This window comes from Leptosomus discolor, chromosome 9 (genome assembly GCF_034619465.1).
Source record: "Leptosomus discolor isolate bLepDis1 chromosome 9, bLepDis1.hap2, whole genome shotgun sequence".
Classification (NCBI taxonomy): Eukaryota; Metazoa; Chordata; class Aves; order Leptosomiformes; family Leptosomidae; genus Leptosomus; species Leptosomus discolor.
Genome location: NC_141399.1, coordinates 39,508,768 through 39,652,946, shown reverse-complemented (window position 1 = coordinate 39,652,946; position 144,179 = coordinate 39,508,768). Strand labels below are relative to the sequence as shown.

The 144,179-nt window shown below is 39.3% G+C and overlaps 2 protein-coding genes across 6 annotated transcripts; both read right to left on the bottom strand.

Moving 5' to 3' along the window:
- Window positions 1-37,985: 37,985 nt before the first annotated feature.
- On the bottom strand, window positions 37,986-48,510 carry FMR1NB (FMR1 neighbor). The gene is made up of 5 exons (XM_086470684.1): window positions 48,441-48,510; window positions 46,242-46,355; window positions 44,552-44,689; window positions 41,786-41,882; window positions 37,986-38,088 (listed from the first exon to the last, which is right to left on the bottom strand). Exons 1-5 carry the CDS (start codon window positions 48,508-48,510, stop codon window positions 37,986-37,988), a joined length of 522 nt encoding a protein of 173 aa, XP_086326810.1.
- Window positions 48,511-53,933: 5,423 nt separating this feature from the next.
- On the bottom strand, window positions 53,934-88,532 carry FMR1 (fragile X messenger ribonucleoprotein 1). 5 transcript variants are annotated; one of them, XM_086470428.1, is made up of 15 exons: window positions 88,448-88,532; window positions 80,023-80,075; window positions 78,887-78,980; window positions 77,804-77,875; window positions 77,382-77,530; window positions 76,171-76,264; window positions 75,964-76,080; window positions 71,040-71,210; window positions 70,766-70,844; window positions 67,703-67,812; window positions 64,268-64,354; window positions 61,011-61,206; window positions 59,754-59,933; window positions 58,333-58,415; window positions 53,934-56,487 (listed from the first exon to the last, which is right to left on the bottom strand). In XM_086470428.1, the coding sequence occupies exons 1-15, from the start codon at window positions 88,496-88,498 to the stop codon at window positions 56,326-56,328; spliced, it is 1,698 nt and encodes a 565-aa protein (XP_086326554.1). In that variant the 5' UTR covers window positions 88,499-88,532; the 3' UTR covers window positions 53,934-56,325. The 5 variants fall into 5 exon arrangements, with proteins under 5 accessions (XP_086326554.1, XP_086326556.1, XP_086326555.1 ...); XM_086470430.1 differs by having other exon boundaries at window positions 53,934-56,436; XM_086470429.1 differs by having other exon boundaries at window positions 59,754-59,897.
- Window positions 88,533-144,179: the final 55,647 nt, after the last annotated feature.

Below are 144,179 nucleotides of genomic sequence, written 5' to 3'. Positions count from 1 at the left end.
GGATCATCTTTAATGATACCAAATTTAAAGTATGGTATTTATGTGCTCATCTTCTTATCTTCTAAAAATATTCTCTGCCGATTAAACTTGCAAATTTTAAATCTGTATTTTGATTTGCTGGAATTTTTGTATTCAAGATTCCAATTATTACCACTTATTTCCAGCATGATAGGCTAATTTTGCTGCCTTTGTCTTTATGTCTTTAGTTATTTGTCTCTAACCTGCAATGTTGATAATTCCAGGAAGAAAGAGGTTGCAGTGCATTTCGTTATACTACAGTCTTTCCTGTTAGATCCAAATCTTTCAGAACTTTTGGTGGTTTTTAAGCATCTCATTGTGCCATAGAGAAAAATAAAAACCATTTTGCAATTAAACACACACACACCACACACGCAAACTCACACAACAAAGGGAGATAAAATCAAAGAGAAAATAAAGTTGAATATTCTGCAAGAAGTCCTTGGACAGCTGGGGAGCTGAACCCACGCTTGTTGTCTCTCAACACACAGCATCATTTCTTCTTCTAGACCAGCATGAACACCCCTACTCATCTTCCCATTTAACTTCAGTTTTCACATTGCAAAGACACAAATATTCTAAGCTGTTGTGTTTTTTAGCCTTATACAAACATTTAAAACTATTTCAAATAAAGAAACCCAAACTGTCTCCAAAGACAACATCCAAAGATATTACCAGCATTAATTTTATCAAATAAAGGTTTTTGTATGGAGTATCTGAGAGGAAGTAAAGTTCTCATAGATGGTATATTGAATAAATGAGCATTCAAGCACAATAAAGAACATTGAATGAGCCAGAATTTCCTGTACAGGTGCAGAAGTAAAAAGTTAGATGCTGGGTTTTTTTCTCTCCCTCTAGTTCAAGTTTATTTATTCCGTTCTTGCACATTAGTGGACCTCCTGTGTACTAATATTTGCTACTGAACGCAGTCCTTAAGAGGGTTTGGTTTAAATACCCCAAACAATGAGATAGTGTTTCACACTCATAAGGAAACAAATCCAATGAAAACAGAATACATAAGAGCTATAAGGCATCAGCAGTCTACAAAATGCACTATAAAACCAGAGAGACAGCAGAATTTTGAAAATAGCAGATATCCATTAGGATAATCAATTTAAACTCAATGATAATTGTACAAAATGTGGTAATTTTAGCCTCTAACTGTGTGTTTTAAACACCCTTTTAAATGCTATGAAATAGAGAGAAAGTCAGTGAATTAAATCTACTGTGAGAAAAATGTCTACTCTTACGATACTTGGCAAAAACCCGGTACTGGATGAAAGCATGTTAGACTTCAGTTCAGCGTGGATAAGGCAGAGGTAATGCTTGCTGGCAGACGAAAGTGTTTTGAAGAATTGGCAAGGTCTAAGAGTACTCCCTTGGCTGAGAGCATCTGCTAACCCATGGTGAAAGCACTTTATAATCTCTGGGTTTCACTCTTCCTTCCTTCTGGGCTTCAGGTAGCAAAAAGAATCAATCAAACACTACTATATGTTTCTCTCATCAACAGGTTGTATCTTTGCCCCTCAGATTCAACCTCTGTTCAGTTTACCTGTTGCCATTTTTGCCTCAAACTGGACTTCTTGGCTAAGGTTCAGTCCTACTGACAGACTTTGGCAAGAGTAGGCCAGCGCTGCTCCCTGGGAGCAAGAGAGCCTGCTGAACACAAAGCTACACCTGTGTTCCCTCCTCCCCACCCCTGCACCCAGCAAAGCAACATTTGCACCGCTGTTCACCACCAACAAACAGAAAGCAGCAGGAGCACAACAAAAATAAGCAGCTGTTTAGGGTTGGATCCCTTTGTTTGAAGTTTACACCCAGCCACACACAGGCCTGCGGTGGGATGCTCTGGTGCCTCGGGGAGATTGCTTCCCTTCTCTACTCCCTCCCAAGTGCTGTTTTTCTCTCCTCAGACTCCCTCTCACTGCCTCATGGACCTGCTCTTTCTATTTCTGAGAAGGGCTTGGATATAAATGTTTAGATTTTGTCAGGTTCACGACTTTGAGGAGTAAGAGCTCCCCTTCACCCACTCCCACTGAGCCCCTCACACTCTCTGTAGACTGTGCAGAGGATACCACATCATAGCAGGTATTTAATAAAAAATATATATTTTAGGTGAAGTATGCATGCCTCAAATAATTTTGACCTAGATAGAAGATGCTTTTATTAAGTTGCCACATCTATTACCAAGGAGAAAGAGTCAAGTAGGCTATAGTATTCTACGGGTTTCTTTTTATAAGCTTTACTCTTAAAGGGGAACTTTTGAAACATTGTTCTCTCTCATCAAAGAAGATGAGAAAGAATAGGATTAAGGTGAAGAGAAGAATTTCTTTGAATAGGGAAGATATAATTACACGTTTTCCATGACACATGCTGGAAAATGTAATATTGGATAATGCAAGTAACCTCAAATTTTTCATTGTATTTTAATAGAGAGCTCTCTTTTAAGATTTTTATATTATATACAATATATAGTTATATGTATAGGCACTTCTCTCACATAAAAAAGATTGAAAAGGAATCAAACAAGAATAAACTCTTCCTCCCTAACCACTAAGGAAGCACGATAAAGAAGGACAATATCAGATTAGCTACAAATTTTCCATCTCATTGTTTCCTGAAAAATAAAATTTTATAATGAACATACTCCATACAAGCTGTGCAGGGCAAGTATCTCTTCCAAAAATGCACAGAGCAGTAGTAAAAATCGAGCATGGACTCAACGACATCTGTTGTGGCATTGTTATCAAATGCCATCTTTTTTACACAAATCTATAACAGTCACTACTTTTTTGTGTGGAAATATTAGTTTGTCTGTGACATCTAGAAGTTGGCACACGAGAACCGACAGATGCTTTGGTTTTACCTCATCTTCAACTTACTTGGCTTCTCATTACACTAGCTACAGCTCGGCAAATTATTCCTCTGCTTTGGAAAGCCGACAAGATGCCATCTGTCTCTGCATGGTTATCAAAACTAATACTGTAACGTGAAAAAACTATGATCTGAAATTGTACCTGGCAACTACATGGTAAGGTCGAGTATCCTGTTAGATTACTCATATACACAAATTTCAGTTAGTGGACACCCACCTATCCCACTGTGCACTCAGCCTAAGGAACAGTCAGTCTCTAACCTTTCTTGCATGTAACTGTTTCTCATACCATTGACATTGACTGACACTAATTATGGCTTAGAATGCAAAATGAGGTAGCTTCTCACCAACTGAGACTCCAAGGTCACTATGATTAGAGTAGGAGTAGCTTCTGGTTTTTCTTATAAAAATGAATGGCTGAATGCATGGAGGAAAGAGGTGGAAAGGTCAAGGAAAGAGAAAGAGCAAGATTACATCAGTGTGTTTCAGCATGTAATCAGGTTGGTCCAACAGCTACAAGATTCATCACTAAGGCTTTAGGGAAGAGAAAACATGATCAAGGTGTCTTTAGATAAAGCAGAAAAGAATGAAAAGTTATGAAAAGGCCTGGCAATCCTACCCTTAGTCTGACAGGGGAGAAGTAGGCATCCTCAGAGCTTTTCTTCCTTTCTAAATGCCATGGAAATTTCTCCACTAACTGGTGAAGTGCAGCCCAGAATAAATACCTCATACAGACACATGTGACAGCACTTGCTTTTCTACACTATAGAAATATTTATAGCCAACTCCAGAGCCAGCTCCTGCCAAATGCATTTGAGAGAGAAAGCTGAGGTGATGATCCTATGGATCAGCAATGGAGAGGTGGTCAAAATCCAGGCTAGTAGACACTGCCCTCTCTTCAACAGAGCTTCTGAGCTGCATGCTGTAAAAATGAAAGACCAGAGTGCAGTTCTCCTCATCCTCCTCCCAAGTATCCCCTACTGCTTGTGGTCAGTAAGCTGGTCTCTGGTCTGAAGCAAAACCATGTCATATTTTGTTGCAAAGAGAGGTAAAGGTAGCACAAACAAGCCTGCTTTGTGTCTTCAGCAAAATGAGTATCAGATCCTGCCATACTCTAGGAGCAATAGACTACTCCTAGATAATCTCTGGTTACGAAACCATCCCTTGACCAACCTTATTCAAGGAACACTAAGCCTATATTGCACAGAGCATACAATGTTAATTTTTGTTTCATGTTTAAAACACCACAGAGAAGAGCATGAATCTCCCTCTAACACCTGAGATACTTTGAACTGAATATTGATTCTTTCCAAAATTGTATAAGCTTAGTAATATTTAATATGAGAAAGGCTAACCCCCAAATCTCCTATCCCTTATGTATCAACAGGCTGAAGTTACTTCTGTCTTGTACTGATGTATGACAACTGTTTTCCTCTATTATTTCCATTCCTCTTTATCATTATTTTTTATTATTTCTTAAGAAAAAGTTTGTGTAAAGCGCACACCACCTTCCATGCTGTTCTGGAAATGGTTACTAGAGATTCCTTACAGGCATTCATTGCCTGCTCTATTGAGCAGTCCTATGTCTTATGCCTTAAGAATGATGTTACTTTAAGTTGTGCTCTGATACCCCTTTGAACTGGCACCATAATGTAGGACTAAGAAATCATTTTATTCCACTGGAATCTCTTTCTGCAGATGAGGCAGCATACATTGCCTATCAGTTACATTCACACCTTGTCTAAATGAATAGAAAAGAACAGAAAGATGGAGAAAGCTCATAGCTTCCTCTCTTCCTTCAAGGCCCCTTTTTTTCCTTCCATACAACATTTTCCCTTGTGTTCTTGGCTACGCTGTATTATCATGAGCTCCTTGGGAAAAGACCTCTTCTCCCTATCTACAAAGAAATCATTAAAACCCAGTAATGTCTTGGCTTCACTATGTAGTTGGTTTCTCCTTGTATGTTCTTGCTCCCAGCAGTGTTAAGTCCATGTGTAGCTCTTATTCACAGGAAATCCTTTTAGTCTTACAATGCGGTCTTTGTAGAGAATCTTTGGTGTTATTCTTCTGTATTTGCAAGGGCTCTTGAATACTGGGCTGTCTGGGACACGGTATCTGGGGGAATAACTAATATAGGCTAAACGTAAACTAATTTTGGGGAACAAAAGCAGCCTTCAAGCTATATGCAAAGTTACTACAGGCTGTTTTTTCAATGAGGGTGAATGGAAGTGACAATTCTTTTGCACTTAATGAGCCAGAGTAGCAGAGATTAGAGAAACCCTCTAAATTATTTGGCTGTTGAATAAAAATCCAATTTAAATCTTGCAGAAAGTAAGAGCTTTGGTTCAACTGTAGAATCAGGGTGCATAAGCAAGGAAAATAAGCAGTGTTTTAGATCCAGTCCCTAAACTAGTAACAGTTTATTATATAAAAGCCAAGCACAGATAATGAGAAAAAGAATATGTTAAGAATAAAGAAAAAAGAAATCCTTGGGAGACCAAGAGGTTTGCTCAATGTTACCAACCACTCCATGCAAAACAGTAGCTTTTCTAGAGAAACTGATATGCTTCCTCTTACACTCCTTTCGGCCAGGGCCTCTGAGGAGGCAGCAGTTCACAGTGAAGTCAGCACTGCAGCATCAGAAGACATTTCTGCTTACTGGTGTTGCTCAGCAGTGCCCATCATAACTTTTCAAGCACCTAAGAGATACTCTGTGAGGACTTTGGGAAAAAAAGAATGCAGTACAAGGGAGTGAAACCAGCCAAACGGCAACAGAAGAGCTAAGAAAAGATTTTACAGTATGGAGGACTTCAGTCAAGTATTCTCAGACTTTTTCATCTTGGAAAGTCTCACTTCTGCACCAGCCAGGAAAAAAAATTTTTTGTTCACAAGCAAAAACTGTAACTTGGCAGTCAACCACCGCAAACAATAAACACCAACAGAACTTTGCCAGTTACCACAGTGGTTATACATCTTGGAGCCCATCCTTTCCTCTTTACTTTGGCTGTCTGTCTCTGCAGTCTGCGAGCTATTCAGGCCAAGGATTGTCTACTACTGATGACCACATATGCCACCTCAGTGAAAAGGAATGCAAAGCTATGTGTACAGATAAATATTGACTTTTGGCCTTCTTGAAAAGCATGATTTCCTAAATGATAAACTAGTCTTAAAAAATGAAGATACACAAGTTCCTTTCTTAACACAACAAAGAAAAATAACACACACACACACACAATCTTCCCAAATTATACTGTAACTGTTAGTTTAGCAGAGCTAACAAAGTCTGACTTCCTGATTTGTCATCCTTAGACAGATGTAGACTTTAACTAAAACTGTCTCACCAAGGAATGGGGCATTCACATCCCTCTTCTTTCTGGAAAATGTGTCATTGAAATTCAGAATCCAGATCCTATTTTAAGCGGGATAGTCAGTTTTTCTCCCCATGTACTTTCATGAAATTTGTAACTAGTCCTCATGGAGGTCTCTGCTTTTCTATTCTGTTTCATTAAAACAAACAATACACATGGCTAATAGGAGGGGGATAGAAGGGGGGTTTCTATGACATGGTCACATCACCTTGTTTCTAAAACAAGTAAGGCTTAAAAAGCCTAAAAAACCCTACAAGATGGTGGAGTTAGCTCAGGCTACAACTCATGAGGTTTCCCAAGACAGCTAAGCTGATCTAATGCCCAGATGAGGCCACAACGCCCTCTAGTCCACTATTAAATACAAATCTATAGAGCATATCACTGTGTTCAGTCCTCAGAAAGTGGGTCTTTATGGTGACTGTAAAATTCTCATTAGACTACTGGGATTATCTCTTCCCTTTATCTTATTTGTTTGGTGTTCTATAAATACTGAAAAAAAAAGACACGATGAATCAATGAGTGATTCAGATTTTGCCTTCAGTCTTTATCATCAGACATTTATCTACTTTTTTTGTCTCTGGAGTTTTCTATCCTGCAGTAGATTTATTGTAGTGTTTCCGAGTGATTTTTTTTTCCTTTTCCTTTCCCTCCCTTCCCCCAATACTCTATTGATTTTCTCATTTTCACAAATAAGCATAGCAATAAATAAAATTACAAAAGCTTAGGACAGAATCATAGCTGAATAAATACACTCATCAAGAATAAAAAATTGTTGGCTAGACTGGGGAAGTTACAGCTCCCTCATGTACATTCTTTATTATGAAGTGAATGCAATTAGTAAAGCAGAAGAATCTCAGAGTCAGGCTTCTACTTCCCATTTTGCTACTGAAGCACTGTGGTTACAGGTGGTGTATTTTAAAGTAATTGGGCAATATTACCTAAGATGGGGGTGAAATAGGGGTGTTCTAACTCCACTAGCACCACTGCTTGACAAGGACATCATCGCATCACCCTCCAGTCACCATCAGAACTCCATACAAGATCAGTGTAATAAATAGTAACCTCTCAGGTTGGCTGAGAGATATATGAACAGAATGTTGTCAAGCTGATTTTTAACTTCTTGGATTGAAAAGCCCAATAATTCAGCACATACAGGAATGATGGATCAATATTCCTCTGAATATTCAACATTCTTTAGGATGCTAAGTTCTTGTTCCAAAGTATGGTGGAATTATTTTGTGACCTTAAGCATTTATAAGATCACAGCATTCTACTTAGATGCGATGGCAGGACTGTTTCACAGGGCAAGAGAAAATCCAGCTTAGTACTTTCTACTGTTAGGTTTCTGCTTTCTACAGATAGATTTATATTAAGACAAATAGTCTCCTAATATCTGAAAACAAATAGGGCACCAAATATTAGATCCATTTCATAGCCAACTAAGGTGCTGCATGTTTGGAATATCCTTAAATACTTCGAAATTTTTAAAGATTTATCCTTTTTGGAAAAAAAAAAAGTGATTTCACTAACTCTGAAAATTAGTTATGAGAAATATTTTCATGTAAAATATCTAATACGTCATCTTTTTTTCCCTGCATAAAGAGTCTCTCTGAAGAGGTTAATAAAATATGATTAAAAATACCTTAATACCTCTAGTACTTCAAACGCACGTTTTCTATGACGTGAACCAATTTGACTTCACGGTCGGGCCGCTGCCGGGCGGCACGGCTGTCACCCACGTCAGCTACGGCCCCGCCGCCGGTGCCGCGGGGCAGGGCCGAGGGTCGCTGTCCCCGGGGAGGCGCCGCCGCGGGCTCCGCTTCAGCACCTCGGCCAGCTCCCGCGGCCGGGCCGGGCCGGGCCCGCGCGGGTGGGCTGGCGCCTGCGCGTCGGTGCTCAGCCGGGCGCGCGGCCCGGAGCTGGGCGGGGGTCACGCCATCGCCATGGCGGCTCTCTGCGCGCCATCCGCCTTTTCGCCCCCGGGCTTCCCTGCAAGTCGCATGGAGCAAGTAGGGGGAGTGGGAGAAGGGTGGGTAAGAATTCTGCCTCGCTCCTGTCTGTTCAGGGGTTTGGGCAGAGCCTGCTCAGCTGGCTTCAGCTGTGGCCTTTCTCAGAAAACACATTTTTTTCATTCCTGTCCTGATACGTGCCTGAAAAACTAAAATACCGAACAACACAGGTGAAAAATGAACAACAAAGAGAAAGAAACGTCAAGGAAACAAAACTGAAGGAAAACATCAAATGAAAGTTGATACTTGCTTTTTTGCTTCTCATTCTGGCACGAGGACCACAACACAGTTTGCTCGTGCCTATTTTAGAGGGAGCAACAATAGGGCATGGGGACAAACCACAAGACAGCTGGAGGGAAAGCACAGTAGTACTTCATGGAAAGATGCACTTGCTGACATAAAAAGAAAGTAAAATCTAAACCCTCACTTGAAAACAGAGTAGGCTGTGGTTGAGTAATTAACTGTTCTGGACAGCAGAGCTAGTAAATGAAAGCTCCATCTGGATCAGGCTGACACTAAAATAAACTGCAATAAAGTCTGGCAAGTTGACTAAGCTAAGCAAAACTCCCAACAAAAAGAAAAAAATCTCAAAAAACCAAAATAGTAGAAGAATTAGAAAACTTGGTGAATACAGAGACTGTGGGGTGTGGCAGTAATTTGCATCCTTGGTGTAAGCAGCAGTACAGGAATTGCATAAATGAAGGAAGAATTCACTGTGCATAGAAGTACCTGAAACCTAAATGTTGTCAGAATTCCAAAGGTGGTTAATATTGCAGAAGTTGCTCATGCAAAGCTGTTTGGGATGATGATATGAACAACATCGTAAGTGACCTCATCTAGCATCAGAGAAGCTGCCTCTGGCATCGGAAATACTTGGTTTTGATAAGTCTTGATGAGAGGGACAACACAGGGGAACTTACTTAATGGCATTTTCAGATGAGGATACCTATATCCATACTGACATTTCAGGAAAGTTACAGATTAATATTTACTGCTATATAAAACAGACTTAATTTAAGTATGCTGCGTCGTACAAGAAAACATTACTACTACTACAGCAGTCACTTGTAGAGTCTAGAGGGTAAACATCATTTATTTTATACTCTAAGCATAGAGAAATTTTACTTCTTTGCGACTGATCAATTGCTGAGGAGGAATTGAACGTTGCATAACCAGTTTCTAAAGTCTTTATTTTAATTCAGTGAGGTCTTCAATTTGTTTGACAGACTTCTCTCTTTACAAAGATGGCCCAGTGAATGTCATAGAAACCTGCAACTCTACATCAAGAATTTCCAGGAGGCCCCAGAAAGGGACAGTCACAAAAAGTTACAAGGTGAGGACATTTAGAAGGTTAAGAAAAAAAAAAAAAGTGCCAGTACAGAAGGAAGGTGATCCCACCCAAAACTGATTAAAGCTTTCAGCAAAGACTATTCAGTATGTACTCCACCTTCAAGGCAAAAATAAAGTTCTTCACTTCAATCAGTGATACAGGATAAGTTGAAATAAATTTCATTAATTGCATGTATTTGAAAAGGTCATTTAAATATCACCACAAAATAGACTGCATCACTTGGGCCTCATCCTGCCTTCGTGGAAAGCAATGGTGTTCCTAAGCTGCCTCAGCCCTCAAAAAGAAAATACGTTGTGTAAATGAGAAGGGTCACAATACGTACCGAGAGGTCAGAACAGATTATAAACAGAGATAAGTTTCAACCCCACATTCCTTTTCTGTATGGGGTACTAAATTGTATTCAACACAGTGGTAGCCGAGAACTGATAAAACACAGAATCCCTTTTTTGTGAAAAAATACTTTCAAATCAACAGGAGTAAAACACGATCAGTAATGTTTGAATAATAACCGGTCTGCTTCGCTGTGTTACCACAAGAATCTCTTCCAATTTATTTGAACATCTACCTGGGACAAACCTGATGCACTGGGAGGGAAAGAAAGCTCTTGTTTTCCAGTAGCTCAAGTGTATGCAAGTGCCTTACCCTCAACATCAGAAAAAAATATCACACTTAGGTGCAACGTCTGGTCCAATGTATACAATGCTGAACAAGGAACTAGTAAATCAGTAACTTCCATGCAGGCAGCTCTCCATACCGCCTGGGCACCCGACTTTTTCCATTATTATGAGTCAGCTTGCAAGATGAACTCATGGATTGGGGATTTTTTGCTTTATCTTCTCTCCCTGGACACCTGTAAATGTAAAGACCTTCCCTCTCATATTCTGTATTTGCAATTGCCTTAAATCATCCATTTCTTTGGGAATGGATAGACAGTTTCTTATTTTCCTCTATAAGAAGCCACATGGGCTAGATTCCGTATTAAATAACAAACTTACTACTAAGAACAGAAACAGCAGTTTTTCCTGGCAAGATGACTCCTGATGTAAGGACAGGACTGTGAGCTAAGTCAGAGCTTGTCACCTCTGTGCCACTACCTCCCTTGTAATCTTCACCAAATCCATTAATATCTCTGGATTCCCAGTTTCCTTTTTTTTGCGCAAAGCTTTCTTGCCTCTAGGGGACATTGAGAAAACGAATCCATTAATCTCTGTAAAATGCTGAGAGGTCTGCTCACCACTGGTTTCAGAAAAGTATCACCACGAGAGTAGATTGGCTAGAACAGAAAGAGCAAACATTGTTTTGCTTGGATCCCACATAAGGAATCTGAAATAACAAGAGTCATGAAGGCCAAACAGCTCTGGTGGAGATTGGAAAGCTGCAGGAGGGAAATACCTGCTGAACTGACCCAGAAAGAGTTAAGAGTCTAAAGGAAAATCTCTACAGGTTTGAACTTAATGTGCAGTGACAATGAAGAAATCCATCTGGATGTAAAGCTGCAAGAAATACAAGGCATCAAGAAAGGAAGGCAGTCATGCTTTTTATGAGTTAAGAGTTATTGTATCCAGCATTTATCATGATACCTTAGATAACACATAATCGTTCTCCAAAGAGTTCTCCACAGAGCATGCACAACGAAGCAGGTTTCAAAAATGCAAACATTGGTGGGAAAAGAAGAGTGTGCCTCATGGCAAACATGAATGTTTCTTGCATTTCAAAAGACGACAGTTTCAGTAATTCAAATAAATTCTTCACACTGGTAACAGATATGTGAACAGCCCAGATCAGGAAGATAATCAGAGCTCTTGTCTTGCATGCTTTTAAAGCCAGAGTGCTGGTCTGAGACTTGCAGACAACCATCTCCAGGAAGAGCTTAGCAGGGTCAGCCATAGTTCCTTTATATAAGAGCTAGGACTTACAACAGGCGAATCAAGAATCTGGAGTAATTTAGTAAAACCAGTATGGAGTCAGGTCAAGAACAGCAAAGACAAGGAGGAGGAATTAAAATTATTTCACTTTACTTGCAAACTTTTTCGGGCAGTTTATTTGGAATCTCTGTGGTTTGGGGGGCAAAAAGGACCATTCCTTCCTTGCTTGCTTCCAGAACACAGCTATTTGCACAAAACGAGATGGGAACCATCACAGATCCAGCTAAGCACATTATTGTAGAACTGAAAAAAAAAGATAAACAAGCCCTACTCCATGAAATCAGGAAAGTTCAAATGACATTGTTTGTAGGAAATGGAAAAGGCTGTATTTAATTGATAGTCATGCTGGGGTGATGAAACAATTGAGGCAAGCTCACAAGACAGTTCTGCTGGATACACCTGAGGACTTTGACAAGTCATTTAGTCAGCATTGTCCTCACCTGTCTGAGGGAAATAATCTTTTAGTGTCTCAAAGACACCGTGAACTACCTGACTTATATGTTTATACTTGACATGCTCTGAAACTCTATAATGTGCTCATTACCATAACCTTTAAATGGATATTTCATTAAACACGTTTTTAAATAGACCAGTTCAGAGGTTGGAATTAACAAGCAAATAAAGTATAAAAGCAAAGTCAAAATCACAATGAGCCACACACACTGGTTATTCCTTGAGGCTGCTCATGTTTTAAACACCCCTCTTAGAGCTGCTCTGTACTTTCTGCCGAACATGATAACGTCCGCTGGTGATTGACACTCAGCCATTACACAGTGCAGTTTTGTCAGCAGGATCTCAACAAAAAAGTGAAGCTGAACACCTTTGGATAAGTGTGCACTCCTGAAAATGGCCATAATTTACTCAAGCCTCTTCCATTGATACTGATAGGAGTAACATTTTAAGATAAGCTTGTAGAAAAAAACTGTAATTTTCTGGGTTTAAAAAAAACTTGTTTCTTTCCCCACTGCTTTTGTGGGAAGAGGAAGCCCCAGGCATCTGACTGCAAGCTCTCAGTCACCCTGTGACTCTGACCTACAGAGCATAATACAGAGCAATCACACCTCCATGGGGTAGCTATTCAGAGACATCCGAGCCTATACAGGTGAACTGGGTTCCCTACTTTTTTTTGATTGTTTTTTTGTTGTTGTTGTTGTGGGGTTTTTTTCTTCTTTCTTTTGTTCTTTTCATCTCTGAATTCCTCAGTCTGGGCCAGATTTTTTCTTCTCATTTTCTTTATTTTGTTTCATTTTTATTATTTCACCTCTTCTTTGCCTTTGCCCTCCCTCAAAGGTACATCAATCACCACTACCAGTCTGAGCTGGGAAAGGAAGGCTACTTCAAGGTCACTGTGTAAAAAGCCCTAGTGCTTTTCAGTGAAAGGGAAGGGAAAAGAGGCCGTAAGTGGCTTCCTGTTTCTATTCATTGTTTAGGGAAACTCCTTAGGAAGGAAGGAGAAAGTATGCATGGGGGGAAGGCTGTATGGCCAGAGGAAGGGGGAAGGGCCATACGCAAAAGAGCAGTCCACAAAGATGATATCCCACAAAGAGAAAAAACTTATTGGCATGCTAACAGATGAGTTGAAGTTGGAGAGAGATGAAGGAGACAGACGCAATTCTCCAGAGACAAGTAGTTCCCTTGAGGCCAATCAACCGTGAAAGGGGCTGGCCATCTTTGACAAGGACGGATACCACAGAAGGGAAGTGGGGAAACTGCCACAATAAATCCGGCATGTGTTTCTTCTTGGATTTTCTCCATGCTGCCAGAGGAGTATGCTGTATGTAGCAGCTGCTCTTCAGCTCAGCCCTGACACGATCTCTTGAGCTAGCCAGAGCTTCTGCTTGCGCTATTCAGGTGGGCACACAGGGGGAAAGGAGTTTCTGCCATGGAAGCTGCTTGATAACCTGCTTCACCCTCCTCCTCTGCTTTCCTCCTCACTTGTATATTAGTGATCCGCAGATGAGATGCTGACACCAAAGGAGCAAAGGCAGCAGAGGGATTGGCCATATTCAGCCACGAGGTTCGATATGTCTCCTAGCACAGGCCTGAGAACCAAGCCCACTACCCCATCTCCAAAACTATATCTGTTACCCAGTCCTCTGAACAGCAATTCCTGCCATTAACCTTGGTTTTATATGCACTATTTATATTCCATGTTTAAAATAAAACTATGCTAAACACACTTCAACATTGTTTTAGAAGCGAAGAAATACATTCAGCCTTAACTGAACGCTGGATTAAGATGCGCATACACAAGGGTAAAGCTAAGATACTACATACTATTTCTTGTTAGCAGAGTATTTTGTAACACTTGTTTCCCTAGGCTTAAGGTTTTATGTTTTCCTTGACTATGTGGGCACAGGAGAGGCAAAGGAAGCGTCATATTTTTTATTTTTATATTGTTTACAAACTAGAGACTTGCAATAGAGCCTTTATATATCATCTTTCAAAACACATTTTGAGTACTGTTGCTGTTGAAATATTAGGTTTCAATACCTATTCACCTACAGTCACTTACAACGACGCTATTGTTCTAGGTACCCTGCTAGCACAGAATAAAAGGCAATCTCTATCTCCAAGAATTTATAATCTACAGATTACACATAACATTTAGGCAAATCTTTTCAAACAGATATTCTTATTTTATTGCTGGAGAATTTAGATATAAATCTTTTTTCCTCAAGTGAGATTCCTAGAGGCGACTAGAGCGCAACAGTGCCATTAAGAGGAAACTGTGTTAAAAGAATACGCTGATTTTTTTAAAAAATGTAAATATTAATGCAGAGCCACAGAAAATACAGATTATTTTTGTCACAGAGAGAAACAATGCAAGTGATTAATAATGTGGACATTCTTGAACTTTCATTTCCTCTTGAGTACTGTGATGTTTGCTTTCCGATTCTGAAGTATTCCTACATTATGCTACAGCAACAAGCCTCTCATCTTTAATTAACAATTCCTCCACAAAACCAGAGAGGTACAACATATCCAAGCCAAGATACAGAGTCAAACAATGCCCACAAACTGCCCTATTGCACTGTATTTCAGGGAGTCTATGGAGAGATTGCAACACAACAAGAGAGCTAAAAAAAGACAACCCTGGAACCTGAGATAAGGAAGCACTGAGAAAAACAGCAACCACAAGTTCTCATGGGATGAGGCTTGGCTGACACTAGAGCAAGAAATACATGAAAGAAACAAGTGAACCGCACCCATGAAGTGACAGCTTCTGTTCAGTGATAAAGACCCAGATAGGCTCTTGCAAGCTGGGTCCCTGCCTTGGTTATTTATATCATTCAAATCGGAAAACCTACTGATATATAAACAAGAAGTCTGGAATCAAAAGTGGTTGGTGATTATCTATTTAATCCTCTGTATAGATTTAAAAAAGTAGCATACCAAGCACATTCTGCAAGGAAAATTTAAACTGTGATAAAGCCAGTTTATGACTAAAGGCTAATAAGCATATCAGTGCAAGACTATGGACACAGTTAAAATGGGTAAAATTTTCAGTCTTGGTATCTCTGCCCCACCAGTACTTTTGGTGGTAAGGCAAAAAGGTCTTGCCATCTCAAGCTTGTGTTTGTGTATCTATCGATTTAATGCCGACAAAAAAAAAAAAAAAAAAAAAAACCCACCAAGTTCAGCACGTCCTTGGTGCACAGCAACAAAATACAAAGTGATGGTGGGGCCAAACGATGAATTTTGCTTCAGCCCCAAACCAAAACCTTGTTAGTTCCCTTAACTTTTGGGTTTTCTCTTCATTATAACTGTGTTTCTTTAGAACTTCATTTCATTGCGCCCTTAAAATTAAGCTGCTTTCCAATTGTTTTTCCTAAAAGCGTACAGAAAAAGTAAAATAAAAGAATACAATTCAACATGTCTCTAATCTATGTTGTTCCTCTAACTGATGCACTGGGGTTGTCTACAGACAACCACAGCACAAATAAAATTCTCATTACGGATTGACTTACCGTATCATTTTGACATCACCGAGTACACAAATTAAATGCCCTGATCTCCTTTTACCCCATTGTACTGCTGTAAAGGCAACTGTGCACTAGTGCTCAGCAGGCCATGCACACCTTCCATGGCTTTAAGGATTAAATTATTCTATTTTAATGAAGTTGTCATTATCAGTAAGTTTCTACGCTTAGAAAGATTCCTGCCGACCCACATTGGTCTGTTGATGCCTAGTAAAGTTGAAAGTAAGCTGAACTTTGTGGAGAGGTGTTAAAAGGCTCTTCAGTGATGAAAGGAATTGACCTGGATTAGGCTTTTGGAGGGATGGATCATACATTTATTTGTTCCTACAGTTATGAATAGGTACAGTACACACTGACTGTTTCATCTCTCCAGAGACAGGTTTACACTCTCGGTTCAGCTCTGTTCCTACATGCTTTCTTTTGCCTGAACCACCTGACCATCCATATATAAACTTCTCAGCCATGCACTTATTTCTGTTTTGAAGCCGTGTCAGGTATATGTGAGCAAGCCTCAGCTGTGCTTTAGCTTCATGCAGTACCTCTGCCCTGTTCAGGAAAGAGATGGATTAAGCAGAGCTCTGCAGTTTCTTGCCCATCATTTCATTGCAGAGAGCAGAAGAGTTCTTGCCCAACAGGGAGAGGATGACAGAGCATTCTGGCACAGGGAACAGCATGGGTGTCCAGCCATGCAACCACAGAAAAAGTGCAAACCAGGTGAGGTATAGTCATAAGAGAGTAGGAGCCCAAGGTAAATAAAATAAAATAAATCAGGTTAGATCCAGCTCCAGGCACTAAGGCTTACTGTACAGCATAAACAAATCTTTCTTTGGATATGGCTAGGTAAGTTAATGCACTTACATCCAGAAAATCTAAACTCAGGAGTTAAAGATTTTGGAGATTTATCCTTAACAGCCCCATCTGTCTGCTGGATCATGCAGTAACGTTAGAGCATTGACTATAGCATAAGGCAAAACAAAAAACAAAACAACATTTTAAAACAAGCCCTTCAAGTACAAAAAAAGTAGTGTAATTAGAAGACGGTACGAAAAATGATGAAAACTGCAAGATGGGCAGAATTGTAATGATGACATGATTTAGCATGTAGATTAATGCCTTCTAAACAGGACAAGATTGAAAGTCAATACTTCAGTTTATTGATTTTGGCAATGATTTGTATTTCTTACATCTTTCAATAGTATGAAGGAAACACTGTATAAAGTTACTGATGAAAAACAGGCTTTATGTTTGTAATTTGGAAATTAATAAAAATAATTTAAGCAAACTGCAGTGAAGGCAACAATGTAATGCTCTACTCACTGTTCATCAAGGCAAGTTTCAAGTTTAGAAACTAAAGGAAAACCACGAACCATGAACACTATTTACAGCAGATCTCTTTTTAAACAAGGTAAAGGAAAAATAGAAATATGATCTCCAGCAGTCACACCTTTAAAATTGAAACTCTAAAGAACACTACCATGTTTTCTTCCATTTTAGGCTTATTCAAAAGTTTCAAATGATTGCTCTTTAAAGACTCAACTGCCAAAACCAAGCTACTTTTACAAGTACATATGAAGCAGGCTTAAAAATTAATCAGTTTAATTCTGAACTGTGTACTGTATGTATGGCTCAACCATGGCATTTTCCTTGTGCAATGCCGTATATTAATTCTAATCTCAGACTGCTCTCTACTGGTAATAAATTATGTTAAAACTCATTAAACATCTGCAATACCAGAGACATGTTAAGAACTGAAGTTGGCATAAATCCTATCTTCGAATCAGTGCAGGAATGAGAGCCTTAAGAAGGCAACATGAATTTGAAATGAAGAGCAAAATGCAAATGCTTAAGCCAAAATATCATTTCACTTTATATTGACCCATCATGGCCCTATTCCTGCTCCCACTGAATTTAATACCAAAAACTAGCAGTTGTCCCACATTATTTGGTAGGGACCTGGTCTTTTGAACATAAATAATTCTTTCTGCACTCAACCAGGACAGGACTTGCAAGAACTAAATATACTGGCTGCAAGTGGAGAACATGGACAATTTGGTCCTTGTGCTACTTCAGCTTTTCTTGACAACCTGAGATGTCTTTGTGAAAGAACTTGAACTTGTTCTTTTTTTTTTTTTTTTTTTTAATTACAACTACTGGGTGCAAAATAATTGAGCGATTTCTTCTCACAATTTCGTACATTAACAAATTGTTCCATAATACTTGAAAACAGCAGTCTAAACCTGTAATGGAGGCTAAATACCATATACTATAGCATCGGCATTTTTCTTTTCCCTGCAGCATATATGTAGTACATTTGATAACAACAGTAAAATATACTGTTTACGGTCTGATCTTGCTTCCACCGAAGGTCTAGTGAAACTCCTCTTAAGACCACCAGGAGGTGCACATGCTTTGAACCTCAGGGAAAAAAAAATTAGACACTAGGTTTTAGTTTTTTTCTTTCCAGTTACAGAGCAGCCAGACTCCAGGCCTTCCTGAGGTCCTGCCTTTGAACCTTACCAGTTCCTGAGCCAAGACCTCTTGACATAGACCAAGCACAAACACCAACTGATCTGGTTCTCATTTATCTCAGACCAGCCTCCATGAAAAAAAAAAACCAAAAAACAAAAACAACTAAACCAAACCAAAACCCAACTACTTTTCTGAGACAAATTGAAGTCCTTTCCCTTTGTCTCCCCTTCCTACTGACTTCAGTGTTTGACCATGTCTTCCAGTCACTCTTTGAAACATTTCCTTCTGTCCTGGCAGAGATCTGCATGAGGAGGGAAGGAAGTTAGTAGCAGGGATTATTCACCCTGTCCAGTGCAGCATGTGAGAGTGTTGGCCTGGATACCTCTGTTGTTCCACTTAGTGTCCTATGCCACTTGTTGCTCATTTTGTTTTCCACGTGTTCTTCAACAACTGCCCAGACTTAGCTCGACCTCTTGATAAAGTCGTAACTTACTTCTGTATTGTTTCCACACCCCCCCCCCAACTTCTTTTGCTAATATGTTTAATTAACCAGTTTTTAATGCTGGCACATATACTATATTTTGTTTTGTTCGTCCTTAAAGTCTGAATCTATTGCAGTCATTAAAATAAATCAAAAACTAGGATAAAAAAAAAAAAAAAGAAAAGAAGCGGGTCACAAAATAAAGGACCACAAAATTTGGTTTATAACAGAAGTACTGGATGATTTGTTGCCTTCTCCTGTGTCAAATTAATCCAGTGTGATAATTTTTTGCAAACATATGGATCACATGGAAAAAAACTGAAAACTCTTGTAGGTCTGGAGAGTTCAAAAGCATCTCTCATTATGGGATCTTGCTTCCATGGAATTGAATTGGATTCAATTAATTTCATAACCTAGTAAGAATTTTAATTAACCAAATCTGTGTTGCTCCATGACTCTAGAATAATTTAGACAGTGTTTGGGACCTTTTTAAGCTGAGAGAGCCTATCCCCAAGCACCATAGCATTGTGTGGCACGACCCTTTCCAGCACTATCACTAGAAGGATGATCCTAAAGGTGCCCCTCCTACAGCTGACAGTTTCAATAGTTGTGCCACAGGGCCCCTTCTCAGGTGGACCCTTACCCCATGGTGGTACTCTTATCTGTCGTCAGGGAATCAAAATCAAGCCAAGATCTTACTACAGAATTGAACTGCGCTTCCTAACAGAGAAATGGCCTCCATCTTTCTGGACACTGTATTTCAGAGGACTGATATACACCAGCTATCACCCTGTTGAAGCAGCTTGTCCCAAAGCATTTCTTTCCTCTGGTGTCATCGTAAGAAATTGATGATTATTTCAAATTTCATAGACAACACAACATTATGTACTGAGCTGTTCAGGAAATATGGCAATGTAGAACATTCAGCTCAGCACTGAATTACACAGCAACCCATCACAATACCAATGGAAAAGAACACACTGATGGAAAATTTAAGAAAAAACACCACCAAAAAAACAAACCCAAAAAACCTCCTATAAAATCAGGCATTGTTCCAACCACCAGCCAAACAACTCAGGTTGGAGAATTTAATGCCCAATTATTACGTGACCAGTTATTGGATAGAGTTGACAAATATTTCCTCCGCTTTCCTTTGCTTCAGAGTTGGCACTGCTCTTCTGCCTTTTGGAAGAACTGCAGCTCTTGCCAGACTGCTTGGCACTGCTCTAATTGACAATTTTAGGGCAGTAAATTAGCAGGGTTTTTCATGTTGTTTTACTTCTAATTTTAATCAGACATACAGCCACTTGGCACACCAAGCCACACACTCTTCTGTGCAAGTTCACAGTGCCTCCATAAAAATACCCTCATTGAAATGTAACTTAACTTTAAAAGAGTCACACAAAAGCAATGTGCTGACTAAATGCGCTAGTACGGTGCATTGAGAGACTGTGAATTCCAATTTCAGCCATGCCAGTCATTTGGCATTAAAATATGCACCAGCTGTGAGTGTTTGGATCTCGATAAGTCAGAGTGTGCTGGAAAGCTGACAAGATACTGCTGTGAAAATGTTTCCAGCCCCTAATCTCTGCTGTCTCCTCTTTTTCATATTTTGCTACCCATGTTGGTGTATAATGCAGGAGGAAATAAATGCAAAATCCAAGCAGGATGTGCATGGGGTGACACCAAGTATTTATAGAACTTGTAAGATAGTGCTGCCACTCACATAGCTCTGGACTCTTCTTTGATGAGTTGTCTCTGGTCAACCTTTCTAAATTGCTAATTTATTTTCTTTACATGAGGAAGAGTTCTGTATCAGTAAAACTGGGAGATGTAACATCGCTGGGAAAGGAAGGAATAGTGGGAGTGAAATCCGCAGAGCACCCTTCATATGGGACACTAGCTGCTGTCAAAGGAGCTGAAAAATGAGTCTCAACAAGGAAGTATTTTTGGACTGATTTATCAGTAAAGCATATCATTCTGTAAACTCTGTTTTGAGCAACTTTTTCTTTCCCTTCTCTCTATTATTTATTCATATCCACATTAAATCTCATACACAAGCCGCCAAATTCTAACCTGCTGAGGAGGGCAAAGTGGTATGTTTCCCATCTGTTCTACTTAGACAGCAAGATGCTCTGGATCTTATCCTGCCTTTCTAGAAGGAAAATCTTCCTCCCTTGTTGCAACCATCTTCCCAACCACACAACAGGAAAGGGTGCAAATCCACTTCAGAGCCTGAACTTTTTGTAGCAGAAAGCTGAGAAAGGACTGCGTAAAAGCAATAAGCCACTGTTCTGTTTGCAGCAGTTTCAGCTGCTTTGAGGCTGAGCTCAGCGCTCTACAGCAGGTAACCACATCATTATCCTCCTCACTTCTCTGCCAGTTTCAAGTGATACAAGAAAGGACAACACACAGAACCTGAGCAGATCGGCAGAAAGCAGGAACCCTTCAGTCTTCAGTTTCCCTCCCCGACTGCTTTACAAACACCACGTATAAAGGAAAGGTGAGGGTTGGTGAGTAGAAGGGCTAGGACAGCAAGCCACAACTGAGGACAGCCCTCAGCTGTGGGACAAGGACAACCTGCAGAGCACAGAGGGCTGATGTAGGAGCTACAGGACTGCTCCATGGCAATGTAGCACATTCAAATTCTTTACTATCTAGACAAAATTCTTGAAAGCTGGCAGGATTTTCGCTTTAGCTCAAGGATGTTTTAGTAATGTAAAGACCTCATAAGCCCTCTAGCCTGGGGAGAATTTCCTCCATCAAAGCGAGGCAGAGAAGTATCAGAATCATGCATTTATCCAAAGGTGCAACTGCACTCCCCCTCTGGAGCCATCTCCTGTTGTTTCCATGAATGCAGCTTCAGCTAGGGAATACCCCCCACCCCCCTACACACTACATGCTATTTAATATCAATTAATATTTTATCAAAATTTTAAGTAGAAGGAGGATACGAATTACAGCAGAACCTAGCATTAAAGAGGAACTGCTACCCTAGATCCTTTTTCCCCAAATGAGTTCTGCAGGGGAATAATGTAAATTAAGGTATATGCACAAAATTCTAAGCTAGCCAAATCAGTGTTTTATAATCAAAATACCATTCCACAAATGCAAAGGTCACCTTACATGAAACTGAAAAGAAGTCATTTGATAAATCAAATACAGAAGCAATTTTTTTTTTTCCTCCTTCTCATAGAAATAAAAAAATATTTTAAAAAAAATGCCTTAGGGCCAATGTCTGAAAGTAAAAAAGCAATCAGGTACAACAGTTAAATCCAGAGGAGTTTCCCATTTCAAGTCAAGCTCACTGCAGGGAAAACAGAGCAAACTAATTATGATGTAAATCCACAATGAATGATGCAGAAACAGTATGCAATGTAAACAATAATTTTGAAATTCCCAGTTTATATCAGCGCTGATCTGTTTTATACTCCAGAAGTATAACTCAGAAAAAGATATTTTTGTACTAATGAGAGACTTCTACTTTTTAATCAGAGAATAAATTAAAGCATTTTCAAAAGCATGCCAGCCTCATTAATTAGTTCCATTAAAATGTAAAAGATGAGTACATACATTTGCCTCACTTTGCGCTTGCATCTCTTTACCTTAAATATCCTATCATGTATTATTACAGGCATGGCTGGAAATAACATCTATTATTAATATTCCTTGATACCTCTCATTAGAAGATCCTGCGTTCAATTGTTTAGAGTTTATCTCAATTATAACTATTTGGGCTGAAGTTTGCACGGTGGGCATTTTAGAGAATTTCAGCCAAAGTGTTTCTGCTTTTTCCAAGGATGACACAAGGGAAAATAAAATATTTTATCTGTGTCAAGAAATGCTAACAATTGCTTCTTGAACACTAAAACCCCAAATGAATCAATTCCAGAAAACACATTTTCAAAAAGGCTTGAAATCTAAGCGAAGGCTACTTCTTGCTGTCCCTATGAAAATCGATGGGCATGTAGGAAGTTATAATCATTCTGTTTTCCACAAAAGTTCAGCAAAGGTGGACTAAGTCGTTCAGCTTCATTCCTTGATTGCACCAAGCTAAAAGTGAGAAAGAACCAGGATGGGGATGCTGCTGACTGTCCACCCAGGTACAATGATTTCCACTATAGGCTCCCTCTTCCACCAGGTTAGAAGCTCCATTTGCTCATGACAAATCTCATATTTCCCCATGACATTTCCCCACGCAGAGAGTGACAGAATACCATCTGGGCAGCTTCTCTTGGCTGAAGTGAGGGAGATCTCTGTGGATTTAGACATTTCAGCACTTTCAATCATCTGATACCTTCAGTAGGTATGAGGACAATGCCTCAGGACAGAATTGCTACATATTCAGTTCTCTTTTCAAAAGCTAGAAAAATCACCCAAATCAAAACACCCACACACTATTTTCTGAAATGTCTTTGGATGGCCACACTTATCACTCAAAAGTGAGGAAATGCTAAATTTAAGCTTGTCTCTGCAACCATAAGTCATTCCTCTTTTTGTAAGAATTATCCTGGTCTTTCTATTTTCCCCACAGGGCCAATTTCATCCAGTGCACAGCAGGAATCACATTCACTAAATGAGCAACGATTCAATAATTTCCCCTTCTGTCACTGTACATTACTGGTCTAGAGCATTATTTTTTGCATACTATTGAGACCAAGTTCTAAAACCAGCATTGTTTCTGTGTTTGCCAGCGCAGTATCAGACCATTTACATACGCTAATTGACTTATTTTCACAATTTCCCTGTGAGATAAGGAGGTTTATTATTCTCATTTAGAAATGGCAAACTAAGGCACAGAGTCCTATTGTGTGTGTGGCATAAGCTGAAAGCGGAGTTCTAAAGTAAATGCCAAGTGAGTACAGGGGAGAAAAAAAGCCCTAAATGTTTAACTACTGACCGCACTCACAAATTGGAGAATTGGATCCATGTTTATCACTGCGTTTCTACACACAAGTAATTGAACTGCAAAGATGCAGGCCCCATTATCTGCAAACACAAGACGCCAACATCTTGTGCACTAAGGCTGGTTTGCAAAGCTCTATCACCTTGTGAGGACACATGCTCACTTGTAGCAAGGAAATGTATTTATGTGACTAAGGGCCAGAATACAGAAAGTTGCACAAGATACACTACAGCCCAATAGACAGCGGTCTGCCAGCAAACGTGTGTTGAGCAAGCTACAAACCAAGCCCTCAGCTGAGCTTCCAACTAAAGAGGCACCAGTGTGGTTTGGTCAAAATGCTCAGTACCTTGTTCTAGTTCTAGATGCACATTCTAACTAAGGTCATTTTTGAAGCAGTCCTGGCTGCTCAGCACGAGTCTTGCTGCAGCTCCAGAGCCCCCTCCCAGCCCATGCTGACGCGAGAGCTGCAGGCAGGGCTGGAGCAGCTGTGCTTTTCATGAGAAAGACAATTCCATTAAACTAACAGCTGTGAACAGAGCAAAAATTTACTTTACTGTGACTTTATTTTCTGTGATTTTATCTACTTATCTTTACTGAATAAAGCAATTTGAGTCTGATTTTATTGTCTCATCGGTCAGACTAAGAGGTGTCCCAGTTGCAAGAGTTACCACTAGATGTGCATTTCCTCTGAAACTGAAGGAATGACTTCAGACCTTTTTGGTTCTATACCAAATGAAAGGATTCTTTAGAGAGGAAGACTCAGCAAGCAATTGTTTGTTTATTACAGTATTAGCACTAGACATTAATTGATAAGAGTGGCAAACCCAGTTCATTGTTACTGTAAATGTAGAAAGAGTATAAAAATGGAATTTCTCAGAGTGAGTGTACGAAACACTCTCCTTGTGATACTAAGCCCTAGTCTGTGTGGGCTGACAGTACCACCACATTTACTGCATGCTGACAGCTGAGTTAAGAAGTGTAACACTATGATACAGAGGTGTCAAGATTGCTGAAATTAATACCGGGATGTGTGGCGTTTAGCTTGTTGAGTCAGCTGACTTAGGTGTGTTTGGAGAAGCAGTATCATGACAGTAGAGGCATTGTAATTTAACATAAAGCAAAGCTATTTCTTTTTGGAAAGATTTCCAATGCTTTCTTAGAAAATGTATATTTTATACTAGACTTTTAGCTGAAGATATCAGTTTCCTGCACAGGCATATGTCTGTTATTACAGATGGGGAAAATGTAGCAGAGATGGAGCTACCCAGAAGGAGAGCGGCCAAGTGAATGATTTAGGATTCTGAATTACAGTGCTCTACTCCCATTACCGTGCTCTAACGAAGAGACACTAAGCCTTGGAAGACAATGGCTTTTTACTGTTGCACTAAGTGATATCCTTTTAGAGCTCACTCACTGCCACTGAGCTGAACAAGATGACTCAGAATGAGGCTGTAAGGCTGGGGAGAGGTTCCAGAACCTCCTTTGTCAAGAAAGCATATGTCTACTGCTTGTTCAGGGGAGAGGCTCCTCAACACAAACAATCGAGGATATAGTTTCAAGTTGAACAGTTCCAACACCATCCAGCAGAGATAACAGAGTAGCTCTCTGCCACACATTGTCAAATCCCTTGCAACGGCTTACATATTCTGTTAACCTCTCCTGAAGTATCAAGGTCCTTTCACTCTTAATCTTTACAGAATATTTTATCTTTTTCTTTTTTGTAAGTTAACTTAGTCTGATGTGGGAGATTACTAGGGTATCTTGAAGTCAGTAAACACACTCGAGTAACAAATCTCTGAACCATGTAGTAAAGACAAAATTGTCTTCTACTGAAATTGTTCCACTATAGGAGAATCAAAATTTGGATTTAGAATTTCATTTTCTTTGTTTTGAGGGGAGAGGAAGAGTGGAACCTCCTGTCTTACCCAGAGAACTGCTAAATGCTTTGCATTTACTTTGCCTCAGGGACCTGTTGAGATCAGCCCAAATCTTGGGAGGTTAACAGAAAGCCTCAGATATCCACGACAATGAGCATACTGGGCTACTGACATGGATACCACAGTTTCCTGCATAAACACATCCAAGAACACTAGATTCTTACCGACTAAACCTTGGACTAGGCTACATTTTAACAACACTAGAATGAATGCTGACCCCACTTCAATGAACTCCAGTGTTTCCTCATCAAATTGTGAACACAGCTGTGCAGATGACAGAATTCCCCAGAACACCCATGTTTCAGAATAACCTTCTGGGGGCTGAATCACCTCAGGCTGAGTAAGAAACTGAATGCAAATTTCTTGTAGTCTAGGTATGTGTATGTGCTCTGACCACTGGCTGTTGTGTAGAGCCCTCTCCTCAGAACCTCTCCTTCTGGCTGCATTTTTGAACAGGGGAAGGGCGAAAACAACCTGTTGTCAGACTTTGCCACTATCCACTGCTCTCCAAACAGCTCACCCAAAATTTATGGGGTAAATGGTGTTCTTTCCCTTAGACCCACCATGTTAAGTTTTTGTCAGTAGGTAAGCTCATTACTGCTTCAAAACAAGAACCTTGCCACCTGATCTTGTATGCACTGGAGCTAAGGAGAGCACTCCCATTAGCCACTCAGAGACACTCAGAGATTAAGTCATTGTGCATGTTCTGTATTTAGGGTCTCCATGGAATAGGGTGCAACTGGAACAACCAACAAAAAGTTACACAAGTGCAAGCCATAAGAGATGTGCCTTGCTACTGTTTATCAGGAGACCATTGTACCACATTTACTAAATGGAAATCATGAGAACTTTTGAAGAAGAACTGGAACTGCAGTTTTTGCAAAGTGGCCACTCTTCTTTCTCACTATATGGAGAAAACACATTCCACTGAGAAACTCTTAGAATTGTCTCCAGAAAATGTACTTCTGTCATTCACATCTCTTAGGATAAGCTTGAGTCAAGAATGTAACCATCTAAGGAAAAGATGAGTAGGGCTTGTTCCTACTAAAATTAGGGGCTTACTTAGCCTGACCAGGTACATCAGAAATAATAACACAGACTTCTTAAAGACAGACACATTAACACAGGACAGTTTTTAAGTTAATCTGACATGAAGGTGGTAAGCGATTAATTTCTGGTTTCTGCTCTATACAGGAAAAGACAGTATACCTTTATATCTATCTATGCCCATATTTGCATGTCCCTATCTATTTATATTTAGGTTCAGCTTGAATTTTTCTTCTTGGTTTAAATATACTTCACAGGGCTACCAGCTACAGCAAAAGGAAAATTACCAAAACATCTCAAACATCATAGGCAGCCACATGTGTTAGCCCATCACAACATGCATATAGATATTTATGTTCCAGGCTCTACAACAGTCACATTATGGTTTTAAGTGCATATCTCCTACAGACAAAGAAATCTGAGGTCGTCAGTCATTACATTCACGTTACCTGAACATCTTGCTTTTTACTAAAGTTTCCATGCACAAGCAATATTAACATCTGTTTCAGGGATCTCTGCTGGAATTGTAGCTTCACACAGCCAAATTGCCTATGCTTCCACCGAGGAAATGGCTATTTATTTTATGCAGCCATCTGGGCTCTAAATAGTATGTTTTGTCATTTGTGGTCTTGTTTTCCAGGGTTTCTTGTATGAAATTTGATTCCTTCATAACTTATTTCTTCTGTAAATGCCTTTTTTTTTTTTAGTAATCAAACTTGTGAATGAATGTTTCATAAGAGACTTACAACATTAGTGTCGATTCATAAATATTTTGGATCTAGAGCCAAACCCTAATTACAACAGCTTTGATGGTCTACATTTCTTTTTTCTTGTAGAATTATATGTAAAAATAGTCTTTACAAAACCCTCTCCCAGTTAGATGAATGACATATGTTGTTGCAGAATTTAATACTTCAGGATGATACCAGTCAAATTGTTCACATGGTTTGAACACAGCCCCTTGCAGTCTCAGAACCCAGGCCCCATCTTTTTAAACAAAGGGACCAATGGTAATAACTAACAGCAGAAATAGATATTGACAAACCTTTACCTACAATCTTCTATTTTTGCTTGGATTATGATAGAAATGCAAATACTTCGTTCCCTCCTGATGTCATACCTTCTCAGATTTCCCCTTAATTGATTTTAGTCTCAGAGTTACATGTCACAGTCCAGAAAGTATCGGGCATCTTGGAAGGCCACTTATAGAAACGGCAAGAAATCCTGAATCACAGATGAGATCAGCTGACTCTCCCAATGCCTGTTTGCTATAGTCACAAACTGGTTTGGGTCACACCATAGAGCTCACTAACTGACACAAGAGAACCAAGAGCAGGATTCCAAGCACCCTCAACCTGCTCATTGTTCTCTAGATACATAACCAACATTCCCCTTTTACCCATGAGAAAGAGCTCTCTGTAACAGAGACCTAACACTCCACTTTGCACACAAGTGAACCAAGAGATCTCTTCTCCCAGAGATCTAGCCCACACACGAACCACCACCACAACAGTCCATCCTCTGTATTTCCTGGTACACCTCTTTCCTGGCCACATCCTCTGGCAAGGAAGGCTTCTCTCACTCTTCCCACCATTACTTGCCCTGTCAAGTAGGTCAGCCACATAAACCAGCTAATACTAACCAAGCTGCAATTCCTCTTTGTGAAATGGTGAAGGGGACAAAGCAAGTAACAAGCTACACCACAAAGAATAAAGAGACTATAGGGAACCACATGGCTAAGACAGACAATACAAGCTCGCCCATTTTATTCTCCTTCTTCTCACAGTCTAATCACTGAACAGAAGAAACAGCCCTATTCTCTTCCCTCTTGATCAGCTATGCTATATCCTTTCCTATCGATCCTAAACATACGTTTCAAACTTTAGGAGATACAGAAGAACACATTGATATCAACTTCCTAGATCAATTTCTTTTGTTCCCCTTACCTTGACCATCACTTTATATTACTTCTCTTCCTTACCAGCTCTGCACAACCCATACTGTTTCTGCTCTCCTATCTGGTTCTTTACCTTCTTTTCACTCAGGTGCAGTGGCTCAATCATCAGGTTTATCATCTTCACCTGGATCAGCCACTAAATGGTAAATGGCTGCTGTTTTCCATGCAGGAAACTGATACATTCCTTAAAACTTCCTCTTTCAAGAACACTTTCACATAATCAACATGCCTTCAAAGACAAGGTACCAAGGATTACATACTAAAGTCTGTTATATTCAAACAGAATGCAAAATGGAAACATATATAGGTAACCTAAGACTACACATAATATCCAGAAATTTCACAAAATTCCATAAAGCCTTAATTCAATACCGGCCTTTTCTGGAGCTGGCATGTGATTTCTTTTCCTCCAAAGCATCATTCTGTTTCAAACTGTACTCTTCCAATCTATCAAGCCATGACTGGGATAGAAGGAGGAAGCTATCACAAACCCAGAGAAATGTGTTAATAGTAGGTTTGCCTACGCTGCTGTCAACAGGTCCACAGCATTTGTAAGGAGACAATCAAATCTGAAAGTAGGAAAAACCCTTTTCAGCTGGTTGTCTGAATGAATCAAGAAATAATTATTCTTTCCTCTGAGGCTAAATTCAGACAGATTGGCAGAACTCTCCCCTTGCTCAGCAGAAGTAAACACAAGTAAAACAGGTCTGAGCAGCTTTGCCACTTTAGGAACCTTGGCTATAGAGGAAGCTCTACTTCACTTTAGTCTGTGACATAAACCTCTGGTGTCTTAAGTGCCTGAGTATGTTTATTTAAACTGGAGTCATTGAGCTCAGGAAGGTGACAGCTAGGAGGAGGCAAATATTCAGTGATCATGTGTGTAGATGATCTAATTCACACAGAAGACGACAATTAACAGCTAGGTGTGGTTGTGAAAGGCACTGGTTGGAGGGATGTACGATGCCTTCCAGTGTGCTACTTGGTTCAGGCAAGTGCCATTCCCATTCACTGGGAAGCACGAGCAAATCCTCCTTAAAAATAAAGAAGTGGAGGAGCAAATGACAAGACTCTGCAGCTGACTGTAAAATAACTTCAGGCCAGGACTAGAGAACACCTTCCCTACCCTGTAATTATGAGTAAAATCAAACTTTATTACAGATTATAGGGGCTTACTAAAGCAGTCTGACCACATGATGCACTAAGAATAACTATGATCTAGCCGTCTTATTCATAGTAGTCATTAAGTTACTATATCTGTAACAAGGTGAAGAGTGAATGGGAAAGAAAAAGTCATATACCTGTCTCCCTGGTCATTGTTTCCTCTATGACTAGGATGTCTATGTGTGGAGAACCAAGTAACGGAGAAAGAATTAAAGCACAGACGATTATACTTAAAGAAGGGGGGAGTGAGGTCTGTCCTTGCACTGCACTAAAGCAGTGCTCTCCCCTAAGTGGGGTACATGCACTCAAGGGGGTACACAAGACAATCCACTGGAAGAAAGAAAATATTTTTCATATCATTAATAAAATGAAAAAGAATTAAACCCAGTGTTTATTCCACCTTTATCTAATCCTTTTAAATTGTTTAATACCTAATATATTAGTACAGTAGTAGGGGTTCATGATCAAAAATATTTTACAGATAAGGGCATGTGATCAAAAAGTTTGGAAACCCAAAGGACTGGTCTTGCAGGCAGCTCCAGGCCAGCTCTAAAACTAGAAGTAGTGCTGAAACAGCAACAGCTGGAGCAGGTAAGTGTTAAAGTAGCTATTCTGCTCGTAAAACTAGCACCAGGACCTGAACATCCTGCCCTCAACATCATCCCATGTGGAGTTCACAGTAAAATGAACAATCCTCTGGATGGTAAAGATACAACCACAAAACAAGGAAAATTCTGTTACTTGTTATGCCTCTTGCTGCTGTTCCAAATAATTGCATAAATATGATATTCGTGCTGTAACAACTCTAACCTGTCAAGATGAGCTACAGATGATGTTTTAAACTTGCCACAGCATTTTGTGCAGACTTCATAAATTCTAAGCATGTCACTCAGTATTGGCTGTATGCTTCTTATTAATGGCATTAAGTAAATAGAAAAGCAGTTCTAAGAAAAAAAAGTTTGTTCAAGTATAAGAATACGAAAATTGCTGCAGTAGATAAAATTCCTTTGAGTTTTTCCTTGCATTCTTAACAGTATATACTACTTAACTGATAGATCATAACAGCTCATTTAGAGCTATTAGGTCTATTACATAAATATGTGGCCAAGAGCTCATTAATTCACACCACTGTTACTGTAGACCATAACAGCTGCTTTGGAGCTGTCAGCCTGGTTTGTCACAATCTATTTTAATCTGAAAAAAATCTCAGTTACTTTGTAGTTGACAATGCACAATTTAAACTGATGATTTGGTGACATAGCTGAGCACTGTTCGAGCATGGAAGGTGAAATACTACAGCAACTACAAAGAACAGGCATTACTATCATCAGGCAAATTACAGGGGACTCAAATTCAAAGTTAATAACGGAGATGCTTGCCATGTGTTTACAGAGGACAAAAAATGAGAAAAGATAGGATGAGAGACAGATTATTTCCCAGTTTAACTCTGTACTCAGCTGCTTTATAAATCTATGAGGAAGCATTAATGCTACATTTATAGTTAAAAAGCAGTATCTGCTTGCTATCCCTACTCCCCTGCTCAGGCAGCCAGCTGAGAAAGCTCTCTGAGAAGGGGGGTGCAGCCCAGCTCATCCATTGTAGCAACAAGTTTGGATCTAACCAGCATAGTGAGAGCTTCCAGCACAGGAACAGATTGGTGCCACCTTTTCCTGTCTTTTGGCACTTTGGCCCATTACATGCCCTCTCCTCTGCCCCATAAGTGGTTGAACAGGCCAGATATAGGCACATAACTTTGCAGGCAAGAAATGTATGGAGTTCAGAAAGCAGATTTCAGCTGTTCTTAAGTGCAGGCAAAAGCTAATATAAATGCTCAGAAAACCCAGCCGTCTGTCTCTACCAGTCTCTTAGCTCAGAATGTGATTCTCTATAATCATGTCATTCAAAGAGACTTTTGCTAAGTACTGAGGGAAAAGTGGCTTCCTTTGGTGAGGGGAGGAAAATGCCTGTTGCTGCAAGCTATCCATCATCTTGAAAAAGTCCAAGATGTACTAAAGCTCCCTAAATTTTTATTCCCAACAGAGCTAGATAAGACCAATGTATTCTTGACAGGCACTCCTCCCATGTCAAAATCTACTTCCCAGTACAGTTTTGCAGACATCCACCTGCCTGTTAGGTTGGATAATAAATAAATGCCCATCATGTCTTTATTTGAGAAATATTTTCTTCTTGCTGCTTTTTTCTTTTTCTTTTCCCTTGCACATCTGGGGAAAGATACCCTTCCCCCCAGCCAGGAAATAGCCATTTTGAGGTAAGACCTTAAAATTGATGATTTTGAAAGTTTTCCCTATTGCCATGCTGTTCTGCTCCTGCATTCCTGTGGTGCCAACAGATGAAGTTGTAAGCCTGCTCGCCTCCCTGCATCTAATCCTGATACTGCTCAGCAGCAGGGAAGGTGGGCAAATGTTCACTAGCAGTTGTTGGCAAAGAAACACAGCAGGATTTAAACTGGATGATGCCACTGCATGTGTAAAACAACCATTTCAGCAAATGCTGCTATAGTAGCATCTTTAACCACTAAAACAAAATTTGCTGTTAACCTTTTGCTTTCTAGCTAGCTGTGCTGATGAGTTATGATTAATTGTAGTTGTGCTTTTTTTTTTTTTCTTTAAAAACCCCAAGCTTATTGATAAAAAAAATAAGATAAATGCTTGTAGCAGTTGCCGTGACAGACTTTTAAATGTAACCACACTGACCAAAATAAATTGCAAAAGCCAAATGGGAATAAGATTCTGTTGCATTCTGGTGAAATGTTCCATGTCATTTTTCACAAGGTCATTTTTCCCATGATCTTCCTTTTCTTCCTTTCCAGCTTGCACAGCCTGGTCTTTAGTTTATGTGCCCCAACCCCAGATGTTTCACGGTTTAACCATAGTCATTTTATAGCATTCTAGGACTGTTACGAATGAGGAGGACCATAACAGTAATTCTCCATGCTTATCCACTATTCAAAAGCTAGATCTCGGTCACCTACTGTGTCATAACTGGTCAACACCATCCCAATAAGTGTTTTTCCCCAGGCTCTTATGTTTCCTTCCTTCTGATAGTGGTTCATACAGACCACAGGAGCTTCCTCTCCTTCAAATTGAGCTCCATCATCCTTTAAAGTCATCTGTTTGGTATCTGAGAAATATAACTTGAAATATCAGCTAACAATGCACCCAATATTAGGAATGGGAATGAACTTTTTCTTGCCCTTCCTTGAAGATGATGGGAAAAGATGCATCACATAGCCAGCCACAACTCATACGCTTAGCTACTGCAATTCATAAGGACATGTTTAACTGAAGAAATTGCTGTTCAGTAATGCTGCTACCTACCTGGTGCATTTAACTGAAGCAGGGCTTTCCTATTAGGAAAAGTATGCAAGAGCATTTTATGCCTGTGTTTTATCTCCTCAGATCTAGCTGTGCAGTAAGTCCTAAGCACAGGATGTTATCTACCCTTTTTGTTGGCTTAGTTCCTCCATCCTACATTTAGATCATGCACGTCAGTGCTGGATCAAGTACCTTGAATGAGAAAATGCTAAAAGCTTGGAGAGTCAGTACAAACCCTAACAGGAGGCCGGGCAAGAGTGCAGTGCTAAATGGCAAGCCAAGTAGATGCATCAGAAAATTCCTTTTGTAAAGGAAAAGTTGTTTTAATCATTTCACTTCTCAGCCAATGATCTCCACTAGGTGGAATATTGGACAGCTCTAGCCTAACAGACTGAAAAATCCCATACTTGAAAATCAGGGAGACAGGATGCAGCAGGTCTGTAACATCTGTGGCCAAGCTCCCTTTTAAAGGGCAGCTCTTTGTAGAATTACCACCAGCCTTCCCACATTGCCTGAACGTCAGCTGGCACTACCAACCCTCAGAGCTACCGGGATAGCGATGGTGGTTGATATTACAGAGAAACAGCTGTTGCAGAGTAAAGCTCTATTCTGCTTACCTGTACACAGGATAGAACACACACACACACGCTCAAAGATTTATCCGCTTGGATGGGAGGTATGTGTAGGATAGTGGATTCTGCAAGGAAACAGTGTCATAAGGAACATGCCTTTTGTGAAGGGGCTTGGAAGCAGTACAATGAAGCTTAGAAGGCTGGAATAGTACAGCTGTGGACAGTTTTTCACTTTCATCTGGCAGAAAACATCTTTCATTTTTTCCAGTGTTTTGTGAGAACAAAAAAGTTCTGGAGCACAAAGATCAGAAGCAAAACTGAGTTGGACAGACCCAGTCGCTCCACTGGGACCTTGCAGGAGAACATGAAACACTTTTTTCAGGGGCACCTTTGCACTTCATTTTAGCTGTACATCCAAACCTAGGTCAGCAAAGGATCAGAAGAGCCATAACATTTCAAAATTGCATCCCTTACATGGAGATAAGCTACGAAAATATTTGTTGAGCAATGAAGTATTTTCTCCTCCTATATCTGCACTACCTGGCATTGCAAGAATCTCAGCTGGGTAAAATAGGCCTCAGAACTGAACCTCAACCCTTCAAAAATATGAGTTCCCCAGTCACATGGATTTTGCTTAAATACAAATTTGTGCTTGGCTTTAGATTTTTGATCTTTACGGTTCAACTCTGTTCTCTCAGTATAACTCTCAGAAGCTTGAGTTTCATTCCATTGTATTTATTTTTTAAGTTCAATTCTCATGTCTTTGAAAGCTTTCTAAAGGTCAGATGGAGAAAAATACCAGATATTGCCACAATTGCCTGCAGCGTAATGCAGTAATTTCATATTACTTTAAAGCTTTCCAAAAATAATCTCAAGTCTTTCTCTTCATCTTACAGAACGTGGTTAAAGGTGCGGGTTAGGTTTCAGAGGGAACAGAAAGTGAGAAAACCCCTTTGCCATTAGACATGGTGCAGGCTCCAGGTGATGTGATGAAAGAGTTGTGCTACTGTTGAATCCCTGTCACAGCTCCTGTCTCTAGGGTAGCAGCAGGCACTCTTGGACACAGCTATTGCGCATTGGGGCAGGTTGTTTAGCCCTGTATTTATTTCATCTTTGTGAAGATAAAGAGGGATGTTCCACTGAAAGCTCTTTTGTTTCACTCTGTATCAGTTCAATAGGAGAGAGAACAGATCTAAAGCCACAAGCAATGGTTTGTATATCTTCTAAGTCTTCTAAAGCCTTGTCATCATACTCCGTATTATGTTGTCTTTTACTGAGTGGCCACTGCTCTATTGTACACTATCTGCCTTTTTGTGACTTGATGAACCACACTGTAAAAGGTAGAAATCAATAAAGATTTTCTCCAGAAATCAAAACCACAGAGGGAAAAATGTTTTCCTGCAGCACCATCTTGTGGCCCCTGATTTTAGTACCGAAGGTGTTCCTCTCCCTTGGACCTGTAAAGTGCAAGGTCTGCTTTGCAGACTCGGGAACCGCACCCAGCCCTTTCACTAGCCACAAAGGCACTGTTAGAAGCCGTGTAAAAATGCTTGCCCCGCCTTCTAGCTGACCTGGGTCTATATCGAGCTCTTCGAAGGGACAGAAAGGACACAGGGAAATCGACTTTGGCTTAACAACATGCAGCTTGATATACAGGATACACACCAGCAGCTTAGGTACTGGGGAAAAGACATGTTCCAGGTAGATCTGGGCTAACCCCATGTTGGAATTGTTCTGTGGTACGCTAAGATTCAGGAGTACAAAAACCAACAAACAAAAAATTATTATCAAAAGGATCTGAATATTTACTAGTGGAACTAAGCAGATGATCAGCTGATCGAAACAGCCATGTTTATGTGACAATGTCAGCGCAGTTGGCATCACACACAGGCCTGTGAATGAATATCTGTTATTTGACCCTAAGGTGATAATCTTGACCTCAGTAATAAAGAAATTGCTATTATGACATTTTAGGCACAGATAGCAGTTATTTATGCAATATCCATGCTTGACAGCTATTGATTCCATGAACCGTCAAGCTACTACAGAAATTAAAATTTAAAATCAGAGCTTTTGTCTTCTCCAGATGAAAAGCAAAACTTCCAGCTTTTTAGAGCACCGTTACAACGAAGCTGCTACATGGAAAAGGGGCAGGGCCCAAACCCATGCACTACACTCTTGACTACTGTCCCACGAGAGGGAATATAACCCTTGCTGTGTCTTCTTCATCTCACCTCCTCCTCTTACAGTGCATATATTTTGCTTATGCTCATCTTGTTCTGGTGCTGCCAGATACGATTACTGCAGATGCATTGATTGCTTACCCTTAAATACAGTTGTTTTATCAGCATGCGTCCCTTTGTCAGAATGTTATGTGACATTGAAAGCAGTTGTGCTGTCAATGACATGGAAACAGAAGGAATTTATTACCCTTCAAATCAAAATCACGAAACACCATATGAAAACCTAACTTTCTCCAGAGCACGGCTTGCTCTCCATAATCACCATCAGCCATGATGATCTATGTGGTTTGTCACACGCACATTTCAGCTGTGACTGCCTCTAAATTCATGTAGCAGGAAACTGTTTTTATCTTTGTTGATGTGTCTGTATACATACTTCACCATTCATAAAAATAATATCAAGAAACAGCAAATACACATCAGATTTGGAAGGCAAACAGAGCCCTCTTCAGTCTCCATCATTCTGCTGCTCCACATCCAAAAACGTCATAATGCTTCTGTTTACAAACTTATAACCACATAATCTGTAATACAATGCTACTCGCAATGGTTGCAATATTAGGCTTTAAAGCTCCTGCATATAGTTATGTCTGACCATCAGTAAGTACTCCAACAATTTCATGAGTTTGTCCATATGGATATTTCACTTGGATTTTAAGTGAAGCCTTTTTTTTAGGACTGATGAAACTAAGAAAAATTTGTTAAATGCAGAATCCTGAAATTACACAGAGTTTCTAAGAATCACTCATAACATTTATTCTCCACCTTATGATTAAAGCTCCATTCCTCCCAATTGTAGCCCTTGGAAATTCTGCTGCATGGACTTCATAGACCCCCCAAAAAATGACCAGTGATTACATTATTATGCGTGATACTGATTTCTATTGACTTCTTTTAGGTGCTCACTGTTATTTTGCATGCAGCTGCTGAAAACTGTCACATGTTTGTTTGTTTTGAAATTGCATTATGAAATCACCTACCTTGGGAGACAGGTCATCCAAAGATCAAAAAGTTTTGTGATGCAGTAATATACCGTGGAAAGAAACAATGCCAGAGAAAACACTACCGCAGTTTCCTCAAGTACCTTGTATTTTTGCCAAGCATATCTTTAAAGCAACTGCCCAACAACATATTTCCCAAATCCTTTGCAGCCTGGTAAGGAATTAGATATTCTCCTCAGTAAGAGTAGCACTACTGTGCTATGGTGCCATCCAATACTGAAACAGAGTAAGGTTGCCACTTGCTACCAATCCAGTGAATGACAATACCCTCTTCTTAATCCAGATAATATTCTAAGACTGACCTCTAAACTGAGATGGGCACTTAACTGGTATCTTTATATCCACAGGGGTGCTATATTAACAAGAGAAGACCGGCTTCACTATTCAGCAGTTGCCACGAGCCGTTTTGCCTTTCATTGTACCTTTTTTGTACAGGAGATATGGAATGAGCATAAAGAACTAGAAATTAAGACCACCTTTTGCAAAATGAATAGCTTTATCACGGGTTGACCACATTGTACTACTTTGATACTAAACCAAAACATCTTATTTTCTAGGGCAATACTCGAGTAATCCTGATGTCCTTCTGCTTGAGATCTTCAAGATCAGGTGGACGTTCCTCTACACCAAAAGGAAAAAAAAATACTAAACATCAGAAAAACTAGATTTAGGGACATCTTTACGTTTTTGCCAAATCAATACTGTCCCTGAAATATTTCCTTATTGTCTAATGACCTCATTGACACTTCTTTATTTCATTGTCACCCTTAGTAGGCTATAGTTTGGCATGCTCATGTGCAGTAAATAGCATTTCACTCTCAGATTACATTTATTTCAGTAGTCAACTGCTCTTCAGCACTGAGCAAGAATGCCAAGATGTGGAGCTATGTGAACATATCAGCTGTAAACCACCCCTTATCCATACAGAAAGGCAGACTTCTCAATGCCTGTAAATGGATCAGCATCTCCAGAAAGCAGCAAAACGTTACTTTGCTTTTCCAAATGCAACACAGTTTGCACATGGGATAAGGAACACTGAAATGGCAGAGGAAATAAATGTAGGACTGTCATACTGTCTGATGACATTTAGCATCCCAGGACAGCAATCAAATTCTTGCAGATTCATTACTTCTTCCACAAAGAAATTGAAGGCGATCCCTAATAAACAATACCTTTTGACAAAGTCTGCCAGACTGTGAAGCAACAGGCATCTAGTACTGCATTTGTTTAGTATTCTATACAGAGCTGATATAAGATACCAATCCTAAAGTGAAAGAACCAAATAACACTCCAAGGTTAGTTTACCTTTTTTTTTTTGTTCTTATCGTCCTTGGAGTCTTTCTTAAGTCAACCCAGTAAAGGGCCATAAACATCTTCACGTTGCGCTCTTTTCTTCTGCACGATTCGCTTTACTTCGTTGTTTGCCCTTCGTAAAGGATTGACACATGGGCTGCAACATATTAAAATAACAGCTGAAATTGGCTGACTTCCAAAGAAGGAATTTAGAGAAGATCACCTAGACTTTAGCTATGAAATCCTAGCTTCAGTGAAAAAACCCCACAAAGCTACAGTTGATTTCAGAGGCCATCACAAGATTTCATCACTAGAACATAGGCAGATTAAGGCTAGGAAAAGCATTTCAATAAGCTTTTCTCATCTCTTACACTTCCTTCATGAATTTCTGCGCAGCTTCTGATTCACATGCAGCCATGACCAGAAATTTCCCCAGTAACTAGTCAACCAACTTCTATGGCCTGCTTCCACAGCTGTACTAGGAATTCAGCAGAAGGAAATGAAGACTTTTCTAATTCTTACTCTGGACATAGCAAAAGCATCAGAGAACACAGCTCAAGAAAACAGATATTATGTTGATTGCACACAAGAGAAACTGGTAGTTACCAGGGAATGGGCACATGTAGGTTCTGCTTCCCACATGAAAAATACTATCGGAAGGAGGCAAATACACAGTTCATCAGTGGGGATACCAGAGTAACAAAGCTTCACTGACTTGGGAAATTACTAGTGCTCATCAAGAGTGGCAAGGGGAGGAGTGCTCAGCTACCTCTTATCAATTTTACAGGAATTCCATGCATCTACATGTTCTCAGTCTGACCACATCATGGAATTACCTCTGCTGTCCCAGTCTTGAGCATCTCTTGACAAACAGCCACCGCTAGCTACATGGCACAAGTGCCTGCAAAAGCTTTCCAGGGCCAGTCACCCAGGTTTGGTGCCTGTGTCACTCGCTCTCTCCCTTTTTTTTTTTTTTTTTTAAATATAAATGCACATTCCTATGGGGAACCTTGGAATTTGCTCTAGAAGACACACAGTGGAATTAATCAATTATCCCAAATTTCATCAGCACAAGCCTCTTATTTTTTGATAACCCTAGAGAACAATTTTACTTTTGTGCATGTCCATCGCAGTACAGTTTTGGCATTGTACGTAGGACCCTCTCAACAATGACCGTACAATGTTGAAAACAAAAGAATTTCCATTCAGACAGAAGATTTTAGGCTCACTAAAGGAATGCTTTCCAAAGCCATATCCTCTATCAACTGTCTCTAAAACTGGTAAAACTCAAAGTTACTACGTTACAGGATTGCTCCTTTCCTAGAACTGAAATATATGATGTTGGAAATTAAAACCATTTAGCATCTGGTTAATCACTGCATTAAAAACAAAGCAAAAAACAAGTCATAACAGAACAGCAATATTCCTAGTTTCACTGGCTATGAAAAAACACAGAAATGATCATTTAAACATTAATGTGAATTCTCTCAAAACGAACACATATTAATTCATTTTCCAGAAAATTTATGGTAATTTCATGTTAATTCTTTGCCTCCTGTTTTCAGAGTCACTTATGACTCAGTGCAGCTATCTGTATGCTGAACATCAGCTGTTGAGCACAGTATAAGATGTAATGTGGAGATTTTCACAGCAGGTTTTGTCTAAATGTGGAGCTCCATAGCAAATAGCCATCTGCTAAGCAGACGCATTAGTAAAGTCTATGTGTGTGTGTACGTGCATGTATATGATCCCACACAGACTACTAATACCTTAGTAAAGCAAAAGTTTAGCAGTTGGGGAAAAAAAAGACAATTCTGTCATATTAATCAATCTATAGCATTAGGCATTCAATGTGAACTACCACCTTAGAAAAATAAAGCACCATTACGTTAATACATTCATAGAATCATAGAACGCATTGGACTGGAAGGGTCGCCCAAAGGTCATCCAGCTCCAACCCCCCTGCAGTGAGCAGGGACATCTTTAGCTAGATCAGGTTGCCCAGAGCCCCACCAAGCCTGATCTTGGATGTCTCCAGGGACGGGGCCTCCACCACCTCTCTGGGCAACCTGTTCCCGTGCTTTACCACCCTTATCGTAAAGAACTTCTTCCTAATATCCAATCTAAATCTACCCGTTTCTAGTTTAAAACCATTGCCCCTCATCCTATCACTACCCTCCCTGACAAAAAGACCCTCCCCACCTTTCCTGTATGCCCTCTTCAGGTACTGGAAGGCCGCTATAAGGTCTCCCTGGAGCCTTCTCTTCTCCAGGCTGAACTACCCCCTCTCTCTCAGCCTGTTCTCACAGGGGAGATGCTTTAGCCCCATGATCGTTTTTGTGGCCCTCCTCTGGACCTGCTTGAACAGGTCCATGTCCTTCTTGTACTGAAGGCTCCAGAGCTGGACGCAGTACTGCAGGTGGGGTGTCACCAGAACAGAGCAGAGGGGCAGAATCACCTCTCTTGATCTGCTGTCCATGCTTCCCTTGATACAGCCCAGGATGTGATTGGCTTTCTGGGCTGCAAGAGTACATTGTTGGCCCATATCCAGCTTTTCATCTACCAGTTCCCCCAAGTCCTTCTCGGCAGGGCTGCTCTCTATCATATTTTATTCCATTTTAGTTTAAAGATTTTGATGTTATGGAGCTCACATTTTCCCATTATCATAAGAACATATACACATGCCGAAACTCTTTACAATATCAAATGCTAAACTGCTTGCATAGCACTCACAGGCTATAACGTGCCCTATACATTAAAAAACCCACACTGCACATTAGAAGCATTACAGTTAATTAACTTGCTTTTCTCCCAAGCACACTCCCAGCCCGTCTCTGTTCAGGCCTACAGGTCTATCCCACACAGACACATTTCTACTTGTTTTTCTTCATAAACTCCTTTTTCTCATTCATTTCTTCCCTATTATCTTTCAGATAAATCATTCCTGCTCGCCCATGTCATTTCCTGTGCAGCAGTCAATTGTTTATCATAGGCAACGTCATTCTTTTGTAGAAAAGCCTTCTTAGGTAAAAGAACCATTTTTTACTCCCTTCTCCCTCTGATTTTTGAGATTAAGGCAAGTGGCGGGAAGTTTTCTCCCTTGTCTCTGTTTACACTTATGTGACAAAGTGAAATCAACTTTTCCTCAAAACTTTCCTTTTCTTCTTTACTGATGTTCTGGGTTTTCATTGCACGCAGGACACTTGTCCTAAAAGCCTATTCTGGTTGAACAGAATGGGCTGTGGGCAGTGTTGCAGGCTGCCAGACAGCTTGGTTTGCTTGTAAGTCTCGTTTGCCACCTTTTTTTTACTCACAACTTGCAGTTGTTGGTGTTGCCTTCCTGCCAAAGAGAAGACTGGAAAACAAGTTCCTTTAACATATATGCATATATTAGCCTTAAGTGGGGAGCAGGGGCAGAAAGTGGGGTAAGATAACTGGAGAGTCAAGAGAGCAAAAGCTTGGTCTTCCATACCTCAGTGTATCAGCCCAGGATGATCCATGTCCTGGGGAGCTGAACCCAAATTCAGACACCACTGCTAAGACTTCTAACCTGCAGACAGGGTGCCTTCATGTTTCACATGCAACTTCCCAAGCAAGGGAAGTAAGATTAAGTCCAAGACCTTTATAACTGGTTCTTTAGAAAGAGTACTGGGGCACGAACAAACTTTTTTCCCTAAGCCAAATTGACTCTCTGTTTTACGTAGATTCAAAACAGAAGTGGTCAATTTTATGTTTGCATATTAGTTTCTTGCCTTTTTTCCCAGTCTTTTCTCCCCTCACTGACTTCAGACGTATCAGTTGTCGATATTTTCTACGTTATCATAAATTTAGTCTGGTGATGCTCTAATGCTTACCTTCTCTGCAAGCAGGCAAAGCAACAGAATGGTAGACACCCCAAAATCATAAATCCTCCTGCCATAAGCACAAGCAGTCGAAAAGTCAGTTGCACATCTGTAGAGTCAGCAGAAGTTTGCATTAGTTATGAATCATTCTGAGATATGTATCAAGGTATAGATGACAGAGATTAGGCTCTAAGACAGACATGTACGTATCTCGGAAACACAACAGAAAAAAAGTAGGTGTTAGAAATGAGCTCAGATTAGAAAAATCAAGTCTCAAATTTGACCTGAGTTCAAACAGCCCAAGTGTTTGTTTAGTTTCAGAAGGAACTCCAGGGCATAGAGAAGGAAAAAAAAAAATCATCAAAGTCCTTTAGAAGCTTCTTTAAGAATGGAGACAAAATCATGCAAATGAGTGCTATTTATCTATTTCAGTTCATAAATTTTGCATTTTATTCTAGTGAGATTCAAGACAAAGCTCCCAGATAAGAACCATTCAAGTATGCAGCCTGTGACCATCTTACAGAAACACAAGTGCCAGGAGTCTAGTAACTGCTAAGTGCTTCTATTTTGTCAACAGACTGCTACAAGGCAAACGGCATGTGATCCTAGGGCAGTAAGTGTTTGTATTTTCTTTGGACATATGTTGTACATCCAGGAGCATTCAAGTAGCTAACTAATGTATGAACAAATAATTCTGTAAAACAGTCAGCCCTTGATATTTATGTCCAAACAATAAAAGCTTAACTGGAATGAGGAATCAAGCAGTCACAGGTGAATAAGCATATTTATTTCTAACATTTGCTTGAGTGTGTGTCCTAAAAGTGACCAGAAGAGCTATAATTTTCACTCTACAGCTTTTATTCTCACTGTCTTTTATACATAATATAAAGGCCCCATTGGGGAATTAATATTATGAAAATATTTTATTTCTGCAGTATGCCCCTAACTGACAAACAGATTCTGATGACCTTATGCTGAATGGTACTTTCTTCTATCAAAAGTTATCTAGCTAGTAGTAATTACAGCTGCCCTAGCACTGGAATGTGGAGCTGCTCAACTGCAAGAAAAAAATTCAAGGTTTAATCGTAACCTCTGCTTGTTTCTGAGCAAGCACAAACAAGCAGAAAGCGAATTTGTGTTAGCTTACAAGTATTCCCTTGGGATACCTTGGGGTTTCATACCTGCATTAAGTCAGCTCTTCCTGAAAACTAGGCAACATCTCTGAAATCAGGGGAGGTATGCTGAATCATATCAGGAAGACTTAAACCATTAAATTCTAGATTATGGTTTCTTTTTACTAACAACATCCATGTTTGGCAAGATTACCTGCATCTGAGAACTCTTCCTGCTTAATTGTTGGTGAAAAAAAGGATACAATACAACAGGAATTGCTGTGTTAGAAAAAAACATGGTAATATTTGGCTCTGTTCCTATTTAAGTCTATGATGAATCTCCAAATATCACTCTAATATCTTGACATTGTTCTTGACAGAAAACCATAAGATATATGTCTAGTGTCAGGGCATGAGGCAAAGGATGCATATTAAGATGCAAAATTCCATCTGAACACAAGATTTTTTTTTTTTTTTTACTGTGAGGGTTCAAACAATCTGGAACAGGTTGTGGAGTCCCTGTCCTGGGACATATTCAACACTTGACTGGACACAGACCTAGGAAACCTGCTGTAGCTGACCTTGCTTGAGCAGGGAGGATTGGATCACATGTTTCTGAAAGGTCCCTTCCAAACCCAACAATTCTGTGTCTAATAAAAAAGCATCTAACTTTTTTGAATTTTTCATTTTATTGAAAGAAGTTCACCATGAAAAGCAACAACCGTTTCTACAAAGCTACACAAACAGGAAAAAAGTTATGACAAAAGTTAAGACTTAATTCAACCCTTTCAGTAAAGCAGATATTACCATGGAGTTATGGGCAAAGATAGGATGTAGAAAAATAGTTCCTGCATTCTTTCGTAACAGAAAAAAACCCACAACCCGATGCACACTAAGTCTATGCTCAAAGAAAAAAAAGGATGGTAAAATGTTACATTAAGGCTAGAATCTGAGAACACATACCACAAAGTTTTTGTTTAAGACTTCTGCACATCATGTAGACCAACCTTCTTCCTGAAGCAAGGCTACCATCAACATGAGGTCAGGTAGGTTGTGTCTTTGTCTAGCCAAATCTTGAAAAACTCTAAGGATGGTGACTCTACTACCTTTCTAGAGCTGCACTATTTCCTAATGAATTTTTTCCCCCTAACAGCCAAGCTACATTTCCCAAGCATCAATCAATGGCAATTCCCACTTGTTATATCATCTGGTTCTAGCAAGAATTTGTGGCTCCCTCATCTTAGTGAGTGCCCATTCAAACAGGCTTCAGTAGCTATTAAATAACCTATCAGCCTCCTCTTCACCACATTAAATAGATCCAGTTCCTTCACCTTTCCTTCACAGCACTTTCACAGAGTCGCTATTACTTTGGATTAATCCCTCCCCTTTCCATAAATAAAGCCTTCACTCCATTCTTTGTACTAACATACATGACTACATTTATTTGTATCACATCACTTCTTTGCTTATGCTGGGAGGGGTTGACAAGATATTAAGACAATTCTTTATCAATTAATTGTTTTCTGTATTTATATACATATATGCAGAAATAAATGCAAGCTTACACTTACTTTGAATAGAGTGGTGACCTGAAAAACTAATGGAAGAAACAGAAATGAAAATCGCATTGTCTGACTAGAGGCAGCATTTGGCCACGTGTACTTACTGTCTTTAAATGGCATGTAACATTTCAGTTCATGGCTGCTTTTGGAAGGACAACATTTATTTTCCAAGCATTCAGTTGTGTTAAGGCCCTCTCCTACACGACAAGGAATCAAGGTTTGTTCATCTTTGTGATGGCATGCTTTTAAAAAAAGAAGGAAATATTATGTAAGATATCTATTCCAGGAGCAATGCTCAAGTAGAGAGAAGTTATCAGCTTGGTGTTGATAGGGTAAGTCTGCCAGAAAGCAGTTATCATTGACTTCCATATATGTTCTTTTCCAAAAACTAATCAATCTTTACATTAAAGTTAACAGAAAAGCTGAAGTCATGTCATACTAAATCTTAAGTAATTAGCTTTGTTTCAGAAAAGGCTTTTTTTCAGTTACAAAAGCAAATCTAAACACCATTGTGCCACTTTTTTTGTACTTTCATTTGTAAAGTAAGTGGGAAAGACAAAGTAAATTTTCTGTTTGAAGTGTTTCTAAATAAAAAAAGAAACCAGAAATTTAAGAGAATGAATTTTTTTTTTTTTTTGAAGAGCCAAACTTTGAATATATTGCAACTAACCACCTCTTTGTTTGGCACTAATTGCATGTTTCTACAAGCAGCTGATAGGAACAAAAACCCAAGATATCCAATCCCGTTATTGAACAAAATAATGAAATAATTTTTTAAATTTGCTATTTAATAACAGGTTTATTGATAATAATGAGATCCTCTGTGGAAAGGGCTGAAATGCATAAGACAAACAGTACATATGTCTATATATGTAATACCTGTAAAACTTTGTATCGCATCCCTTACACGACACCTTCACAGCAGCTGCAAAGCGTCATTTCGTTCCAACAACACTCCCAAGATGGGCTGCATTGTTGGTCTGATGTTTACCATAGACATTACTGGTAGCCAAATTTAGTTTACGAAAATGGGGGATCAGGCACTTCACAAGACCTCTGTGCTCACTTAGGGCTACGCGGTAGTGATAGCAGCGGAGGAACACTGATATTAAGGTAAAGCAGAAACTTCCTAAGTGAAAAATAGTATTTCTGCTTCTCCTTTCTCTTCGTCTGTGATCCAATTATGGAACCGGACTTGCAATTTTTGTACAAGCCAAGCCTTTTCTGTATTCATAGATATTATCTTTCTTACTGATATTAGCAAATCGACATTGTGATTTCCTTCTCAATCATTTAAGGAAATAATGTAGTTCTTATTTAATGCCAGCAGTCCAAAAGGCTAGAGGTTCAGTCCAGCCCTGGTGCCTTCCTTAGCCAGTAGAAGTGGGAGACACACTACTGTGGGGCAAAATCCTTCTCTCACTTAGTATGCACCAAATTGCTTTTCTTCCTATGCGTACATGGGAAGACTAGAAGCCTAGTTCTGATCAGATACAACAAAGCCAGGCAAGGTGGAACCTACATCAAACTGTCCAGCTTTTCTAGCACAATCACATCACTGACAATGAAGGGTTTTGTAGGAGAGCAGTAATGCAGCAGGAGCAAATTTATGACTGTTCCAAAGGGGCATTTAACAATAGCATTTTGAAGAGACTTGGTGAGTTTTACAGTATCAGACTGAGGGTTTTGAATACACTAAATGCTGACAGGTAGGGGTGGGAGGGTGGACTGGAAATGAGGCAGAAGGGGAAAGGGAAGAGTGAAACAATGCTGCAGTGATGAAGTGACACTTACTCATTGGCCTGAAGAAGCTTAAGAGATGTTCATATGAATCTTTCAGTGTCCTGTTAAGCTTGTTGGGTGCTACTTCACTTTTTTCTACAACACGCCAAGTTGGTGGTGCAAAACCTGAAAGCTCATAATGATTAACTCATTACCATCAAAATATCCATAATTAATTAAATGTAATGACATTTTCATACTGATTATCTTTCATTATAAAGGCATTTATAGTCATTATGAATTTTGACTACTGATGGCTGCCAAGGTTAAGCATAGCTGTCTTTCTTTTGTATTCAATTATATTACTTCAAATTGCTTCATGAACCACAATAAACAAAGAACTAAAGCTGTGAAATTTAAATTAAATTAAAGAATCCGTTCAGGTGGAAATTGTGAAGATAAAAAGCCCTACTGTTCACCCATAAGGTGCAGGTCACATGAAAACTCTGTGTTGTATGTATAGATGTATTTCTCTTATGTATGCAAGCAGAACTTTTGGCCTTTGTTTTAGATAAAGATCAGACCTCAACTGAAATACAGAAATGTGCTGAAAGGCAGCTTTATCAGATACGACTAAACATGCATCTATCCCAACATCTTGTTTCAGACAGCGACCTACAGCGGTTGTGTAGAAAAGAGCAAAACATCCCTGAATATAGAGGTACTGGATTGTTCTTCCAAAGCTTAGTGATTTCTGGCTCTGGGACTTCTCAATCACCTTTCATTTATACTACTCCAAAAAATGTGACATCAGTAAACCTTGTTGCCTCACTACATCTCTTTTTCATTAAACCAAAAGTGCAAATCACAGTGGGATTCCACTGGCAATCAACCACTCCACAATGAGGGGAAAAAAAAAAAAAGAAACCCAGTATTCCTTTTTGCCTGCCTTTTTTCTCTCTCCGCATGAGAAACTTACACATTCACAACTTTAATAGCTTTCAGTGACAGAGTTTACCAAAAGCCATTTCATGGTTTTACAGTTCCATGTGAACAGAAGTGAGATCAGGCCCTAACCAAAAACTAAGGTATTGAACAACTTCAGTCTTTCAGATGATTCTTCAGCTGGCAACATCAGGAGCCCCAGATAGATAAATTCTCTACTTGCCCTGAGGCACAACTTGCCTCTTCTGGGCCATACAGAACTCCCTTGGGAAAAGCGAAGCAGAGTAGGGAGAACTGAGTGTATGTCAAAACAGAAAATCTGAAGCAAATGTATAACAGAAACGTGACCAGCAAAGTTCACATTAATGTCATGGTCCCCCTCCCCACCAGTAACCAAGACAGAACAACAGAAGATTTTAAAGTTTTTTGTAATGATTTCACAGGAAGTTCATGAGATGAGGTACCTGACAATCAGTTTGGTAAGAATTATCTGAAAATATGACCATGGTTGCCCTACACGTTACTCTGTCATGAGAGTTTAAAGAGACACAAGCCATATACACAGGTTTAATGGGCACTGCCAATCTATGTAAGCTGCACCACGTACTTATGAATCACATTTACATCTATGTTAGAGCTCACACACATACACACCCCAGAAAAATGTTCTTGCTTGGTTTTCATTTTGTTTTTTTTTTGTTTTAACAGAACAAATTCCTCATGTAGATGTTGGAGAAGCATTTTACAATGACACTTGCAGCAACTGCCAGCCTTTCACCAAGATCTGAAAAGGTAGTCTCTGAAGTCCAGTTCCTCAATGCATAAAAGATCAAATGCAAGCTTAATGTGTGGGCTGATCCATTACACACGTCAGATGACCAAATTTAACTTCTGGTGTGAGTGCAAGTTATCAGCCAAAAATCTTTGCTGAGTATTCTGAGCCACCTGCTGTAGCAAGCAAATACGTCAAATCTCAACAGATTGTAAGAATACCTTTAACTGTGACTGTTTTTTTCCCCCAGCATAAAGTGGGGAAAAAATACAAGAATCTATAATTAAAGGTAAAATAAAAGCAAGACACACACCAGGGATGAAAGAAGCAGCATTTTTTTTCTCAGACAGACGCACAAATAGGGAAATGGGAACTATAGTCAGGTGAAAACACTTATCTTGCTGTATTTAAGTGCCAGGACTGATCAATCCCATCTGGAGTAATTAACTGTTTGTAATATTTTTCAATCATTACTAAGACAACACAGTTGTAAAATTAATTTCTTGCTAGTGAAAGTGCTTCTATGAAAATGCATTTCTCCTTGCAATACTCACTTGAATTGATGCTACAAAGCAGTACCAGTACCACATAGCTCCATGCTAGATGGGTGCCAATTAGTGGCATCGCTGCAATAAAACCAACAGTAATAATAAGTAAATGGTTATGCACAGAAAAAATTATTCATCTTAACTTCGTATTTATGGATTAGAACAAACGTGACAGCAGATTGCTGCACAGAACAGGACTGCCTTTTTTTTTTTTTTTTTTTTTTTTTGCAATAAGGACAAGGCCAAACCAAGTAAAAAAATCTTTTTTCAGTAGGTGATTTTTAGAAAATTACTCATTTAAAGAGAGGCATCTTGTTAACAGAGACTAGCCAAAAAATTCTCTCTCTGAAGCGTCCCAAAGCTGGACACGTGACACCTCAAAAAGATCACTTTTAGCTAAAAATTTTAATGCAGGTTTACTGAAGAGGATCAGGACTGAAGAACTAAAAATTGTTGGAAGCTTACAATTGATTTCTAGTTTAGCTCACTGAATTCTTTAGTCTTTTCAACATCAGTGTATGAGATGCTTTGGATAAAAACATTTTTAAAAGAGTGGTTCAAAATGATATTATAGATAAAAATACTTCTAGAAATTCCCAAGTCATTACAGTAAATTAACAGCATGTTTAAGCTTGTTTTTATCTCCAACCAACCCCTGAAGATTGGTTTGCCAGATGCTATATTTCACTTTGCCTGCTGCTCCTGATGTTACCCTAGAAAGGTCTTTTTCAATTATTACCATATATGTTTAGTTAAGACAGCTTAAACCTAAAGATTATTTTGTTAGTATCGGTAAGGGAGGAGAACCCCATTTTCTGAAGTGCTATACAGGGAAAAGGACTGCATTTTACACAGGTATTGGCCTTTGAAGGGTCTTCTCTCTCTGCACTCCTGCTGCTAATTGAGGAAAGCTTTCCTGCCATTAGACTGTACATGTTCTGTAGAGTAACATACAAACACATTCTGTCCCACAAAGAAACTTTGGTTTGGTAGTTAAATGTGACATTATTTCTTAAGAAATTTCTTACGTCTTCCAAGGTACCTATGAAAATCTAATGCCATCCAGGACAAAACGGGAAGAAGAAAACACTTCCTGGGAGAAGAAAAACAAGGGAGATAAAGAGACAATTCCAGTTTTCCCCATTACATACTTCTTTTGCTGTCCTCTCCGCCTCGGCTAGCACAGGAAGACTACAGCTATCCAGAGTACAGCAACTACAGACCCGTTATGCACAGCGACACGGACTCAAAGCTCGTCACAATGGGCTCCCTGTTACTATGATACAGCTGAGAAGGAGCAGCACAGATCAATGTACCAACCAAGGGACCAGAAAAAAGCTGCACATGCAGTTTGAAAAAAAAAAATATCAGCCCCCCTCCCTGACTGTTACAAAGCCTCTTGGCCTTCTAATTCACTAAGCTAAAACCAAGTTTCTGCATTACCAATCACACTTCAGAGTGCAACACAGAAAAACGACCTAATTGTGCAGACCAGGAACTAGACAGAACCATAGAATCATTAGGTTGGAAAAGACCTCCAAGATCAAGTGCAGCTATCAACCCAACACCACCATGCCCACTAAACCATGTCTAGAAGTGCCACACCAACATGTTTTTTGAACACCTCCAGGGATGGTGACTCCACCACTTCCCTGGGCAGCCTGTTCCAATGTTGGACCACTCTTCCAGTAAAGAAATTTTTCCCAATGTCCAATCTAAACGTCCCCTGGCAAACTTGAGGCCATTTCCTCTCATGCTATCATTAATCCCTTGGGAGAAGAGACCAACCCCCACCTCACTACAATGTCCCAGGTAGTTGTAGAGAGCGATAAGGTCTCCCCTCAGCCTCCTTTTCTCCAGGCTGAACAACCCCAGTTCCTTCAGCCACTCCTCATAAGACCTGTTCTCCAGACCCTTCACCAGCTTCGTTGCCCTTCTCTGGACACGCTCCAGCACCTCAGTGTCCTTCTTGCAGTGAGGGGCCCAAAACCGCACATTTGAGGGGCGGCCTCACCAGTGCTGAGCACAGGGGCACGATCACTCCCCTACTCCTGCTGGCCACACTATTGCTGATACAGGCCAGGATGCTGTTGGCCTTCTTGGCCACCTGGGCACACTGCTGGCTCATGTTCAGCCAGCTGTCAACCACCACTTCCAGGTCCTTTTCTGCCGGGCAGCTTTCCAGCCACTCATCCCCAAGCCTGTAGCGCTGCATGGGGTTGTTGTGACCCAAGTGCAGAACCTGGCACTTGGCCTTGTTAAACCTCATGGCATTGGCCTCAGCCCATTGATCGAGCCTGTCCAGATCCCTCTGTAAAGCCTTCCTACCCTCGAGCAGATCAACACTCTCACCCAATTTAATTGATACTTCAGGACATTGAAATACAGTCCTCTCAGAACAGACCAAATTTGGTCAGAGTGCTTAAGTTACAGCTTCACAATAATCCATTAAATATGAATTAATGACACACATCTTTCTTGGACACTTCCATTTATTAAGGAAATGCGCTTTGAATAGACTAGGAACAGTGTTTTTAAAAAAATACAGAAACCTAAAATAAATGCAGACACCCCAAAATAAGCAGTCTCCAAACAACTGAGCTGCCTAAAGCAGTTTACTTATTAGAAAAAACATATGCTACAACAGCCATCTGAACAGATAAGTGGTCTTGAAAAAAGTTTATATTCACATGCAAGTGTTGTGGGTTTTTTTCATTTCAGTTGAGTAATGAGTTTAAAGGGTGACTCTCTTTAACCTCATTTGTATGCAGCATTAGCTTGCTAATATAAGCAACAATATACAAGATCCTCAATTTCATTGTTTCATTCTATACATAGACTAGACATAGCCACTCTGAATAGTACCAGTGAGGAGACACTTAAAATGCCTAATACAGAACAAACATTCTTAATTTTCAGAAGCATATGATTTCACATGCAATTAATATTTTCCACATCGATTCCTCTCATGGAACACTGCATGTAGTGTGATGATTTCTGATGCACAAAGATGGGACTTTTCAGACTGCTAAGAATCTGTGAATATTGCCCCCAGATTTTATGTTGGCCACTTAACTGATTTTCTATGTATTAAATTTAGGACTGTTGACTCTCCTTGCTGTAGCCTATACCTAAGGCTTAACCTGAGTCCACTAGCCATAAAAGCACATCCAATACCACAAACAATTCTTTGTTACACCATTTCTGCAACTGTCGAGTTCCTAGTCATTTATACAGACTACATCCAGGGCTTTCTGGTATTTTTTTTGCATTAGGTTAACTGCTTTTATTGGAAAGTTTATTACATTCAGTGCAAAAAATATACAGAAAAGTCTTGTCCTATTAAACCTCAGCAGAAACACAAAACAATCATCTATGATTGTTGCTCTTTTTTATTATCCATTTCCATACCACATTCAAAGTGCACAGAAACTAGTATTTTGAGGCCGTTAAAAAGTAATAGTGGCAACTAATTCATATTCATGGTTTAGTAGCAATTATTTATCTCCATCACTAATTGCTCATCATGGATGATCTCCATAACCAGCAAAGCAGGAGTGACAGATATGAGCTACATCAGAGCAGGGAAAAAAAAAATTTATCCCCTGATGCACAGGAACAAATACAGGCTGCACAATAATTGGATTGAGAACAGCCCTGTGGAGGACGACTTGGGGATGCTGGTGGAGGAAAAACTGAAAATGAGCCAGCAACACGTGCTCACAGCTCAGGCAGCCAACTATATCCTCAGCCGCATCAAAAGAAGCACGATCAGCAAGTCAAGGGAGGCAATTCTCTACCCTGCTCTTAGGAGACCCCACCTGCAGTACTGAGTTCAGCTCTGGGGCCCTCAGCATAAGACAGATATGGACCTGCTCGAGCAGGTTCAGAGGAGGGCCACAAAGATGATCAGGGGTCTTGAGCACCTCTGCTATGAGGACAGGCTGAGAGAGCTGGGGTTGTTCAGCCTGGAGAAGAGAAGGCTCCAGGGAGATCGTATAGCAGCCTTCCAGTGCTTCAAGGGGGCCTACAGGAAAGGTGGGGAGGGACTCTTGATCAGGGAGGGTAGTGATAGGACAAGCGATAACAGTTTCAAACTGAAAGAGGGGAGATTTAGCTTAGATGTAAGGAAGAAACTCTTCACCCTGAGGGTGGTGAGACACTGGCCCAGGTTGCCCAGAGCAGCTGTGGCTGCCCCCTCCCTGGCAGTGTTCAAGGCCAGGCTGGATGGGGCTTGGAGCAACCTGGTCTGGTGGAAGGCATCCCTGCCCATGGCAGGCGGGTTGGAGCTGGATGATCTGTAAGGTCCTTTCCAACCCAAACCATTCTGTGATTCTATGCAGGCAAAAGATCCACAGGCTGCTCTATGAGACTCACACTGCTGAAGAGTAAAGAGCTGCTGTAGTAATCTAACCCTTTCAATGGTGAAAACAGCATAAAAGTGTGATGTGAAAGCTACACTGCACTTAAGCCTAGTGAAACTCTGGCAAGGAGAACCTTGCAGATCAAACTGGAATCTATTCAGAACACTGAACTTGGAAGATCTAACCTCACGGCTGCCCTACATTGTTAAGGTATTAAGAGTTCTAGTCACCCTGATTTTCATGGATGTGAACACAGCTGGAGAAGACTGACTAGTGCCTTTTAGGATGAAAACCTAAGTGCCATTAAGTTCAAGTGGGTGATGAACAAGCTTATTACATACCACTATGGAAACTACATCAAGCTAAGCCTTGTCACTTTAAAAAAAAATAAATCTTTAAAGTAGCCACCAGAACCAGTATCAACATCTCAATATGCCTCAATACAGATATTCCACTACAAGTCTCACCGTTTCTGGAAATAGACAAAAAACTTTAGCAATACACAGGATAAAAAAAAAAAATTGAGACCCACCTTTCCTCTTGCAGATTAATACAGAATGCCACTTACCAGAACCATACAGCAGGGTTCCTGAAGTGACTGAGGAACACCCTCTGGAAGCTAATTAATCTATTCTCTTTTAAGATTCAATACTGAAGAGTTTTGCAGAGAAATATACTGAAGTTCCAGAAAATAAATTGTCTTTAACAATAAGTGCTCCTAACAAAGAACACAGTCTACTCTCAGCATCATACTAGCAGTACTTAAATTTCTGGATTGTTGAAAGAAAGTATGATACACAATATTTGACACCAAGAGACAAAGGGCTGAAAAAGTTCAACTATAGCAAAATAATTTAAATAATTTCTGTATTCAAGAGACTAAGCCTATTTGCTTCATGAACTCATGAATGCTCTTGAAGAGAGATTTTTATCTATGTTTCAAAAAAACTGTATAAAAAGATTTTTTTTCCTTTCCAAATCTGAAAACCTGAATTTCCCACCATCACTAGTAAAAAAGCATTTAGTAAAGAAAGAAAACAGAAGCTTGTTATTTTCATAAGCATTTGGTAAATCATAGGCTTTTGAGCTTAACCCTACTGAATTTAGACTTTCCATCATTCACAAATACCTCTCACTCTTTTTAAAGAACTTTATTTTAAAAATAATTTTAATTCATTAGACCATACTTTATAAGTTTCCAATAGGACGGACCTGAACTCAAGCATCAGACATTTGTTGCACTTCCAGGTTTTGTAACAACATGACTTTTCAAAATAAAATCGTACATTTAGATTCACAGTTTAATTTGTTGAAATTTAATAACATTTAAAAACACTGGAATTTGAATTGAAAGGGATACATGTTAAGCACACAAATACTGAGAAATGTCATAACCCCAAAATGCACTTGGAAAATGGAATGCAGCTAATTAGTCAGACTGTAGTAACTTCACATTTAACCTAGTTAGCACCTTAGTGAACTCAACCACTGAATGTGAGAAATGTAGTGCATGTAGCGTGACATCTCAGCAGGTACGGTACGATTTCATAATGCTCAAGAAAATGCAACTGCATTATGTGCCATATTTTTGAAAACTGGTAATAAGTCTTTGAAAATGTGTAAATAAACAATGGCTACAGTTAAAGTCTAAACAAAGAAATGCTCTCTCTCTACTTTTCTTTTAAGTTGAGATTTTCAAAAGCAATCATTTATAAGGATTGCATCAACATCAGTTAGCAGAGGAAGATCAAACTTTATTGAAACTGCTTGCATACAAAATATATTGCACTATAACCAAACAAATGTCAACATAAAATCCAATCTGTTGTAGCTAATATGTACAGAGAATATTGCCCAAGAGCAGTTACATTACAAGGTCAGTCTACCTTGGTTAATTATCTACAGTATTTTAAACCAAACAGCTTACAGATGATGTGTGCAAGGTACCAATTTCTGTTTTCAAATACTATACATTCCCAAAATAAATAACTAGAAATCAACATTAATGTTTGGCAATACTTTTTAAGACATTTTAATATTTGTTAAATCATGTGCAGTTCGTCGCCATTTTTAGTATGCTCACCTGTATGCAAAGAAAAAAAGAATGAAAAAAGCAAAGAAACAAAACTCACAAAATACATCAGAGGCAAGGTCAAGTTTGTACAATTCTGTACACAAACAGTGGCTCTCCTGGAGAAATCTGAATAAAAATGGATTAAAATGAACGTCCTTATACAGTTTTGCCCAGTAAGTTTAATGTATGATCAGAAATAAAAGAAAGCACAGCTCCTCCCACCACTTCCCTCCCTTCCCTGGTGTACAACTGTACTTTGGATCAAATTCTGTGACACCTTCAAATTGGCTCATAATTCAGACCTTGTACCTCAAAATATGATGAATTTTTGTTCTACCTCCAATATCTCCAACTACTATATCTGTACTTTCCAGGGCATTACACATGGCGATTTTCTTCCCACCTCTACTGAGACAGCCCCTGAATTAAAATACGCAATTCAAAAAATTTTGGGAGGATGAAAAACATCAGCGCTTTAAACTGGTCATCTGGCCAAATAGCAGGCACACATTACTAGCTTGTGAACACGTACACTTGTTCCCTCAGTAACAATGACTTTTTTAGTTTTCCACAATGGAATTTTTTTTAAGTTATTAATTTTTTTTTAAAAAAAAGCTTCTGTACTGCCTACAAAGAAAAAAATTACACCCCTTTTTCAATAACACTATTTGCCAAATCTTCAGTGCAAAATAAATTTCCTATTCTTATAACTGCCTAACTCAATGTTTATGTAAGGAAAAAATTATGGAAAGCATGCACTTGTCTATAAAGTACTAACGTCTGACAAGGATTGCTACATATATTTTACATTTAGTGTTACCAACTCATCTTCCCTGATTTCTGCATCCAAATATAATATTCCTACCTGCCAAGATATAAAAAAGGCACAGATCATACAACTTTTTTGCTAATGAAAATGACAATTGTTACATCACACATATTTCAGGGTCCACTAAAATATTGAAAAAGGTGGACCAGAATGTGAACTGACACAGGACATAAAACGACATAGCATTTCATGAAGAACTTGTAAGTTAGATTGAAAACAGAAGCCAATTTGATTACTGCAAACACTATTTATTCTGAAAATTGAAACTGAGCAGTGAATTTGACCCGATGTGTTAAAATGGTACAACTGAACAGAAAGTTTACCAATGCACAGCTCTGTATTTTTAAAACAAACAAAAAAAGAATCTTTCATTGTTTGAACTGCAATATGTACTTGAAAGCGATTTTCGGAAATCCAGATATTTTTATGCAAATATTTGAAGAACTTCTTATTCTGAAAACAACTGCATACTGTTGATGTTAAAAAAGGCTAACAGAGAACACATGTTCATTTCATGCCCTGCGCCATCTTGCCTACTATTTGTCTTTGGCCTAACAAGTTTCTCTAACATGGAATAGGAATTACTGAAACAGTATAGGAAATATGACTTCAGAATTATGCAGTTTAGGGTACTCCATTCACCAGCGGCTGTTGACCATCTGCGCTGTCCGTCTTCTCTTTCTTCTGGTTACGTTCTTTACCCGTGCGCAGCCGACTACCTTCATTGGAGGTATTCTGTAATGTTTTAGTGTGGACACTCCTTTCATTATTGCAGTCAATTCTGATCTGGAACAAGTCAGAGTTATATAAAGCATTCTCCTCCTTTCATCCACCCCTTATGCATTCACTACCTTAGCAGCCTGGGAGGAGCACTATTCACTAAATAGTCAGAAGACACAAACAGTACCCACGCCCTTATGGCTTTGTGAAATGTATCCAGCTGAAATGGAGAGCGTGGGAATTCTTTTCTGTACAAAAATGCCACATACTTGTGAACTAAAAAACCCAAAAACACCCCCACCATCTACCTGGCCTTGGAAGCTAAAAAAAGTTGTTTTCAGTGTGTTTGTTCCTCAGCTTTCTCTTCTACTAATACCAGGTGAAACTCTGAAACATCATTCCACTTTCAATAATTCAACTTTCTACTTATTGCATGCAAACCTTTTTTCGAAAAAACAAAGCAAAACAAAAAAACCCCACCAAAACCAAAAACAACCCCACCAAATCCAACAAAACAAACATATAAAAGCTGCCATGAAATGGTACTAACACTCAAAAAAAATCCACTCGGCCACTTTTTGAATGCGAAAAAAAGTTTCATTTAATCCCACCAAAAAGACTCCTGTGGTGTTTTCAAGCGGTTATAAAAAAGTTTCAAAAACACATTTTGAAAGCAAAATTTTTAGGCTTGTAAAGGGGGTAAGCCCTTGTTCCTTGAAGCATTACAAAATTTTTACAACCTGATCAGTCAGTCTTCAACAAAATGCAAGTATTTGTTTCATATAGAATATCAAATCTCAGCGCAACAGAAAAAAAAAATCATGACTTGTTGGTATGTGGCTTAGTTTATTCTCCAGCACCACAAGTCTCCACTGTCCACTTCAAGCTTTGTAAGTTAATTACTGATTAACTATAACAGTTGTGTGGCCAAGAAAAATTTTTTGGCATGCTAATTGTTTGCATTTCCGATGCATATTAAGGTACTACACCTTCAAGTTCAGCACTCCACTTGGAAAACTAAGCATTTGGACAATTGTTCCACTCCTTTCTTAACCAGGCTTTCTAAAACCAAACCGAGACTCATCTCAATCTCCCATCAGAACCATGGCTGCATGGTGTTACCAGGAAAAGGCAGCAGCTTGCAGCTGCTCATTATTTCTTCCTCCCAACATAACTCATCCTATACAGTAAGAGATGGCAGAAGTTTTGCATGTTATCGTTTGCAGCAAGAACAGTTTCCACGTTGGAAAACTTAACATACATACATAAAATATCAGCCTGAACAACTTCATGCAACGAAATATTTGAAAAAATTGTAGAAATATCTTTATAAAAGGTTATGGAATATTTAAGATTATAAAATACATGACTTGAACAGTTTCTTGATGTGCATTTTTAACTTACTTTCTAGATTGCATAACCTTCAACTGCAAAAGTTTCATTTAGTAGTGAAGGTGGTTTCTGAAGTTTCGTCTTTCTTACTCTGAAGAGTCTGGCTACAACATACTGTCTCTATCTAAAGTGTTAAGGATTCTCCTTGCTCAGGTATATAAGCGACAGACAACACTACACAATGCAGCAAGAATGAAAAGCTAAAACCAAAAAGCTAATATGAACAAAGACTGAGATCAAACTGGTTAGTAAATCCTTGGGACTCACGGTCAGAGTTCTAACCAAACAGAGAGCTAAGCTAACTTTATGAAGTTGCATCTTTACACAACTTGATACATAACTGAGATTCCTGCATATATGTTCCAAAATGACACAGTACTCTTCTATATCCACTTAGGGAATTGGGGAACGAGAAACCACAAGGCTAATGTGTCACCTGCAGCTTTGAAGACTCTAAAGTCAGTATACAACACTTATGCAATTTTAGACAGTGCAGACTTCCAGTAAGAGAAAAATTACCTCAAGAGATCCATCTGCTGTTCTCCCTTTTGTGTCTCTTGAGTTACGCTGACGGTTATCTGTTCGTGACTGTTCATCATTTCCTGTAAGAGGAATTAAACAAGTTGTTCAACAAGGACATACGACCTTCTTAAAATTTATGCAAGCGTAATAGGGAATTACTTCAAAATTTTCATGCTAAAAACATTAAACAAATTCTTAATAACATGTAACAACAGTTCTTAAACTGTAGGCCAAGAATCACTACAGAAAGTGTTCTCAGGTGTTAACCGAAGTAGGAAAAACTCAGTGTTTAAAACCACCACTGTTTAAAAGAGACTGTCTACTCACTGAAGGAAAAAACCCTTTCAAAATGATTAATGACAGGAGAGAAGTACACATTCAACTTCAGTAAGGTTTAACACGTTCACGTTTTTTCCAATGGCTTATGAACTTTCTAAATTCTGCATTACCTTTTTTCAAAAAAATCTTAAATTAAGCAATATGCATACTTTGAAAAAGCCATTTCAAGAAGTAGAGTTGTAGACAAAAATATTTAAACAAAGAAATATAATGAAATATGGCATTAAAAATGTACATATTTAACTTAAGTTCTTCCATCTTTTGCCTCGTCTTTCCCATTGAACACGTAAATTATAACATTACATAATCCTGTTGCATGAAAATCCAATACAAGATGGGAATATGGACAGTTGAACAAGTAAGATTATAAAAGATTCTTCTATATCCACTGACAAACTACAATGTGATTCCTTGACCTCCATGTGTGATGGCACAGCCCAAACTTGAGTCAAGATACATATTAGGAAAGCAAATGATCGAGAATGCGATCCCAATTTATTTATCTAGCAAAGAGAGGCTTTATATCATGTATGAAGAGACGCTGGGATGGAAGGCCTCCTCAGCAATTCTGCAGATGATACTAAACTGGGAAGTAGTTTGATATGCTCGAGGTCAGGGCTGCTAATCATAAGGACCTCAAAAAGCTGAAGGAATGGGCCGACAGAAAACTCATTAGCTTTAAAGATGAATCCCACAGCTCCCACAGGATAACCCCACGCAATAGCACACACTGTGGACTCTGGATGCAGCAGCTCCACACAAAACAAGCTGCCTTGGTGGACAACAACTTAAGACGTGACTATGCTCTTGCAACAACGACAGCTGACTGAATAATGGGTTGTGTTAGTAGGAGTGTGGCCAGCAGGTCAAAAGAAGGGATTATACCCCTCTGCTCAACATTCAACATATCTGAAACAAAATACGCAATTTAAGAGATTTGACAATGTGGAGAGAATTCAGGAAAGGGCCACCAGGATGGCTAGGAGGCTGGAGCAAATAACAAAACAAGAGGCTGACAAAAATGAGTTTGCTTAAGGATTCCACACTGACCTCTGTTTCAAAATTAAGTCTACATTTACCTTTGAATCCTCCACGACCCCTCCCTCCTTGCCCTCTTGCACCACCTCCACGTCTTCGCCCATCTCCTCTGCGAAGGTAGTTGTCTCGCTCCTCTTCTGCTGGGGCTGCTGACCAATCGCTAAGTTCATCTCTGTGATCAGATTCTGTTTCAGAAGCATTTGATGCTTCAGAATTAGTTCCTATCAAGAGGATAAAAAAATCCAAACATGCCAGTGTAGCTTAGCATGAAAATACTATAGTAGAATGAAAAAAGTACAATTTAAAAATTTTCTTCTTTTTCTGTTAATACACAGTTCTGGGATTTTTTGCCTCCCGACTTCTATAACATACATAATACAGAAGTGTGTATAGTATACATTACTTCTTTAAAAAGTCAAGACGAACAAAAAACTTAGAAGTGTGTTTAACGTTAAATAATTGTGTCACACGTTTATATTTACTTGGTGTTATCAGTCTGTCATTACTGAATCTACTATGCAAATGTATTAAGTCCAGTAAAACATAAGAAGTCTAATAGACTAGACTTTCATATTTCTCAAACTGAAAGTTCCCCCCACAACTCTGTCGTGAGCCAGGTGAGCTCACATCTAAAAATAGTAAGAGGGCTTCAGCACAAAAACATTAATTTTGTATTATGTAGAGCGTAAGCTAAGACCGTTTTATCAAGCTCATACTACAGGCCTTTCAGTCAGGACAAACACCAGCTGACCTACGTCACAGATAAGGCAGTAGATTGCTCTGAAGAAGCACAATCCTGAAAACTATTCATTAATTAATTATACAAGGTTTTAAAGAGGAACACTATTTTGGTGACTATGCTCTTCTAGTAAAAACACAAAAGTTCAATTTAATACGAGGAAAACAGCTTTTCTGCAAGTTAAGCTACACGGTATTTTCACTTATAAATACTTCTATTAAGATAGCCTCTTACATGCCCAATTGAAAACTGAGGCTTTATTTTTACGAATTGTTCAAAATATAGATATAAAATGCCCTAAAGAGTTCATAATGTAGGAAACATAAGCATGTTGTAAGAGACAGGAACTGCACAGAAATCGGTTTAGATTTCATATAAGCACTACATTTTACTTCAGAATATATTCTACAGCATAAAGGTTGCTATAATCTTCAAATATTAATACTCAGTATTAACTGAATTTCTGTTTTAACACCTGTTTCCAACTCAGGTCTTTTTCAAGAAATCCAAAGACCAACAGGCCACTCTTAAAACTGTGAGTGTACTTCTAGTCACCTACCTGAAGCATAGCCTGGACCACGTCTGCTATGTCCTCTGTTTCTGTAAGGTCGACTACCACGTCCAAGCCCTGGACCATCATCAGTCATATACCCTTTTTCCTTATCCGTGCGATTTGGTGGTGGCCTAGAAGTAGCTCCAATCTGTCGAAGCTGCTCATCGATTTGCAGTCTTTCCAAACGCAGCTGGTCCACTTCCTACACAAACACAAGCATAGCAAGTCATACATAACCTCTAGTTAATCACCTGAATGTACAGACGTACAGTTCTCAGAAAGAGCACTTAAGTATTGCAACTAGCAATCCATTTAATACTTCAATAGCAACTCAGCTTTGAGAATAAATAGTTTACCAAAAAAGTGTCAAATGTTCAAATCTGTTTGTTACCAATACGATTCTTCCTGTGGCAGAGTTGCAAGTTCAGGTTTGTTTAAACTAGATCTATCAAGAAAAAGCACTCAGATCAACTGTTTTCAGAAGATACATTTAACTATACTTCCATTTATGAGATCTCTACCCTTAAGTTATACATTCCTTAAACAGATAAATTTGGTTTTGAACACAGTAGTATCATCTGTTTGTAGCATTCCAACAATGGCATAATTTAAACTTTTTATATTCCAACATATGCTTCTCACGCTGCTGCCCCTAACAAATATCACAGTTCTCAAGCAATTATGATGTAATAGTATTGTTTCATAAAAAAGGCTAGAGGTTATACTGCTGTTAAATTCTACTGAATTATAATGAGTAATACCTGGGAAGTGAGGAAGCATAAAAGGACAGAGAACAAAGTGGCTCAGGCAGAGAAAGCAAGCTAGCACACAGAATGCTTACCACATAACTACTAAGAGAGATAAACACAAACTATATTTACAACAATGCCTATTCAGAGTACTCTTGTCAGTCTGAGGTGTTGTCTAGCTAACATCAAAACGTAGCAGCCACCATTTTTGGTTTGTTGTTGGTTTTTGTGGTGTTTGTTTTTTTTTTTTTTTTTTTTTTAAATCAGGGAAAAAGCTATTTATGGAAGTTTCAGCATGATACTGGAAGAGACCTCTGGGGGGTACCTAGCCCAGCCAGGACTTTGACAAGATCCCTTGGCACTCAGGGATGCATCCCATCAGGTCCTGCTGACTTGTGTATAATCTTTCCCCTGACCCCCGCTCTGATGTCCCTTAACTCAATCTTCCTTTAGTAAGGGTAAGTCTTCATTGCTCCAGACTCTCCCATTGGCTTCAGGGGCCTGGTATTCCTTAGAACAAATCTTGTCAATAAAAAAAGAGAAGTGAAGATGGCATTCAGTACCTCATCTTTTTCCTCTGTGACCAAGTTCCCTACTCCATTCAGCAGCAGCCCACCATTTTCTGTAGCATTCCTTTTGCTGCCAACATACCTGTAGAAGACCTTCTTGTTGCCCTTCACATCCCTTGCCCTATTCAACTCCAGATGCACTTTGACCTTCCCAAACTCATCCCTGCGCTCTCGGACTTCGTCTATATTCCTCCTGGCTCACCTGTCCTTACTTCCACCCCTGGTATGCTTCCTTTTTGTGTTGTACCAGAAGCTTCTTGTTCATCCATACAGGCCTCCTGTTACTTTTATGTCACTGCTTGCCTATCAAGATGGACTTGAGCTTGGAGAAGGTGATTCTTTAAATATCAGCCAGCTCTCCTGGACCTATTTTCTTTCCAGGAATGTATCCCATAAGATTCTTCCAAGCACATCCCTGAACAGGCCAGAGTCCACTCTCCTGAGGTCTAGGGCTGTGATCCCGGTATTAGTCTTTCTCTTTCCTCTCAGGATCCTGAAACTTCACTACATAAGTAACTCCAGCCAAGTTTGCTTTCTTCTTTCATACAGAAATTCATTACTTTGAGTTGATATAGTACATTTGACATTGATGCCCTGTTGTGTCTCTTTTACACAAAGTTTCCTTAGTAAACTTTGCCTGAAGGCATAGAAACATAGGAAATCTTACAGGAACGAGTCAGTTCCACTTCTTGTCAGTGAACTGGAGGACATTATTCTGAAACTGAATCACAAGGCAACAGTCCACTAAGATGATAATGTCTTTTGTGTTTATGTTGAATGGGATGAGAAGGCTGAGATCAAAACCTCTAAGATAAGAATCTATCCTCTAGTTGTTAGACAGACTGAACACCATTGATGTGCCCTTCTGTTCAGAAAGGTCAGAAGAACAGTACTAAGAGAAAGTAACCCATTTAAGTACTCACATGCAAGTACCTATTTAAGGTGGCTAAAGAAGTTGCACCAGAAATACCTTCTGAAACAGTGAGTATGCAAGAATGGTGCTTGATTTTTAGTACTAGTTTTCATGTGGTCCTTCTCTGCCTCTACTACCTGATAGCTACAGAGCTGCTGTGTCTCTGCTCCAAAACACATGAATCCAAGTGCTCCACAGGCAGGATTCAAAGGTACAATTACTGAGTAGGTAAGTAAGGGAACAAAAGTCGTTTCTTTCTTCTAACTCCTTTGATACCTCTACTGAAAGAGAACTTTTAGCTATGTACAGAAATTTTATCATTCTAGATGATTCAATGCTAGTTAATGCACAGACTGGACATGCATCAAATTACGAATGGTTTGGAGGGTTCAAAAGAGATGCAAGAATATATTTAAATAAATTAACTAAAGGCAGTCCCTACTGGACACAAAGCTTGTGCACCTGGCCATAATAAGCATAAGCAAAAGTAACTATAAGCAGTTAATGTGTGATATTTTTTCTCTCTACAAAAAGTCAACAAGCACTCCAGACTACTGGAGAAGTTATGGAGCCAAGAGGCAAACACAACATATAAAGGTGAATTGCCCGCAAAACATCCTCAAGTATAAAATGTCAATTAGCTACAGAAAAAGAAGTTCAGGGGTTTAGAATAAAATGCCCACTGTATGCAAGTTCTCTGCATAGAATGCTGCTTGCAGTTCCATGAGAGACTGATTATTCCTTGCATACGAAGTTGCCAGCATTTTTTGAGATAGATTTTTTTAAATTTCTTATTCCTTTGTATTTTGCATTCTAAAGAAAAACATTTTTCACCCCATCCCTCAGATAAATGATTCTTTTAATAAAACATGGCTTTTATAAGAAGACTTCTCAGACTGAAACCCTGTTGTTACAAGACCAATTTTTCAACAGCCTTTGGGGCCCAAACAGATTTTGATCACTATTTTATTGTTGCTATCTTAAGTATCGATAGAAAAAAAAATAGTGGTAAAGCAGCATCATTTTCCTCACCTTCAAATAATTAAGATGGTAATCCAGGAGAACAGTTGCATTAGTGATGCTATCCTTGGTTCCCACAAACACAAACGGTACCATTCCCTAAAACACAGTAACAATGGTCCTGTTATTGATCATGCATTAAATACTGGAGAGAACTAAACATATTACTGTAAAACCTGAAAGCTATTTTTACAAAATAAGCATAAATAAAAAAAGAGACGCAAAGAGCTTTTAATAAAAAGAAAGTTTAGATCATATGCCACAATGCCAACATTTATTTTCCTGAAAAAGTACAAAAAAGTCAATTCAAAACACTTCAGGCTTCCTCCCTTTAAAATTAACACCACCTTTGCAGATCACGTGCCTATTCTCTCACATCAGGTTCTTTTGATATATATATCAGAAAAGAAACCTTTGATCATTTAAAAAAGTAAATCAAATTAACACCTTATAGAACAAACTTGATCCTTCTTGAAGATCTCTCAATTTGTAAGAGGCAAAAAAATACTCAAGAAATAGAGCTAGTACTTCAGGTAACGATTGCTCACTTACATTTCTTTTACCATTCAAGCACCTTGTTTAAGCAACTCAACAAACACCAGAAAAATGTAAAGCTGGAAATTCTAATACCTAAAATTACGACACATGGAAATAAAAATATCTAAAGACAAACTTTAACTTAGGAGGCAAAAGCAGGTTAAAAAACCTACCTAAAACGCCCCCCCCCGCCCAGAGTGCCGAAAACAACTAAACCTTAGCAGACACAAGGACAATTTCCACACCAAAACTCCTGACATCAAAATAGGTCTATGCAGCATGTCATACATGTGACTGCAGCCCACACAGACCCAGTGAGCCAGCCCTAAACTACTTGACTCTTGTACCAGCTGCAGCCTCACCATGGCAGTATAAGCTCCACTGTGGACTGCAGAAGTCAACTTGAAAGTCTCACTCAGCTGCTGAAACCTACGCCACTGTAGACCCAGAGCTTGGCTACGCCAACAGAATGAATTCAAATTCTGGTTTGATACCTCATCATGACCTCTAAAGACACATGTAATTTTCTATGCACTCACACCCTTTACAGGACTTTATTCCAAAGGAGGGTGTTTTTTCAGAAGTGATTTGAGACACAAATGTCTTAAAAATATACGCACAGTATGCTGAGGTTCCCTAAGAGAGGCAAGTTTATAATTTGTCTCTGCTTTCTGGTTTTGGTTTGGTGTCGTCCCCCCCCGTCCCCCCCCCCCGCTTTAATATACAAACTAATTTTATTTGCATTAAATAACACGGAAAAAAATTACACTATCCTCTAATCCTAAGAAACCTCAACTCTAACACTAACTTTCATAAGCATTAGAAATCCTTTAGCCACATGCATCGTTGACTGAAATGTTTTATCATCTGGAGTATTTTAAGTTTCATAAATATTTAATATGATCTGATAAACAGCAATGAAAATTTCTATTAAACTAGCACTAATTAGCACAGTTTCCATTATTAAGATAACAAGAAAACCGACTTGGAAAAGCATGTAAGGAAATGGCTTGCTGTTGCTTTTAGCTGTGGATTCTAGGTATAGCAATGCCAGCTATCAAGAATATAAGCTGATAACAACGTCAAGCAATTTTAGCCATACAAAAGCATCATAGTGCTCATTATTTCTGTCTTCAAAGCTAAAGTACCAATCTTCAACTTAGTCTCAATGATGAATACTGAGCAGACCTCACATGCATGAGAAATCTGGAGATAAGTATAATATAGGCTACTATAACAAACAGTACCTACCTCATTTTAAAAATATGAAAAGCCTAAAGATCCCTTTATAAAATTATGGGAGTCATGGAACAGCACCTGAAACTTATGGGCAGTATTCTAACATCTCAGTCATAAGAAAGAAACCTCAATGCTTTGTATTAAAATGTAAATTTGAATACTGTTCTTTACAAAAAGAAGCACCGTAATATCCAAGTTCAGACAGGGGAAGATTAATGCACATTTATTTCAAGTATGAAATACAAATAAACTTACAAGAACTAATTCTCACCAGCCAAGATTTGATCTCAGGTTCTGTGTTGCTCCTGGTATGACAACTAACACGTGAAGCAGTGTAAGCAATGCCAGTGTTAGCAATATCATTAACAGGTAAAACAGAAGTATGAATGCAGATTTTGGCAGGTAAAAAAAGCTTTCAAGTTAATCTTTAAAAGCTGCATTTTGGATTGAAGAATGTCAACAAATAAGCTTTTTCAAGACAGAAGAAAAAAGAAAACCTGACATACTAATTGCAGCCATGACTACTTGTTCTTTTACCCTTCTATTATTCTGCAGGCTGACACATTAAAAATGTTGAAAGTTTTAGCCTGTGGCAACAGCAGCATCCTTTTGCTTATTAAGCCAGTTTAAGAATTTTATGCTGCAAGAATCTATCATTAGAAATGAAGTATGACATAGCAGTGAATCCTTTAAATCTAAACGTTGACTACTTTACCTTTTCAGATAGATTTAAAACTAGTAAAGTAGTCAAAAACCCCAAACTTACTTCATTGCTTAGTCACCATTTACAGACAGACGACAATTTGACCGCAGGTCTTCAGTAACAGTTTTACAGTGTTTAGTACAAAAGATGGAATAACTACTCAAGCAAGAATATAAGAGTTCCAGAAACATATTTCATATCTTAGTCAAAGTATCAAGCGTTCCTTACCTGGTACATCTTTAGACATCTAGGCAAATTAAAGATTGCTCCATTTTCTTTAAGCATGTTTCACATTTGAAATTACAGGAAATCTTTTTGTGTTGAGATGGTAAAACCTTCATGCCTGGAACTTTCCCTGCAAATCTGCCACCTTTCCCCCCAACACAGCCTCACGTAAAAGCATCTCAAATTACAGAGTTCAAGACTTCATTAAGGCCCTTTACAAGGCTGAGAGCCTTCCTGTGCCAACCTGGAGCTTCACATTGTTCATGCTTTTCCTTCAGTTACCATTTACAGGCTATTGTGAATACAGGTAACATTTAAAAGAGACAGATTTATACATAAAGCACAAGCTTTTCATTACAATATAAGAAATTACTAATAAAAAATTAAGCCATGAGATCACACTCAAAGCAAACTAAGGAATGAAAACAGTCAGTTTCACATACACTGATCTACAGAGCTTAGCAAGTGCTGGAAAACAGTGTAACTGCTTTGAAGAGAAATAAAATGAAATCTTTAAGGTGCATTACCAGAAAGATTTCACATAGCTTTTTTCAGATACAGATAACAAGCCAAAAAACATGCCCCATAACATTAATAGGGAAATTTAGAGTCCATCAGAAAAACACACATTAATCAAAACTTTATCTTACCACTATGAGATACAAGGAAGAATTTATTTTATCATTGGGTAGAATATAACCACCAATTAACACATACAGAAATCACAATAACTGAAAACATACCTCTTCTTGTGGAATATTTTTATCATTTTCAGCCTCAATTCTCACTCTTACAACACCAGATTTGTCCACTATCTCCTGAATCAGTTTTCCATTTTTTCCTATTACTTTTCCTACAGAAAGAACATACAAAACATTCCACCTTTAGGGTTTTCCCCCAAACCTGAGAGTATTACTAGACTCCAATTAAACAAGAATATTTAGTAGCAGTGCAAGAACTTGTCAAAAATTACTTAATACTCTACAACAAAGACTTAGTTAGTAAGCCATGAACTAAAAAGCTAAGCAAGCTTGGGGGTGTTAACTTTGGTAATGTTCCAAAGCAACCACTGCAGCATACAGGAAGAGAGGCACTTTATTATGAAATTCTGTTACTGAGTATAATTTCCTCCTTTTTCAAAGCTCCTACCAGAGAACAAAGAAAATTCAATCACAAATGACTTATCTTTGTGTAAAATTTGAAATTACACACCTTTATTCAAGAAATATCCAGTACCTCGCATGCTTACTGGGCTTTGCTTTGGTAGGTTTAAAATAACTTCAGTGATTTACAAATAAACATTGCTGGTTGCATGGGTTTTTTTGGGTTTTGGGTTTTTGTTGGTTTTTTTGTTTGTTTTTGTTTGTTTGCTTTTTTTTTAAAACCCCAAAGAACACCAACAAAACCAAGTCACCCTTTTACAATGCCCTAATATTTCCTGCAACCACCTTTTAGGTAGAGAACAAAGTAAAACTCTTAGTTCGTTCACAAAAGTTTTAGTTGATGAAGTGTTCTGATACCACTGAAGATACCATTTGAGCCAGATGTAAAATTCTCTTCTCTCAAACCGAGCTTTTTTTAGAGATATTTGAAAACAGTTCATAATGCATTAAAAAGTCAAAGATAAAAATGGAAATAAATTATACTCTAATGCCAGCAATGCATACGTTTATCTTGGGAACCAGACATTGTAATCTGAGACAATGAAAATGAAAACTTCACTTCTCTCCAACCTCAGCAAAATAACTTATTGTCTGAAAACTGGCAGGAAAACCGAGCTGCTTGGTAGGTAATGAGGAAAGGCTGTATCCTTCAATCATAGCATTAAAAAAAAAGCTTGAGAGTGATGTAAAAGACTTTTGCATGTAACATTTATATTTTTTTTTTAATTGAAACTGCTGGAAAACTTGCAATGTAACCTTGTTCACAGGCACCTCACTGAAATAAAGGCAAAAAATACTGAGTGCATGACAGCTATTGTTTTGCTGACACAATTAATGCACAAAGAGCAAATTAAAACACACTTTTAATCACATGGGACGTTGTTCCTATTGTTCAAAGCTAAAAATATTTTCATTTTTGTGTCTCAGTTTTTCTACCATGAATGTTTAAATACTACATATTCATAGAAAACATGACAAAAGATGGCCGGTAAGTTCTTCCTTGATGACAAAGGCTGCTCCGAGAGTTAAAAGCTGCTTCCGAGTACTTTATTCCATTACACATGAATGGCAAACGTAACAGCAGCTTACTAATAAATGTAAAAAAACCCTGGTAGTGATGTAAAAAAAGTCAAGTAAATGGGACAAAACAAAAATGAAAAAAACAAATCCTACATTGGTTGTCCCAATGACAGAAATTATCTTTTTAAATATTTGGGTTTAGTTGGAATTCAGCAACATACATAGAAATTTTTCAAAATCATTAAGGACTGTATGCATATATTTTAAACTTATGTTTCACATTATAAATTTCCACACAGTTTTTAAAAAGCAACATCTTGGGTGTGGTTTTTTTGTGGCGACTGTTTTAGTTTTGTACTGTTCGAACATTTTAAAAAGGATAATTAAGCAGAAAAAGCCAGATGTTTGCATTTTCTTTAGATTAAAAACCTGAGCATATCAATAATGGAGGAAAAGGGAAAAAGCCTTCTACCTTTTTAAAGCAAATTATTTAGTTTCCTGGCAAATTATTAGAAATGTAAAAAAGCAAATTATCAGACCGGGGTTGTTTTGGATACAACATATGGTTCGGCCAATTTTATATTCTCAAATATCCAGGCCAAGAAGCAGAGTAAAAATGACAAACTGCCAAACCAGAAATAATTGCAAAGTTCTAAACAGAATACAGAAAAAGAAATTAAAACCTCAAGTTAAAATAATGATGGCAGCATATCATTTTTACTTATCACCAGCAGAATCAGGAGGGAGTGAGGAAGGGAAATCTACTGTTTTAAAATCAGTTCAGGAGCTGAGTTGCCCCATTTGTAAATACTTGTCCCATTGCAGAGTTTCACAGTGCTTCAACACCAGCTTTCATACACTGCCTGACAACCTCTTAAAGTATTTCCTTTCAGAGATATGCTATAGCATATAGTATTTTCCTCTGTTCTTATCTGCCAAATTAAGCCATGTATTTTTATGTTGCTTTGTAGCACCAAAAGGTCATTAAAAGATTCCACGCACACAAGAACTGCAGGCATTCTTGAAGACTTTTTAGGATGTTTGATAATGGAAATCTATTAGATTGCCTTTGGGCAATGATCTTCTTGATCATTGAGTACCTTAACTAGGCATTCAGTTCATCCCACAGTGCTGCTTCTAAACAAACTCTATTATATATGTAAAATGACAGGAAAAAAAAAGGAAAATACAAATCAAATAAATGATGCCAAATATACTAGGAAAATACGAGACTGCAGATTCATCTGTTGTATAGCTGGACTAATCTCTGGACATCTTTGGAGGAATTCATTTAATTCTTTGGCTCAATCCAGAAGCTACCCTACTCTGCATTTAAATATCAGCATATTGCTTCTGGTTTAAGACATCCCTGAACTGCAAACCAGGAGGTATTTTTTTTTTTTTTAATAAGGTACTGAAGGTAAATGTGTCTGTAAAAATTCTGCATGGGGCTGGAAAACAAAACAGAAAAACCCCAAACCCCAAAACTTTGTACCACCTAGAACCCTCTCACAAAGAGAACTTCAAATTTTTACCCTGCCATCCTTCTAAAATTAAAGAACAGTTCTCAGAAGGCATTTTTGCTTACTATCACACAGTAGATAGCCTCCAGAATTGACATACCTACTAAATTTCTTGGGACTTGTATGACGTCTTCAGCAAATTCAAGGTAACTTCTTGCCTTTTTCACTGCATCTTGATCCTAAAACAGATAGATGTATGAGAGAAATGAGATCCGTTTTCACTATTTATAGTGGTGTGGGGTTTTTTTGTTTGTTTGGGGTTTTTTTTGTTGTGTTTTTTTTTTTTTTGGGGGGGGTGGGGGTGAAGTGGTTTGTTTTGGGGTTTTTTGTTTTAGGGTTTTTTTTTTTTTAAAGTTAAAAAGAAGGGAACTTACCTCTCCATAAATATGGAATGTGCAAGTATCTTCATCAAGATCAATAGCAGTCACTCCAGGGACTTTTCTGGCTTGCTGAATATTAGCACCATGCGTGCCAATGGCCAAACCCATTAGGTCTTCACGTACGACAAACTGTTCATGAAATCGTGATGCAAGTTGTCTAGAGCTCTGAAAAAAAATACAATGTTAAATTCTTTGATTTTTTTTTAGTACATCAGAGAGAAATCAATAGAAACTTAGAGCCAATTCTTTAGTCAGGTACTTGGCGTACTTTTTATTTAAATCTATCCTTTTAATGCCCTTATTTTCACTTCAAAACTACTGAGCAGTCTTCTTCAGAAGTCTTAATAATGCCTTTTAAATATTAACATACAGCTAGCCTCTAGCTGTATTGAGGCCTCTATATTTTGAATTACCATAGAATCTCTACAGCTATCAAGTGTTACTAGGTAAGACAGCATTTGTGTAAGTTAGTAATACAGGAGCTGTGCTGATTATTAAAGCAAACCCTATGATCTGAGAAAAAATTGCACTCATTTCAACAGGTAGGAGAAAAACAGCAAAACCTCAATCACGGGACACAAAAATTACATAGAAAACAGTAACTATGATGTCTACTGCACTTAAAATAAAATGAAGAATCCGTGCCTATGCGAGACAAGAGAAAACTAAGGTATAACTGCCATACATTGCTTGCACTCAGAGAACAAGTCTTAAGAATTTCATCCAGGCATCACATTTCTACCAAGACAGAAGGGTCAATCTGAGAACTTGAGATTGTCACATGCTATCAAAACAAAATTCCTTGCCTCAGCAGGGTAGTAACAATGACTAAAGACTATACTATTAAAATGACTTTCAAATCACAGGTTTGAGGCTCAGTTACTCTTGAACTAAACACCTGGTTACTGTTTTGCAACTCTCATCACCTTTGCATGCAACTGCTATGGTGTAACCAAACAATACAAAATGGCTTACAGAACATTAATGAGGATCTCCCATATGAAATAACATACCAAGAAATGAAAAGACAAATGAACAAACATTTGGATCTGGAAAATGACTCAAAATAACTGAAAAAGTATCACTACAAACCTGGATAAAACTTGCAAAAAAAAAACCCAACACAAAATAGGGTAAAAAAAACAAATACGCTGTAACTCCAATGACCACAGCAATTTCCTAAAGCAGTCCTGAGCTTCCAAGAGAACCACGTTAGCGAGCTCTGACTTGATAAGCAAGTATGCATATATATATCCATACATAAAATACAGTTCCAATATTTTCTCAATTGGATAAAGCTTCCACCACACAGCAAGAATGCAGAAGAGATCTGGGAATAGAGTGAAGCTTTTGAGAACTATCTTGCAGCACCTGTGGAGTTGCATGGTGCTGAAAATCCTCAAATATGCTGGAAACCTAGATTTCATCACCACCCATACAATCCTGCATTGATATGAACAGCCTCTGTCAAGCCCAGGTGGCTCAGAGTATTAACATGAACAGACCTCACAAGTGCAATGGAAAACACTTGGGAAGTGTTGAATTGCATGGAGTTCAGAAACTGTTAAGCAAGTGGGGAAACTTAAAGATATGTGGAAACTTTTTTTCAAGAATAAAACCACATGTTTAAAAAGACTAAAACAATGACTGACAGAGTTTCTCCACTGCATCTTCATACTTTCAAAAACCAGATAGTTTTCTCATACAGCACCTGTGCTGTATGAAGCAAGAAGATCGCTAAGTTTGGTCACCCTGAGAACTAAAAAAACATACGGAGCGAAATCAGCAAGATATAAACACACAGAACAAAATATATATTGTTTATGGCAAAGGACTTGTCATATATTTAAAGGGAGTTGTAGTACTTAAATCTACAGAGAAGAGCAAACATGAAATGTGTAAAACATCATTACTCACCATAGTGAGTAAGACTCCTACATAAAAGTGTGGACGCTTTCCACAAGCGCCTGAGCATAACAGAACACAGCAAAGTAACAACAGTAGTTTAATGCATTGACAGAAGATAGAGAATTTCCAACTGTGATAATCTATTAAGTAAAATGGAAAGTGTTTTTGCAAGGAAGAAAATATAAAGCTGCATATTGTCTTTCCAGAGTCAAGATACATAACCCTACATGTTCCTGCGTCACAGTCAAAGCTGTAACTACTTTGAAGTATATACAAGCACACTTTAAATTAGCGGTTTAACCTCAGCAACATGAGACACTACAGAGGCTGAGAAAACATCAAGAAAGTGCCCACCGTAAGCCCTATTCTGTCCCAGCTAAACTGCTACTGTTATCTGACCTGCTCCTGCTCAACACTGTCGATAAATATCCTATGCCAAATCACTGTCACAGAGAATTGGCTACAGTAGATAGCGGCATACGTATCCAACTGCCATGAAATACTTCATATACTCAGAGAGCTCTATCAAGCACTTTAACTAGATTACAGATAACTTGAAAAGCAAACATTATTTTTAAACACTCACAGATCTACCTTCTAACAGATAATCCAAATGCCAATTTACTAATTGACATCTGTTATAGACCACCACATGAGAGCAGAGAACAGGATGATCAAGTCAGCGGTCAGCTGTTAACACAACTATCTACGATATGTAGAAAAGATGAAGCTACATTATCACTGGGGACCTTGGCTACAACAGACAATCTGTAGTTAGATTACTTGTACTACAATATTTTAGTTTTCCATAAATTAGTTATTACAAGATGTATTTTGTTTAAACATAAGAAATTCTGTATTCTACTTCCCTCCAATAAATTAGTAAGAAACAACTATGCAAATAATGTATTAATATCTACTTAGAGGCCATGACTGAATTGTGTTTAGACAGAATAAAATACAAATCAGAATGCAAAAGTACACTTGTAAATTCAGGCTTTTTAGTACATCAAAAGAACAACTATGCCACACCTATTGGGAAACAACGCAAACAAAAAATAATTAATTTACTTGATGCCCTAAAAGCCATGTTTGAGAAGTAGAGCCATGTAAGTCAAGAAGCTAATACGCAGAAAAGAAAGAAGGTATAAGATACAACAAATGGAAAGAAAAAAACTCAAGTAAAAAGAAGCTGGTGTAGTGATTATGGCTCAGCAAGCAGGAAAGGTAAAACTGCTGGCTAGAAGAGAAAAAGTGGCAGAGATTTAAGTTCAGAGAGTACAGGACACACAAAAGAGTTTCTGATGAAAATAATGAACTATTAATAATAATACAGTAAAGCCCAAGGCAGTCACTAAATATTTCTTCTGCAGATGGACATGTGCAGTCTGTTCGTATGTCAGTGTCTCAACAGAAATCACAAGTACGATTTTTTTTTTTTTAAACTATCTGATGCTTTTCAGGTTTGGTTGAAATAGATTTTTTATTTATTGTAAGTACAGGAAACCCAAATATTAACATGAAAAATACTAGCCAACTTTTGTCACACAAATTATGACCTTAAACATTTATCTCACAACCTTCACTTCAGTACTGCTCAGGTAGAAACTAAAGTCCAGTAACAATTTTCTAGTGAGAACCAAATCAAGTTCTCAAGTCCTTCATAGCAGCAAAAAGGTTCAGCCTTACAATGACAGCAAGAATCCAAGATCAGTTTGGGAAAGGAATCAATGACAACAGCTGCTGGTGCATGCATTTGTGGGGGCATGTAAAGAGAATTAGCTCTAAAGAGGCTGTTGTTCTTCCCACCTCCAAAATAATACTTTGCACTTCAAGAGGTAAACTGCCCACACAATTGTCAGTTCTGGAGGAAGACAGAGAAGAATGGATTACTGAAGAGCTACAGTGGGGTGCTCAAGAAGGAACACCAGTGAGAAGAAACTGGTCCTTTCTCAGTCTCAAGAAAAATCAAGACCCAAACTTGGATTACAGCTCTGAAACACAGAAATCTGAAACATAAGAAGAGAACAACAGAAAACAGAACTTCTTGTAACAGTGAGTACACCTACTGGACACAAGAGGCCTGAACTACTACATCACATCCTACTTCGCACTAAAACCAAATAAATGTAACCCTTGGGGTGAGGGGAATGAAATGTGGCTCTAGAGTAACAGAGCTGGTACACACCCATGTAAAACTGAACTACAATAGTTCGAGTGGTACTTCTCGTTCTTGACAGTGAATCTAAAAAGAAGTTTTCAGAAACGTTGCTATTTTTTATGATTTGTAGATAGGAGAAAAAAACATGAAATGTTAATTCTCCTGTAGAAACATCCCCTTATTTCCTAGCCTTCTATCTTTTTTTTTTCTTCCCATGGACAAGTATGAGTCAAGCTTCTTGCCAGTCAACACCCACTCTCCAGTCACAGGAATATCAGAAGCTGTATCTGCTGTAAGATGATTTCCTAACATTTTATCTATAGACAAACTCATCCCTTTGTACATCCCACCAACATCAGTCTCGTCGCTTCCATCCCTCATTTTCATTGTGTTGTTTTGCAAGACCCAGTTCTAGTCCATCTCAGTATCAGGCCATATTCACTCCCATCTATTTTTAAAAATAGTGCCACATATTCAGTAATATTGAATGACTATTTGGCTAATTACTTTATGCTTCAAACTATGAAAGAACTATGTATGTGTATATATACACATATATTTGTATTTAATCCCACACAAAGTCCTGCTGAATAAAGTGGGATTGGATAAAAATGAGTCTTTGCAAGAACAGACCCTTTAAACATAAACTTCTTTGTTGGTTTACATCTCCATCTCCCTCTTTTTAACACGAAGAACAGTATCAGTACATAAAAGTTACTTCCACCCCAATGCAAATCGTACCAGCTAAGAAATGCACGAGTGTTGGGTTGTGGGGTTTTTTTTTTGTTTGTTCTTGTGCTGTTTTTTTTTTTTAACCTCAAATTATTTCAGAGAAAACAAACAACGTACCTCCAGCTGTTTGCTAGCTTCTTCATTTCTCAGTATCAGGGATAACTTGGTACGAAGACTTCGAAAGTGCATATCAATCAGCATATTTGCCCGCTTTGTGGTTACATCATTGATTGACTAAATAATTAATAAAGAAAACAGAGTGGTTTACACATGAACTTTTGAAACAAACCACTGCCAATGGTATGGTTAGATGTTTGTACTTACCAAAATAATAAGCTGGTGGTTTTCAGAATCATACGTTACAGAAAAAGCTCCAACTGCCTTCTTGAAGTCCTTATGTGCAGATTCTTTGGCACACCTAGGAATAAAAACACGACAAAGTTAAAAGTACTAACTGCTGCATTTATGATTCATAGCCAAAAAGATTAATTTCTTAACACAAAGAATCTAACCAAGTCCAAGTTCTCCCTTTTATTTTTTTATTCTGTCATCATAATTTATTTTACCCATTTTTATTTCATTTGTTTTCAAATGAGTAAGATTAGAAATATTTCAGAGATTTTCTGTATGTACATCTATGAAAGGACAAACCAGTTAAGCAAAACTATTTTAAAAAGGTATAATCGTTACAATCACCAAGTCCAACATTTCAAACACATCATGCACCAGTATGATGTGTGACTTCACTGTAACCACCGCAGCATTCTAATGACCTTATGCTCATCTCATGCTCTATTTTGCTTCTCCGGGTTTCTTCTGTCCACTCGCTACTCCCTGAACTTATGTACTATAACATTAACTTCAGAAATTCTTACTTTAACCCGAATGTATAGCTTATTCCACACTGAGGCGATAACATATATCTCAAAAAAAAGCAGAAAGTGATATGAAGCTAAAAAAGGGAGTCAGTATTAATTTGAGTTTTACAGCTATATTTACATGAGAACAACATGTCTATGTTCTAGGGGAAAAACTAGCTCTTTCTATATCATACTATGGGACATTTGATTATTGCACAGCCATTCCCACAGTCATCATCAAAACATCTTATGCCCTATAATATAAGGCAGTGTTTTCTTTTGTTATTAAATACCAACTTACATAGACTGTCAGATACTCTTATCAATGAAAGAGTGACCACTTGAAAATTATCAATAAATCTGGCAAAGAATAGATTCAGATTAATCTGTGCACATCTCTGAACAGCTGTAAGAATAAACACCTTAATTTATACTGCACAGAAACCTTAAAACCTTGAAGAAAGTATTACCTTCTCCAGTACTAAACTGCATTTCAAAAATCATCTTTTCTATTTCTGAAGTATGGGAACATCCACATTTGTATTTTCTACATTCTTATACGAAAGTTTCTAAAGTTAATTTAGAGCAGTAAAAGCATTTTTATTCCTTCTTGTCTTAGGCTCAAGAAGTTAACCCACATTTTGAAATGAGTTACAAAGAAATGCTTGTACTTACATTTGCCTTAAGTCTTCTGGAACTGCCAGTTTGATTTTATGAAAAGTATCTTTTGTTGCAGGTTTATTAGGGTTCACAGACCTCAAACGCTCAATTGTGACAATTTCGTTGTATGTAGCGTCACAGGCTGCATATTCTATTACGTAGAACTGATACAAAAATAATAAAATCATCCAAGCCACATATTTTATGACAAGAGTGAGCATCATACTTAAATGAAAGGCACTTTTGTTAACTATACAAGTAAAATTTGAACTTTTCAAGTTGAGGTTAATGGTAACTGCAACAGTTCTAATCAAGAAACTCTTTGAAAACAAAGAGGGACAAGTTAAAAATTCTGTGCATGTCAATATGAAAACCACCAACATAAAAAAGTATAAATAAATATAAAAAAATATATATGTATATATGCATATTCCTACCTCACCCTTTATCATTCTCACTTTAGCCAACCACCAACAGCAGGGTTCTTTTTCATTTGCCCTGGAATAAACCTAAACAAAATACAGAATTACAAGTCTATAGCATTCTTCAAAGATATGACAAAAGCTGATACTAAGTCATATGATCAGGAACTCTGCTACAGGAATGAAATCCACCAAAATATACTGGTACACATTCTCTAACTTAAGCACTACATGGCAAGCATGTAACAGCTGAAAGATCTATTGCAAATACAGGTAGGATATAAAATTACGTATGTAAGATTGTACAGCCAAATAATATTGTACCCAATCTACCGGCATTAGTTGCTTCAGTCTTGCACACAGTCAGAAGACAGGTAATTCAGCCTTTTACATCTGATAATACTCACTCAACAGTATTTCTAATTGTGTGCAGGTCTAATTAGGTCCTGCTGGTGGGTAGGAGAGAGAGGACACCTACCTACACTTCTTTAGCACATATATGATATTGGCCACTTGCTTATCTTTCAAATAAAAATAAACTTAAAATAGCCTGCAAGCATAATGTAAATCTTCTCTTTTTTAAAAGTATTTACAAATATCAATTCCATAATTCTATAAAATAAGGAAGTTTAAGGAGTGTGCTGTATTAAAGCCAGTCTCTGTATATACATAAGTATTTACATATACACACGTATTTTTGTATTTTATGTACACACACATATAATGCAAGTTATCTCATTCAGCTTGAGGTTTTGGTAATCTAGACATTACTAACTTACAACAGAAGAACTACAGTCCAGCATTTATTTCTAGATTAATTCAGTTCTGCCAAAGAACTGATCTGTAATCAAAGAAACACTGATCATGTTTGTACATCAGCATAGAGGTCATGGAACATGGAATTCCAAACTAGCCATTTGGTTTACCACTGTCAAAACCTTTTTGATGACATACTTGACATCGCGTTTTATGTAGCACTTAGAATTAAAAAAAGGTGACGGCATATAACATGGAAGCAAACCTTCCGCTGGCTTGGCTGACATTTTTCACCCCGAGTTCTCTCACTTCTCAAAACAAAAGTTAACAGAGCACACATACCTCTACTTCATCACTTTCATTTATATCTTTATTATAGCCTGCAGGTGGCGGAAACCTCACATCATGGAATGGTATTTGTCTCTCTGGCTGCCAGCTACAAATAAAAACACAGTGAATGGTCTAAACATTTTCCCCTTCTTCATAAACAGAAATCGGAAACAATTTAAATCCATTAATGTTACATTTTTAAGTTTTGTGGAGCTTTTGTGAATATATGTAAAGGTAACATGAGCCAATCTATATATAACAAGACAGACACCTAAGTGATTACTGAGCATCTTAAATGAATCCCTGATGCTACCTGCACTGTTTTGAAATCTTCCAGCAGCAGTTTTTATTCTATTTACAGTTATAGGTTTTAACTGCAACATTAGAAACACAGGTAAAAAAAAAATTCATATCATGTTTGGAGACTTCCTTCAGAACAAGCCTGTTTCTTCTTTTCCTTTGTTTCTACTACAGTATAATGAAAACTTCATCAGGATTCAGTCTGAATACAGTTCAAATTTTCAGTTTCTTTAACAGAGACTGAAGAAAATGAGCATGACGAGAAAATATTTTTTTTGAAGAAACTAGAAAACTATTTCCAAAACACAACAGATGATGCCATAACAGATTCACAGGAAAAAGGATACAGCAGTGTGTTACTGCCTTCCTGAAGGAAATAAAACCCAAACTAAATGGTAAATATGGAAGTTTTAACTTTTACGCCCTTAAATGATAGGAAAAGAATAATAATTTCATTTCCAGCTGAGAAAACTACTATTTATCACTTATGTATAGAACAAATTTTGTAAAAATGTAATCTGCTAAATCTAAAACAAGACATTGAGATGAAAAAGAGGCAGTCATGGTAGCACTGCTGACTTATTCAAACATAGGTTGTCATCATGTAAATTCAGTAACATGCTTATCTTCCCAACAAAACCAATCTTACTACAGTTTTGTACTTAAAAATATTTAAACAATTAAAAGCATTTATACAAAAATGTCTCGAGGTAGTAAATCTCAAACATAACTCTAAAGCATGTAAGCAGTCAGCTTGGAGTATCTAAATTACTAAGTTATATTTAAGTTAATCAAAGCAAGTTGATACTCCATAGCATTTATAGGTATAACATCAGCAATAGACTCACTTGTTTTCAAATGCAACTGTTATAGAATCTTCATGCACGTCCTTCACAAATGCCTATGTAGAAAAAAAAAGGTATAATTATGGTATGCTTATGGATACTTTAGAAAAAAAAAATCAACCCACACAATGCCTTCCTTTCACAGATATTGATGAAACTCAAAGTTTAAGTATGCTTTCAAATCAGTCTTTTTAACTTTGCAATAGATTCATATAAAACACATAGTGAAAGCCGGTAACCTTCTTGGGTTCATGACTGCCAGCATACTGATACACAGACAGAAGGGTTGAGCTATACGTTCCCACCTTTTAGAAGTTACTAACAAATGACAAAATAACTCTGAATAGTTTTGTAACAAAAGTTTAAAATGTTTGATTTTATAACCACACTTTGTGTATTTAGACAGGTGTAGAAATTCAACCACAACAGTACTCCTTAATAAAAGAGAAATTAAAACAAAATCCTGTCTCCTCTCTCTTATCTCAAGGTAAGTTTGAATATCGCACTAGCCAAACTTATCCATATCCATTTCAGCACAGCTTTCCCCTTACTTACTTCAAGACACTTCACCTCCCTAATGCACAAACTTAAGATAAATGCCCTGCAGCCTTCCTTGCTTTTCTTTGCAGGGATGGACAGCAGTTGTGCTGTCTCCCTTGCAACCATAAAGCAGACAGTACAGAACTAAGATTCAGCACTGAGAGGGCTTTCCTTGCCTTATGTACTCAACTGACTGACGTTGGATTAAAGCCCGATCGTCCCCCCTGCACCTACAGAACAGCAAGATCAATACTGAAAGAACTTTGGGATTTACCAATGAAAAAACTGTTCATGGCCTTAAATGATGGAGGTCACAGGGCAACCAGGGATGAAAAGATTGGGGTTTTTTTTGTTTCTTTCTTTTAAAAAATATGTCTACAAACTCCTGAAACAGATAAACATTAGTGAAGCCCTGAGATTTCCACTAGTATTTGTCCATATACAGTATACCCTTTCAAGGTAGATAGATAAGCAAAACTGAGTATAAAAGTTTGTTCTACCAATGGAGATCCATCTTAGTACACTGAAAATAATTTAGCAGTAACTACCACTTCTGAATAAGAATTAACTAACCATGGAACATTTTATTCTCCTTGCACTTCAAGTTTCCAAGACAAGAACAGCTCTTATCTCTTACAAGAAGGTAAGAGTTTCTCTCTCATATGGAATGTTAATGGTTTTAAAAAATTCTTTTGATATTTTTTCTTTATAAAGTATTCCAAAGTATTTTGTAAGTCGCAGCACTATCTCAGTATCAAAAAGCTATACCTAATGACTGCTCCAAAACAAAAGAACGGGTTATACTAAAATTAAGCAGCACACAGGCGCAAGTGTCATTACTCAGAGACATTCAGTACAAGAAAGAAGTGCAATGCTAGTTAATAATCTGAAAATAACTAATGCCGCCTTGAATAGAAGCCAAAGCAAAGCCACAATGACAATAGCAAAAAATGGTTTTATACCTCACTCGCCTCTCAATACTGTAAGAAAATGGTTACCGGAAAGTTTATTACTGCTAGCATCCAAAGGATTTAAGACAGTCTCTACTAATATTTACATAATTACAGATTTCAAAATTCCAAGATATTCCTTCCAAGGGGATTACAAGCATAGTTGGTATTTCTTAACGACATGACACAAAACAGATTTAAGACCACACCTCAGGATCGTGTTGATAGTAGTACAGAAATGCTATTTACATTAAGAGGCAACAGAACTCCCAGCTGATCATTACAGATACTGAACATTCACCCAATGTTTCATACTGCTGTGTCTTCTGTAAGGAAGTGCCAGAACTGGATATGACTTGACAAATACTACGGTAGTCCTGACGCACTTTGCAACATTACACACATCACCTTCGAAGGCTCCATCCACATTTCTGCCTATGTTCGTCACGTGCAGCTCTGAAGCACCTATTCTTATGATGCAGCAGAAATGGACACCTTTAATACCTGAAAAATATTGCAATTGCTACCAAGTATTTGGTTTGGCTCCTTCACACCCCAGACTGGCAAAGGATAGGACTCAGTATTCTTAGTAACACTTGAGTATTCAAAAGCAGAGATTATTTTATAAAGCAAATCCAACAGAAATGGCACTGAGAACACTTAATAGCCTTGAGGAAAACAGGCAAGAGTAACACAAGACAATGCCCTAGAAAGAATTGGCTGATACTTAATTTTCTCTTATTCATAAAATAGAAAAAAAAAAAATCACTTCTGCTATGAAAGACATTTTTGGAGATGAAGTCATCCCTCTACGGTGATGAAAACACCAAAAGATGCTCTAAATAGCATTCTAAAAATTACAGGAAATCACAGAAAAATGCACAAGCACAGCAGCAAAAAGTAAGACTACATCTCATACTCAGATCTGATAGGTCGTAACATCCAAGTAACCTCGAGTAGAATCCTTGACTACAGCAATGTAAACAACTAGTGGCAATAATGCTAAAACCTACCATTAACAGGTAAACCAGATGGCGACACAAATAAATGTAAGTTGAAGTCCAGCCTAAGACCTTTAAACAGTACTTAGATATCTGGAAAAAGTGAAATTCGGGACACATAGTAAGTTGAAAGAGTATTAAAATATGTTTTTCTGTTTAAGCTTTCCTTTAAACAGGTCTTCAACATTGCTTTGGTCACAACCCAGAACCTGAAGGAACCTGAACCATGAACATTAAGGATAGCTGTTGACCTCACACAGGTAGCATCACTGCAGACATTGCTAGTGAAAACTGTAAAACTGACATTGCTCTAGTCTATACCAAGTTCAGAAGACTCAACCACAGAAACAAACGGAATACCTGTTTTTCACTCCAGCCTGGTCAGAAAAAGTTGATGTCATAACACTGTTGTTTGCCTTTTAATTTCCAGCCTTGCAAAAGTACAAAAATTCATTGTAATAAATTTTTAATTAATAATTATGAAGCAAATGATGCCTTGCCAAATACCTAATTTCAAATATGCTACATGTACAATACTTCTGCCTACCTCCATGTGAGTTTTACGCCTAAAAAAACCATTAACCAAACAAATATATGTTAGTAGCCTAAATATTTGGCTGTCTCATCCCATGTACCCATAGAAAGGTGTTTTTCCTTGGTCTTCAGTTTCTTGTGACACAGAAAAACGTCAGAGGTACTTATGACACCAGTTTTTTGTAGTCTGTATCATAGCATTATGTCAATTTTCCCCTGGTATAAAGAGATTTGTAGTAAGTAAAATGTATTTGGACTCTACAGCACTATATATTTGTACGCTTCTAAGTACAAATAGAAATGTTTTTAAACATTTCTAAGTTTTTGTAAAAAAAATTCATACTTAACCATTAATGCCTTCGGAAAACCAAAATTAAAGCTTGTCAGAACTGTTCAGTTTTCTTTATTCTGTGATATGTATAAAATTATATACAATGCTAAAAAGAAATGAGACCTTTAACATCATAAGACAAATTCACAGACACATGTCAAGCCAGCCCCAGATGTCAGTGAAGGCAGAGAACAACTTGTGATTCGACACAAAGTAGAGTAAGAATACATCAGTCATTTTTTGAAATGAACAGTGTAAGTTGGGCGTGGAAAGTCAAACACAAAGGTGCACACATGTGAGTTTGAAATGCACAGCCAAGAAGGGACAGAACACTGGTCATGAATGAATGTGAACACACAGGTGAACAGCATTTAAAACAGTGAAAGTAGATGGAAGTAAAATGAGGGAACAGGGCAGTGAAAGGCTACAGCAGCTGGGGTGTTATCACTAATAGCAGAGATGTGAAATAAGCGTACACAAAAAGAAATCAAAAATCAGTGAAAAGGTTTGCTATTACTTCTGTGAACAGAAGCATTTCACAATAGCTAAGGTTGATTCTTATTCTCTAACGTGAAAAAAATAATCAAGTGTGGTAGGATTTCTAAACAAAATTTGACTTTCACTCACATAAACCATGAACATTTCTCTCCATGCTTCCAACATAATTAAGAAAGTTTACAATCCAACATCAACATGTTATGGCATTTCTCAAACACATGAGCATTCATATTCTAAGGGTTATATGCTGCAGATGTGGTCTAAACTTTACAAGTTACTGTATACAAAATAAAAATTATTGGAAACACCAGTATATTTCTTATTTTTGTGCTAAACGGAACAACAGACACTTCAAAGGAACAAATAAAGGCTCCAGCTGCCATGAAGTTTTGTTGCTTTTTTTAAAGTCTGCTCACATCATGAGATCATGAGATGTGAGCGCTGTCAACCATCTCAATGAAGGAGGATAATTAACTGTAAGCAATGAAAGTAGGGAAAAATACGCATTTTTTATTTTAAAAAGCGATGTTGATACAAACATGCATCTACTGTTTGCAGAACAGTTCTGTAAGTTCCATACCTGCTGGAAGGAGGAAGTCGAAAGGGAGCTCACATGGCTAATCAAATCTGAGAAAGGCAGGCCATACAAAGAAACAGACTAGGGAAAGAACAGTCACAGAAACGGTGAACGAACGAGGGAAAAGGGTACAGGCCATCGTCCTCAGACGGATCGAGCAGACATGCTTGTGAACGTACAAAGAGACTGGAGATATTTGCTGAGGGTATGTCTGTGTGGAACAGTGGAAGAAAGAAAAATTCACACAGAATGCAACAGGAGGCCAAAGGAACAGCTGTTCATAGCAAGACTTGAAGCAATAAAGAACTAAGAAAGATGAATGGTTTTGTCAATTGTAGCTTCAAAAAAAAGAGAAGTATCTATAAAACCAAGGAAACCATGGCAGAGTGCTGAAAGCACTGGGATAAAAGGTGCAAGATTTTTAACAGGTTTATGGAGCAAGTGCCAAAACTTTATTTATTACAGACAACATATAGGTGTTAACAGCAAACACCATTCCAAAGCTATCTGCCTCAAACAGGACGCTTTCCATCTTTAGCAGATGATACAATACAGAATCATTCCCAAACCGGAAAAGAAAAATCAATCCCATGCTGGAAAAGCATCCAGCACGTCCCCTTTTAGAGGGGAACAGTATCTAAAGCTAGTTCTGAAAAGATTAGACATAGGACTGTCTATTAGTCCTCTGAGAATAAGAACTTCAAAACCCAATTTACAACACCTATAAAAGGAAAGACGTGAAACAATATGACCCAACAGCACGTGTCTTCAAGACTTAGTTACTTCGTTGTGAGCTGCAAAAAGGCAGCTCCTTCCCCTTAGGACTCACAGTTCTGGTGGTCTGTTGGGCCAGCCTTCTTAAAATAAGTAAGGGAATCTAACCTTTTCTTTCCAAGGATTCTGGGCCCAGCAACATCCAAGTCGTGACTAAGCATCTCTAGGTACTAGATTATCAATTATCCCTGAATCATGCTCATTGACTGCACTGCACTTTCTGTGGAATAATTCATCTTAGCCAAGGAGAAAAAAAATGAAAGTACAAAGGATTCACCACCAAGCGATATTTTATTTCCGTTCAGAAAGAACTAGTCTCCACTACAGCGATCACACCAACAGACTCCAGAACCCTTCGAAACGTAGGGCACCTGACTAGCATGAAATTTTTATTAAAATCTTCCACCTGAGTATGAATGCATCCTCAAACCATTCCCTATGTTTTGTGTGGAATATGATCCCTCTAGATGTATCTCAGAATGCACTCTGGATCAAGTCCCACAGGTAATACAAGCAGAGAAAAGACTGGTTTATTGCTCTCAGTAGGGCTTAGGTGACAACTAGACACCAGTTTCGTACTGCCAAGATCAAGATGCTGCTGGGTACACTCAACAGTGAAACTAAGGGCTAAGGGACTTGAATTTACAAGGAGGATATGAAAACCTGAAGCGGCAATTAGATGCCTACTTGTGCCACTTAGTTCCTTCATGACTAACAGCCTCGTATTCCTTCCCTCCATATCTTCATATCAAGAGAGAAGCGTATTTTTCCAAAATATTTACATATTCTGATGAAAATCTCCAGAACAATTCCATGCCAAAGAAATTATCACAAGTTACCAGTAAACCATGAGATTAAATAAAAGAATTGTTTTGCTTTTGATTTGTTATCATTTTAAAACATTTCTCAAGAGGCTGCTTAAAGAAACTTTTAAAATTAAAAAAATAAAATCATCTCGCAATTAAATCCACACTTGACATCATCATACACATCTTGTTACGCTGGGTCAACCAATCCATTTTTATAATCAAACTCCCCATCTGCACGACAGGCATAAAACTCACAAGACAACATTTATATAAATCATTCGATAACAGAGTAATACTCAAGACATTATGATAAAATAAAAAAATTGTACCTAAAATTCAAGTAATTCAGGCTAGAGGAAAATTGCTGATTTAGATTGAACATTACTGCATGAGGGGTTTCCTTAAAAAGACTTTTTAGTTTAAAACAAAAGGTGCTGCCTTTATCTTAAGCGTGATGCTCCATCTAGACAGGTAGTACAGGTGAGGACAAATAAATCTGTGTGCCCCATTTGTCCCCTTAGATAATTTATCCATGTCCTCTTGGTTAGATTAAGAAGAGACAAAAAAATTCCCATGTTTAAACTTCTGGAAGTTAAAAGGCAAACATAACACACAACTTTGAGACAACCTGTGTGTTGTAACTCGGACAGACTAAATCACGATGAACGAATAAGTTCCCATGAACATATGCTCAAATGACATTTTCACCCAAACTACAACCAGAAATGTCGGTATGTTACGGACAAAAGGGGTACGGGACCCCCATGATGTCAGAATTGAATATAACCCAAAAAACGTTACAGAAGTTTTCAATTCTCCCAAGTTTCTTTAATAACAATGGCCACTAAAGAATGCACAATGTCATTTTTATCATCATGTATTTTGTGTGATTGTGTAAACACGTTCACATAATTTGATAAAAGCCTCATTAAAAGTTCTCTTACACAACATATTTATGTCTTCCATTTCCTTCTGAGCAAATAATGTATCTTTAAAAATGTACGACTGATTTTTGAAAGTCCTAAATAATTTAGTTCCAGGAAGCAATATATGGATCTAGGACTTTGACTACCACAATGCAAACCCACAGGACGCTTATTTACCATATTTACAGACTTGTTTCATACATATTTTTTTTTAAAAAACTATTTTCAGATTAAGATATTATCACATGTATTTTGAAAATAAGCTTTGAAGAGGTCTTTTTCTTAGAAACACTCAGAGATGTTGGAACTGTATCATTTGGGTATCAACCTGCCCCACCACACCAACATCACAGTGTGAAATTCTACCTGTTCCTTCATTGCTAACATAAATATTGGATGTCGCACAATAACTAGGCCCAATTTTTAAAGTACTAGGAACATTTAAGTGATGGTAGACTTGCAGAAACCGATCCGTGACTGTTTCGCATGTGCTGACAACAAGTCAATCATAGTAGGCCCAAACGCACTGTGTCCAAATCTTATTTTTCAGTGAACAGGGTAAACCCACAAATTATACCCTATTAATATGCTGATTAATAGAAGCCAACCCAAGCCACAGCAATACCACACAGTACTAATAAAAATATGAAGTACTCTGCATACACGTTCAAGGCTCAGTGATGGCTTTATTCAGTACCAGCACAAGGGCTTGGAAACAAACATGGAATGCCATCAAGCAGTTCCAGTAAGAACATTTGATAATTAAACGCATGTAGCAATTCAGCACGTATACATTTGGTCAAGCAACGCTCTCTTTAATATCAGCAGGCCAGTGTCCCCTGCCATGGCATTAAGAGCAGGAATCCATGACAGCATTTTATCACGAACGTATATTTAACGAGACCCCTCCCCCGCCTTAAACGCCGTGCACTATCAGTGCAGCTCTCCTGGAAACCTAGAGAGCGAGAAAGACTTTCCTTAAGTAGCGACAAAAGCTGAGGATTTAGCAATTAATGCCCCATCCGCAGCCCTGATCCTCGCTCCAGCGCCAAGGAGAAGGCGGCCCAGGGCTCCCCTCGCCTCCTCTCACACACCGGCAGCGCGAGGGCCTCCCCTTCCCACAATAGGGGGAAGGCCCAAGGCCTCCTCGGACGCCGGGGCCCTCTCTCGTCTTCCCTCTCTCCGTCTTCATCAGGCCTCGAGTTGCCCCAGCCCTGGGGCGGCGGCGGCCCCCGGCTCCTCTCCTCCCCCGCCCCCCGCCCCCCGAGGCCCGGCTCCCTTTCCCCAGACACCGAGAGGGACCCGACGAGGCCTCCACCCCTGCCCCACTCTTCCTCCTCCTCTCCTTCCTGCCCCAGGGCCTCCGCTTTCCCTCAGAGCGAGGAGGAGGAGGAGGAGCCGCCACCGCCGCCGCCTCCTCCTCCTCCCGTCCCAGGCCCCACTCCCTCCCCTGAGGCCCAGCCCGACCCAGCCGCGAGCACCCGGTACCTTGTAGAAGGCCCCGTTGGAGCCCCGCACCTCCACCACCAGCTCCTCCATGTTGTGCCGCGGCGGCTCGGTGCGGGAGACCCAGGCCCGGCACCTCCTCCCTTCCCTTTCTCTCTCTCGGCGCAGGAGGGGGAAAAGGAGGAGGAGGAGGGGGGGGGGGGGGGTGTGCCGGGGCGGGGGAGGGGAAGGGGAATCTCGGTTCACGCCGAGCCCGAGGGGGTGGGGCCGCGCCGCGGTGAGGGGGGGGTGAGGGGGGGCGCTGCGGGGACGCTCCGCGCCGCCGCTCCTCGGCCTCGGCCGCCCGGAAATGAAAGCGAAACGGTCACCGCCGGGCGGCGCGCGCGGTGGGGGCGCGGGGCGCCCGTTTCGAATGTAAACGCTAAGTCCGCGTCACGTGACGGGCCGCGGCGGGGCGGGGGGGGGGGCGGGGCGGGGAGCTGGCCCCGGCCAGCACGCGCCGCTCGCCCACCGCCTAACGGCCGGGTCGCGCGCGCGCAGCCGCAGCCGCAGCGGCAAGGGGAGGCCGAAGCCGGCAGCTGGGACTGAGAACCTGGCGCGGGCCTGAGTGACTGCTGCGCTGGCCAATCAGATCGCGTGCTGCGCGGCGCGTTCTGACCAGAGGGAGGCGGGGCACGCGGCCTGCTCCGCCAGGCCCTTGCGACGGGAAGGGGGGGCGGGGGCGGGTGTCCGTGTCTCTGCACCGGCCCTGCGCGGGGGGGAACGGAGGGGAAGCGCTGGGCCCCCCTGGGTGAAGGAACGGGGCCGGGTGACGGCTCGTGGGAGCGATGATCCTGCCGAGGCCCCGGGGGAGGCGACGGGAATGATGGGCCCGAGAGGGCGTGGGGGCTGCTGGGATGGGGGGGAGCAGGCGGAGGCCTGGGGCGGCGGGGCCTTCGGGGAGCCTGGGAGACCTGGCTGCCACGGCGGGGGGGAAGGAGGGTCAGTGGTCTCTGCCTCCCTGGCTGTGGTCCCAAGCGAAGAATAAAACGTGCGTCGTTGTGGCAGTTTTTAACGAGTTGTGCTCCAGCGGGTGCTCGCTGCTGTGGTTATGCTCAAGGCCTGCACGCCTCGGGAAGGGTGTAACGCAAGACGGACAGAGCTGCCGGCCTGGAAGGCTGATGCGCTGGTCCCTCTGCCTCTCCATGAGAGTGCTGACCTTTGTTCAGCGGACTAACAAGTTCACCGTGTAACACACTGTTATTTTAGCTGCGTTTAAGCACTCGCAGAGATCTCAGCTCCTAAACTTCTCTGACAGGAAAGTGCAACACTGTGCATACAGTTCACTATAGAACCTGGTGGTGAATATTTTAAAGAGTTGCTGTATCCAGGATGGGGCATTTACAATTGAAAGTGTACTGGCAGGAAACCTGCTTGTTCAGCCTTTTGTTAGACCTGCACGAACATTAATGTGACTTTTCTGTCTTTTTTTCCTACTAACTACAAAGACTGAGAAGAAAAAAAATTGTTCTACTGTTATGCCCCCTCCCCCCCCCCCCCCCCCCCCAAGAAAAAAAAAAGAAAATCACAATCACAGCCTATTACCATGTCTGTGATTTCTCTGGGTAAGTGTGTGATGCTCTCCTTATGCAAGTCATGGGGTGAAATTCTGCACCTACTGAGGAATTTTCAAAACTGTTGAAATCAGTAAGCCTATGATTTCATCTTTTCCCTTGTTTTTTACATTACTATATTTCAAACCTTGCAAATTGGTGTTTCTCAGTATGCTGCATTTTACCTTTAAGCTATGAAGGGGTGTACGGTATTCCATGTTAGCTACCAAAACTTTCCTTTCTATTTATTTCTTTAATGTGTGATAGATTGGGAGTTGGCTGTAGCAATCCCTGTATACTATGTGTTCACCTGGTTATTGTAATGTTTATTGTATGCATTCACAGTATTGAAGTAAATTTGATAGCATGATTCTATGCAATGTACCTTGAAGGGAAGGTGTTTGATTCTCTTTTCATCAGTTTTGGATACCTTTTCAGCAAATTCTTGAGTACAATGAAGGGTCAAATTCAATCTAATGGTTCAGTTTGACAACCTGGTGTGCTCATTAAACAGGCAGTCACAGGACTGGCTTGCTTGGGGGTGGCAGAGTGTCCAAGAGGAAGGAGGAAAAATTTAAAGTCGAGGAGCAATAACACAAGAATTGTGTATGAATAAAAACACAGAGATTAGATCTTACAGTCTCTCCATAAAGAAATTTAAGTAAAATAGACCTCTTGTGACTTGTTCATGTTAGAAATACTTTTCTAAAAAGCTAGAAACTGTATAAGTGGTTCGGCTCAAAATGTCAACAATCTGCAGGAGAGATGATGCCCAGTTCTAAAACAAAGTTAGCTGAAAGGGTTTTTTTGCATTCATTGTTTGTCATAATTGCTTTCTGGTTAATAAAATAGGTTGCTGTCACACAGGCAGATTATCTCTAAGCAGAAAGAATATAAAGGTGTCTAATTTAGCTCTGACTTCCAGTGATGATCTCACCACTTTCCCTAAGCTAAGAGCTGCTGTACTGTATAATCTTCCCTAATGCTTAACTTAAATTTTCATTGCCATTGCTTAAATTCAACATTTTTGATTTTTCTCTTGACTACTGGATGTTCTAATTCATCTGCTTAATGAGAGAATTTACATATTTCCAGAGCGCACTCTCTAGTTTTTCTGCTGATTGACTCTTAACCTTTCCTCTTATTTTCCAAATTACTTACTATTTTTGTTATTTTACTTTGAACTATCTTCAGACTGAACTGTCCCTCCCTTCTGAAATGTATTCACAAATTAAGTAACTAGACCTTGTATAGGCTTAAACTAGATCCTTTCAAACGTGTCTGTATTTCTGTCTACGTTTAGCCTGTGCCTGGGGCTAAACTATAACAGTTGCTCTATCACCCAGCCAGGGAGGGGACTCAGGAAAAAGAAGAGCAGACCCGTGGGTAGAAGTGCAACAGATTTAGTGAAACGCCACCAATACCAGCAGAGCTATACTTAGCCAAATGACTCATCACGATTGACCAGAGAGCAGTCCTCAGGAGAGACCAGAGGAGGAGCAGGAGGAACCTCCCTCAGCAAACCTCCCCCCCTTTATAATGACCATGACATTATGGTCGGGGCTACCCCTGTAGCTCGCTCAGGTTGGCTGCCCTGGCTGACTCAAAACTGCTGATGGCCTGCCTAGGAGCTGGCCTGGGGTTCTGTCCCAGCTAAACCAGGACAATTTCAAACACAGTGACACTATAAAAACACATCTCAGCAATTTCATTAAAGTCTTAATATTAAAGCTAAAATGTTGTTTCATTCAAATGTTAGACCACTTCTTCTACATAATCCTAGTGTTCAGTTACACTATGCAGTGGCTATGGGATTATCACTCAATCAAGATTCCCCACCTCTCTACTCCTACAAATTCTTTCATATTCCCCCAACAATCTCAACTAACCTGTTCCAAGTCTTGGATTTGATCCTACAGATGCTTAGTGCTTCTATTTCTTACTCAGATCTACACTACTCGGTGTTTGCAGACTGATTGGCTAACTGGAAGGTATTTCAGGCACTCTGCATTTGGAATACCTCTTTTCATCCTCAAAATAATTAAAAAAAAAGCCCATACAACTTTGACTTTTATTCACTAATGGATTTATTGAAATGCTTTCTTAGATATTTGTAGAGAATGTAAGAAAAAGGTCTCCTCCCGTCTCATCCTCCTTAGGAAAGTTGAAGGACAGAAAGCGAAGGTAAATGGCACTCCTCGGGGCATACCAGAGTCCTGTACCAGTTTAGATCATCGGTACCAATTTAGCTAATACTGTTTCTCTAGGATTTGTATCTTGGGTGTTCCAGTTCCTTGTCTATTGATCTTCACCAAGAAATGCTATCTTTGATTCAGTACATTGAAGGACTTCAGCATTTAAAAGACATCAACGCCAGCCTTTCAGAACAATAGCAACAACCGGAGCTCTCCCCAACATCATGAATGGATCTGAGAAAGACCCTGCATGGAGACACTGGGGTAAGAGTGACAGGAATAACTGAGTGTTTTTCCCACCTTATGCTATTTACCTTAAGGCTTGGTGAGAGACTACAAGTAAGAGTTACTCACAAAACATTCTTAAAAGATGGTAATCTGATTAACTATCAAAGTCTCTTAGTGGAATTTTATATAATTCTCCTTATTTACACACCCATTTTGGGCTTCAGCTTAGTCTTGCTGACGCTCATACAGATTTTGATTCAAACTTTCAAATTTTTATATGCTGGTTTTCCTTGTGCATCACTGCAGACACGACCCTCTCCTGGATGACTTCTTTTCCCCTACGCTGTGGTTTTCAGTGTGCCATACAGGTGATATTTAGACTTCTGTATTTCCATTTAAGCCTGATAGTCACAATATACATATCTTATTTCTGACACTGTATTTGATACTGAAGAAAAAAGACTTTGCATTCTTCTGAGATGCATAGGATTTTGAGTTATATCGATGAGACCAAACAGTTCAGACTGTGGTCTTGTCAGTTTATAGCTGTAGCCCAAAGCTGCAGAGGGCAGGAGACTATCGCCCTAGTTTGAAGGTGGTCAGATGCTCTTTTCTTGTTGGTTTGCAATGTAGTCTCAATTAAGTGCCTTTCAGTAGTCTAACAGAAATGATGATGTAACAATAACCAGGTCTGCGATTGGAAGAAGCAATTACAATCGATAGAAACATAAAGATGAAAAACTTCTAAGATGAGGTTGCTTTATGATTAATCAATAGTAGCTGAAGGTTGAATATAACCAAAGTGTTGCAGTTTTATTAGCTCGTCCTTGACTAAAGTGATAGCCAGAAGTGACATATATCCAAATCAGGATGTGGAACAGCAGGTATTCCCAGAACTGTGAAGTGAAGCTGAGCTAAACCAGGAAGATTTGCAAGTGTTACTCTGTGTGTACAAGAAATCAGATTATGCTATGCCTGTTCATTCAGTTCTTTGAATAGTTAATGTGAACATTATCTGGGAGTCCCAATAAAATACTCTAAAAGGTAGTGTTCACGTGAAGAGGCAATGAAAGTGTAATCATTACAAAAATGCAAAACCAAATACTGTAAAATTATTACCCCCCCAAATCCTTCATTACATGTATTAGACTGCTGGGTAATCTTCTTTGATCTTGTAAAAATATGTTAGTGAGAAGAGCCAAGTAATCTCTATCGATTTTCTATCATAATTACTTAAGATGATCTTCTATTAAACTTGACTGTTCCCTTGTTTCTTTTATAAGTCATTACTCGGCATTCTCCTGCTCCAAATGTATAATTTTCTGTAAAGTAAGTATGGAATAGATAGGCATCCAAGGTTGATGTTGTCACAAATTCTACTTTAGTGCAGATACACGTTTCCACCAGCGGTTTTCAGTTTCTGCAGTATACTGTATCTTCCTGACCTGAATATGGAAGGAAGCCTGAGGGCTTTAAGTCTGCTTTGCTCCGGCAGTACAGAAGCTTCCCAGAGAAGAGGCAAAGAAGTAAACACTGGAATATAAACTTCAGAAGGTTATTAAACTTTGTAACTTACAAAAATATAATCTTCTAAAAATATGTATTTTTAAAATACTGCCTACTACTAACTATCAAGTTCTAGCTCAGTTTGGTCATCCAAAAAACAACTGTCGTTGTCATTCAACTCACTTGTATAATAATTGTCTTGGTGGGTAATATTTTTTATTTGCCCCTTGTTATGTTGTTTGTTGGAACAATGGGTCTCATTTAAAAGTGACAGTAATGTCTGCATTCTTTCAGAACGTATCGGTATATCCTGTTGTTGGTCTCTCAGTAACACATTTCCTTTTTTCTTTCTGAAAAATATCAGTAGTGAATTTGAAAACGTACCATGTAGCATTTTGCTGCTTAATTATTCAGTTTCATCCCCCACTCATGAGTTTCTATCCATTTCTCTTCTAAACCCACAAATACATTTATTAGTATGTTAAGCTTGCATGTTACTTCATCTGCAGAAGTGTATTGGTATTGTAAATAGTCCATGTTAAGAGCCAACACTCGCATATATGTGTGTAAAACTGCACGTTAGTTTATTCACCTGATTTTTTTTATTAATCATTAACCAAATCGCATTTGAGATGAAAGTGAAAATATTCCCTGGATTATGTGAGTCTTGAAAATGAATGAATTAAACCAGAAAAAAAATTACAGAAAACTTGGAATAGAACTGGTTAGAATGCAATGCAAGAGAAATGTCCTGTTCTTTTCATGTGGTCGGGCAGCATTCATAACCATAAACATACAGATGCTCCCCTATGATATGCATGCTGGGTGGCTGTGTGAGAATACTGTATGGTAATGCATACAGTGGTCCTCATCTCAGTTAAGTGAGTTCTAGTGTGAACATATAGAACTTAAATAATAGTTTATATCTCTGGAAGCTATAAACCTTAACATTCTATGATCTTCATGAGTGTAAGCATTATTGTTGCCATTTAGAAAAGAAAAGATTGGTGCGTTAGGAGTTAGCTCACCAGGGGTGTCTTTAGTTCACAGAATTCAGAATCATATTCAAAAGTTACTGGCATCAAAATGGCTGTGATTCACTTGTCCATCTTGAGAGTGAGGCAAGTTCAGCCCTATGTTTCAGTGGCCATAAGCAGACCCTTAGATGACAATGCAGATGAAGACAGCTGCACTGTAGACATCTACACCCAGCTAGATGAATTCCACACATGAGCCTTTACAGCATTTTGAACCAGCTCCTGTGTATTTTGTTAAAGGGCAGTATGCATCAGCACCACTGTCAGAGATGGAACTCAGGAGCTTAGAGGGTCTATATTTCTAGTCAACCTAGAATATAAAGTTATTTCTACAGTAGATTGGCATTTCTAGAATATTTCATATCTAATTGTGTAACACAGAATGCACCCATGGTAAATCAACTGAGCGATCAGCAGGTAGTGATTTTAGCAGTGCGTTCCTTTCGTGGTGTGTACGAGCAGGATGCTTCGGTACTGAAGCTAGTACAGAGATTGACGCAGGTTGATTACTGCCTCTTTTGAACATACTGCAGTTTTCACTGAGGTTACTTGAAAAATATCACATGACTTTTCCCAATCCGTACCAGAATTCCCAGTGATGTCGAGCAGCAATGGGTCTGTATTTCAAAGGCTATATATGCTAGTACATTTATATGGCCTTAACATTATTTGTATTGACCCTGACGGGGAGTGCTATGGAAGTGCTATATAAAATGTCATAATCCTGACAGACGGTGATATTTAACTTCCTATTACAAGCATATATAACTTAAAAGATTTGTATTTTTCTACTAAATTGTTAGAGAAAACAATGCTGTAATCTTATACTGTGGCAACAGGTGAATAGAGTGGAAAAAATAAAGAGCGAAGGAAGCAATCAGCCTGTAATAATAGTCTTTTAGTCCTGCTTTCTGTTTTGGTTTGGTGGTGTTTTTTTTTTTCAGCTAACATAGCTGACATTTTTGTCTCAATAGCTAACATTTTATCCTTTACTAGTTTGAAAAATAGTCTTTGACATACTATTTATATGTTTATACCCTGGAAATACCTGGCATAAGCTATACTTTTACTTTTTTTCTCTGTGGGTTTCAAAAATCACTTAATATTAACTTGCATTTTCTATAGCATCACAAACTGCAGAAAATAATGTTTGAAGTCAGATCAGTTTGAAGATTGCCTGACCACCACGGAGATTTTAAGTGTGATAATTAAGTCTTACCACAAGAGGACCCCCAAAGACAGTTTGTCTTGTAATGTGGAAAAAGAGATGATACAAATTTGTCTTCAGAATACTGATGTGTGCCATATATTTAGTTATGCTTTAAGGTAGCTTATACATTTCACTGTAATTTTGAAAGAAAACATAATATTAGCTTCCTAAATACTGACTACAGACTATGTTAGGACTAAAAATGTTTCATATAAACCAGGAACCATATTTGAACCAAATTAAACACAAAGAACATATCATGCCTTTTTAAATAATTTTTGTTAGTAGTAAATTTAAACACATATGAAGAATTATTTTTTATTATTGCTAAATGTGTTTTAATTTTGAGAACTGTCTTGTTTACCGTGATCTAAATTGTTCTTCCATTACTTCCATCCACTCAGGAGACTATGAAGCACGTATGCAGTACATGCATTGAATCCTGCAGTTCTCTTATGAGCCCTTTAACTAGACTATCCTTATTCTACTTTAATGGTCCTGTTCCTTTCAGCTTAGAGTTCTTTTTCATTTTCACAGACTTTCAAGGAAAATCGTAGGTACTGAAATTGGAGAGTGAGGTTGTGCCCTCTTGGATTATAATGAAAAGTCAACTAAATGTTCTTATTCTACAGGAGGGACTTCGGTGCTGTACTCTTTACTCTTTAAAAAGCTCCACTTCAATAATGTATTGCTGAACCAAATCAAATGAGATTTTCAGCAAAACCATCGTGATACTAAATGGAAGGCTGCTAAAGGAACATCCCCTCTAATTTAACCTCAAAAAAAAAAAATGAAAAATGAGAGTATCAAACAAGGGAATGGAAATGTATTCAAAACTTTTATACTACCTTTTAGTGGCAAGTTAGAAAAGTAAATCTTTACAAAACAATAGAAAAATTAAGGTATAACTTTAGGAAGGTAGTCTACTTAGTGTTCAGAAAATTTTAAATCAGGACATTTAGGTAAGTACATAGATGTGTAAAAATTATCTTCAGTAACCTATTAGAATGGTCTAAGGCTCTAGGCCTGGGTTCAACACAAGCAGCACTTAGGTATTCTTAAAATCAGTATGAACTAGTTTTACTCAAGTGTCATAGAGAACATTTTCCTCAAATCTCTTAATCTGGGTATGAAAATATTCATGACATTTCTTTGAGCTTAGACTTGAAGAAGCTTGAGTTTAGATAAATCATTACTCCACTAATCAGTCTGCTTTGGTTCACAATGATGCATCTGGATAGATTATCCAGTATTAATCAGTACTTCCTCAATAGCAAAGCTCCTGAAAGACTAACATAAATCTCATGCAGATCTATCATTGTGTTAGTAGGAAGCCAGGTTCTTGTACGTGTAAATATCAGTAAAGGATTTGACTCCATTGACTGATCTTTTCTCTTCCACTACGGAAAATACCAGAGCGCAAGCAGAAGCATTGCTGGACCTAATTTAATGTAATTAAAATTATTTCCTTTATAAATTATGGTACTGTACCTGAAGGGAATTCAGCCCTAAATTTATGTGGTATATTAAACAATAAGAAAATATAATTAACTTCACTGCTAATTTGTTCCTGTATTTAAATATTCTACTGTGGGCAAAAGCCTGCAAGTGTGTGTTCTGTTTTTGAAAGTACAATTTGAAAGGCTTTTGCATCAAAACTTGTGTGACAGGGATTCAACAACTTGGACACAACATGGTGTCTGTTCCCCCACCCACCCTCCAACCTAAAAAAAAAAAAAAAAAAAAAAAAAAAATATCACGAGACCAAATAGATGTTTTTGCAGTCTTTTACCTTGTGATTACCGTATGTTTTAGCAAAACTCATTTGTCTCCCCTCTTTATACATCTGCTTTGTTAACATTATTGTTAAAACATCTAGTCCTGTACTAAGTTAGATTAGCAGTTCACACCTCTGTAAAAGATTTGGCAGAACTCCAGCGTTTTGATGTCAGACATGATTATTGATTGCATTTTAAGGTGTCATTCACTCAATGCATCATTTTTCCTTTTGTACATGTAACATTTTTCATAAGAGATGTAAAAAAAGAAGTGTAAATTTATTTTACAGAGTGCTCTCTCAATCTCTTGGAACAACAGACATTGCTGAATCTGGGAGTTGGTGGAAGAGATGTTTCAACTGTGGAGGGAAAGTTACAGATTTCAGTGAGTGAAAGACGTGGTTATTCTTGCAGAGATGTTGTGCCTCTGCACCAGTTGCAGGTGGCTGTTTTTCTGTTGCTTGCATGAGAGTGTAGGCTACTTGGCATCACCTAGTCTGCATGCAAAATGACAGCTCGGGTTGGTGACATGCAAAAAGCCATCACTAGGAATCTCAAGTTATTTTCTCACTCTGTATCACAAACTAAACCACACCACAAATACTGAGGTCCTGTGGTAAGATTAATTTTGGTGAAGTGCTCTGCTGAACAGAAGTACCCAGGAGCTTTGCTGCTGGTTTCAGTGAGGTCAAGATTCCTTCAAACATGCCTTCCAACCTAAATTATTCTATGATTCTGTAATGGTGCAGTAATTCTGCATTTCAAGCATGTTCGGATATTCATGCTATTTGATGGAACAAGAAGTGATGTCCATGTGGCCAGTTTTCATTAAATATTAAATTGCCACATCTGTGGTTAAAAATAAAATTTAGGATACAATATTTTTCTTCTTCATTGACTCTTTTGGTGCCTTGCTAAAGCTCACCTGCTACAGAGTGCACTGCAGCAGATCTCTGAGTTGGAAACTCTGTACCACAGAAAGGTTGTAATGTGGACACAGGTTCTGCCACACAGGTATTGCCAAAAGGTAGCTGGTGAACATGGAGGGGTAAAATAACAGAAGACACAGTTAACCAACAGCTGAGAAAAAGCATTTCTGAATAGAAGGAAAATGTCTCTGAAATGACTGTCTAACATTTCCCAGGAAGAGACAAGCATTATTAGTCAGGGTCACAAGAGACCAATTGCTCTTATATGACATTATGGTGACAGGCATCTTAAACCCTGAAGGAATTTGTCTTAATGAAGTAGTGTGGCAGTTCCATGTAAGGCCGCTTCCAAATGGTATTTGTTGTTCTACCAATTCATGTGAATGGAAATATTTCTACAGTAAACTGTAAAGGCTGTCAATGGCTTTAGTCACAACTAAAAGGCACAAACTAAAATTTTCTTCTCATGAAAGAGAAGAAAATAAAGCTAGTCAAAGCTTTAGACCCATTGGAAACTCATTATGCTTTTTACAGCAGCCCAAGGAAGAACAGCAGGACTGTGGTTACTTCAGGAGAGGATAAGAAACAATATTGCTTATCAGGTAATTTCTCAACTATTTGTTATTGATTGGACAAAGAATAAATAAATGTCAGCCTCTGGGCTAAAGCATTAGGGAAGATGACTCTACTATCAAAATGATAAGAGTTTTCTAGAGAAGACGGGAAGAAAAATTAAGAACTCGCTTTGGATGGTGCAGCTGAGAGGAGGATGAAAGGCCAAGGAGGAGATGTCACTGTAGCAGATGAAAACGTGATCCTGGATATGAAGAGAATTACTGGTGAGCAAGCGGCTTTATGAGCCGACATTATGTCGATGGTGAAGCTGCATGAACTCAAAAAGCCAAGATACACACTGAAAAGAGCAATGGCACAAAGCCTGTTTCCACCTTCTCCCAGCCCTCTGTCGTGCAACAGCATGGGGGACGGCAGGAGGAAAACCCACTGAATGTGATCCTGATGGAGAACAGGAAGGGGTGGGCAGGCTATGTGGCACAGCATCTTTCTCCTTTATCTCTGAGATCTATTATAATAGGCCAGCAATCTTAATTAAGCACTCCAGTAAGACGAATATCAAGTAAGAATGAATCCTATTAAAATCAAGAACAGTTTTGTTTGTTACCTGAATAGGACCAGGGTAGACCCAACAATGATTTGATGGAACAAATCTGTGCATGAAACAGGTCTGTCGGATCTCAGCAATGCTTGGATATATAGTAATTAGCTATTGCTGATGTGTTCACTTGATTTGGTTTTAGCTTTGACAGCTTCCCAACATGAAAAACGGTGATTAAAATAAGTCATTCTGAGATACTAATGAGAAAAAGGTGATCAAGAGGCTGCATATGCCCCTGTAGATAACAAAATGGGACATCAGAACAGAGCACGAATTCTCTGAGGAGAAAAGTGAGGATCTACATTCAAATAAAAAATATTTAGAGCATTGGGAAGACAAATAAGGATCTACAACTAAGGTATCTGTTTTCAAGTCTGTTTTCAGTCTAAATTAAGTAAGCAATGAGAGGAGTAACGTCCTTCCTGGTCCATCCACCGGCAAGAGACATTTCCCAGCTCTCTCAGAACCTGAAGCACATGCTGCACAAGCCATTCCAGGCTCTCAACAATTAAAGATCTTATTTGGTTTCCACAGACATGAAGGCAAATTTCCCAATGATTTCTATGGGAAGTAGAAAGACTCTCAGAAAACAGGTAGGAAAAAACCTACCACATAAAAGAACAGAATATAGCATGTTAGGGTTTTCTGGGGATTTTTTTTGTTAGGATCTGAATCTATACAGATAGAAGAAAATCATTATGGTGTTCTTCAATAGCTATTGTTAGTGAGATATATGTTAATAAAAATCTGAGCTCCCTGAAAACATTCCTCTACTTGATCTATGTCAAATTAATCACCATTAATATTTTATCCAAGCTGAGTAAATACAGCAGTGTGGCTGTCAAAATGTGAAGCCTTTGTACCTAATCAGTATTGTTGGTGTCTTGAAAAATGAGTGATTATCAGACAACAGTCTTAATGAAAGAATAATAGGTACTCATTTTTAACTCTCCAGTTACTATCAAATGGTTTTCTGGGAAATTTGTGTTTTATTACAGTTGTTTGCTATCTCCTAGGACTGCTTCCTTGACCAGCTGTTCTTGTGCAAAGCTAGAAGAAAATCTTTTTCAGCTAGAAAACAGGATTAAATTTTCTTTTTGGTTAGTATCATAAACCAGAACACCTTACATTAGTTCCCTTTTTCCCTTATCACACCATAATTTCAGATGCACCATCATGCAAAAACATTGGTTTTCCTATCTTGGTGTGAAAACTTGTCATTAACAAGGGAATATTCAATTTATTTTTCCTTTTTTTTTTCCCTAAAATGTGGCATGAACCATCTAATCTTCCACTCATATGAGACAGAGTAATTATAACTTCTTTAGAAGCAATGCTGAAGGTATTTTGTCCCCTTTGATAAGCTAGGAGTGATTGACGCTTGGAGGTTTGGGGATTTTTTAAGAAGTTGGATTAATTTATGGATTTTTGGTCACTTTCCACTTTGATAATAGAGGCTAAACACAGGAAGCTTTTATCCATGTTAGGACTAAGAAATGTAAAACAGAATTTTTCTTTTTATTAGAGTTTGGCTCCTGAACCAGAGGCTATGATAATAACAATAAGTGAGATGATTTTATAAGCATTATCTGTAGGAAATGTAATAAAGTAGCTACAAGAGGAAATGTGTTTGGAATTATCTTATTGAAAATATTATTCAATATGTTAAGAGATTAGAAACAATAACATCTTGTTTCCTGTGGTAAAAATGTGCTAATAAGAATGGTTATATTAATAGCATTGCTGCAGTCAGCCTGCATTGTTGGGTTTAACATACACTGAAAAAGCCCAACTTTTTTAGACTACTTGTGTTTAGATTTTACCATTTAAAAATAATCAAGATTCCTTCCTTTTTATCCTAAGTTTGCATTGCAGGTACTTTTGAGTGCCATGAAGTTTGAGATTTCGCTTCTCAGACTGCATCCATATCTGAGATTCTTTTTTTTTAAGGGCAGCATTGCTTGATCGATTTGATGCTACCTGACAGCTTGAGTCTGCTGTCATTCCTGTGAAGTACACAGGATACTTGGTTGGAAAAGAATTATATGGTGGTGGTCCTTTGCTGTGCTGGTAACTTCAAAATCTGTTGTATCGCCCCAGATACCAGCTTGGTTTCTGAGTGCATGGCTGAGGTAGCGACCTCATGATAAAACAACAAGGCCTGCTTGGTAGGGAGAATGTAAGAGTCAAAGAAATAAAATAATCAGAAGAATCAAATTAATGGAAATAATCAGTGCTGGACTGAGTCTAGAATACCTGCAAGAATATGAAATTTGTCAAGTTTAAATTCTGACTTCCCTTGATCTTTTTGTCAGGTTCTTGATTTCTGCTGCTTTCTTTAGTCTACCATTCCATTTTTACTTTTCCATTAAAGAAATCTATTTCAGACTTCTTTGAACTTCGCCTGCAACAGTATTGCCTTTATTTTCTCTTTTGTTCTTTCAGTTGTCTAGCAACCAGCTTCTCAGGGACTCTTGCTGCAGTTTCCTCTTAACTGTATTTGCTGCATTACTGTATTGGATAGAGCCTAGAGTGAGAGCTCACTTGGTTGGCATGGTACAGTTACAGCAGTAGGTTTGTACTTGGTCCAAACCATTGACACTATGAGTAGGCAAAATGGTTTTAGAGAAATGGTATAAGGCATAAGCAATGTAAGCTACACGATTTCGACATTTATCAAATTTATGCCATAACTTGGAAAGGAGTTCTGAGTCTGAGTAAGAATGTTAAATTAAATAGAAAGTGGAAAAAAAAGGAGCTGCTAAAGGAGGCAGATAATAGGAAACGTATTCATCACTTTTCACGGTTGTAGTACAACATAAAGTCTTTCGTAAAGCAAGGCAAGGCATGCCTCAAGAGACCTTGAGGCTCAGTATGGTACTTACGGAAATCATTGAGTAGAAGCAGAGTATTTCATCAGAAAATACAAGTGAAAAACAACAAATACTACAAACCACCTTAATACTTTCCAAATAGTTGTCAGCATTCACTAAGAGAGTATTCAGTGTTTTTCGAACAGAAGGACATAGGTAGACAGAGTCATTGGTAAGCTAATGTCTGTGTCTTGAATTTGTCACCATTACTGAAGCCAGGCTTGAGGCACATGGAGTCAAAGTTTCAAGGTGCTCTCAATGCCTCAGGCTCCGATTTCAGCTATTTACTGGTGATATCTCAAAGATTACAGTACAGGCATGTTAATTTGAGCAGTCCAAGACTGAAGAAGCCCCTTTTGAGCATAATAGAGAATTTCTCACAGGCAACTCAAGAAATATACCGGAAAGTGAGGGCTAGAACTCATCTACTGTTATTGTTACTGTTTCACCATGTAGCTGTAAGACCTTTCCCCCGCGTAGCAGAGATGCAGGACTTCATGTTAGTATGGAATCAAATTAGAGCGATATGAAAACTAAGAACTCCTCAGCTCATATGTGGTAGGTACCAAACTGCATGCACTGTAAGCATGCTAGCCCCTATGCCAAAATAAACCGAGTTTTCTTAAACTATAACTGAAGCTGCTTCTAGTTAAAACATACAGGCTGTCATCAAGTACTGAAGGTTGCAGGTAGTAGAGTAATACAACATAGATGGCAGCAAGAGTGACAGCAGAACTGATCTTGTTGCTAAATAGTGCTATAGATTTGAAGCCAATGAGTGGCATAACAAATTAAGAAGTCTGTTAGATATTCTGTTCATGAAGACCCAAATTTAAAAATAACTAGTCAGAGCATCAGCTTGTTTCTTGGGCTGAGTGACATGTTTTGAAATTTTCTCTGTACACAGAGAAGGAAAAAGCTGACTAAAGAGTTCCTATTGACCTATAATGCAGAGATGTTTCAGGCACTAAACGGCTTGCTTATCTGCAAATCCAAAATATCTTCTACTGCATGAAATGTTGAGCATGTCTTAGAAGGCAGAACGTAGCAATGTATTCAGAAGTATAAAGTTAAATAGGTCTTACTGATTGACTGCTACACCATGTACAATAAATGTGCAGCTCTGTTTTCCAAGGTGGTTGGGGCGTTGTGGGCTTCAGGGTGATCCAAGCTAAGGACATTTATCCAGCCTTTATGTCCATGGTTTTATGCACACAAACTGCATATCATCCTGAATTTCCTGCTGGGTTTTAGTCCTCTCCAAGGAAAGAGAGCTGAAGCTGTTAATTTTAAACTGTGCGCTGCTTCTTACTGATTAATCACTGGAGGACTAGGTGATCATTGAAAAGAGCTTCTACCTAATTCCCTTCCTAATACCAGCAGGCTTTGGTATTCAGACACCCCTAGAATTGAGAAAGACTCTTTAGTTTAATAGCATCAATCCTTATATTCATTACAACAGTTATTTACATGAATTGTAATCTTCTCCTAACATGACTACGCACATAGATGTCTGAAGAGAGCACCCAAAATCACTGCACTGTTTCCTATTTTATTGCACACTTCTCTCTACTCTGCTTCCAAAGCCACTATTATTCACAGCAGATTGATTTTTATATAAACACGTGCCAGAAGCAACCAGCAGTTCCCTTGTATGCTCTTCATGCTTCCCCCACACCTCCCCCCCCAGCAATTTTGACATCTATCAGTTCAAAATTGCGCCTCATGGGGGTGCTGTCCCACCTAAAATAAATTGTGTTGCATTACACTCTGAAAGGCCGCTATAGTTCAGAATAATATAGTGACACATATTTGAAGACATTTCCTTTTCTTCCGCCCCCCCTTTCAGCATACTCCGTTCCTTTATTTCCCACAGGATCCTAAGAGCAACTCTACAACTGCGTTTCTCTTCTGCCAAAGAAATCTTCAACTAAAAAATAGGTGTTTCCTTCCGGAATAAAGTAGCACCTTTCTATGTGTAGGTGAAAAACTTCCTCAGGTGAATGAAAAAAAAATGCATACTTCAAGAAAAAGTCTTTTTCAAATCATACCAGGATAGTTTTACCAATTTCAGAGCAGTTACTGAAGATTTACACCTGTTTGTGTCATTATCTTCTTGCTTCAAAAGATAGAAAGCCAAAAGCTAGCTTCAATGGTACCATTTAGGACATTATTTGAAGTATTTTCCTATCTTTTTCCAAGTAACCTACAGTTGTCTTCTGTTCTTGTGATAATTCATAAGCAGTAAGTAACAATTCTTACGACAGTTTACATCCTCAAAGCACCAAAAAGAATCTAAGAATATCTGTGTAACTTACAGGTTTTCCTCCAATTGTTAAGGAAAAGATGCAAGTATGCTATAGACCTCACACCTGTGAGTAGATACATTAATGACAATATTTATCCTTTTTTATGTATGTGACAGTCGTGAGTGGACTCATGCTTAAAGCTGAAGAGCTCTATCGAATTTGGAACTATATTTTTGCTTCAAGCCAGCAAAGGCTTGGTCTATTCTATCCTCCTAGTTTTCTTAAAATCTTATCATTTGAGGCTGAACTTTCAATGCCCGGGGTGCATTCATTGGAAGTCTCAAAGAAATAGTTTAGATGCTTTGGAACAACAAAATAGAAAGCAAGTTTTGTGGTTAGAGGGAAACAAGGTTGTATAAGGCTTTCTACAACTGTCACTCATTTCTTTGTTTGCTGCGAACCTCAGGCTGACTGAGGAAAAAAAGTTCCAGGGTTGATATGTAGTTAAGAATTGCTTTTTGAAGTTAGGAAGAGAAAACTATGCTTCATTCAAAGCATGATCAGTAGCACTTTCTAAGATTTTAAACAGAAAATAATATCCTGCTGCTTCTATCATGTCACAAGGGCTTCCTTTACATTCTCCCTCAGCAGCCTGAGAAAGAAAAGCTGCTGGTTTCGGGCTTCTACTGTGACAACAAGTAAATATCTAACTCAGCAACAGAGCAAAGTCCTGAAGAAATTCCTCAACTTCACTGAGAAAAACATGCAAATAGGGGAAAAAAAGAAAAATCTGTAGCTCTGAGAATGCATCAAGATGCACTTGGCAATGGAAAAACATTATTAAATAAGAAGTTAAAATAAAAAGTCAGATCACACAGTAGACAGTAGACACACTGAAGTTGGATTCACAAGGAAAACCAGCGGGACCTGGGAATCTCTGAAGGCAGGACAGAGATCCTAAACTTGCATTGGCCTGAATCTGTTAATCCATGCAATGTAACGTATTGCTGTGTAGGTATAAAGTCTCAGCCTAAAAGCAGAAAAGCCATATGTGAATTCATAGTCAACCTCCAAGTCAGCTTTATATGGTACTTTACCTTTCTCAGCACCTGCTTCGGAGGTCTGCACACGTAAAAGCAATATCAAGGTATCTTGAAACACACTCGGGAATCTTAACTTGGATGAAACACTAGTAGATTTTGAAAATCTCATCCCTGGCTGTAAAATTCTCTCTTTCTCTAGCAGAGACAAAGCTTTCATTATCAAACCGCTGAAGATCTGTCTGCAGCAATTTGCAAACCTGGCTCCAGTAGCGAGAGCCCAGCGACCACCCGCAGTGAAGCACCTATTCCCCAGAGGACATTGCTAATAGCTTCCCATGGCACAGCCGGGCTAAAGGACAGGGATGAGGATCTGGAAGGAGCCCTGAGCAAGTTGGCAGCAAAGCTTACAGGAACTGTGACTGTGGCAAAGGTCTTTGTTTATAGTTCACTATTTATGACTCACAATAATAAGTCTGCCTCGCTGGCGGTTATACATATAGTTACAGAATTCAAACTAAGAAAAAGGACAAATATGGCAAAATTAGTCTGAAAATACAAATATTCTCATGAATTCACTATGTATATATTTGGTTCTGTCCAATGCCCTTCAGGCTGCCTTAACTTCCAGATTCTTCCCCTAGTATCTTCCTCTAATTTAGGTTCAGTTTTATATGAAAAAACATGGTTTGTAATGAAAATTTTCATTTAGAAAATGTAAGATTGGAGCAATTTAAATTTTTCACAGAAATAATTTTGAAAATGTGATATTAACATAAACTGGAAAATGCTTTTGTCCATTTCCCAGGAAGTCTTATTTACTGAGTTTAGTTGGAATTCATAAATAATTTTAATCTCTCAAAACCCAGTATCATAGGATCACAAGGTGTTTGGTGTTGGAAGGGATCTCTGGAACTCATCTAGTCAAACCTCTTGCTGAAAGCAGGGTCAATTATAAGGTCAGACCATGCTGCTCAGAGCAAATGAAACCAGGCAAACCAGAGGTCAGGTTGCTCAATTTCCATACATTTACTGTTTGTCAAGAAAAACCCTAAGTTAATCCGAATCTACCTGATACCACTGAGTTTTGAATCTAAATTCTTAACATAGATAAGCTAAAGAGCACCTGTAGATGGGGAGTTGTGTCAAAGAACAATTCTGAGGCAACAAGCAGAATTTAACCCATGTTGTACAAGCAGTGCCTAACCGTTTGTTCAAACTGTCTGTTCTCTGTGCTGGGTTGTAGGTTCCTCACTACAGACCAGACTAGTCCATAGACTCTGTTAGCTCTGGGCTTTCATAATTTCTAGTGTATGATGTGTAGCTATCAGCAAATACTGAAAAGTCTTGTTACTTTCATAACCAACAACATATTACTGAGAAATTTTATACATTTAAGTACACTTGCACTTCATTTTTAATGAAAACAGACATTCAAACTAAAAATAAGGAGTCATCTTTCTCAGCAGAGAGAGGTACAATGACTGTGTGCCCAGTGAGTAAGACTACGATGAAAACCAACACTGATCACAGGGTGGAATAAAATAATCACGTAAGCCTACCTGGACTTTGGAGAGACCTTTCTGTCAGAGAAAGGATGACCCAACCCACAGCTATGGCTGCCCACCTCAGCACAGTTGAGGCTTAAAGGCTGGCAATCAGGTGACATTTTGGTGATCATTTTTGAAAGCTGGTAAGAAGCTAAGAGAAGCTATGGGAAAAAGGTAGGCTATCATAACAGGCCTTGATCAAGAAACCTGGAAAATAAGAATAAGACTAAACAAGACTCGTACAGAAGAGCCTTGGTTAGAGCAAGGACCTGAAGTGGTTGATGTACATATGGAACAAACATCTAGCAGCTCCATGCTGGAAAAAAATACTTGTTCTGATCTGTCTAGGGGCTTGGGTTATCCGGTACCTTCTGTCTGAAAACGCCAGGGCTTGGCATGGTCGCTGGGTTGCCGTTAGCCGGTACACTGCAGTGGTGTGGTGCAGGTCATTGCACCAGGAGCCATGGAAGCAGGATGTAGCTTGGGGTATCAAAGAGCAAGTCTTAGTGTCTATAGTGCTTTACCTATGAGCTGATAAATGACAACAAAGCGAATACAACCCCACTAAGAGCTTTCCAATTATTTCTGCTATGTGCTGGTCTGATCTGTAAACAGAACCCCAGGTAGCCAGCACAATACAAATTAGGTTTGCCCTTCTTCCTGCAAATCAGAGGCAAATTAAGCAGTCAAACAAAGTTTTAACATTTAGGTTGAAAAGCAGATTTTGTTTAGGGAGGTATTACCTGTACCCTCTCAAACTCGTGTCTCCTTCTTAGGCTTTAAGCTTTCTGGATTTTGAATGCCAGTTGTAATTCTCTGCAGTATACTTTAATGGGAGAAAATAATGTCCTTGCTTTGCCAAATGCTCCAGGAGTTAAATGTCCTGCAAGACCTCCCCCCAGCTTTTTTTTTTTTTTTTTTTTAAATAATGGGTGTTACTTTTACTAGGTAACAGCAGACTTACTAAGAGAAACACCACTGGAATGGCAAATAGCTTGCAAAAGCAACAAAATGCAGCTTTCCTGTAAGACAAACTCATGGCTTTTAGGAATCTTTTTTTTTTTTTTCCCATGGTCTATCTTTGGCTGAGCCTAGGTCCCCTTGAAGACATCACGCTATATTATCTCATTTCATCCCAGATCCTAGTCCTTGTTTTCTCCAAATAATTTTTCTGGACACTGCTTCTAGTGTAACGTTTCCTTTATGGTTTCATGTTGGTTTGGACTGCAACTTTGTGCATTAGAAAGTGTTACAACAGCAACTATTAGTTTCTAGCTTGAAATTCAGTTTCTCAGTCTGCTACAGCATTTTGCCATGCCTGAACTTCACATTACCTGGAACCTTAGCTACCTGCATTTGTTTAGCTACAGATGGCAACACCTCCACAAATGCCTTTCGTACAGGCATTTTACTTTCAGAATAGCTAATGATCGTCACCATATGATCTTTCCTCCTTTTTTGTTATGTGAAAGAGGTAGTAATGGGTACATTCAGAAAAATTGCTGTATGGAATTAGCCCTCATAAATGGAGCAATCTAGATGCAGGCTCCCAGCAAGGATGAGATACATTGCTTGTTTGCTGTTCTCTCCTCCAATCCCAAACAGAGCTAATTCAGGTCTTGTGAATTAATGTAGTGCATGATTCAGTGGTACAACAGGAGCTCAGTTCAGGGATCAGCCCTCAGTACTTTGAAATTAGTTCTATAGGAAGTTTGATAGGTGCAGAACACCACACAGAAGCAATTAAATAGCACAGGAAATAAGATTGTTAGAACAGGAATGAAAGGTAAGGGAATCCATATCACCTGATGCTTTTGATTTTTCATTTTGGGCCATGATCCTTCTGCCAAAGTAAAAAAACATTGTTCCATAGCAGATTTCAAGTAGGTCAGTTGTGGAAGTAGGAAAAGATACTCCGAAACCAGAACGAATGCAAATGAGTATTAATAAGTTTAGATCTGTGATTACTGGTCTCTCAAAAAGAACAGTGAACCTAATTATAAACAGTCACACACAAGACCACAGAAGCTCTGAAGAATTCCCACGGGAGCATGTGGATTTTTACCCTGGGAAAAAAATCTGTGACCTTTTTGAGAAACACTGATATAAATTAAAGATGCTTTTTTCCTAGAAATGAAAAATCTCCCTTTGCTCCATTGCGAGTTCATCATTCTGCAATAAAGCTGATAAAGTCTGGGGAAAATGTATCAGTGTTTCTTCATATCTCAAACGGCAACGTTCACAAGCCTCTCAGATTCAGTTATTTTCTGATCATGATTCATCTTAAGACAATACCTTGTGCTTCTTCCAAATATTGGTATAAACACAAAAGACTGCATTTAGCATTTTTAAAACAGCCCATAGAAAATACATATCACTGAAAACCTTTGATGCTTATCTTTGTCTGCAAAAGGTCAACATTGGAATTGTGTTATTAACTTCTTTCATTCCTTATCTTCTATTCTTTTTCTTAATCCACTATCTCTTCTTTCACTGAAAAATACTATCATGTTTTTTGTGGAGTACCTGCATAGAATGAGAAATATTTTGCACTTTAGTATTTAGTGTTTCAATCATTGTTTCTCTTCAGAGACAGGTTTCATGAGCAGAAATGACACATCTTTCAGCTGCTCTGCATGCTTGTAAGCAGATCTTCCTTTGGCTGTGGGAAAGTTTGGTTTAAGAGGGGCTATGGCAGATAGGATGAGCTGTTCAGTATTTTATTCCTTTTTATACGCTTGTTAGGAACAGAGTGTTAATCATACTAAGATGCATACTGCATTCAGTAAGTCTCTTGACATTCTTTCAGCAGTGATAGATGCAGACTTCTACCCCATAAGCCGTCTAGCTATCACAGTGGAGGCAGAGGATGTTTCTTGCTTCTGGCTCCCCGTGTCACCAGCCTGTTTCTGGAGCATCAGAAAGAGACTTTGTGTAGAATGAATATCTTTTCTCATCCTAAACGTTTACTAGTCAAATTGGATTTTGTTAGCATGTTTCTCCAGGTTTCTGCAGGACTGCAACACTACTACAAAAAGATTCAGCGACAAGGTTAGCTGAGTTTCCCAGTGTGAGTTTCCCCTAAGGGCAAGGCACTGAGCTGCACATCCTTGGTGAGAGATCAAGTAGCACAGTGCAACGTCAGACATGAAATGGCAGAGATGCAGTGCTGGGGTGGGCTGTATTGGTTAGTGGTTATTACCACTTCTTCTTATTACCAGACCAACTCAAGCCAAGTAACTGCCCCATGAGTTCTGCTTTTAAGAGTATTGAAAACCAACAATTTGATGTAGCTTATTATGGCAGCAAACCTTTGAAAGTTTCCAAACACAGGTAATCAAGTGTTAAATCAGAAACAGCAGACAGATTTTCACACACTAACCATTCCTTAGGGCTTCCTAAAAGATGGAGTAATAAATTTTATTAACTGCCCCCATGACGCCTGTCTCATATCCCTGGTATACGTGGATATATCAAAGTTGGAATACTCTCGGATCAAGACATTTGAGTTGTCTACCTCTGCTGTAAGTCACCACTTCAGCAAAAGGACAAAGTAGAAAGGGAGGAGAGATTCTGTAAGTAGCAGCTGTTCATATGGCAAGCCTCTCAGTCTTGGAGAGCCTCAGTTATTTTCCTCCAGAGAAACAGAGTTCAATACAGCACTTGCATTTTAAGTACCACATATTCCATCAAGCATACATGATTTCTGAGTAGTTTCGTAGGTAAAAAGATCAGGCTTCATTTCTTCCTGTCCTGCCAATGCAGCTTGTCTATTGTTGAGCTTTAGTTCTGCAAACTAGTCCTTGACTTTATGACCCTGAGCAATCCCAAAACAATCAAGACAATTGTTCTTGGAATGGAGTTCAGAAATTGTAGAAGTGTTGCTAGACTGAGGCCTAAAGCCCAAGTTTTCATGTAACTGACTAAATAAGCCTCATACTTGCTTTTGGGCACTGAGCAAACAGTAGATTCTTGAGACCCAGGTGAGGTGTGTCAGTTTTGAAACCATCCTCTTTTGCATACATCAGCTGCACTTGGTCAGGTTTCAGACTCTGGAGAACATTACAAGGCTGTTCTACAGCTGTTACTGAGGGTCAGGTAAGGCAACACTTGCCTTCCTCCAAATACTGCATGTCCATGTCAGCTAGACTTCTGTTTGGGACTAAATCACCTCTTCCCTGCCCTAGTCTCTGCACTGACTCCCAGTTCATGTGCATATTACAGTGCAAGTCCTCAGTCTTTTTGGTTAGAGTGAGAGGCACTGAGCTGAAGGTATTCCACCTGTCGATCCTGCAGCAAGCTCTTTTCCAGTAAATAAATTCAGGCAAATAAATGATATTTAAGGAGGAAGAAAAGGAAAATTAAATTTCAGATCAATTTGAAAGAGTTTTGGATAAAAATATTATCAGATCAATAAAGTTTTGGGGGTTGTATTTTGTTTAAAAAAGTTGATTCATATGTGAAAGTTTAAGGAAGTGTTAAAACCTTCCAAAGAAAGATCTGTCAGGTCAAACAGTTAATTTAATTTAACCAAAAACTGCTTTCATCATGCCCAAAGTCAGTTATTTGCATAGATCTGATTTCTTTATTTACATAGATTTGTATTCTTGCAGCTCCTTCAGATTCTGTATTATCTTAATTATATACATTATACAAATAAAAATCAGTCTGTCTGTATCTTGTCTGGCTTTATTTAACCAGCAATTTAGGGACTGTTCAATATTAAGATACAATCAAGCTAACAGTCCCTGCTCATGCAAATAGTTCCTAATCTCTGGAGAACTTGCTGACATGAAATCTGCATTTCTGTGTTTATATATTTAGTCTTCATAGGGGGAAAAATCTTTTGCAGTGAAGCAGATGGTAGGAGATACTGTGAAATTTACTGTTGAACAAAGTGCATGAACATTTTATCATCAAAACTTTGAAGAGAAAATAGCTTTTAATACGGTGGAAAGTTTTATGAAAAAAACCAAGCAATATGTGGGGTAAGAGGCTTACAAACAAGACAGAGCAATTTTTCCCTTGTCTTTGATAATAAATTTTTTGTGTGTGTTTTGACTGCTGAGGACACAGGAAAATTTCGTTTCCAGTAACTTGATAAAAACCTCAAAAAATACAAGGAAGAGTTTTAAATAACTGCAAAAAATAAGTGGCAAAAGTAATTTGTTTTGGGGGGAAGAAAACCGACCAGGCTTTCCCAAATCAACACAACCTTACATATTAGGCTCTCTTTAAGAGAGAAGCTGTCTCAGAACTTGGGAAGGCTGCATTTTTGCTAGATTCAGGACAGCTCTCAGGGCTGCAGCATGCAGGATGCTCACATCTTTTCCTGGGGTTTTCTGTAAGGAGATGATTTTTAAATGCCCCACACATTTACCCTGTTAAGAACAGCAGCAAATCCCTGTTGTAGAGCTGTCTGTAAGAAGAGGACACTGCAGAGTACTGACATAATAGGCTCCCCTTGGCTTGTCCTACCTCATAACTGTCTGCCATCTCTCATCCCCGTCAAAGCTGATATGACTGAGCTTCTTACTCTGGCACAAAAAAAGAAAAATAATCCAGGCAAGAGCTGTCATGGGCCTGGATGGCTGTAGCAAACTCACTCCAGGACAGGAAAGGGCAGCTTTACCAGTCACAGGTAAACCAATGTATTTACTTTTCTTACAATTAGTTCACCACCTCAAAGAGGGAGATAAGAAACAGATGACTTTGCATGTCCTTTTTATCCCCAAACTACTGCTCCAGCTGCAAAGTTGAGCTGAAAAAAGCTGGGGTTTTGTGACAAAACTGGTACAGAAGATACAGTTTCCATCGCTCCAAGGTGGAGGCCATCCATGAATTAACATGGGGAAAAAGGCTGAACATCAGTATTTTACTGACGTGAAGCAAAACCAAGCCATGCAAGGGTACAAATACCTTCTAAGAAGGTGTAAGGACAAAGGAAGTGCTGTCTGCTCTATGCAGGATGGGGACCTGGGGGATAACAGGGCTGGCAGGCGTGGCCTCACCAGCACCCACCCCACAGTACTTGAGAGAAGCTGACCCAGAGAGCATGGGCAGGGTGAGCCCAGAGTCCAAATCATCACATAAGTCGCTGATGGTCAAGCAGGTCTGAGGTCACACTACAAAGTCATCCTGCATGTCAGGACCAGGTCTGAAGCTCGGGGAGCCAGCCCCAACTGTGCTGGAGACCAGCCCTCTTCCAGTAGAGCTCCAGCTGGGACTGTAGGCCCAGAGCCGGGCTTAAACAGGGTGCCTGGGCCATGGGCAGGGTGTGGATGGAAGCCACAGGTGAGGATGGGCAGGGCTATTAAGGTCTTTTAATCCCCGCTTGGCTGTGGCACAGACCCTGCCACCCTGTGGTTGGAGTCTGCATCACTGTGGACTTCATGAACACTTCTGCACTTACTTACCCGCTGGTCTTTAAATTGCCTATAAAATTGAGGTACATTTCACACTTCTTGATTTAGGATCGTCTTATAGAATCATAGAGTATCTTGAGTTGAAAGGGACCCATAAGGATCACCAAGTCCAACTCTCTGCTCCTCACAGGACCAGCTAAATCTAAATGATATGACTTAAGAGTGTTGTCCAGATGCTCCTTGAACTCCGACAGGCTTGGTGCCCTGACAACTTCCCTGGGGACCCTATTCCAGTGACCAACCACCGTCTCAGTGAAGAACCTTTTCCCAACGTTCAGTCTGAACTTCCCCTGATGCAGCTTCATTCCATTTCCTCGTGTCCTGTCACTGGTCACCAGAGAGGAGATCAGCACCTCCCCCTCTGCTGCCTCCCTTGAAGAAATTGGAGACCACAGTGAGGTCAGCCCGCAGCCTTCTCTTCTCCAAGCTGAACAAACCAAGTGACCTCAGCTGCTCTTCATTAAGTCTTGCCCTAGAGATGTTTCACCATCTTGGTCACCCTCCTCTGGACCCATCTAATAGTTTAATGTCCTTCTTATACTGAGGCACCCAAAACTGCACACAGTATTCAAGGTGGGGCCGCAGCAGCCCGGTGTAGAGTGGGACAATCTCCTCCCTTGACCAGCTAGCTGTGATGTGCTTGATGCAGCCCTGGACACAGTTGATTCTTTTGGCTACCAGGGCACAGTGTTGACTCATATTCAACTTGCCATCAACCCAGAACCCCAGATCTCTTTCTGTGGGGCTGCTTTCCAGCCTCTTGTTCCACAATTTCTATGTATAACCAGGATTGCCCCCTCCCAGGTGCAGAATCTAGCACTTGTTCAGTTTCACACAGTTGGTGATTGCTCAGCTCTCTAGCCTATCCAGATCTCTCTGTAAGGCCTCTTTACCCTCAAGGGCATCCACAGCACCTCCTGGTTTATTATCATTGGCAAACATACTCAATGTACATTTGACTCCTTCATCCAGATCATTTATAAGAACACTGAAGAGCACTGGCAATAAAACTGAGGAATGCCACTGGTGACTGGCCACCAGCCTGAGGTAACCCCATGTACTATAACTCTTTGAGCCTGACCTGTCAGCCCGTCATTTTATTTCATACCATTGAAGTTGTCTACGGTAGTCTCCTGTGTACTGAAAACTGCAAAGCGTGCAGCTGGATACGGACACACTGTTCATGGCGTGAAATTTAATCCCACTGTCCTCTGATCTTCAAAACACTTCTGGATTTGTTTAGAGACTTTTTATTTTATTACATTTTACTATGAATGAAAAGCATGGCTCTTTATTATACAGTAAGGGAGCAGTGCTGCACACCCAATGCCAATGACAGTCTCCTGGAGACCACCAAGATTTTTGTCTGAGAGAAGATTGAATAAATTCTAATCCTAGAATCCTAATTCTAGGAAAAAACTAGATACGGGGGTGAAACCAAGCCATTCTAAAGCCAACAGATGCAAAGATATATTGGGGAAGTGTTGTCTTCAACTTTGGCATTACAGACCACCACTGTGAAGCAGAATTGATGAGCAATTGCAGAATATATAACTCACACAATCATATTGAACCCGTTTCCCACATGAAACAGAGGAATAATACTATAGTGCTATTTATTTCTAGGTGAAACTCTATGTCACTTCCTACTTCTATAAGAGTATCTTTTCCCAATATGACAAAAGGACAAAACCTAATAGATTGATTCCTCTCTCAGATCAGTTGAAACCTAATCCCATTACTGACCTCAATAGTTTCATTCTTGAATTCATTAGGAAAATGAAGGAAATGGTTTCAGAGCTCGATATTTTATTGCAAGGATTGCTCCTCAGCAGAGGACCCTGGAACTGGAGTGACTTTTTCCAGACACTTGATACAACACAGTAAATTCTAAATCCTTTTCCATTTCTGTTTGCCAGTCAGCAAGCCCACGCCTTCTCTTCAATGAAGAGGAATCAATATCTCCTTTGATTTTTGCCTGTTGCTGTGCTCTCATGTTAGGGCCTGAGTGGGATTCCGCTGTAAAACCAGGACAGGACAACTAGCAGGGACTCTGTATTCAGAAAGTTTTTTGGAACATGTAGGAGAGCCTATTCTCTCGGAGCACGCAACTCCCAAGAGCGCTGTGCGGGTACCAAGCATGCCCCGGGTTGGGGTCTGAGGCCACTGCCTGCAGCTCCGCTGTTTGAAGCGCAAGCGCCCACCGGGCCATGGCACTGCGGTGGAGTTTGGGCCTGAGGTGGCCTTGGCATAGGCAGAGCAGCGGCTGCTGCCAGCACAGCGGGAGAGGCAGGAGGTGCCAGCCCTGGTGGGACGTGATTGTTGGGCACAGCCGGCATGGCACGACCCGGTGAAGCGGCGACGCCAGCCGGGCCAGGGCTGCTGTGCTGCTGGTGCGTCAGTGGGGCCCGTATAGGAACTGTGTGAATACTTCATTTTAGTTTGATGATGTAACTGAAAAATTAGAAGTAATTTTCAGAATAGTGAACTGACCCAAAATGAGATTTATTCCTTTTGTCTAATCAAAACGATTTTTTTGATTCACATGGAAAAAATTGTGGTGTTCAGTACTCATAATAAAAGAAAACAGAGCCAGAGGTTTAAAAAAGGGGACAGAAAATATAGAGTTTCTTAGCTGTAGCCAGATGTGGTGATTCCAGCACTCTTAAGTGGACATGGGTGCGCTACTGCTTAACATGATAACCTGTAACCCCCACTGAGAGAGTTCACACACACATGTACCAAATCAGAAAGCATCCTCTGCATTCTAGTGATTTTGACAGTGGTTGAGAATGGGTGAAAAGATGTTACGTCTTTCTGTAATTTCACTAAAAAGCCGACGTTTTAAGCGCCTTTTAAAGGAAACTAGCAGTAGATGTTTCACTAATTCCCCTTTTATGGTGGTTCCAGCAGCCATACTACTTAATTTGCACAGAAGCTCTTATGCAGCTGGATTCCTAGTGGTGGTAGATTCACGCAGGCAGAGGAGGATGGCACACTCCTGTCTCTTGGAAATGTCAGGACCAGCCAATACAAGACTGCTCAGCAGGATAAAAACAGCTGGAGTTGTGCTGATTCTGCTGGTGACAATGCCTGCAGGATCCAAGCAGCATCTCCAAGTCTTCTCCAATCTGGGACTGAATCCTTTCTCCTGTGCAGCAGCCCCTGACGTGCAGAGATATTAAAATTGTGTCATGCTGCACCCCAGCTTGTAGATAATGGCCCAGAACACAAGCTTTGAAAAACACAGCTTATGTTCCTTCAGTGTTACTGTTAAAAGCTTATTACCCCACAGAAGATGGTCAGAAGATGCACCAAAAAGTTGCAACAGAACATAACACATGGTAGCAAAACTTCACAACATTAACATAAAATGTTCTGACAAGCCAGAACAATTAGACCAGCTCAGCTCTTGCAGGTAGACTGACAGAACAGACTCATCTCGGACAATGTTAATGCTGTTAGGCAAAAGCACTATTTTATGAAGAGATGACATGAGATATTAAGTTCAGCTTTATATTTGTCATTGTGTCTTAAAATTATTAAAGCACCAACGAGAAGCAATTTTATAAAAAGTATTTATAATGTTCAAGCTTAATAATTCACAGTGAATCCATTAAATTTACAAAGGTGCCTTAACAGCATCAAGGAAGCATTGCTAAAATACAATAGATTAAGAATTGCATGTAAAAAAAATCACTATTATGATATCACAGTAAATGATGAGGGTCTAAGGGTTTTTCAGTTAATATTTTTTTAATATTTTCGGCTCTGTTACAACTACAGTAAAACTTGCATGAAAATATCACATTGTTAAGCACAGTATGAAAGAGGTGCTGGGGAAGTGGAGAAACAGAAAGCTTTAGTTCATGCTGGTCTGAATATCCCATTTAGCTTTGTGACTTTTGATAGCTCTTTTAGTAATGAGAAGCTTTTATTATTGGTTGAAATACTGTGTATGGGTATATGTGTGTGCATTGTCATAATTTCCCAGTGTATGATGCAGAATTTCTTCTCTTGAAAGCACTAAAGCAAAATGCCGAAATGGATATGTGAGAGCTCCATTCTGAACCAGACAGAACGCAAGATTTTACATTGTCATTTTGTCCTTGTAGCTTCAAGTTTAAAATCAACCTTCAGATTCCCCTAGATCTCCATACAAAGCTTTGTTCACATTGCTCACGTCAGCCAAGAAATGAATCTAAAACAGAATGTGCGAGACTGCAGGGTTCACTGAACACGTATAAACAGGTATCACCAGGTTTAAGGGACAGGAAAAGAGGCTGAAGAGGGAAAGACCAGAGTGACACAGGCTATTAGCATTTTCTTTTGTCAGACCCATGTCCTCACATTCCAATTAAGCAGAGAAGGAGCTTTCTGCTCTAAGATTTCCCCCTCAGTAGACAATTTTTGCATAGTTGCACCATTGTACAGGTTGGTTGCTATGCATGCTAAGTCTGCCGTGATGAGCCCTGCAGACATGCCCGTGGCAGAGGTGCTGAGGGTCGGGAATGAGATGCTCTGCCAGAGCTGTACTCACAGGTCTCTGTATTCAGGGCACGTGCTCGTGTTATGCCTCCCTCCTGCCAGGACACTTTGGTTTTCTTAAGTAAATCAGTACATTCAGCTATCAAAGGGAAAGGGTGAAGGCAAAGAAAAGGCCAGGAAGTTCCGATGTTTAATGAACCTTTCATTCAGTATATACAGCTTCTCACGTAAACTGAGTATATGGAGAAATCCCATGGAATTCGGACCAGACAGTGCGTGGGCTATATCGTTGACCAGGAAAGTAAGCAAAGAGTGGAAAAGGCTTATTCGGTTATCAAATCCAGTCCCTTGTTATTGTGGACAATCCTATCCTAGAATTCAATTCATAAACTTATGAATAATCCCATGGTAAACTGATGTATGATTCACAACAATTTTGTTGTGAAAAAGAGGACAGAGGGAGGATTAACCTGTTCTAATTTTCTGTATGACCTCAGCATTTGGCATGAAGGATGCAAGAGAGGATCATGACCACCACTATTCCTCCCTCCACAATAAACTTACTTGCATGAAGTTGGAGGCTATTGCTCACCAGTGTAGACTCTAAGAACCTGAAGAATAGCGATAGTCACTACGAAATAGTATATTTCATTACCCTATACTGGGTAGAAGAATACCATAGGTGTTTCTTCTGGAATAAAAGTTAAATCACTGGGCTTTGAGCTGCATAAGGATCTTCAGTTCCAAATGACTGAAATGCCAGCATTCCGTGTTTTTCCTTACATCAAAGCTGAACAAGCAGAAAAGCAGAACACTTGGCCCTTTGCCGTATAAGAGCTAGCGAGAACGCAGAGTGACTATATTATTTGTACACTCTGTGTCTTCTCTGAGAATACAGCTGCAGGATGGTATCTAGATTAGAAAAGTTGTTTAATATTTACAGACTATGTTGGACCATGTGACAGAAGATCCCACTATGAGTAGGTGTTGTGATTTAAGAGTGAGGGGGATATGGGCCAGTGCCTCAGTTCTTGCTTTCTTGTCATGGCACTGAAAATGAGCTGATTCCCACACCTGTGGCTGGGTAGAGCCATAGAATATCCCCTGTCCAGAACAAAGGCACAGCACATCACCGAAAGTTATACTGCAACCAAAGAGGTGATTACAGCTCCCATGTATGTGTCAATCCAGCTAGTATGGTGAGAACCAAGCAGCCAACAGCACGGCCTTTATTGTGTGATATAGCTGCCAGAATAAGTAGTCAGGGCCCATCTGTCTCATCTAGCTGGCACTGAAGCCACTGTTTCCATGACTTCACTGTCATAGGTAGGCATCAAGGGAGATGCGGTGATGCTCAAGTGTGCCTGCACAGGCTGCAACAAATGCTGTCGGTGTTGCACAGACATCCCTACAGCTACACTCATCCTTTGCAGAGGCTCAATATACCACCCACTCCTCCTAACTCTTAATTCCTGAAACTAGGTTTTACACAGGATTGGAGCAGCCCACACAAAGTTTTGTTGGTCCTTTTCTTAGGATAGAATTTTGCTTGTACTGAATATACATAAGAAAGTTATTGACCCTGTTATTACAACAGTAAAATCTTTAGAATGCCAAATTGGTCTCTATAAATATTCAGTAGGAGACCTGCCTATGACTGATAGTTTTACTTTTACATGTAACATATGAAGGTGCTTTATATTTCCTAGCAGCATAAACACAGTACTGCATGTACTACATGTTCCGTATTAGTGTGTAACTAGTACAGCAGCCTCGCTGCAAGAGCCAAGTGCCATCCAGAGACAAGACTTAACATGCATTTTTCAAAACCAGGAAAGAGAAAGCAAACTTCAGCGTGCTGAACAAACTGTACTTGCCTAAAATGTGAGTTTTTCTATCCCATGCTATCATACCTCCTTAATAACCCACTGTAATAAAAGCTAATAGCGAGGCACATTAAGATTAAATTAACTCGCTAAACAAACGAAAATGTGGAATTGCTGTGAATCCCAAAGAGTAAATTCAAATGTGAGTGTTAACAGTTGACACCCCACACCCTAACCTGTGAATGGGCACTTGATCTTCACATCTGGGAAGCAGATTGGTCTTGTGCTTAGAACTGCCATGGCTGGGCACCGGTGTGGTTAAAACAAGCCCATCACAGAACACAGAAAAGTAATTTTGCTAGGCTGTTTCATCCTGTAGCCTGAAGGCTTAGATTAACAACCTCTGTCTAAGCGACAAACTTTGGATTTTCAGGGGCCGTGGAATCCTCCCCACAGAATGTTCCAGAGCTCCACTGCTTTTATCAGTCTGAGAAAGTCACCCTGCTTAGACTGTGGGTTAGCTTGAATTTTTATCCAGAAATGAACTGATTCAATCTGTAACATTTAAAATGAATAATGAAAATATTTTCTTGGTTAAAAAGAAAAGCAGTAGGGTTTTTTTTCACATAAATGCATGCTATGCTGATCATTAGCTTTATCCTTCTCGGAGGTATGCCAATTTTGTGATGAGAGATCCATGAGAATGCCTAAAAACTGGCAGATGATGTGTGGCTGCTGTTACAGGCATATGTCAATGAAATACAAGGTCTGTTTTGTAATACCAAGGCACTAATCCTACTCGCTTTATTAATTACATGGAATTACACAAGTCAAAAAGTAAGCAAGATTTGGCTGTGGCAAGGAAGTTATTCTTGTTCCCTACATGAGAACTCCCTATGGGAGTCATATTCTCTTTCATTACTCTTACAGCGTCAGACTGACTGCTAGAGTACTTTCCCATGTTGGAGGCAGGTCTCATCTGTGATTACTGACCCTATGTCTTGGACCTCATATGTGAAGTAAAACCAAAGTAAACTGATGCAAGGGCTTAACATGTTGATCTTTGGCAACCTTTGTCCTTGCTGTTGTGAGCAGCTAATTCTTCAAGAAGATAAGAAGATAGTGATTCATTGTGGCTGTGTGTGCAGTCATTAAAAGGGTCAATGATGCCTTTGTTACAGTTTGAACAGGGAGAGTTCAAGCCTTGAGCTGAACCTTTGCAAAGAATAGTGCCAGAAAAACCAGGTCCAGGTTGGCGGGTAGTCCTGACAGGTGATCACATGTGATGAGAATCATCCATGCTCAAAGGAAAATGAAGGCTTCCCTTTTTCCAGCATCTGACTCGCCAAATTAAAGTATTTGTTAAGCACCAGCTTCTGTTTGCACAAACCCTTACATACTTGCCCAGCATTGCTTTTCTGAACAGTCCCTCTGCAGTGAGTGCTTTCAGGGCTGTCATCAAGCTGGGAAGAACAGGTAAGAATCATGAACAAGTGCAGCACAAGTGCTTATGGTCTCCAGATGTTCCTTCCCTAGGATCAAGCATTAGGGACTGCGTGAGCTATCCATAAGTTATAATAAGATTTCTCAATTTTAGATTTGGCAGCTTTCGCTGTTTATTTCTCTCTTACATTCACTTGTAGCATTTAAACTAAGCAATGTTTTCAGGTAATTGAGACACTTGGGAAAACTGGTATTAACAAAATCTATTTTTCTGTGTAAAGTATTTGGCAGAAAATGACAAGCTTTCAAGTGCTTTTTTCTTTTTAAAATGCTTTTGGCTGTTATTAGTGAGGGTTAAAAAAATCTCTAGTGTGAACAATTGGCTATAAAATTACTATGGCTGTATTAGCTCCTGCCCTTAGGGAGCACTGTAAAGTCTTGGTAACAATATCACAGGCATTTTGGCAAGTACAAATAAAAAGAGAAGGCAAAAATTATAAAGAAGGCTTCTGCCCAAAGATAAGCTTGAAACTACTATAACTACTATAACAGGAGCTACTCTCGAGTGCTTCCCCAGACTGCTGACAGGAAGGATATTGAATCGCTGAGGACTTTATGCTCTCTCGCTGCTGTGAGTCTGGGGACAATCCAGCAAAGTTTCATTTCCAACTTCTTTTTTTTTCCAGCTAAGTGCAATCTGACAATTTTCTATCCTATTTAGGAAGTATTTGTGATTGGATGAAAGACAGAAAACCCAAATGATAAATGGCTATGAAATAAACACGTCCTGGAAGTAGAGCAAAGGTGGTTGCCAGGAGGACCAAAAAGAATCCTGGAAGGAAGTCTAATAGAACTGCCCAGATTCCAGTCTGGTTTCTGCCACATTGCCCTGCTGGGCCTGTGGTATTTCCCTGTGTACTGGATCCACAAACTTGGGCATTTGTGCCTTTTAGTACTGCCCTCCCCACATTCAGTGCCCTGCTCCACCAGGGAGTTCACAGTGCTATTTTATCTGAATAGAGCCCAGGGGTGGGGGGAGGGTGGGAGTGGGGGGTGGAGGTTGTTCTCCACAGGATTTCGTAGCAGATGGAGTAGATCTCAGGCAACAGGAAGTGTGAAAGGGGGAGATGTATGGAAAAGGCTGTATGTAGCTTCCATGTCTATTTAGAGCTCAAAGGCTGAACTCTATGTATAGGCAATGATTTTGTCCTCCTTCTGTTTGAATATGTGTTCATTCAGTGGGAGGCCTCTATCTCAGGTATTCCTCGGGTTAAGGGTGTCTGCAGTGGCAGCTCCTATATCTAGGAGAGTGTCCTCGCCACAAGGTGGTATTTTGGGTGAAAGCCTCCATTCTTATTCAAACGAGACCAACAAAGAAAGAATTACAGCCCAAAAAACCCTAGAGGGAGCCAGCTTCCCTGCTGTTCAGGAAATGTCTCTGGGACCATTTCTTAGAAGATCTAACATGCAGATGTCCCAGTGATGAGGGAACAAAGCCCAAATATTTCTGCTCTAGTTCCTGAGACCATTTCTCCTACCAATCCATGACTCTCTTATTCCCTGGGTTGCCTCCAATTGTGCTGCTTAGCCTGGAAGTAGCAGCAGACTGCACAGAGCAGCTGTGGGACTCACCAGCCGAACACTCTTCCACTTCCACAGCCTAAAGGGTTGGAGTCATGTCCAATGTAGGCTTACTAAAGGAAGCCACATTAAAAAAAAAAAAGAAATTCAAAAGACAACTCATGTCCTCGCTTTTATTTGATGTCTAGAACATTCAGTAGGATTTGGGAATCCAGCATGACATAAGCCCTTGTCTGTTTAAAGCAATTTTCATCAAATCTGTCTCTGATCTTTTTCATCACAGCATATATATTGCTTTCTTAATATACTATATGCACCTCTCCTCTTAACGAGCAGTACTTGCTGCTGGAGAATCAAATGCAGGCAGAGTAACCTTTTCATCCATCTATCTTGAAGACATCTCTGTGTATTTTATTAACTGAATGCATTTATTAACATTGTGGGATATTTCATTAGTATAAGCAAAATAGAAGCATCAGCCACCAGTTACTGAAGGCATTATGAGGCATAGTTTATAAATCTTCCATGGATCTGACTTAACATGTAGAAGGAATTAGGTGAAACAGTCCAGCTTCTTTCAAGGAGTACTTCATGGCACACCTTAATTACATATTCCAGCTCTCTCATTTATTTGTTCAATATAATCAGTCGTTTCTAAGACAGCTGAAAACATGCTGTTGAGTCAATTCAGCAAGATGAATGGACTAAAACCCGCTTGTTGTGAGTTAACCCATGCAGTAGGCAGCTCAGCCCCACACAGCTGCTCGCTCACTGCCCCCACCCGGATGGGTGAGAGAATTGGAAGGGCAAAAGTGAGAAAACTTGTGAGTGAAGATAAAACCAGTTTAACGTAAAAGCTGCACGTGCAAAGCAAAACAAAGAATTCATTCACTACATTGCATCGACAGGCAGATCTTCAGCCATTTCAAGGAAAGCAGGGCTCCATCACATGTAACTTGGGAAGACAAACACTGTAACTCCAAATGTTCCCCCTTCTTCCTTCTTCCCACAGCTTTATATGCTGAGCATGACGTCATACAGTATGGAATATCCCTTTGGTGAGTTCGGGCCAGCTGTCCCGGCTGTGTCGCCTCCCAACATCTTGCACATCCCCAGCTTACTTGCTGGCAGGGCAGCATGAAAAACAGAAAAGGCCTTGATGCTGTTCAGCAACAGCCAAAACATTGGTACGTTATCAACACTGTTTTGGTCACAAGTAGAAAACATAGCACCCTACAAGCTGCTATGAAGAAAATTAACTGCATTCCAGCCAAAACCAGTGCACTGTCACACTGCTGAGAAGTTTTTGTTAACATTTCATTGCTAATTCAGAAAGATAAAATAATTTCTCAACTTGCAGAATTATTTCTGTGCATGGGTAATTTCTAATCTGTTGCTTATAGCATGTTTTAGTAACTATATGACAGCTGTTCAAAGCCAATTTTAACAGGGGAGGGAAATCATTATACATTACCTCAAGACTATTTGGTAGTTTAATGTGTTCTATAAATGGTGACAGATGTAAATAGCTGCCGTATTTCACTGCAGGAAACAGTGACCCAGACAGACTGGCATAGGCTGATGCTCCCTTTGTGCTATTTCCAGTTGGCAAATGGTTCCTGTTCTGTACTTCTTACTGTATTCACCCTTCATTTTTCTAGACTATCTCTTTTTAAAAGCTACAGTTGAATTTCAAGGGGCACATGTTCTTAACATATTTCACAGACTACTTTCCTATTTGGGATGGTGCTCTGGAACATTGACTCCACTTGTAAGATTTTAGAGGAATACATTATCATGCTTCAAGCACTTAGACCCATTCCCATGGCATATTGGTCGACATTAGTCTGGTATATCACCAGTTCTAAAGCTTATCTTCGGGAGGAAAGAAGACTTCAGCAACTGTGCCATCTGTGCTAATCTGTTTGTGTTTCCTCTCCTTCCCAGTAACTTTTTTAACCTATGAACAAATTTCAGCTAAATTTGTCAGAGGGATTGAAGGTCCATATAATCATATTGCCACAGGTTTTGTCAAAGTAGAGGACTAAATGGGAAAAATGGGTCATGGAATTAGCCAAACAAAGAGAAACTCTGCTGTATCATTAGACACTGAGAATCAACATAAACAGCTGGTAATGCCCCTATTGCATAAAAATGTTTCAAAACAAGTATCAATGTTGGTGTCTAAGAAGCTGTAATCAAGTGTATGACAAAGTGCATGTCCATAGAACACCACATCTCATTATTTCAAATATTTATTTATTTTGTGAATAAATAACAGACAGAGAACAAAGGAGACTTGTCTGACTTAATGACCTGGCTGCACGGCTAGCATGTCTTTATTTCTGAATGATATAGAGGCAATAACAGACTATTTCCAAGTCCAAATTCTGTAACTGGCATTGAGCAAGTTAAAACTGCAGAGCTGTCTGATGGGTTTGATTTCTGATTCATTGGGTATTTACATTTTTTAGGATTAGACTTGGTATCAGATTGCAATGTTGGTATTTTAGTTCCCCATGAATCAGAAAACCTCCAAATAATTTTATTGAAACACTGAGACCTGGTGATTTGAAAATGATACACAGTTTCTGGGTCTTGCACTTTCTGCCTGAAAATTATGTTGTTTCCAGTTTCCCTGCTATGCTTTGCTAATGGCCACGAAAGCCGTCTGACTGGGGAATCATCAGTAGCAGAGATCCTAGCAGCCAACACCAGGGTTGGCCCACACAACTGGGTTGTCTGTCCTGGAGCCATATATCTCCTCTCAGATGGTGCTTACAACAAGAACGTGGCCAGCGCAGCTGTGGGACATAGGGGACACTTGCCTGTGGAGAGGTGCAAAGGCTGGATCTGGGTGTAAATTACAGAAGAGCAGAACATCGAAACTCAGGAGTCAGTGCAGTCTCTGAACATGTTGGCAAGTCTATAAGGTCTCTTCAGGGTCAGCTCTTAGTTTTACTGCAGTCAATATCCATCACTATCTGATACCTGACATAAAGCCTTGATTCCTGGCAGCGGGACCAGGACTTGCAAACTTGAATATGGGAAATAAAACCATGATGAGCATGACTAAGTCAACAAAAAGCCTCACCCTATTTTTGGTACCCATTGGCTTTCTGCCTGCATACATACTGCCAATGCTGCCTCTAATAAAATTCCTGTTAGCATTGTAAATCTGCTTTGCTCTCTACTGCATATGCTTTGGGAATATCTGATAATTCAAAGCATCAAGGAAAAATGTTACTTATTGAGTACAAACTATTTGAGGTGCTACACTGCCATGAAACCTCCTTTCCCAGATTTCTCTGTTTATTATAGGCCTTTCATATCCATAAATGAGCAACAAGGAGGTGGGTGGATATTTTGCAACTTACTCTTGGCCAAGATGTTCATCCTTACCAACCGAAATCCTTCTGTTCTCTCCTAACCTCTAATTTAAGAATCTAGGAGGAAGTGCACCTTTTCTAAGAGCTTTTTTTATTCACATAAACTCTAGCAAAGCCCACAAAGTTTGTGCAAACTGCAGAAGATTACTGAGCCCACCAGTGGGCTCTTAATTATTTGAATTTCAGCACACGGTCAAGTACTTTGCTCGATGACTGTCTGTATTTCAGACCCAGTGCAGTTCTGGGTAAAGGTTCTAAGGCAATTCCTCTTTCTTTACTGTCTCTAGTGATCTTAACTGAATGAAGAAATTTATCACACAAGCAAGGTCACTAGGGTTAAATTCTTTGTGTGACATTAGAACATTGCCTACAATTTAAAGAAAATAATATTTGCTTTCACTTGGAAGTGTTCACAGGTGAATCTCTTCCAAAACATCTAACACTAAGCTAGATGCTGTCTGCAAGGAGTTGCATACAGTGCTGCTACATTCTGGTGCACTGAGCTCCTTATCTTGCTCACTGGTTGTCAGCCTGTTTCACAGTGCTGTACACATCTTACCAAAGCTTCTTATAGACTCACAAGTTGGGAGTGAAAAGGTGGGCTCATCTATACCCATGCATGGTTATATGGGGAATCTATTCTCATTCACGTAATTATAACTTTGCCCATGGTGACTTAGAGCACTTATTTACCTGGAGAAATTGTATTGTGAAAGGAACTTACGAAACACTTCCAGCTGTCTCTGCGCTCTGTGATTTTGTCATTACTGTAAAATGCCAATTTCTTCCCAGATTTAGAGTCTTGAGTTTGGAAAAGAAAGCTGTCACTGTGTAACCAGATACATGAGCGAGCACCATTGTTCAGAAGCATCTGACCAAGGACCAGGGGAGACTTCCAAATCTTGTGTTGTTGCAGCCATATACCTGTACAATTCATGGTCTCTCCTCACTTCTCACAGTTTCTCATGATGTCTTATGCAGAACAATATTTTCAGTCCATTCAGTTAGAAACAGTGCTGTTGGAAGCAAACCAATGAGGACTGTAAGAAAGAATTAAACATTTTCAGTTACCCCTCTAGAATATGCTTGTTGATGCTTGTGGACAGTATTTATAAGAAATGTCAGTCAACATAGTCTAATAAACCAAAAAAGAATATAAAATCCTGATAAGGGATTCCAATAATATGGTTTAAGTGCAGAAATCCTGTTTTCCTGCTGTATAGTCACTGTGCCTCTCATTATACTTGGTGTGTGTGTGTATATATATATAAGCAGAATTTCACCACCCCAGAAATCACATGTATGTCCTGTCATATAGCATTTGATGTTTCAGATGAAAAGTTGGGCCAGAAGTGACACATTACTCATTGAAATGAAGGACATGTCACACACAATTTCCTCTTCATGTCAGGTTGAGTCACTTTGCCCCACCGTCTGGGATGTGAGATGTGTCAATGGCAGTGGTTCCTATTTCATGCACAACATCTGTTTGTAGCTCACTGGTTAGATGAGCAAGTCCCAGTATCATCCCTGCCAGCTGTCTTATGTACAATTTCAAAGTGCTCTGAAACATGAGGATAAATATAATATGGGACATGTCATGGGCTATGCTCATTTGGCTTTGCCCATATGAACCTTTGACATTGTGTGGGGTTCCTCATCGTGGCTTGCTCTGGTTCTGCTGTGGATTAGGCTGTGTCTCAAGGAGGTTATTTTCAGAATAAGGGAAGGATGTGTTAATAGTCTTGCTGTCTTAACATGAACAGATGTGAAAATTGGCATGATGCTGAGATGGGGCATAGAAAAAACAGAAATAGAAATTTGCATCAAACTTTGGCTCAGCAATAATTCTGGGAGTGTAGTTTTAATCCAGTCTAATTAGCCTAATTTCTATGACTACTGATTTGTCAGCACATGTTTCTAAAGAACCATATTTAGGAAAATAGTAGCAAAACTTGCAGTTGTCATGGCAGATGCAGTGCCAGTCCATCTAAACAGGGGAATTGGTAGATTCAGGATTTGATACCACTTCTTGAGAAAAAAAAAGTGGGATAACCAGCAAATGTACTGACATAAACTCTTGCATTATTTTTGTCCTTTATGAGATGAAGCCAAGGATTATTCTTAAATGTAAGCAGGATATAAGCCAGGTCTCTGGCTGAGGCTCAGCACTTTTTCAGCATCGTTGTGGATGTGGATCAATTCCCCATGTTTTTCTATTAGGCCAAGATGATACGAAGTTTCAGCTAGAGTAGGAATTTCCCTGTCCTCCTGTCCTCCACAGCTAGATAGATCCTCTGGAAAATGTAATTCAAGAGTTTGTAGTTTTTTTAGTCCATGAAGAGCTGTCATGTATGAAATTGGCTTTCTCTGCTCCCAGACAGGGTCTGAACGTCGTGACTGCAAAGGGGCACTACATGGTGCTTGTATTACTAGGACAGATTGGGAAAGAAGGTTTGGTAGTGAGATACGTCAGTTCAGCTTAAGTTCCGTGTCATGTCAGTTTTATAGACTCACCCAGAAATGATGATGGGCATATTTAAAAAATCCTGAAATACATAAATAAATAAAAAAGATCATCTGAACTGCCTGAAATATTAAAGAACATTGATAAATAAATTAAAACATTTTCAACCTCGGTCTTTTTATGAAACATGTTATTAAAATGGCTGTAACTGTATTATGACTCAAGATCTGGTTGGTGGGTTTAACCTATAATTTAATTTGCCTCTGAATAACATAGCAGCAATAAAACAAGGATTGGTCAATGTCATACGTTATTGTGTGAATGCTACCAATCAATCCAATTCTTTTCCATCACATACATCACTGTAAAACTGGTGAATTCCTTAACTTCATTTATACTGCCACTGATTTAAACAGTCACAACCAAAACAGTATTAGATCTTCTAATTTCTCTTCCTGCCCTTGCTCAGAACACCCGCACATTTCAGTCAAGGTTTCATTGAGCAAGGATTGAAAAGAAACCCCCAGGGTTTGGCCAAGGGAAAAAATAACTGTCATTTGGGAATATAAGTGAGAAGACAGGATGAAATGTCAACTGTGAATTATTATGCAAAATGGAATGCAGAAGGCAAAACAATGTTAAAATTTAATTTGTGTGTTTTAATAGTATTATCTTTTTATATTTTAAAGGCCTAATATAAAAATAAATATGACAAAGGGATAAATGCATCTAGCATAATTAGCATGAAAATTACACCTCATTTGTTTTCTGGATATTGCTTTGTCTGGATTATACATGGCATGTAGATACAGTAGAAAGTGAAATATCTCAGAATATTAAATTCTTTTAAAATGTGCCATGGGGCCCTTAATGTCTTCTTTGATTCCCAACTCTAATTTATTGTTCTTGTGTTGTCAGCAATAACCCTTCCACAAAAATGCACTCTCTATCCCTGATCCGAGCTCTGCCAAATTCTAGCGCACTGTCTACAGCGATAGCTAGTGCAGGGTGACAGTTTTCTACTGAGTGCAAATAAGAACATCTTCCCTCACCATAATGTTCCCAGATAGAAGCTGAGATAGTGCCCATTCTTTTACTTTATGAAGTGCCCAGCAGAGATTCATACACTGCAAATTGTAACAACTCGATGTTTTTTAATGAGATATATTGGAGTTCGTGATGACGTCAGTTTTGATATAAGCCTTAAAAGAAGATCTGGTGCTCTGAACGATATTTGGGTATTATCCAGTGACCCAAATCTGGCTTTCTGGGTATTACAGAGTTACAGAATGGTAGGGGTTGGAAGGGACCTCTGGAGTTCATCTTGTCCAACCCCCTGCTAAAGCAGGTTCACCCAGAGCAGGCTGCATAGGACTGCATCCAGGCAGTTTTGAATATCTCAAGAGAAGGAGACTCCACAACCTCCCTGGGCAGCCTGTTCCAGTGCTCTGTCACCCTCAAAGTAAAGAAGTTTTTTCTCATATTCAGGCAGAACTTCCCATGCTCCAGTTTGTGCCCATTGCCCCTTGTCATGTCGCTGGGCACCACTGAAAAGAGCCTGGCCCCATCCTCTTGACACCCACCCTTTAGATATTTATAAGCATTGATAAGGTCCCCTCTCGGTCTTCTCTTCTCCAAGATAAAGAGCCCCAGATCTCTCAGCCTTTCCTCATGGGAAAGATGTTCCAGTCCCCTCATCATCTTAGTAGCCCTCTGCTGGACTCTCTCCAGTAGCTCCCTGTCCCTCTTGAACTGGGGGGCCCAGAACTGGGCCCAGTACTCCAGATGTGACCTCCCAGGGCAGAGTAGAGGGGGAGGAGAACCTCCCTCGACCTGCTGGCCACACCAAGACAGTGTTTTGTTGTCCAAGGTAGTGTGTAGAGGCATGCTTTCAGAAACATACATATAACACCAGAAACGATTATTGACTGTCTGATAAAGATCAAAATATGAACTGCAAAATCTAAGGGTGTGTTTTTGTTTCAGAAATGCTCTGCCCAAACCTATCTGTTAGAAGAGCCTGCATGTGCCACTTTGCTTGCTGACTTTAGGTCTTGTTTACATCATTCCAGCCAAAGAAAGAATCTCTTTGACTATAGTGGAGTTTGTATCACCTGCCTGACAGCCACAAATTCTGTCGTCTTCCATTATGAAATAACTTATTTTTGAGAACTGATTCTTCAAGCTCCATTTAGTTGTGTTTGTCCAAAGTTAGTGGGGAAAACTGTGGAGTTGTCAGATGCACAGAACTACTGTGGCCCATGGGCTTTTAGTCAACCAGATGAGGTTTTTTGTTTAGTTCCCCAAACTACAAGAGTATATTACTGAAAATGACTAGTAAAGATGCTATCAGAATAAATAAAACCAGTAGAAGAGGGAAACATACTTTACAAAAAAAGTTCAAAAGTGATTTACCTGAAAATTTTAATGATGTGATTTTTGGAAAAGCCAGCTGGTGCTATTAGTCTCCTAGCTATGAAAAGAAGAAAAAGAGAAGAGAAATGTGTCAAGAAATAATTTCTCTCCATCTAAATGCAAAGAGAAAAGAAATATTTGAAATATTTACTGCAAAAAATGAATGGTATTCTAAATGCTATTCTGGCAAAAGTTGTTTTATTTGGAAAAGTTTCAGTAAGTGGAAATTTGAAATAAATCTGAACTGGAAATTTTTAAATTAAAAATATTGAAGGTACTGAAAAATAACTAAGTCTATTAATAGTACAGTGTCTGAAATAGGAAGGATTAATTTATATGCCCTGAAAACTCTTAAACTCCTTGTTTAAAAGCTTTTGATTTAACCATGGTATTTCTAGAAATTGTTTTTATTTAGGAACTTTTATAGCTGATTATACCCTATAAATTGTAGTCTAAGAACTAAAGTAAAATTGCCAGGCAATTAAGAAAAAGAAAATGTATATATAGGATCTCTTTATTTTTCCATGGTGATTTAACAGCTGAAAGGTTAAATACATTACTCTTAAACTAAAGTAAACACATTCAGCAGGAATCAAATCTCAGCTTGAAAGACGTGGTGCTGGAGACTAATCAGATATTTGCAAGAATGTCTCGTTATCAGGTATCTTGATCTCATACCATATATTCCTTCAGGACCAGATAATTTTCAGAGCATTTGCTACCCTGTCCAAAATCATAGGTGGTTTGGAGTGGAATGGAATTTGTCTGATGGTGTTCTCTCCATTCCTTTCCTCATATTTCATATTATTATTTATGCTTTCAATGCAATAAAAGCAAAATTCCTGCAAGAACTTTCTGGTTCTAGTTCTGTATAGAGCTGATAAAGCCTTTCTCCTCCAAATCTTATATACTGGTCTCTTTTCTGCTGAACATTTTCAAATACAGATATTTTCTAAATTTGAAAGAAACTCTAGAGATCTGCAGCTGTGATATCATAAGATCATACAAAATAACTCTAGAAGGGACCTTGAGAAGTCATTGAGTACATCTCTTCTCCCTTAGGCAGAATGAACTATACCTAAAGAATTGTCAAGAATAATTTGTCATTCTAAGCTGTTCTTAAAAACCTGAAATGATGGTAAGGCTACAACCTTACAGTCTAATCCTGTTCTTAATATTCTTACCATTACAGCATTTTCCTTATGTTCAACTTAAATTTTCTCTGTAACAGTTGAAATCCATTATTTTTTGTCCTGTGCTCAGTGGGCAAGAATAAAATGGAGGTCTTTCCTCTTTGCAGCCATCTTCTCTGTCTGAGGGTCTTCTAGCCCTCAGTAGTCTTCCGTGAACTCTAAAACAATATTATTCAACATATGCTGACCTCATAGTGTTAGATTTGCAACATGATATCTAGACATTCTAGATAATTAACGTTTTTATTTATTAATAGGAATCAAGGAGCCACGTGGAGATGAGGAGACTATTTTTTAAAGCCTATAATAGAACAATAGCTTGTCTGTGCAAATGATATGGGATTTGTTATATTGTGGATTTCTGCATTTCCCATATTGTGGCACTAATCTTGCTGCAGAGACATCTTGTGAACTCTTGGGGATTTTCAGCACAGACTCCTTTGAAGCGGCTGAAAACTTTGGCTTGTTCTTCACTCCTTCCACATCCATGACTAGCATCTGCTGGATGAACAGCTGTGCGAGCCAGGGGCCATCTTTTCAGGTTTTACAGTTAATGTCATCAGTTGTCATCTACTCTCTGAAGTAGGTACTAAGTGATGATGTGGTGGAAATGGCTTTTGAAATATCAGGCATGCTATCTGGATGTAGCTTTAGCTTAGCACAGTGTCCCTTGGTCAGTTTTGTTAATGGTTTCCCTTTTGTTAAATCTAACATATCTACTCAGGGAAAGGATACTCAATGTGAGATCTTAGAGAACTCACTTGCTACAAAAATTTGAACTCGTTATTTTCAAGAAATTAAGCAAGATAATGAAATGATAATGTCGATGTTATTATCCTCCAATACCATAATTCTAAAATTGAACATAAAGTCTACTCCAATTAAAATTGTTGCATGGAACATAAAACCAAAATGCTATGATACTGGAAACATTTAGACATGCACATAAGCTTTTAAAAAAGTTCCCAGACACAAGAACAAAGCTTTTATTATTCGAAGGGTAAGTCAGCCGAAGTGATCTTTATACATTAAAATTGCTGGTTGCACATTATGCTAAAGAGGACAGACTCATCACAGAAGGCTGAGCACAATAAACCAGAGAATCATCAGGCTCAAAAGAAAATGTAGTAGCATTTTATCAAGTAACATAGATTCTTTATGAGGCCAAAATGCTAAAGGAGTTAACAGTGGGCTTTCATTAGAATGTGAAACCAGGAACAAAGACTGAAATGAGAAGCATCTATATACCAATATTTCATACGAATTTCACTCTTCTTTTTGAAGTCTTACTTATTGTGGCATAGTGAAGGCCTACATCATCTCTAAATTACAAACGTTATGAAAGACAGCATTTCCCACTGGAACTTGTGCTTACCAACAAGAATAAAGTTTTATAGCAGAATCCTTGTTCTTTTTAAGGAAAACAGTGAGTAATCCTTGCTGAAATAATACAGCCTCTAATTTGCTTGGGAAGAGCATTTTACAGGCAAGTATTAATTTTCTTGTCAGGAATTTTCACGCCACTTTCAATTCAGATGTTCAGCCTCGTACACAAATATTCCTTTTGCATACATCCATGGGTTTATAACTTTCTCAGGTCATCAGTATCTCAGCTGCCTACATGTAACCCTTGCCTGTCCCTCTCCTATCCGCCCAATTGTATTGTGTAGGTAAGACTTCCTAAGATACAGGAACTGGAGTTAATAAAATGGTCCCCACTTTCAGAGCCTGTGCTGTTATAAGATAGAGGTGGAAGCTGTGTAGCAAGTACATGGCTACCATGTGTTTGGAAATCTTTCCATAAATTGTTGTCCAAATAGACAGCTATGAAGATCAGTCTGTGTTACAGCTGGGAGTCCAGAGACTTCAAAAGAAGAGTAAACAATCAAGTACCTACCTGCAGATGTGGCGGCTATGCTTGCAGATAGCTATAGAGACTCTGCAAGCTCCACTCTGAAAAGTGTTCCAGTTCTAGTACTGACAAGGAATCAGATGGAAAAGAACGTACGTGTTTTTCTCCTCCTTTAAAATAAATCCTCATTTCCATCCCATACACTTGAAAGCCAATCCACAGTGTGACATCAGGTTACTTGCACTCTTGTTTGAAGTGGGAATGAGAACATCGGTCACCTGCAGGTGGGAGAGAAAGTGTGGGACAGGAAAATAAGATGAATGAACACCCCTTTGGTGGGTCCAAGGACAGGATCTGGCCAGCCGTACTCCTCATTCCCCATCTGATTGGCACTTAGCAGGATCAGATCCTCTTAGTACCTCTGCCAAGTGGGAGCGCTCTGGGTGCAGCTGGAAGGAATGCGGTTATCAGCATGGGAACCTCTGCTTCATCTGACAGTTCTCCTCCCGCTTTGTAGCAGCAGACTGCTCTCCCAGCTCCCTCATGCATTAAAGTAAGCCGCTCAAATTATAATTGGCTACTTAATTTTGTATTAAAAGGGCAGTGAATTTATCTCGTGTAGATGTAGTCACTTTGGAATACCACATTTCTTCTTGGTTTCCAGACAGAGTCAATGGTAAGACTTAGCTGCCTCTAAGGAGTAGCTCCAAGGTCCGCAGTAAGGTATAGGGAGAGGCAAGCACCAGCCACAGGAAGGCAGCAGATCTCCAGGGAAATGTTCCCGGTGGCAATGCCCGAGCAACCCCACAGGGAGTGTGTGAGAAGTGTCGGGAGCAATTAGGGACCGCTATGCAGGACATTGTGGCACACTTCAGCTCTAATCCTTGCTCCAGTTACTCACAGAGGCTGAGCTTCCTCACTCCCCTCTCAAAAAGCTCTCCCTGTGCACTGTGCGTGCCAGAGAAAGCATCAGAGCAGAGGTACTAGTGAAGTGCAGTTTTCCTCCCTAACTGACTGCGTGCTGATTTTTTCCCCAAACTTAAGCTCTGAGTGCAATTTGAGATGTCTTCTTGCCAAACCATCATAATGCTTGAAGAACTAGCTTGCAAATTTTCTAAGGATTTTTGTTTTATAAGTGAGTATTTCTTCCTGCTTTTTGAGCACTTGTTTGCAAACCTAATACTAGCTTTCTTTCTGTCAGTTAAGGTTACTGGTATAGTCCATCTTAGAGAAAGAAAATTATGCCAGGGAGAACATGTATAAAGCAATTTTTAGCTGTGTTTCAAGTTGCACAGGTTTGTGGAGCTGATTGCAGTACATAAAAGATAGAACAGGATGTTTTGACTTCAATCACTGTGACAGCAGTCAGATACAAAATCTAACTTCAGATGTTGTAGCCCAGAGTAAACAATGAGTTTCACTAAGAATCTGACATTTATCTTTTTAAGAACTCTTTTCAAAGAGACAATTACTCAGATATGTGAAGGTCTATATCACCTGACGTTTTTATTTTGAATAAATTGGCAGCAGAAGCTGACAGCTTTGACAATTGTTTGTCATAGAGGTGTGCAATCTGTAAGTAGCTGTAATAATTAAGCTTTATGTCTCAAAACATCTCAGCAACTGTAAAGGAAACACCATTAAAAGGAAGGTGGCATATGCTCCTGACTGGATCTTCAGTGAAAATACCCCTTCCTCCCAGTGCTCCATACCTGATTACTTTTGGTTGCCAGAAATCTTTGGCAATTTGCAGAATTCTAGAGTGCCTTCATGGGAGAGATGACATCATTGATGCTGACCTGTTTGGCACACAAAACAATTGGGAAATATGGTTGAAAAATACAATAGTCTCCTAAAAGCAAAACAAGCTCAGGCAAGAAACGGTCTGCTTTTTTGCTAGGAGAAAATAATAACTGACAGAATGTACAGTAGTTAGTGGAAGGTACCACTGGTGATTTGCTATCTAACATTTGCTTCTTTAAAGAAGTTTTAGCCATGTGCTCTCTCTTATTGTTTTTTCATAGCAAAGCTTCTGTACATTGCATGAAATCCATGCAAGAGCTTAGCTCCCCATGACCACAAGAGCAGGACCAAGCTGATTAATTCTGCTTATGCAAAATAGTCTCAGACTGAAGCTCTTATTCACAAAAATATGTGAGTGGCTGAGTGAGACATGGCTGTTCCTTTAAACCCACGCTTCCCAGAAAGGTAATTATTCAAAGAAGAGGTGTTAGGGTACCAGTCACACCATCATTGCTTCTGAAGCCGGAGCTATGAAAGAGGGTAAGGAAAGAACACACAAATGCAGTGAGAAAATATTTTCAGCTATTATCAATAGTATATCAAATTGAAAGCCTTTGGGGGAATAGGAGCTGTCATGAGTTTGCCAGCTGCCATCCTCTGTGCCTCAGGCACTGTCTGAACCACAGCACAAAATGCCTGCCCTTGCCCCAGAGATTACTCCCTGGGCAGGAGGGAGACAGCCGCTGCCGATGGACAGCAGGGCTCAGAGAAGCAGCGTTGATAAGCAGGGGCTTCAGTGTTGCAGCCCAGCTGAGGATTCTCTCTGATGTGGTATTAATTGAAAACTCCTATGTGGAGCAGAGTGGCAGAAGCTCTTCTGGCTACAGATCTGCCTGCATGGGGGAGAGGAATTTGGGATATCTGCAGGTATGGTGGTGAGGAGTCCTTTCTAGTTGAGGGCAGAGATGGTTTCCTATTTCCCCCTTGCAAACCTTGGGGGTTTGGGTTGATGGCAAGTTGAATATGAGTCAACAGCGTGCCCTGGCAGCCAAAAGAATGTATGGTTCTATGATTCTATGCAGTTTCCCTGCAGGAAGACAGAATTTCTTACTTCCCTGGACTTTTATGAGATATCCCATTGCCCCATGATCTTTTGTGCCTGTCTCTTCTTTTATGACTCTCTGCTCATGCATCACTCTTTCTTTGTGGACATTATATAAAAAAAAAATCATTAGCCTCTCATCCTGTAGAAACCCAGTCCTGCCAAACCACCAGGAAAGGCATCCATGAAACAAACAGACAAAGCCATGAGCAGATCAGATATATAATCTTAAAAATGTTACCTCTTCCTCCAAAAGCAATCTAGGGAAGAAAAATGCAAACATTAAAAATGCATAGAAGAATAGAGGGATGAAAGCAGCACGTACCCACTTGAAATAATTTCATATTTTTATGAGAGGGACCATATAATTTTAGATTTCTGGAGGTTGCCTTTTCATTTGATTTGATAGAATAAAACAGAATCTGCTGCATGGAGATGTGACACAAATGTCTTGGAAGTCTGGAGAATAAAGAATTTTTGCAATAGCAATAGCAAAAGAAAACACTTAACTGAATCTTTTTTAAGCTTATCTCCCCTCCTTTTCTTTTGGTTGTTGCAAGTTGTAAGGAAGGAGTTTTCTGAGGTGTGCTGCTATCAGCCTATTAAGGAATACATACATAAATGCACCTATCAAAAGCATAAAAGTTGAAGATGGCCCAGTTACAATACAATTTTAATTTAGTTTTCATATGGTTACCAAGCCTTCAGTTGCTTTTGTTTTAATAGCAATCAGAAGATACTCATGCTGAGTGTTATTTTCTTTGAAAGTGAGCTGGACACATTTAGGGACCAAAGCTGAAGTTATAGATGTAGAATTATTTCTTCCCTGTGGAAGTGACTTATTGCATACTTTTTGTCTTCTTCAAGCAACGGAATGAAATTTCACTCTTCTGGGAGTGGCAGAGACAAAACATTTAAAAATGATTGAAACGACCAAAGTGTCTTCAGATGTTACTTTACAGCATCAAACTTCACTGGAAATTGCAGCTGTTGTCTCAGGGTGAGTTTCTGATTGTCACACAATGAAAACTGCAGCTGGGTCATAGAGCCTTTAATTGCCTGTTTCCTCAGGCTGATCCTAGAGGACTCTAATATGAGAGAAAAGTTGTGCATCGCCAATTCATGGGCCTCTTGGGAATGGCACTAATTACCGAGCCTTGCTGTGTTGTGTGTGTAGATTTTTCTTCATTTCTCCATATGAAAAAGGTGCAGGCAGCAGCAATTGCTTTACGCAACCAGACTGAAATCACAGTGAGAAATTTCCTCTTCAACAGAGAGGTGGTTTTCCACTTAGTTGGCCCTGCTCATCTTCAGCATGTTTGTAGACTCTCAAATCTAATCTAAAATTTAGGTATCTAACAGACAGCTAAAGACTGTGAGAGGATGACTCTGATACAGTCCTAGAACAGTTAAAACAGCCTGAAATAGGAATTAATTTGGTAAAAATACTGAGAGGATGAGTTTCTCCAGAGAGCCATAAAAGCTACTTTGAGTTGCTGATCCCCAGCTCATGCCTGAGCAGTGACGAAAGGCAGACCAGTGGTGGCTGCTGTGTCCTTCCAACCTTTGGTGTTTCTCTGGTGTAGCCTCACTCCTGTGAAACAGAGACATTTCTGAGAGAGTAAGACTGTGTCTAGACCCATCAACAACGAGAACTATAGCTCACTGAATTTGAGCTTTGTGATATGTTCCCTCTTCCAACAGAAACTTAAAATTGGGTTGAAAAAAGGGAAGAGAAAAGGCAATATTTTAAGTTTGATGCAAGCAAGTTATCATCACGTCTACTAGAATCCTGTGACAGACATGGTCAAAACATGTCTACTGATGAAACACCTGGGTCTCCATTTTTGTCTGACTTCTCTGTGCTTAACTCAGCTTCAACAGAAACTTGGGAATGGGCTATCATCTCCCCTGCACTTTCCAAAGAGGCAGACATAAGACCTCCAAAATGGGGAACACCAGAGGAATATATGAAGTAAATTCAGTGTCATTTCGCCACACTTCTTAAGAAAAATCAGCACAAATTTAACACAGCTTACTGCATTTCCTCAAGAGGTGGAGGACTGAAAAAACACAGAGCCTGAAGTACATACTGCCCTCTCTGCAGTACTTCACAGTGTGGCAGAAAAACCTTGACTATGTCTGCTCATAGTACATTACCTCCCTGGCCTCCTATTCCTCACCTAAACTGGGCATTAAATTCACACTGGTTTCATCAGCAAAAGAAGGAACAAAACAAGAAAAGAATGTCAGAAATGTTACAACATGCTTAATTTAATTGGATTTTCTGTTCTGAATCAGGAGAATGAAAGAAACATTAAACAGAACATGCCCAAATGTTAAAGCAGCATGAGCAGTGCCATCTGTCACAATATTTCTCTAGTTATTTTTAATCTCTTACATAGTTAAAATTATGTTTTCTTAGTGAGAGGCATTATTGTGGAACATTTATCTATTATAAGCAGGAGCTAAAGTATTCATTATCCCCAGGATTCATTAGTAAGAATAAATGACCAGAAGAGAGCTAACTGTACACATTTCATGCTCTGCACTGCTCAATATTTGACAGAAATGTCAGAATTGTCATATTAGATCATACTTGAAGGTCTAGCGAGGTTGTTATCCTTCCTTCAGAGGTGGCCACCACCGTGCATGTCAGGGAAACCTCATGATAAAATATCTTACAGAACAAGAGGAAAAGATTTTTCTTAAACCACAAGTGGTTGCTGATAAACTGAACTCAGAGAGCACACAGCATTATTTTACCCTTCTTCTGTATCTGTAAGTGCTTAAAACAGTTAAAATCCCACTGAATTCTTGTCTTGAACACTGTAATGGTCTGACCATTGTGGTACTAATGAAAGGATTAGCAGAAGGGGCTTGAGCAGATGCACAGAGGGTAAGTACCTCAACGGCACTGACTCCTGCACTGGGAGGCCATCGCTAGGCAACGTAGGCATTTGTGGTCAAATAGTGAAAAGCAGCCTCCTCACATGAACGGTCTAGAGACATACTAGAGCAGACATTTAGCTGGGTGTATCAGCAGAGCTCCACTGACGTCAGGGATTTGTACCAACTGAGCATCTCATCTGCACACACAGTTTCAAATCTTACATTACTCTGTTGTGAAAATTACCAAAGAATAAAAAGCAAACGAAAAAGGCTTCTTGAGATAAGCACTTACAGCTTTTTAAGCACACATGAAGAACAGTTTCTGTTACTAAAACTTGGTTAATTTCAGTCTCCTTACCTCTTAAAATTTCTTTGGATTTTCTATCAAATTCCTCATTTCTGTAGATTCTGGTGTTGCTTTTATATTGACTAATGAAGATGCTTTTTGACAAAGCAATTTTATTTGAGCTGCAATTTAGTAAGTACACTTATAAACAGCCATTCTAGTAAACCTAGGCTGTTAATCCTTGCAAAATAGATGATGTGCTGAATGCAGAGCAGCTGGCCTTGTGGCTCAGTGACCAATATTGTCTTGATTTGACATATGCTGGCTAGTCCATACAGTGGCAGTGCTGGCACAGCCTCTGTCCAAGCTAGTTAATTTAACCTCCTTCCTCAGCATTACCATGCTCATGTTATGTGATCCGTGCAGGCAGGCTACCATGCCTGGGCTGAGTCCCTTTCATGTCTGTGGGATGTTTAAAGTGTTCAGGGCCTAGGGGTGCGATATTTAAGAATGCCAGATGCCCAATTACAAAATGCTGCAATTTAAGAGGCTGCCACAATTCCAGTGTTGCCAAGTCTTGCGTTTTTATCATGAAGCTCATAATAGTTGATGTTGTACTCCAAGCTGCAGCATCTGAAAATATGAGGTTATGGTCAAACTGTTAGCATTTATACACTTATTTTTAAAAGTTATTTTGTAGCTCCCTAGCTGCAAAGAAAAGCTCATGTTTGTGACCCTAAAGATTCTGTTATAATCTCTTTTTGTGAGTACTTGATACAGCCTATATATAATTCCTGCATAAATACATTGCTGATGCTGTCAGGGATAAAACACCTCCTACTAGTAGTGATTGCTTTTATCTCTAAAGACAGCAATGTAGCTACGGATGTGAGTTGTTTTGTGCAAAGCTGAGTCATGCACCAGGGCTGGCAGAAAAATTGTAGAGTACCCCAATCCTTTATTAAAGTTGCTCAATAGAAATTGGGCACAATCCTAAACTCCTGCTGTTGTAAATGGACAATGCTAGAGAGATGGAAATAAAAATGTCGGGAATTTGGCCAAACACCTAGGAAAAGGCTACTGTTTGTTGTAAAAGCGTGAGACCGTGTTTCAAAATGCTTGAGCTGTTATGGAAGAGAGGTAAATCTCTCTTGCTTTCTGTGCTGGTTACTCAGTTTCCATGTCTATCACAGAATCATACAATAGTTTGGGCTGGAAGGGACCTTTGAAGGCCATCTAGTCCAGCCCCCCTGCAGTGAGCAGGGACATCTTCCACCAGATCACGTTGCTCAGACACCATCCAACCTGACCTTGAGTATTTCCAGGGACGGGGCATCTACCACCTCTCTGGGCAGCCTGTGCCAGCGTTTCACCACCCTCATCATAAAGAATTTCTTCCTTACATCTAGTCTAAATCCACCCTCTTCTAGTTTAAAACCATCACCCCTCGTCCTTTTGCAACAGGCCCTGCTAAAAATATTGCTCCCATCTTTCCTGTAGGCCCCCTTTAGGGTGCTGTAAGGTCTCTGGGAGCCTTCTCTTCTCCAGGCTGAACAACCCAAACTGTCTCAGCCTGTCCTCACAGGGGAGGTGCTCCAGCCCCCTGATATCTTCGTGGCCCTCCTCTGGACTCACTCCAAGAGGTCCGTGTCTTTCTTGTGCCTTCCCAGTGGGAAGGAGAGTGTGCAGCCGTGGCAGCTGGCCTGTCCCAGCTTGCCCAGTAGGAACACCCGGCTCACACCAGGCACTCTCTGACTGTCTTCAGCTGTCCCAGGAAAGGCCAAAGTTAACCTAAGACTAAATTGATGCAGTCCTTTCTGATTTGGGCTGCAGTTGCTGCTAACCTGTGAGTGGATTAAACACTAGATCCATTTTTGGGATAGAATTATCTTACATCTCTTCAAACAGCTGCTGGTCAAAGACAGGCAGACACAAATTTGTTTTAAGTCCTGTAGGCACATGTGCCATAGCATTCACAGAGCTGGGAAACAGCTGAAATGGTGTGAAACACAAAGGTCCAATGATTGAACAAGATTGTTCTTGGAAGCACTTTACAGTAGTAAAAATGATTGAGGCCAGGAAATTAACAATAAAAGGGATGGGCTAGTGTTTTTTGGGTAAAGGAAAACCATAAAATATTCTTAGCCAAGTGGTCTTAAAATATAGAATAACATTCCTTCATATAAGCACCCTTTTAAAGTACACAATCAGCATTAAAAGACATCACTTACACTTCTACATTAATAACCTACTCAGGGATTTATTTGTGAAACATACAGCATCGGGGAAAATGTCAGTCAACAGAACAGATGTTGAAAGCTGTAAGAGGCTTATATGGAGATTATATTCACAATGTATTTCAGGAATACATGTATATTCTGTCTTCAAATTCTATTAGCTGTCCATCAGCTTATGTGCACCAAGATTCATCTTTGGGGCTCACACCACAGAGCCTGGAGAGAAACAGAGCTGGGAAATGAGGAGGCTCCAATATATCCCATACCATTGGTTCCCGTGGACAAAAAGCTTCATTTAAAACCATTTAAAAAAATAGAAGAACAGATGACCTCTCTGCCTGTTACTGTCACCTCACAAGAATCTATAAACAGTGCTAGCTAAAGGCATATACAAAACTTAAAGTAGCAACTGGACCAATTTAATACAGGCTCTTAACTACGATGAAGAAGTTAACCATGGGAGATGCGAATGTTTCCCGCACAGCCCCAGAGCAGCATGTAATTGAACAGGCCAGCAGTCACGTGGCCCAGCAGCCAATATTGAAGTCCCACTGCAAGACAGATGAGCAGATCAGCTACTCTGAGTATTAAGAGACTTGAAAAGGAAGCAGGGCCAGAAATAGGAAAAGGGGAAGAAGTTGGTTATTGATTTAGATGAAGAAGTACAAAAGGCGAAAAATGAGGGAAGAATAAACTACTGTCCATTGCCTCACAATAAATGGAGAGTTGCTGCTTTGCAGCTCACTTGTACTGTGCTGTTCCTCTGCAATGACTTGTTTACGTGTCAAAGCCTTCAGTTTGAAAAGCAGACCAAAGGAGGGTTTGTGTTAATTTGTTATGATTCTCATTTCTCAAAGAATACAATTCTTTCCCTGCAGAAAGAAAACAATTTGTCAAATCACATCCGCTCTTCTTTGTCATGGTTTCTCTCATTTCCCAATTTGATCAGATGCTGGACTTTCATCAGGGATAGCCCCATGCTGCAGGACGGGCAGTGCAGCACACAGTGGGCAGGGGGGGATCTGTGAAGGTTTAGGAAAGGCCCTGCCTGCACTTCCATGTTGTGAATCATTT

Excerpts from the sequence above, each read along its gene's own strand:
- FMR1NB (XM_086470684.1), bottom strand. The coding sequence starts at position 48,510 with ATGCCACTAATTGGCACCCATCTAGCATGGAGCTATGTGGTACTGGTA. Across the intron at positions 44,690-46,241 it reads AAGCTTCTTCAGGCCAATGA|CATGCCATCACAAAGATGAA; the intron begins GTAAGTGTCACT and ends TTTTTTTAAAAG. Across the intron at positions 38,089-41,785 it reads TTTGCCTGCTTGCAGAGAAG|CCCATGTGTCAATCCTTTAC; the intron begins GTAAGCATTAGA and ends AATATGTTGCAG.
- FMR1 (XM_086470428.1), bottom strand. The coding sequence starts at position 88,498 with ATGGAGGAGCTGGTGGTGGAGGTGCGGGGCTCCAACGGGGCCTTCTAC. Across the intron at positions 70,845-71,039 it reads CATTCCATATTTATGGAGAG|GATCAAGATGCAGTGAAAAA; the intron begins GTAAGTTCCCTT and ends TATCTGTTTTAG. Across the intron at positions 58,416-59,753 it reads GGGTCGTGGAGGATTCAAAG|GAAATGATGAACAGTCACGA; the intron begins GTAAATGTAGAC and ends TTCCTCTTACAG.